The 121,896-nt window shown below is 40.5% G+C and overlaps 6 protein-coding genes and 2 pseudogenes across 17 annotated transcripts in view; 4 read left to right on the top strand and 4 right to left on the bottom strand.

Annotated features, from left to right (window-relative positions):
• Positions 1-4,209: 4,209 nt before the first annotated feature.
• LOC115778080 (uncharacterized) lies at positions 4,210-78,022 on the top strand (annotated as a pseudogene).
• On the bottom strand, positions 6,567-50,551 carry camk2d2 (calcium/calmodulin-dependent protein kinase (CaM kinase) II delta 2). 11 transcript variants are annotated; one of them, XM_030729128.1, is made up of 22 exons: positions 50,118-50,551; positions 45,437-45,531; positions 26,337-26,396; positions 25,185-25,239; positions 24,207-24,272; positions 23,551-23,623; positions 21,767-21,869; positions 21,197-21,280; positions 20,894-20,988; positions 20,295-20,417; positions 20,025-20,108; positions 19,722-19,764; positions 17,294-17,334; positions 15,762-15,821; positions 14,307-14,351; positions 13,981-14,029; positions 13,412-13,510; positions 13,059-13,079; positions 12,607-12,682; positions 12,398-12,492; positions 10,999-11,227; positions 6,567-8,179 (listed from the first exon to the last, which is right to left on the bottom strand). In XM_030729128.1, the coding sequence occupies exons 1-22, from the start codon at positions 50,177-50,179 to the stop codon at positions 8,176-8,178; spliced, it is 1,662 nt and encodes a 553-aa protein (XP_030584988.1). In that variant the 5' UTR covers positions 50,180-50,551; the 3' UTR covers positions 6,567-8,175. The 11 variants fall into 11 exon arrangements, with proteins under 11 accessions (XP_030584988.1, XP_030585006.1, XP_030585057.1 ...); XM_030729146.1 differs by having other exon boundaries at positions 17,294-17,331; XM_030729197.1 differs by lacking the exon at positions 10,999-11,227.
• LOC115780180 (permeability factor 2-like) lies at positions 58,282-59,475 on the bottom strand. Its single transcript, XM_030729227.1, has 4 exons — positions 59,244-59,475; positions 58,993-59,110; positions 58,782-58,868; positions 58,282-58,611 (listed from the first exon to the last, which is right to left on the bottom strand). The coding sequence occupies exons 1-4, from the start codon at positions 59,308-59,310 to the stop codon at positions 58,596-58,598; spliced, it is 288 nt and encodes a 95-aa protein (XP_030585087.1). The 5' UTR covers positions 59,311-59,475; the 3' UTR covers positions 58,282-58,595.
• On the top strand, positions 64,132-66,681 carry LOC115780189 (C-X-C motif chemokine 2-like). 2 transcript variants are annotated; one of them, XM_030729249.1, is made up of 6 exons: positions 64,132-64,229; positions 64,391-64,489; positions 65,265-65,340; positions 65,525-65,642; positions 65,738-65,824; positions 66,240-66,681. In XM_030729249.1, the coding sequence occupies exons 3-6, from the start codon at positions 65,292-65,294 to the stop codon at positions 66,241-66,243; spliced, it is 258 nt and encodes an 85-aa protein (XP_030585109.1). In that variant the 5' UTR covers positions 64,132-64,229; positions 64,391-64,489; positions 65,265-65,291; the 3' UTR covers positions 66,244-66,681. The 2 variants fall into 2 exon arrangements, with proteins under 2 accessions (XP_030585109.1, XP_030585099.1); XM_030729239.1 differs by lacking the exons at positions 64,132-64,229; positions 64,391-64,489 and having other exon boundaries at positions 65,205-65,340.
• A 16,211-nt stretch (positions 78,023-94,233) lies between the features above and the next one.
• LOC115778070 (uncharacterized) lies at positions 94,234-97,531 on the bottom strand (annotated as a pseudogene).
• A 4,181-nt stretch (positions 97,532-101,712) lies between these two features.
• On the top strand, positions 101,713-106,623 carry LOC115776645 (F-box only protein 10-like). The gene is made up of 10 exons (XM_030724405.1): positions 101,713-101,962; positions 102,303-102,932; positions 103,060-103,887; positions 104,093-104,242; positions 104,558-104,694; positions 104,938-105,008; positions 105,118-105,270; positions 105,370-105,720; positions 105,808-106,118; positions 106,216-106,623. Exons 2-10 carry the CDS (start codon positions 102,348-102,350, stop codon positions 106,405-106,407), a joined length of 2,778 nt encoding a protein of 925 aa, XP_030580265.1. The 5' UTR covers positions 101,713-101,962; positions 102,303-102,347; the 3' UTR covers positions 106,408-106,623.
• Positions 106,624-108,920: 2,297 nt separating this feature from the next.
• On the bottom strand, positions 108,921-112,557 carry LOC115777172 (DNA-directed RNA polymerase I subunit RPA49-like). The gene is made up of 12 exons (XM_030725040.1): positions 112,485-112,557; positions 112,147-112,250; positions 111,982-112,058; positions 111,816-111,901; positions 111,635-111,690; positions 111,392-111,536; positions 111,180-111,290; positions 110,058-110,154; positions 109,836-109,966; positions 109,664-109,745; positions 109,430-109,561; positions 108,921-109,206 (listed from the first exon to the last, which is right to left on the bottom strand). The coding sequence occupies exons 1-12, from the start codon at positions 112,546-112,548 to the stop codon at positions 109,041-109,043; spliced, it is 1,251 nt and encodes a 416-aa protein (XP_030580900.1). The 5' UTR covers positions 112,549-112,557; the 3' UTR covers positions 108,921-109,040.
• Positions 112,558-117,923: 5,366 nt separating this feature from the next.
• Positions 117,924-121,896, top strand: part of LOC115776926 (zinc finger and BTB domain-containing protein 5-like) — a 7,084-nt gene continuing 3,111 nt past the window's right edge. Inside the window, exons 1-3 of the mRNA XM_030724759.1 lie at positions 117,924-118,133; positions 118,224-119,072; positions 120,383-121,896. The exon at positions 120,383-121,896 is cut by the window's right edge and continues 3,111 nt beyond it. Of these exons, the coding sequence (XP_030580619.1) occupies positions 117,924-118,133; positions 118,224-119,072; positions 120,383-121,552 (2,229 nt within the window). The 3' untranslated portion in view covers positions 121,553-121,896. The remainder of the gene's footprint in view (positions 118,134-118,223; positions 119,073-120,382) is intronic.

Genomic DNA, 121,896 nt, shown 5'->3' with positions numbered 1-121,896 from the left:
TGTTATATTTTATATACATATAAAATTTTTAGATTTATTTTGTACCGTACATTCCATTACATACATACCGTACCTACCGTATGTACCATACATACCGTACGTATCATACCGTACCTACCGAACTTACCATACATACGGTATGTACCGTACATACCGTACATTCCATACCATACCTTCCGTATCATATGTACGTACACTATGTACCATACCGTACATACATACAATACATATATTATAAATTTTTATTTAGATTTTTATTTATATTTTACTTTTTACATTTATATAAATATATTAATAATATATTTAAAATTTATATTTCAAATTTTTTTTTGTACCGTACATTCCATTACATACATACCGTACCTACCGTATGTACCATACATACCGTACGTATCATACCGTACCTACCGAACTTACCATACATATGGTATGTACCGTCCATACCGTACATTCCATACCATACCTTCCGTATCATATGTACGTACACTATGTACCATACCGTACATACATACAATACATATATTATAAATTTTTATTTAGATTTTTATTTATATTTTACTTTTTACATTTATATAAATATATTAATAATATATTTAAAATTTATATTTCAAATTTTTTTTTGTACCGTACATTCCATTACATACATACCGTACCTACCGAACTTACCATACATACGGTATGTACCGTACATACCGTACATTCCATACCATACCTTCCGTATCATATGTACGTACACTATGTACCATACCGTACATACATACAATACATATATTATAAATTTTTATTTAGATTTTTATTTATATTTTACTTTTTACATTTATATAAATATATTAATAATATATTTAAAATTTATATTTCAAATTTTTTTTGTACCATACAGTCCATTACATACATACCATACATACCATATGTACCGTACATTCCATTACATACATATCGTACATACCGTACATTCCATACCATACCTTCCGTATATACCGTACATTCCACAACATCCATATCATATGTACGTACAGTATGTACCATACCGTACATACATACAATACATATATTATAAATTTGTATTTATATTTTTTTTGTACCGTACATTCCATTACATACATACCATACATACCGTATGTACCATACATTCCATTACATACATATCGTACATACCGTACATTCCATACCATACCTTCCGTATATACCGTACATTGCACAACATCCATATCATATGTACGTACAGTATGTACCATACTGTACATACATACAATACATATATTATAAATTTGTATTTATATTTTTATATTAATCTTTTTATTTTTACATTTATATAAATATAGAAAATATATAAATATATTTATAATATATTTAAAATTTGTTTCTAATTTTTATATATTTATTATATTTTTATTTTTCATACCGTACCTTCTGTACATACCGTACGTACCATACCGTACATATATTATAAATTTTTTGTTATATTTTATATACATTTAAAATTTTTAGATTTATTTTGTACCGTACATTCCATTACATACATACCGTATGTACCGTACATTCCATTACATACATATCGTACATACCGTACATTCCATACGATACCTTCCGTATATACCGTACATTCCACAACATCCATATCATATGTACGTACAGTATGTACCATACTGTACATACATACAATACATATATTATAAATTTGTATTTATATTTTTATATTTATCTTTTTATTTTTACATTTATATAAATATAGAAAATATATAAATATATTAATAATATATTTAAAATTTATATTTCTAATTTTTATATATTTATTATATTTTTATTTTTCATACCGTACCTTCTGTACATACCATACGTACCATACCGTACATATATTATAAATTTTTTGTTATATTTTATATACATATAAATTTTTTAGATTTATTTTGTACCGTACATTCCATTACATACATACCGTACCTACCGTATGTACCATACATACCGTACGTATCATACCGTACCTACCGAACTTACCATACATACGGTATGTACCGTACATACCGTACATTCCATACCGTACCTTCCGTATCATATGTACGTACACTATGTACCATACCGTACATACATACAATACATATATTATAAATTTTTATTTAGATTTTTATTTATATTTTACTTTTTACATTTATATAAATATATTAATAATATATTTAAAATTTATATTTCAAATTTTTTTTTGTACCGTACATTCCATTACATACATACCGTACCTACCGTATGTACCATACATACCGTACGTATCATACCGTACCTACCGAACTTACCATACATACGGTATGTACCGTACATACCGTACATTCCATACCATACCTTCCGTATCATATGTACGTACACTATGTACCATACCGTACATACATACAATACATATATTATAAATTTTTATTTAGATTTTTATTTATATTTTACTTTTTACATTTATATAAATATATTAATAATATATTTCAAATTTATATTTCAAATTTTTTTTTGTACCGTACATTCCATTACATACATACCGTACCTACCGTATGTACCATACATACCGTACGTATCATACCGTACCTACCGAACTTACCATACATATGGTATGTACCGTACATACCGTACATTCCATACCATACCTTCCGTATCATATGTACGTACACTATGTACCATACCGTACATACATACAATACATATATTATAAATTTTTATTTAGATTTTTATTTATATTTTACTTTTTACATTTATATAAATATATTAATAATATATTTAAAATTTATATTTCAAATTTTTTTTTGTACCGTACATTCCATTACATACATACCGTACCTACCGTATGTACCATACATACCGTACGTATCATACCGTACCTACCGAACTTACCATACATACGGTATGTACCGTCCATACCGTACATTCCATACCATACCTTCCGTATCATATGTACGTACACTATGTACCATACCGTACATACATACAATACATATATTATAAATTTTTATTTAGATTTTTATTTATATTTTACGTTTTACATTTATATAAATATATTAATAATATATTTAAAATTTATATTTCAAATTTTTTTTTGTACCGTACATTCCATTACATACATACCGTACCTACCGTATGTACCATACATACCGTACGTATCATACCGTACCTACCGAACTTACCATACATACGGTATGTACCGTACATACCGTACATTCCATACCATACCTTCCGTATCATATGTACGTACACTATGTACCATACCGTACATACATACAATACATATATTATAAATTTTTATTTAGATTTTTATTTATATTTTACTTTTTACATTTATATAAATATATTAATAATATATTTAAAATTTATATTTCAAATTTTTTTTTGTACCGTACATTCCATTACATACATACCGTACCTACCGTATGTACCATACATACCGTACGTATCATACCGTACCTACCGAACTTACCATACATACGGTATGTACCGTCCATACCGTACATTCCATACCATACCTTCCGTATCATATGTACGTACACTATGTACCATACCGTACATACATACAATACATATATTATAAATTTTTATTTAGATTTTTATTTATATTTTACTTTTTACATTTATATAAATATATTAATAATATATTTAAAATTTATATTTCAAATTTTTTTTTGTACCGTACATTCCATTACATACATACCGTACCTACCGTATGTACCATACATACCGTACGTATCATACCGTACCTACCGAACTTACCATACATACGGTATGTACCGTCCATACCGTACATTCCATACCATACCTTCCGTATCATATGTACGTACACTATGTACCATACCGTACATACATACAATACATATATTATAAATTTTTATTTAGATTTTTATATTTTTAACTTGAAATTTTATGACTTTTCCTAGATTGGCCCCAACAGTAGAAATGTTGCTTTTATTCACATTTCCATGTAAGCTGTACAAAAAAAGTTACAAAGGTGGTCTTCGGGTCAAAATGACCCGTGAGGCAAATAGAGTTGAAATCAAGGTCACAGAGTTATTTAGAAACCACAGAATGTTACAATGGTTTAGTTGTGTCTCAGATCAATCAGTAGCAGAAGTAAACAAGGCAAATCAGGAGGTGTTCTCGCAGACTTCAAAAGACCACCTGTTTATTTCCAGAGGTTATAAAGGTGCTGCAGATAACAGGACCCCGAATTCTGTCTGTGCTGAAGCCATGAGTGTGCGTTATAACGCTGAAGAGCTGATTTTCTCAGATGTCCAGCAAGACAACTCTGATTCAGAAGAGGAAGTGGAGGATGTATCCGAAGAAGATGGGGAGGAATACAACCCAGAGCACGATGAATCATCTTCAGAAGAAGAAGAAAACCCTAAAGCTGAAAGAAAGACTTTCCTTTCAAAAAATGGCAAAATAACATGGTCCTCAGCAGCATATGACCAACACGGCAGGCATGCAGAATAAAATGTCATAAAGATGACCCCAGGACCGACAAGGTATGCCGTTTCTCATGCCCATGACATTGTCTCTACATTCTACCTGTTTATCACACCAGCAACAGAAAAAATAATCCTGGAGATGACAAATCTGGAGGGTTTTCGCAAATATGGAGACAGCTGGAAAAAGATGGATGAGATTGACCTGCAGACCTACTTAGGGCTGCTAATCTTAGCAGGTGTATACAGGTCCCGAGGTGAGGCTGCAGGTAGTCTATGGGATGTAGAGAGTGGAAGGCCAATTTTCCAAGCCACAATGCCACTCTAACTCTTTCACACCTACTCAAGACTGCTACGATTTGATGACTGTGAATCAAGACCAGCAAGACGTGTGACAGACAAACTTGCAGCCATAAGAGAGGTATGGGACAAGTGGGTGGAGCGGCTGCCCTACCTCTGCAATCCAGGGCCTGATGTAACAGTGGATGAGCAACTGGTTCCATTTAGAGGTAATCTGTTTTCATATTTGTAATAAAAGTGACAAGCCAGCAAAATATGGGATCAAGTCATGGGTGGTTTGCAATGCCAAATCAAGCTATGCTTGGAAAATGCAAGTCTATACTGGGAAGCTGACCAGTGGATGCCCAGAGAAGAACCAGGCCATGCGAGTTGTGCTTGATGTGACAGAGGGACTGAGGGGTCACAATGTGACATGTGACAACTTCTTTACCTCTTCACCTAATTAGTTGAATGGGTTATATTATTTTTATATTTTTTGCATTGTACATTGTCTTAAATTGTTCACTGGACAAAAACCAAGAAACTGAGTCACTGGGATGAATAAAAATGCATTCAAAACTCCTTTTTGCACATTTTTTCTTTAGAAAGGTCATAGAAATTCAAGTGAAGAGGGAAAACTCAGGTATTCACACATTTTGTGGTGAATGACAATATGCAAGACGAAATTTGGTGTTTAAAATTCAATTAAGCTGCTTATATTGGGATTTAGTGAAGACGGGTCATTTTGACCCGGAGGACACGGGGTGTATACAGAAAATGAGGACAACAGGAGGGTTAATATACTTGGCCTCTAGCCCACCAAGGTAAATAGAATCCAACTGTATTCCACGTGGTAGCTTACATGTATACTTGCGGATCGATGTCTAGTAAGTTTTTCCCCTTTGATAAACATGCTACTGTTCAGTACTGTACAAAATTCTCAAACCACCCCCCCTTTTTTATTTTTACTTCCAAAGAGTCAGACTGTAATTTTCTAAAGTGGTCCTGAGCAGTAGTTCTCCACGCTTTCTTAAGGTCTTATAAAGTTTTTTGTTGGACATTGGCTGTTTTTTACTCATTTTCAGTCCAGTCCGTGTACCTGACCATTTTTAAGACACTGACCTATCAATCATTCAAGCATAAAAAGCCACCAGACTCTAGGGATGAAAGGATCTTGTGTCTACACATAACAGACTTTACAAAGAACCTATTTTAAATTGTATCTTTACGCACTACTAGCAGCCTGTCACTTTAACATATATATGTATTTTTTTCCATTTATTTAGTTGAGTCTACAAAAACACATGGTCTTGGGCTGCATTTCTGTCACTGTTGTTGGGGATATTGTCAAAATTGATGGAATTATGAACACAGAAAAGTACTGTCAGATTTTGATCCACCATGCAATACCCTCTGGAAAGCATCTGATTGGCCACATGACAATAATCTCAAACACACTGCCAATGCAGTTAAAGCATACCTGGATAGAAAAACACATGATGGACCTCTAAGTCATGGATATAAAGGTGGCTGCACTAAATGTTGATTTTCAAACTCCATTTTTGGCCTACTGTATTTCCATGTATGTCTGCGTGTTTCAATAAATCGCTGAGCCCGTTTTTCTAGCAAAATATAAAGAAATGAGCAGTGGCTTTTGGACAGTTCTGTACATCTGCCTGAAAACTGAATATAATTCTTTAAATAGCCAAATCAGGCACAGCATTAAAACCTGGTCTTAGGCTTACTGTTGTTTGTGCTGTCAAACCACCCCCATCCCAACCATCAGACCACACATGCTACTAATAAGCGATCAAACACAAGACACAAAGTCATGAGAAATGATCCTAAAATAACACAAAATAAATTAGAACACCTTTTTAGCTGATTTATTTATCTCTTAAACATATTAAGCCATCCATTGCCATGCTGGCAACAGTTACACACCAGATAAGGAGTGGTGCATTGCATTGACATCATACGTTTTGTCAAAAGAAATGTTTATCATATTTTCCCCTTAAAAAAGAAGAGACAAACCAAATGAAAAGAGCAAACGGCAGGGATGACGAAGACACTGCCATTGTCCTGCAGTGGTAAGACCGCTGGCCAGCAGAAGCACTGATAGTCAAGGAAGACATCCCATCATTTATTACAGTCCATTGTACTTTCTCTCCTTCACTTTCCTGTTACCATCCTCTTGCCTTGGTACAACATTTTTCATTTCAGTGCTTCCAGACCTGATAGTCCAACCATCAGTTTAGGACCTGACCTGACAGAAGGTGGACCTTGTAGTGCCTTTGCTTCATCTTCATCATCTGCACCACCTCTATGCAATTGGCAAAGTAACACACTGGTATGACAAGAATAAAATGACAACAGAAACCCTACATACAGTTATACAATACAAGTACAAACATTATGAAAAATGAGCTTGTTTTTTTCTTTTTTTGTACAAAATGTAAAGTGGTGCTTTAGCAACCGGGAGTTTATTTTTGTCCTCTTAGATATGAGATTCTGATATTTGGATGTAAACAATAACAGTGTTATTGTTTTTTAAAAACAGTTCCATGATGCTGGAGGACATTAGAAACATCTGGACAGGACTGATGCACAACAATAACAAATACAAACAAACAAGTCAGTGACTGACAAATCAAACAGAAGATATAATAGTTTCATATGATCTTATGCACAATAACACCCCCCTCCCCGCCCACCATGCACTACACAATAGTCTTGAATTTTCATATATTACATATATGCTACATTCTCTTATTTCACTTATATAAAGGCAAACATATCTCAACGCAAAGTGTAAGCTGCTCTGCTTTTCTTTACATTTAAATTAGTACTATAGATTGAAATCTGACAATTTAAACAGTATGACTTAGCTCATAGCAAACATAAATGTAGCTCATAAACTGGATTTTACGTAAACTCTTAAGTCCTCTGATAGCAAGAATAGCAATTTCAATATTTGTTTTTGTTTTGTTTAAAACCAACAATCACAATGTATATACATCACCAGAACTAAAGCAAGCTCAGTTTTTAACATTCTGATCTTCCAAACGATTTTTGAATTGCACACACATAATTACACGTAAAAATACATAACTGTTTTTTTTTTGGAGAGGTTACAGTTGTAGATCTTTAAACATCTCTATTTTATATTTAAAATGCATACCAAAACATCTTAAAAAACAAACAAAAAAAATGTTCTCAATATGCTTGTTTCATAATGTCCAAGTACGGTGTGCAGCCACCCGGTGGTGGTATCGAATGATGTCCATTAATAAAATGCCATAACAATTAAATGTAATAATACTTGTGTCCTGTGCGATGTCGTATCCTTGTAGAAGGGTCAAAGGTCAGAGAGCAGTCACAAATTGGCTAGTTGATTGCTCTACTAGATTTGCTGATGGGATTTCTTTTTTCTTTTTTTTTTTTTTTGCGACCACATGTTGATGCGCCATTAACTGCAAAGACAGAAAGAAAACAACCATGTGAAGCTTTAGTGAAAGGGTACAAAGAGCATGAAAGGGATCTCTAATAGGGGATATTAGGGCATGTACTAGCATGAAAAACACAGGTCTGATAAGTGATAAGAAAAGCACTGACACAGTACTGACGTGCAAACAGCTCTGAGCTATTACTTACTGTTACTGACAGCAAATCATAGGACACGGGTGTGTTAAAATAATGTAAATATTTATAGATAACCATGTAATTATACAGGATATAAATCATGCTATGCCATCAAATATTTCCCAGGCTCTCATTTCGAAACAAATCACCAGGAGACTTTTTTTTCATGTTCTTCAAGGTCTGTGTGGAATGCTTGATGTTATATTTTAGCAGATTATAATTCTGTGGATGTATCATCTATTCTAATACCCTGTAACTCCATTTTTATTTTTGCTGTATCTTCCTAAATTTAAAAAAAAAAAAAATGGGGGAAAAATAATCACCAGAAAACAAAGACTTTTTGGCCAACTGTAAACTTTTTTTTCCTAAAGTGGTCTTGAGCAACAGTTCTCCATCTTTCTGAAGGTATTTCAAAGTTTTTCTTTGGACACTGGCTGCTTTTTCACTCATTTTCAGACCAGACCATGTACCCATTTTCAAAGGAATGTTTTTTTTGTTTGTTTTTTTTTGTTAAGTCACTTAACACTGACCTATTAAGTCCAACTCAAGAATAAAAAGGGACCAAGCTCAAGGAATCAACCAGTGTTGTGTCTACAAATAACAGACAACTTAGCAAAGAACCTATTTTAAACTGTATCTTTAAGCACATTGTTACTAGGAGCCCATCATAAAAAACTATTTGTTCAATTTATTTAGCTGAATCTACCAAAAATGCCAAAGCTCACACAATTTGACTGGCACAAAATAATATTTTTGTTCCAACAAGGTGATTCCCAAAGAGGTGCTTGCTAAAAACTTGGCATGGTGTGCCAAGATATGTCATAGAAAGAATCTGAGGAAACTGGACAAGTGGAAGACAAAAAAAGAAGTGGCAGGAATTTTTGCTTCCCAATATGTACAGAGGAGGACAGCAGAGAGGTGCAACAGTGAGTGGCTACAGTCATCTGTAAAATATGGTGGCGGCTACGTCATGGTCCGCATTTCCACTAGTGGTATTGGGGATCTTGTCAAAATTGATGGAATTATGAACATAGAAAAGTATGATCAGTTTGATCCACAGTACCATCTCGTGAGCATCTGTTTGGCAATGGCTTCATTTTTCAGCAGGAGAATGACAGTAAAAAAACAGCAAAAACACACAATGGAGCAGTGACTGGCCACGGGCCAGGGCTCTGGGTCAGAGCCTGGATCTCAATATTACTCAAGTAGTGTGGGAGCACCGTGAATGGAGTAAAGGCAGCCAACTTCCAAAGAAGAGCTTTGACTGTCCTCCAAGAATCCCAGAGAACTGTTTACAGCAATCACAAGAAAACCACCAAAGAGAGTTCAGTCTGTGTTAAAGAAAACAAAACAAAGTGATTAAGCTAAATATTGACTTTCAAGCCAATTAGAATTGTACAAGCTCTGATTTATATGCTGCATTTTCATATACGTTTGCACAATGTCAATAAATTGCTGAGCTTATTTCCCAGTGGTGACTCAAGACCTTTGCACAGTACTGTAGCTAGTCAGTTGGCTAGAAAGTATTTGGGTAGTAAATGTGGTCCTTTTACAACTGTAAAGTACATTATTCACCATGATAGAGTGGGAAACCTGGGAGCTCGAGGGGTTGTGGATACACAAAATGTCAGTTCCCTTTTGGTTAGATTAACATTCCATCATGTTGTAACAGAAATTGTCTGCCTTCTCAGGAGTGAAGTGGTAGGTGGTATTTTTTACGTTTTCCTGAGTGGGAGGAAGGACACTGTGGGGATATGCAAGAGCAACAATGCCGAGCTTGGTGCAAATATTTTGACTCCAACAATAAGAGGATGACACCGAAACAGAAAAGAGCACACACACTTCATCCAACAGCTCAGCTTGTTTGCCTCTCTTTTTCTCAACAAGCAGAAAGAGCAATATGCGAATAAAAACTGTTTATCTACATCTAAGCATCTAAATTCTAGATATATGAAGAATGTGTTCTGCTTAAAATACTAAGAAAATACTTTGATAACTTAGTTTTCGTATTCTGCTTAATAATTCCATGTTCGCTGCTTCTGTTTTAATGCTATATGTGAAACATTGCACATGTAAAGCAGCTTTCCGGCAATTCTGACTGCTCCTTTTCTGTTTCTTTGTCACATCTACGACATTGGAAAACAGCAAGTTGTCTACGAATGTACTAGGGCTTGATCAAAACATGAAAAAGCTGATTAAGTGGAGCTCAAACTTCATCTCTTAATTTTTAAAAGTAAAAGAGTATATATGGAATGGCTACGATGCTGCCAACATACTGCAGAAAAAAGCAAATAGACATTAAGATATTAATGTCTGTTTGCTATATATATTGTTGGCTATATTCTTTCATATCATTTTTCACAACTTGATCTGAACTAATATTTGAAAATAGTAAAAATTAAAAAACAAATTCAATGTCGTATGATTGAACTAAGCTTTGCAGTTGGTTACATTCAGCAAGTGTGCCCTCTAGTGATTAGCTGCAACATCCAACAATGACATCTACAGTGTGCTGACCAGACCACAGAGCCCATACCTGTGTATGTATGTCTGTAGGTGGTACTAAAAGGAATCAGTAAAAGCAAAACCAAGATTTTCATCTGTTTTCCTGAAACACATTTTCTGCTTCGCACTTTTCGCGGTCTCTTACTGGGAGGGGATGCTAGGCGAGCCAGAGCGATGAAAGTGAATGTTCTGCCACTTTCCATCACGACGGTGCCACACACGGGTCTCCTCAGACTGCATGGTGCGAGGCATGCCACTGCCGTCCATGTATTGAGTCAGCCGAATATAGGCAATACATGCTGCATTTTCTCCAATAAGGTGCACATGTGGGTTCAAGAGGATGGTGTGAACTGGCTTATTCCCTTTGGACAATGCTGTAAATGAGAGAGATATAACTAGAGATATGTGAATATTATGGGTAATATTTCCCCACCTTCATTTTTTTGTGTGTGTTAATATCATACAGTGATACAGCCGCATCAGAAACAAAATGCTGATTCTTCCTTGGAGTACTAACTGATATGAAATCATAGCAACTGAAGTCTCCATATGTTGATGCTGGGTAGTGGACAAGCACAGGGTTGCCAAGTGATTGAGGTTTCTGGGGCATATCTGGTTTATCTGAACTATTTTTACCCAGACTGAGAACACTCTGCCATTTATAGCAGTCATTATTCATGAGTGATTTTTTTGCTCCAAGGTTAGTCCATGCCCTTGTAGTTTAGCAGCAAACACGAACTGTAAACTGAACTAAATATTGATACAGAACAAACAATTCAGCCCAAATCCAATAATGACCCATTGATATTGTCTTCCAACAACAATGTGAATACCTCCTTCACTGTTATGGGGACTCAAATTATTTTCAATCACATTTGTTTAAATTCTTTGTTATTTTAGGCGTTCTAAGTATAATATTCCTCTCTGTGCATCATGTCCTCCGAATAAAATGTATGTTGGAGACATTAGTTGCCATGGCTCTGATTGCATGCATACATTTATCATTTTGAAGATCTTATGTCCTTGCACACATTTAGTTTGTAATCTTAATACCTTGGAATTTGTATTAAAAACAAACTAGAGAGGACAAGCTCAAACCAGATGATGCCATTGTTTTTCCTTCTTTTTTTTTTTTTTGCCAAAGACACCAGTGTACATTCCCATGAAAGTTTGGAGGAAGTACACAGAAATTGTCTCCAACTTTTCTTCTGATAAGTTTATGGAAACGTTTATCCCTCTCCCTCCATTCCTCAGAAACAGGCCAAAATTTCATTACACTTTTGAGCTTCACACAAAAGCTCTCACTTCTTTGCACTGTGATTTAAGACAAACAACTGCTGCATTAGTTCATTCAATATATCATACCAATGTAAGCAAACACATTCATACAAAACCTCTCTGTTTAAAGTCTTCAGTACTGTTACTTAAACAATAAAACACTTATATATATTTCTAGTGCCAAATTCTCTTTTTCAGAGTCTAAGTTGACAGCAGCCATCTGCTTCTAACAGCTGGTACGTCATAATTAAAGATCTTGAACCCACCATTCTCAAAATAAAAGCGGTGAAAGTCATGTCCTTCCACAAGGTTCCCCAGGGCCTCAGGCTCAAAGGAAGTCAAACCAGGATCACAAATCTTCCTGTTCCGCCAAAAACAGAATGTAGCATCAGCAAAGAAAACAAGCAGATAATACTACCAAATTATATATTAGTTCATGATGTTACAGGGAAAACGTGAACAGTAGGAAACTTACGCATAGGCCTCAAAGTCGCCATTGTTGATAGATTCAATCAACTGCTCAGTAACTTTGATAATTTCCTGTTTTCGAGCTACAACATGAGATCACAGAACATCATCAGCTAAACTGAGGTAATAAAAGTTTTGCTACTTGATTTCAAGCAAATGTTCAGAGTGCAGATAAAAATCAGCTTCGGATGGGTTCTACTCTACGGATTTGCAGGATTTCAAGGGTATTAGAAATGGAAGGCGCTCAAGAAAGGATTGCACAATGTTTTTAATATTTCATGTGTCAGTCAAAAAAGCTGGAAGAAAGCCTCCCATGACTAATAGTGATATCAGGCAGGAAAATGCAGGATGACACACTTTATTTCACCCAACAAAGCTCAAAATGAATCAAGACAAAACCAATGTCAGATGCAAGTATTTGCTACAAAAGCATTTTCAACTAAGTAATATTGACTGTACCTTTATTGTTATTGGTGCAGGCTGGGGGATATTGAAAAAATTACTCAATTTGTGAAACAACATACATGTTAAATAATAATTTTAAAAAATGTGTAAAAAAGTCTTTCACCTTCAGACGAAAGGAGCAAATGGGGTCATAAACAGAGGTTTCATTTTACTGGAGAAGGGATAATCAGTGAAGAGCAATTTTCTTAAACCACAGACTACTGCAAACACCCGGTGGTCTAAGAAAAGGATATGGTCTGAACATCAGGAGCATGGGATTTGAGACACATTATGCATAAGGAACACTGCCTCACAGGGATGCCTGGGTAGGCAAAACAGGGCATCTTCCCCACTGTGGAGGGACTTACTCTGAATTGAGGAGGTGGGAGTTTGTCTTGAGTCAGACATCTGTGAGGAACGGCTCTTAGAACTCAAGATACCGCTCACTAAGCTGCCCAGATGAAGGGCTGACATGGGGTGCATGGATGAGTGAATGATTGGATGCCCAGTGTGCATAAAGGGTGGGAGATGTAACAAAGATAATCACGTTTGGTGACATAGAAATTATGGGGGAAATGAATATTCTCAACAAAACACAAGAAAGGGAAGGACAAAAAAAAGAGAGAGTATAGAGTGGAAACATTTAATAATAATTAAAACATAATATGGTGTGCATAAAATAAGCGTTTTCCCATTTTAGTAGTAACCTAAGAGACATGGATGCAATTGGGGGTGGAGACAGAAAAAAAAAGAGAACAATCTGCATTTTGCAACAGTTAACAGTTGGAACAGTGAACCTGCTATTAACTGTGTAGCAAAGCAGAATGAATAAAAACAGAAGGGAGTGAACAGTCTGATTGAAAATGACTGAAGGACTGACTAACTCCACCGGTGTAGAAAAGAACTGTAAGTTTGTAAATCACACAGTTTTCACTACCTTTCACATCTTCATCCTCTATGGTGGTGTTGGCACTCTCAACTGACTCCTGATAAAGAATGACAAAAAGATTATGTATACATGATGTATGCATCTTTAATGCTTTAGTGCTTAGTGCTTTTTGTAATACCAATGAGTGGTAAAATACAGAGTTGTAAAAGCTGATTGGTCTTGCAAACTCAGATTTATAAGAAAAATTGCCTTAATTTTGTTGGTAAAAGGGGACAGCATTCATATAAGCACTTACTGAGAAAGCCTATTATACAGGAGCAGTCTTTATATTAAATGTAACTATCATTGAAAGTGGTGGGGTTTTTTTGTTATACCTTGTTTCCATCCACAGGGTTGTGTATCACAGTTGTCTGTGGTTCCTAAAGAAAACATATGATGGAGAACTTGTGGGAGCAAATACTCAAACAATGCAAGAAAACTTATAATAGGACAGATAGCTTTGAAGAAAATGTATTTGTGTGTCTTTTCAAAAACTGAAGGTCAAGAAGATGATCTATAACCCTGTCTGCAAATCTATTTATCACAATGTGTCTGAAAATAAATAAAAATTGTTTGTGTCGTTTTGTTTTTTCATTCTTCATTCTTTTCTCTCTCTTTCTGTATAGTATGGTCTTTTTTGTGTTTGCTTTTCTCTCAGAGACCCTTGCCAGTGCCCTCTCTGGGTAATCAGATGTCTGGGTATTTGTAGAATTGATTCTGGTGACCAGCTCAGTCTTTCTAATCACTCACCCAGATTACATAAGATTATAACATCAGCAGCCGTGTGTGTGTGTGTGTGTGTGTGTGTGTGAGAGAGAGATGATGGAGTGAGAAAGAGAAAAGAGAGAGACAGATGCCGTGTGCCTGTGTTCATGCGTAATCAACTTGACAGCAAATGGGAGCGCAGAACATCTTTGACATCATGCATAGTGGCAGTCATGTGGCCTGACGTAGACAGTTAGTCAGCAGACACCATGCCAAAGCCAATGGGTGATGGAACTACTATATAACCACTATCCTCACAATCCTCACAGCCATGCATAGACCAACTATGTCAGTAACAAATCCTACAAAATACACATGTGGATTATTGTTAGCAACTTTACTTTTCTATGCAAAACTAACAGAAGTACAGTACAATGATATGAAAGGAGCTCATGCATGTATGAATGAAAAGAGGAAGAGAAGAGGATTCCTAAGAAATACAAGAACACAAGAAGTGGGGGATTGAGGTAGAGGTTACCCTAACCACAAATTCAGGTCCTTGTTCATCAAAGCCTAATCCAAACATGTGTGTGTGTGTGTGTGTGTATATATGTGTGTGTGTGTATAGGCTTATTGTTTTAACCCAACATTAGCATTCCACAAATTCAGCAAATCCAAACTGGCCAAGCATTATATACCCCATGCAAGCACTGCTAATTCAGATGAATGAATTAATAAATACATCAATCTGAATTATAAATTTTTTTCATGGACAGCCTGATCAAAAAATTCTGGAGCTGTGGGACATGCTGCACAGTTACAAAGGCTTTTATGCACGATTTCATTCAGGGATAGTCTATTATTGAACTAGTCACATGTTTCACCCCATGTTACTACAATATCCTTACATGCCCTTTTTTTTTTACAATAATTAAAATCTTCTTATGAAGGCTGAGATCAAACTGTGTGCTCTTGCAATGTGGAAAGGGTGAACCTGTACCTCCTCCACAGAGGGGTGTGAGGCAGGTAGGTATAGGTATTTTGCGAATGAAGCTGTGGGTGTTGATGAGATTGTGTGTGTATACCAGTGCAGGGGCAGGGCCAGTGTCTTTAGGACTGGTCACTGTGTTGGCTTTGTTGTTGACCTGCAGGGGGGCAGTGTAGAGGGGACATGACACATACACACTTCTCAGACACACTTACACTCAGACACACTTACACTTACACACTTACAGATCTGATGCGTTACATGTTACCATGCAAAACTAAATTATGGCGATAATAAAAAAAGGGTTTTAAGTAATGACATAGGAGGCATCAGAGGGTGGCAGTTGAAAAAATATTCTTGATTACCCCCCTGTTAGATAAGATAAAAGAATGTAAGAAACCATTAACACTGCCAACAAATTATGAAACTTGAAAATTATGAAATTGTTGGAGGCCATTTATTGTGGACTGCTGTTTGGCACATATGCATAGACAACGGTCAGCGGCTCCCACAGAGGCAACTCTCTCGCTCTCTGGGGAAAACTCCATAATGGCAGCACTTAACCAGGGACTTGTTAGTATTCCCACACCCATCCGATAACTCTCACCATGGACAACTCTGGAAAAGGAAAGAGTCCAATCTTTAGTTTAGTTCCAGAACCCTTGCTATGCATGGAGCCCAAGTCTACCTAATAATTAGTGCTCCACCACCTGCACTAGTTCAGGTTCCTTCTCCACCACCAAGGTGATGTTCCACATCCTAAAATCCAGTCTACAATGCTGGCGGTCCACACGCCCAGGCCCTCGTCTTTGCCTACTGCCTAACTCACACTGCACCTGACCCAAATGCCTGTCCCTATGGTCGGTGGGCCCATGGGGCACCAGCAAAAACATCCACTCTAAATTTGTGGTAAATTTGTGGCTTTTAACCATATTCTAAAACCTTACTATAGGGTCTAAAAGTTCCACTAAAGCTATGTCCCTTCATTTTATTATTGCAAAACCTCATTTGTATTTATTTGTTATCAGATGTTGTAACATGGATGGGATGGATCATGTGGTACAATATTCTATAGGCCTAAGTAAGACCCAAAAACACACTAAAAAAGTATTTAGAGGTCAGATTTAAAGTCAACACTCACTTGAGTGAAACACAGGCACACAAAATTAGTCAATCATCCCAAACTGTGACAAAACTTTCACACATGTGCACATGTCAAAGCATGCACCTCTGAATCAGGTTTAGAATTTAGGATTAACCCTCAAACACACAAAGAAACTACAATAGGGACTCTAGATTAACAATACAAATGACTATGGAAAATATGAGATGTGGTAAATTCAATAAATACAGACAGGAAACAAGTAATTTAAAATAGGATGATGAAACCAGAAATATAACTCAGATACAATTGAGAACAAGCTGTGAGAAAAAGCCCAAAATACCCATTTCCAACAGCTTGGAGTGACTGTCCCTGAATGATGATGTTGTTATGTGCACAATGCATAATAATTATAGTAATAATTACAGTAATAATAATTATAATAAATAAGGATCCTCAGATGCTGTACATTCCAACAAAATAATGCAAGAAACAAAACATTTGCTTCATTGTGCAGAGCAACTCACCTTAACGCCATCTGGCTTCTTGTTGAGCAAAGTCTTGGCTGCTGTAGAAGGAAAGACAAGGACAACATTTCAGCATGAGAGTTCAAAAGAGTCCTGTGCCAGAGGTTATGCTAACATGCAGCAAGCATATCAATCAGTTGTGACTTAATGCAACAGATGCGCCAAATAACGTCATCATTTCTGCAAGGCCGTTACCCTACTACATACTTATTCACATGTCAGGGCTGAAGGGTGGGTGGTTAATTGGGTGTATATATATCAGGTGATGAAAAGGATAATGTAGCTATCTCAAACAGGCTCACACAACATTCCTAAATTGGCATGTGCCCATATACCCATGCACTTACACACTTGCACTTACGTATATATACTCTCCCACCATTATTCTTTCACTTTATTTTCTAAGGATACAGACAATCTTAACACTAAACCGCATTACAAAAATGCATGCTGTGTCCTTCTCTAAATTTCACTATGATTTTAAATTAGCACTTTTGCAAGAGTGAGATTCAGCCGGTCACCTTGAAACCCCTCATCTTCATGCACATGTGATTGCTATTCCACACCATTTTCAAAAAAAGCAGGGGCAGAGGATAAAATGAAAATATTACCAGAATGCAATTATCTGCAAATTATTTGTACGATACATGCAGTTCAAATTAGTATAAAGACAATTTGCTAAATTTTGAAACTGAGATATTTTATTGTTTTTGTTTTTTCAAACAAACCTATGCTCATTTGGAATTTAATGCCAACAATACATATCAAAAGTTGGGAGAGCTGTATATTCACTGCTATGTTGCATCACCTCATCTCTTAACAACACACTGTTCACATTTGGGAATTGAGGATACCAATTTATGTAGCTCTGGAAATGAAATCTTTTCCCATTTTTTTTCCTTAATCTATGATTTCAGCTTCTCAATAGTTTGGGGCTTCTTATGTTGTATTTTACATTTGATTATATGCCAATGTTTTCAGTGGGTAACAGGTCTGAACTGCAGGCAGACTAGCTAGGTATGTGGAATCTGCTGTAATAGGTGCCGAAGGTAGCTTGATACTGTCTGTCTGAAATAAGCAAGGCCTTTTCTGAAAACACTGTTATCTGAATGTGTTTCTCCAAAACACAACATACCATTTCTCAGGTTTATCATTTTATATATCTTCACACTACTGTCCATTAAATATAGAAAATATATTATTTCCATTTTACACAGTGTCCCAACTTTCTTTGGAAACAGGACCCTAGAACAGAAATACAGCCTAATAAACATCACTTATTTGTGGGCCCAACCCCACATATTTCACCCTCATTCCAAAAATCCTTACCTCAAACGGTTACCACAATCCAAACAAAAAAGGAAAGAAAATTGAAAAAAAAAAAGGAAGAAACTGATGAATAAAAAGAGACACAAATGAACAAATGCATTTCACTGCAGAATCAAGAGCAAAAGTGGGAAATTAAGAGCATGAGAAAAATGAGATAGGTCAAAGAAAACGTACAAAAAAAAAAGTATGGCAAAGAGCAAAATAGAGACAGGGTGGTAGAAAAACAGCCTGAGAAATATAAAGTGAGATGACTCATGTTTACCGATGGTATCTTTATGCCAAGATGTCAAGATCTGGTTGTTTCTTTGAGAAGGCATTCAAACATTTCATTTTATTTTGTTTTAAAACTTAAAGTTTCTCCAATTTTTTACCTCCTTTTTATGGCGCAAGCACTAAAAGAAGCACATTTCAGAGAGCACTTAACTAAACTAGTGAAGTAATCAAGGTTTAATAGTTGAGTTTAGTTTGTGTGGGGTTGAGATACTTATCCATAGTCAGTGTATTGCCTACAACATTTGCAATTGGCTCTCCTAGAACTGCTGCCATTGTCCTGTTGTCCTGTTGCAGACAAGGTAGCAAAACATGTTTTTTCCACCCAAAATAGCCCCACTTGCCTTGCTTGGATGATGTGTATTATTGTGTGAATTTAATGTTTTAACACCTTAGATTGCATCCAAACTAACCCTTTAAAACTTTTAAGTTGAGGTGGTATTACACTATCAACGTCCATGTTCTACAGGGTAAAATTACTGCTTTTATCAAACCTTCCTGGCTTTAAAGAAAAGAAATAAAATACCTTCATATCACCTCACTGACTCTCATTTTCTAAGGTGGCTTCTGACCTCGTCCACGGTAGTTTGAATTTAGCTTCCACTCTGGTACACCTGTCTGCATGCTCTACTGCAGGTATTGTACTGATGGATAAGTTTTTCATACAACCCCACTTTGAGAAAAAAAAGAACAAACTACTAGTTTAAGGCTAAGAAAAATTTTCAGCTACCATGTTTTTTTTGTTTTTTTTTAAGGACAAATGCTTGTAATTTTTAAGATAAGATGTTTGGTAAACCAGGTCTTGGACACCATGCTGAGAAAGACATACCTGAGAAGTTTCTTGTGACCAGCAAAGTGGTCAATATTGCTCCCTGCAGTGACAGAAAAGGAGGAAAGAGGAAGGAAATGATGATGGGCAAAAGGAAGGAAGAGAAAGAAAGATTGATTATAAGGTTGCAGCAAGAAAGAGTAGCACAGCAAAAGGCCAACTCGAAGGTTTTAGAGAACAAGGCATCATTTCTAAGCTACAGTGAGAAGTGTTTGAGTGAGGAAAACAGAAAAGGAGAGAAAAAGATGGCTGGATGGATTGTTCTGTATAAATAGAAACATGAAGGACTGCCAGAAGTCTCACCTTGAGCTTCCTCCTGGCATTGAATTTCTTCAGGCATTCCACAGTCTCTTGCCTGTGCATCATGGAAGCGACAGTGGACCGTTGCTGCAGGAAGAAGATGAGAGGATTTGAAGGAATGGAAACAAAGGGTGAGAAGAATGTATGGCTGTGGTTGTGTGGGCAATGCAACTGTCACGTTTAATGTGTGTTCAAGGATCTCTGTTTTGTGTCCGAATCTGTGTGTGCGCTTGTGTATATATTTCAGCATCTGTGAGTGTGTTTGCCACATACGCAGATCCAGGGGTGTTTTAGGGCCTCTGCAGCTGTGATGCGTTTACTGGGGTTGATGGTTAGCATCTTGTTAATTAGATCTTTGGCCTCAGGAGTTACAGTGTCCCACTCCGGTGATGGGAACTGTCAAAAAACAAAGGAGAAAAAAAAAGAGGGCCCATCAATCATCATACATACAGATGTATATAGCACTGTTGCTTCTCTTTTTGTAGCATGACAAAGGAGAGGAGAAAACATTTGTGAACAGGCAGAAAATAAATAAATAAAAAACAAGAGAAGGAAAGAACTAAGAAAAAGGACTAGAATATTTTTAACATTTTTACTAAAATCATACATCAAATTGAGGAAATTAAATAACAAGACATCCCAGGTAAAAAATCTTTAATGGCCCATCCCAATTCAAAAATCAAAGTGTATACAAGTAGAACTGGCTGTACCCTGTGCTCCCAATCATCGTATAGGAAAATTGGGTAGATAGGTGAATAGAGAAAATCATGCAGTGTACAACTTAACTAAAACAAAATGTCAGTTTTTGTTTCTTCTGATTTTATTCATTTTTTAACTTAAGATCCATGTACTGTAAGTGTGTACAGACTTACATCATAGGCCCCAGCCTTGATTTGTTGATAGAGGCGGTGTTGGTCCTCATCCCAGAAGGGAGGGTAACCCACCAGCAGGATGTACAAAATCACACCTGGGAGGAAGTGGCACATGAAGTTGAGCCACATGCAAAAACCAATGCATTACTACAGTTTATTATTCAAAAACCAGCATGAGGTTTATTCATGTAAAACTGCACAGAACACTCAAAACAACTTAAAGTTGTAGTGCTTGTAAAATAATTAAATAAATGATATTTTTTGGTCCCAGCGCTGCAGTGAGAGAATCTGAATGTTATTTACCACAGGCCCACATGTCCACTGGTTTCCCATATGGGTCTTTCCTCAGAACTTCTGGAGACAAGTAGCCTGGGGTTCCGGCGAAACCTGGAGGAGTAATGTGGGATGGTGGGTTGGAGTGAGCTATTCAGTGAGATCTGACATATGCTGTTTTTGCTGATTTAAAAGATACTGCTAAGAAAGATCTGGAGACTTTGGCTGGGATGTTGCCTCTGTGGTATTCAGAGTACTTCCAGAGAAACCCTAACTCCTGCTAACTGAGTTCTTTGGAAAATTAAACAAGCCGAATTTAGCACATGATTTGTACTATCATTTTGTACTTTTTGCCAGGGGTCCTATTGAACAAGAAACAAGCTTACAACAGGTTTTCACAAGATTCTTTAGCTGATTGTTGTATGTACCTATACTCATGCAGATTAAAGAGGTTGTCACCAGATTAACACTAAATCTCTCTTTATTAGTATTGTGCTGGAATTTCCCCAACACTGTAAACTCTTTACATGAATGATTGATTAATTGATTGCTTGACTGATCAGCTATTTCAAGTTGGAAAATGGATGGCTGAATACTCACCAAACCATGCCTGCTGGTCCCCCTGTACCTCGATAGCCAGCCCAAAGTCAGCCAACTTGACCGCCGCCCCCTTCAGCTTACTGGCCAATAGAAGGTTCTCAGGCTGGGGGGGGCGGAGTCAAACAGGTTAGAGGTGAGAGGTCACACGCTCTGGGAACAAGCTGCCCACAGACACAGATCTAAGATCAGATTAGCCAAAGCAAATCCCAATCAAAGCCTTTAGAAATCAGTGACACTAAGCTGCTCTTAAATCAGTGTCTGAGGCAACTCCCTTTCTGCCACACAAATGACAGAGAACAAAAATGTGCACGGGACCAGATCTCTACGTGACCACGGACATTTTTCATACTGGAGCTGTGGACTTGCTCCCTCAGCCTCATGGATTCAAAGGGAGTAGAGGTGATGTGTAAAAACCACCTACTATTAGAATCCATGAGCAGGAGCAAAGTGCACACTGCAGGGAGAAGGATACAGGGGGAAGTTGTGGTGGAACAGGAGACGTGGGTGTTAAAAACAAGTGACTCTCAACCACATATGTGCAACGACACACCCTCCACACTGAGACAATTTAGCACCATCATTGACTCATGAAAGCCCATAGCATGCACATGTGCACACACTTTCAAACATATACGCACTAACAAAGACACAGGTGTGGAAAGGTCTTTGCTAACCTAAGGCCAGTTAGACAGTGTGCTCTAATGAATAATGCATTTCCTAACATTTAGAGACTCTAAACACAGACAGCCTGTGAGCAGTCACTTTATGGCAGACATATGACTCAACAGGACACAGACACTAACTGACAACTGGACACATCTACATAATGATTAACATAATGATGAATAAATCATCCTAATTTTGAGGCATGTAAAAACCTGAAATCGCTTCAGCAAAGGATATCTCCCCTAATATAGTCACAGATTGGAAATCTCAAAACCAACATGGTTATTCTCTTGGTTACCACCCTCCCACCCCCTGACCAACCATCCCCACCACCCACCCCCACTCCTTTACAGTCACTCACAATCCATTTATGCACATTCAAAACAGCTTTCTTAACGTTCTCCTCCTTCTTGCCATCACATCAAAATGCTCATGGAAAGTTCTGAGAATACAGGCTACCAGTAGAATATTCATGACCTTAAAAAATCTTTCACATTTCAACATAATTTTTACATAATTATGCAAATGGTGATTATACCCGAGCTTGTGGCTTGTGATTGCTTCTATTTTTATCACCACTGCATTACAATACACAATCATACACACTCACAAAAATACTGGCACGCCCACGTCAACATACTACTAGAAATATAAGAAGAGGTTCTTTATTATGGACACTGGCAAGAAGGGTACTGACACAAAAATACCAACTAACTCAACAAGGTAGAAGAAGACAAGCAGGTAAGAACCAGGTGTTGAAATCTGGTAGGTTGCAAACCAGAATGGCAACAAATTTCACAGTTGAGGTCAAGGTCATAGCAGCTCAATTAACTGTCTTTTTTTCCACAAGAAAGAATGAACAGTGCAATAATTAAAAAAGTCTAGAATGGTATGATTGTTCCTCTAATGGAAAAATCAATGAAAATTCCCACTTTATTTTATTAAACAAATCATAAAAGAAGCAAAACATAAATATGCAAAGGCCAGCATGGGATTGTCTAAGTGTTGTTGCCAAGTCAGGACTGTGTTTTTTTTTTTTTTTGATTTGTTTGTTTTTATTTCCATTTGCTTGTTTCTTTTGTCAACAGGGTTGCAGCGATGGCTGTGGTGATACAAACCTTCAGATCCCTGTGAACGATTCCATTAACGTGGCAGTGATGGACACTCTCCAGGATCTGCTGTATGCAGTGGCTGAGGGTGTGGCGAGAACAAATGGAGGAATGTGATGTTGTTCCATCATTAAAAGAAGAAAAAAAACAAGAAAAAAAAATGTAAAAAGAGAATATTAGAAGAAATAACTGAGAAGAGAAGAATAAGCCATTTCATAACACTGTATCACATGTTCTCATCAGACTTCTTATGTGTGAAGCTGTTCTTTTTGATGAATTATATTAAGTCTCACAATGGAAACTTAGTTTCCACAAAGTTAAATGTATTAAACTAGCCTACATAAATCCAACAATGCTATAAGATATCCATAGCATAAAAACAGACACACACTCCTCTCTTTCTGTCTCAGGATGCAGTATTTCAGTATAAAGCTAGCGGTGTTAGGTAGGATAGGTATGATTAATACTGCAGGCTATATGTCATTAATCATCTTTATAAATAACTCTGAGATGCCTCAGAGACAAGGCAACTATATCACACCTCTGAGACAACCATATTGTGAGACACACAAATGTATTAGGTGCACACAGTTGTTTCTCGAGCAGACAGATATGCAGAATGGCTGCTGTGCTCAGCAGTGTGTGTCTGGGTGGGTGTGTATTACCTGGCATCAGCCTCACTGTAGTACTCCCTGGCTACTATATCCTCAAACAACTCTCCTCCGGTCACCCTGAGGGGAGAAAGAGAGAGATCATATTTAGCTTATTCATGATTCTGTCTCTCTTGAAAACTGAAACTGAATCATTTCTATGGGCTCGATTACAAAATCACCGACCACTTCAACAGTTACAAGTTGCTGGACCCCTTTTTGCCTTCAGAGATGCCTTAATTCTCTGTGACATACATTTAACAAGGTGCTGGAAACATTCCTCAGAAACTGACATGACAGCAACACACAGGATTTGTCAGCTGCACATCCATGTTGTGAATCACCACATCCCAAAGGTGTTCAAGGGACCTCATGACAGTGGAGGGCATTTGAGTACAGTTTCCTGCTCTCAGCTGGCAGGTGTGGTCTTCTGCTGCTGCAGCCCATCAGCTTCAAGGTTCAACATATTGTGTGTTCACATTGCAGCATACATTGTTCCAACAAGTGTTTATTAGAGTTACAGTGGCTTTTTGAGATACTGTTGCTTTCCTTCTCCTCTGACCTCTGACTGCAACAAGGCATTTTCTCCCAGGGAACTGCCACTCACTGGATATTTGATCTTTTTTAGACCATTCTCTGTAAACCCTTGAGATGCTTGTCTGAGAAAATCCCAGTAGATCAGCAGTTTCTGAAACACTCAGACCAGCCCATCTGACACCAACAACCATGCCACGTTCAAAGTCGCTTAAATCACATTCCTTCCCTATTCTGATGCTCGGTTTGACATTTACAGACATTTTGTTTGAATGCGTTTATCTCCTCAGTTGCATATTGTAGGGCGGACTGTTTTCCCCTCCAGTGGGTATAGTTTTCAGAGCATAAAAGCGGAGCTTCTTCTATACATGCTGTTAAACCTTAACAAGACAACATGTAAAATTGGCATAGTGGATAGAATTGACAAAATGTGTGAATGAGTATGTGTGTGTTACTCACAGATCAAACACCAGATAATGGAAACCCTCTTCTGATATGCTGTCATGGAGTCTTACTGTGGAGGAGCGTAAAAAAAAAAAAAGAGAGAGAGAGAAAAGTGTGACAGACCAAAGAAAAATGAGCCAATGAAAACAGAGTAGTAATGTCCAGCAGCGTAAATTGAGTTATGACACTTAAAACGTCTCACAACATGTTATTAACAGTGGATGATTTCTAAGAAGTTTCCTAGTAAAGCTGTCAACAATAATGACTATAGTCTGATGAAATCTTTGTTTTACTATAATAAAAGCTAAATTATATATTTCTGGTTTCTGAAACTGGCTGCTGACATTAGTTAATTAAACATAGCATGAGGATAACACCAGTAACACATAATCGCTATTTTAACATCTGCATTTGCATATGCGCAAACATTTGCAAACAGTTTGCTAAACTGTTATTGTTAAAAAGTAAAGCATTAATATATTAAAGACTGTGTATCAATATTAGGAAATTAATAATGTCCACAATAATGTCCAGAATTTGATTTCTGATCCAAAAGAAATTAACTCTTGATTTCAAAGCTGCAGGGTCAAAAAAATTACAGCCATTCTTGCAATCAAACTTTCTTATAGCAAACATATCATGCAAAACTAAAAAGAAATTGTTAGAAAAATATGAAACAACAGCAATAAAGAGAAGGAAAAGCACGTGTTGATAAGTGTGAAAACATAAGAGGAGAAACCACTTCTATCCAAGGTTTAAGGCAGGGGATGTAAAGCGTTTAGAGAGAGGGTGTGGGGAGCCTGCATCTTTTTGATGACTTGGCTGGAAGAGCACACAGGTACATCATCATTACATACAAACTAGTGCATGTGCATGTGCATGCACATACATACACACACACACACACACACACGCTCACACACACACACACACACACACACACACACACACACACACACGGTTTCTTGGTCTCTTTTCCTTTCTCTCTCTCATAACTGTGTCTAGAACATGAATATCCCTAGCAGAAATCACAAGAGACCTAAAAAGACCTGTTTTAATTTGTACAAGGTTGAGTTTGTGTGTGTGTGTGTGTGTGTGTGTGTGTGTGTGTGTGTGTGTGTGTGTGTGTGTGTGTGTGTGTCTTTCCAGATTTAGGACACAGCTTACCAATGTTGGGGTGCTTCAGTAAACGACAAATCCTCGCCTCTCTCTCCAGCTTTTGATGATCTGAAAGAAAAATAGAGGCGACACAAACACAGAGATGGGTTATTTTAATGCTTTTCATGATTCCCTGCTGTGATTGGCTTTGTAAATAATACAACATGAAGTTGGCGGCAACTTAGTTTTGACTCAGTGGAGGACACATTGGAGTATTTGGTTGTCAGCGTCACTGTGTGTTTGTGTTGTGTCTGTCCATGTGTGTGCTGGCATTGCTTCAGCCTGCTCTTTTCCTTATCGGAAGTGAAATGCTTGACAAAAATAATGTGACCTGATATGTGCTTGGTTATGTGCCACAAACAGGCAGGCGGCAGTGAACAACAAACACAGTGAACAGTGGATTCATATCGACCTCTCGTGTCAGGCTCAGCCTAAGCTCCTGCAATGGACTTTTAGGTCCTCTTTGGTGTCCTGAGGGAAATACAGAGGAAAATCAATTCAATTTTACCTATTCAAAAGCCTAACCCAAATTAAAATTAAGGCTCAAGAGGCTTTTCTTACTAATATTATTTCTACAAATCTGTATTTAGTATCACTATCAGTATATTTTGCATACATAATATACAGTAAATTTACACAGTAGTCCCTTTGAATGTTTAAAAGGAACCCTCGTAACTTTTTTCTTGTTGTTGAAATTATTAATCTGGATAGAATATGATCATATCACCATGTGTTAAAATGATTTATTTACTATCCCCCTTTTTTAAAGACAAAAGGTATTTTAAAATCATCTTATATAATCAGTACTATCAGGGCAACTGTGTAATTTTGTATTACACCAGTGGTGAAAATTAATCAGAAGCTTTTTGAAAAAATTTGAACATGATTTATAGATTTCTATATCAATGTAATAAATTCCTTAAGGTAACAATAAACTGTGAGATTTTTTTTCCATAAACAGTAATATTATGCATACTGTAAAAAGCTTTCATCTATATTGCTCAAGCATAAAGTCATCTATGGACCACCACAATGACTATGATATTGTATTCCACCTGTATACAACATCAGCTTTTGGTTAGCCTATTATAAAAGTGGACACTTAAATACCGGTACTGTGCATGTTATATTGTTTACTTAATGTCAACTATCAGGTAAAAGCTGGAGATTTTTCCTGCAGGGAGAACATGTGCATGCTTCCCCACATGAAATCCACCAAATTTCATGGGGGAAAAAAACACTTTCTTTAGGAAGCAAAGAAAAGAAAGGGCAGCAGGTATTAGTGGCACTGCAATCCAACTGTACTGCAACAAAACCCCAGACAGGAAATATGGCATCCCAGACAGCATCTCATATCTGTCCTCGATGAGGCTCAGACGGATTTTATCTGACTTAGCAAACACTAGGTGACACTCAAATCTCTATGTCAGAAGAAAGCCACAGTCCAGTGACTCTGATTCAGAACAAGTGAGTCATTACAGTGAGTAAGGCAGTTCGGTACTGAGGCGACCCATTTCAACTTTGCCTCAGGACTCAGACACACACACACACACACACACACACACACACACACACACACACACACACACACACACACACATACATACACAGAGAGAGAGAGAGAGAGAGAGAGATAATAAAATAGGACGCCTATTTTTCACTCTCATCTGCCTCCTTCTTCTGCTCTTCTTGATGCTATTGAAACTGAGTTCAGTGCAGCACAGAAGAAAGATCCACAAAGAACACCAGGCTGCTTGTTCTCATTACAGGTCCAGGTATCTGTTTGTTTTGTGTCAGTGTAATGCATCTATAGGAAGCAATAGGCAAACACAGACAAGCCTAGTGTACTTCAAATGAAATGGAGCTTGGCATTCTCTCAAATACGCAGAAAAATACCAGTACAATATGTGTACTGTGGCTGAAAATCTATTCATCCGCAAAGAAAGGTGACAAAGACTTTTGTCAGCCATAGTGAGAGAGATTAATCCAGAATAAAATACAAACAGTGAAATGCAAAACAAATAGAGCATAAGCTTGAGCTGTGATAGCACTATTGCCAAAGCTAAAAATATATAATGAGCCAAAAAAGAAAAGAGATGAAGTGATGAAACTATAAAGAGCTCTGCCTGGAATTGACCTGATTACTGTTGCTAAAAAGCTTTCTCATCCAAACACCCGAGTATTAATCACCAAGAACAGCCACAATTAACTTCATTAACTGTAAAAAATCCAGTTTCTTTCCTTAAAACAGTATTAATGGCTCCAGAGATGTGATGAAACTATGTAAAAACTTCTGAATAGACTTGCTGCACTCCTACATGCAGAATTTACTGCAGCTCTTCTGTGTGGCTGCGAGCATACCACCAGCTGTAGAGACAACAAGCACATCAGCACACAAACAGCACCAAAAACACATGATTAGCAGGATTCTCAGAGCAAGGTCACTGATTTCTCAACCCCTGTCTCAGTATTAGGCTGTTATTGAAAGGCACATCTTTTTGTGTCAGTATAACACAACACATTCTGTCTTTCCTTTGCTAATTTTGATAGATTCATTGTACCCAGATGTCTTTTACATTTTCTGGCACTTCAAGAAATTCTTTTGGGTTTTTTTGTTTGTTTGTTTGTTTTATAATATGCCAGTGTTTACCATACTTTACTGTACTTTAAGTAAAAAAAAAAAAAAAAAAAACTACTTGTAAGTATGCTTGCAGGACTTTTGCTAAATTAATAGCATACTCAATGCATTATTGGTAATATAAAAATACTGTTAAGACACAATCTACATAAAGTAATCTACATTTAGTAACAATACTGAGGACATGTTTTACGTTAGACCACTGCACATTTTTAGATCCCAGCCTGTTTGGTCTCTGCATCATTCTTAACACTAATATGGTGCATCAGTCTTAAAACTAAGAATAGTCGATCTACCTTTTGGAAAATACACAAAACTTGCTGCTTTGTTAAAAAAAGAGCTACTCCTTGAATCAATTTCATTACCACTCCCCACACAAATTACAAATTACACTGACTGGTGGTCTGTTTGGCTGTGCCAGGTCGTTTATATTTTTTGCAGCATTCACAAACTGTACCCTGTTATATGACAGCCTCACTCCCTTTGTCATCATTTTCCACCTCCACTTTTCTGTGTCTCTTTCCTCTCTCTCCCTCCTCCACAGGTAGTCCACCTCCTAGCCGGCTGGACATCTGTTGTCTAGCAACTCGTGCACCAATCAGAGCGTTAGGTCTCTCCTCTCCTCTGCAGTGGAACCAGCCTTGAATGCAAATAGCAGATATTGAGAGTTCACGCACAACTTTAAAACTCTGCAGAAATACAGTTAGGAAATAAGCATACATACCTCTAACTTAAACATTTAATCTTGTGGATGAGGATGTCAGAAATTGAGCTTTACAGATTCTGTAATGCAACCGTCAGATGCCATGATGTTTATGTACAACAGTTAAAATGAAATGATAGCAAATGTTTGTCTGCAATGGCTGTTTTTATTTAGGCAATCCAGTGTGTATAGTATTAAAACTGTGGTCTTTTATTGGAGAATTCTGCAGTTGCAAGATTTGAGCTAAATGCAGTTGTTTTGGGAAACATGAGACAAGAGAAAGTGTGTGCAAAAAAAAAAAAAAAAAAAAAAGCTTGAAAATAATGAAGATCTGATTGTATGCTGGTGATTTTAGGAGAAAATTTAACCTTTAAACTTATCACTTCTAAAGTGTTGGGGGACTACAGATAGTAACTGAAGAATGAGACAGTCTATGAGATTACTTTTTACATTTTCCCTTTAAGAGCTTGTTTCTGCATTGGCCCTGAGAGGTCAAACACACTGCAAGTTGCAGAAAACACCAGCAAATAGAAGCAAAAAAGTGACAACTGCACTGAGACATGCTTAAATGAAGCTGCAGATTCATTGGTGTTGTGAGGGAAAAAAGATGCAGGTAATGTGTATGAATCGCATGAATTTTATAATACTGTAGATACATGTTTGCTATTAGCCATTTACTAAGTTTGTCACTTCTGCAGCTGTTCTGTTACATTATTGTCTCCCCCCAAAAAAACCTTCAGTTGTGTTTTGTGAGGGTTTTTTTTGTTTTTGTGTGCTTTTACAATGTTTTTTTTTTATATGCTGGTGTTTTCTGAAGTTTTCTTTGCACTCCCAGGGCCACCGTATATTTCTGATTTTTGCAGGCTTCATACAAATTAACAGGATTGGAGCACCATGGTGCAGGAGTACCGGTGTAACTGCCTGTATCAGCAAAACAGAGCATTTTTATTTTTTTAATGGATGCGTAAATCACATTTGACACATTCACTCAACGGACTGAGGCTGCAAGCATCTCCAAAAGCCAGCTGACTCTCAAAATGAGTTACAACTGGCTGAGAAAAAAAAAAAAAAAAGTTTCACAATACTGCTGTAACTGCTTGCACAAGCTTGCGCTGTCATGGACACTCGTGAAAGTAATTTTGCTTATGTGGGTAAAACTGAAGCAAGTGTAACTGTGCCAACAAATGTGAAGGTCCAGTCAGCTGTTTTCATTCAACCCTGTCTGGACCTTTTTGGCTTGATCCAGGCTGACTGTCTCAAACTATCCAAGTATGCACACTCCTCTGTCTGGCAGAATAAAGATCGTGATGGTATCTTCATCCAAAGTATACAAAAACATTTCTTTATCCAACCTTTTTTTTAAATTCTCTTTTATTTGTATTATTTAACTGTCAGAATTTATCTTTAATTTGCTGTGGTGCGGGAGTGTAGCCCTATTCCTCTTTAATGCCAAATGCATTTCTTTCGTGTCCTGAAACAATCCAGCAGATCGGGTATGTTTTATCATGATTCAGTGCAGTAGCCACAAGCTTGAAATATCTGTTTTCTTAAGGGATTTAGAACAGAAACAGTGTCTTAAAAGACTGTGATGAGTATATATAGAGGTATAGATGCAACCTACAGTACCTAAATACCTGGTCACTCTGTTTTTTACCCCTTCCCTTCTGGAAAATGCTACAGGTCACTCATGTCAAAACCAAACAGACTCAATAAAAGCTTCTACCCATAGGCCGTCACCTCCTGAACTGATGAACTATCCCCCAGTTTTAACTGTACTAGAGCAGGTTTCTATTCCACTACCACTCACTGAATCCATCTCACACTACATTTTGATACGATACTGTGTGTGTGTGTGTGTGTGTGTGTGTGTGTGTGTGTGTGTGTGTGTGTGTGTGTGTGTGTGTGTGTGTGTGTGTTTCTTCTCTTTCCCATATTTTTTATTGTTATATATTTTGGATTTATGCTGCTCCAAATGATTAAGAGCTGCCAAACTATTTTTCATTGTTCTTATTATCATGGACCAAGCAACCAAGGACATATAGGCATAGGTATAATTTCCAAACTGTGGATTTTATTGTAAGCAAAAAAAAGACAAAAAAAACTATAGAAACAAATACAATTCATTCATGAAAATAAGCCATTTTAAGAAATCAGTGGGCCCATAAAATATGTCAACAAAACAAAACTTTACACAAAAGATATGCTTAACAAATAAACAGAACTCAACCAACTGACCTGCCCAAGTGGGAGACAGCTCAACCTATATGGTAACTGAGTAAACCATTTTAAATGCCACAGGGGTCACAACAGATGGTTAAGTCCAGGTGACTGGCCTCTTCACTTAAACCACCTCCAGCCTCAGCCTCCTCTTTTGCTCAAACCAGAAAGAACTGAAGCAGCAGGCAGGTAACTCAAGAAAACAGAAAAAAAAAAAAAGAATTACTGCAACTTATAAGTCACTGAAAAACCAATGCAAATCACTTATATGCACCATTATTTAAAATGTAACATGTCATAATACAGTATAATGGATTAACCAAATTTAACTTTACTATACGACTTCAATAATTACAAACTAATGAGATGGGAGTGTAAAACCCTACTATATTTAATTTTTATAAATACAAATACATATTATAGGGCCTTTCATTTGTGTGGTTGTAAACAATCATCACACATATATTTTGCAGTTGCTCAATTTCTGTAATCTCCACATTTGTTAGCAAGGTTAACAAGAATCCACCAATCAGACAGATGGATTGATGCATTGTTTCCAAAGTAGAGAGTAACAATCCCACTTAACTTTCAGTAAAGATAACTACTTTAAAAGTATTTAGTTAAATTATATTTACCACCAAAATAAGTAAAATTACTTGTTTTTTTCATGCTGGCCAGCATTACTTATAGTCTAGTCAGTCAGTAAACAGGCTTTTTTCCAGAAACTGAATTAAAGATCTTTACTGATACATTATTAAGAATTCTACAAAATCTCTGAAGATAAGGTTTATTTGTCACATGCAGTTATACATAGGATAATGCACAGTAAAATGAATTTTGTACCTGCAGCTGACAGTAAGTAGTAAAAATATATAGTAAGAATAAAATATGTAATTCACACATCACGGCATACAAGATAAAAAAAAATATATAAATATCTAGGGTAAAAATATAAAATTCTAGTCATTGTTTTTTACATAAGGTTATGTTATTGGAGCTGTGTCATAAAGTGCATGCCACGGTATAGTGCAAGTCCAACAGAATAGATTAATTTACATAGTGCATAACAGGCCAGTTTAGGGCTCTGAGTTGAGGAGATGGATAATTTGTTTATTAAAAACAGTTCTTCAACCTTTCAGTCTTCTGAACAAACCACCATTTTAGCCCCCCCCCAAAAAAAATGCTCTTGATGGTGCAGGACTCCACTAGAATGCCAAGAAGTCCTCAGTCTGACAGGCTCACACAATTACAAGCAAATGCTCATATAAGGACATCCATGCTGGGTAATTATTTGTTTTGGTTTCCAGGACCTATCATGCTCACTTCTATGTATATCTTCCTGAGAACTGAGGAAAAAAAATCTTCAGTGTGACTTATTTGTGAACATTGCAGAGGACATAAGGTCTCAGGAGGATACAAATACAATACAATAACACAATAACATGTCTCCTCACTGTGAGTGAAGACACAAAGCTTGCCAAAGTAAACTGCGAGAGGCCACCACGAAAAAACATTTGCAACAACAAACCTAACGAGACCTTTAAATCACATTCAGCCAGCTGAATATGGGTGTTTTTAATAAACTAATAAAGTGGCTAAAGCTAAAAGATATCCAAAGCTCAGAGCCAGTCATAAGCCAGCAGCCTCGGTATGAGCAAAGGATCAAAGCAGTTATGAGGAAAATGATGGAGTCGAAAAAGAAAAAAACCACATGTTTTATCTGGTGAAGACACAAAAAACACAAAGTCCTGTGTTCTTACAAAACTCTTTATTACAGTTTTGGTTCAACAAGATCTCATATTTTGCCCGATGCAAATCAGTGCATCACATGACAAATTACAGATGCAGACCCCAACAAACCCCCACCTCTATCCCACTTTTCTCCTTCCACTGCTGCTTCTTTCTCCTACAGTCAGGATCTGAAGTGTCACATCTGCAACCGCACTGCAGCAATGTAGTGATCTATCTATGATTGTTTGTGTAGTTTGAAATCCTCTAAGTCCAACAAAAGCAAATTTTGGGAGAACAAAACATGGACAAACTTTTTTTTTTTTTTTTTTTTAAAAAGCATAGAGGTCATTTTTTTCAAGCCAGATAGATCAGTCTTATTTGAACTAGAGGCAAACTGAGAATATTGCATTAATCTATTAAGTGAAATGATTTTGTGTTTATTTTTATGCTCACCACTGTTAGACTTTTCAGTTTTCTATTTCATCAAATCTTTATTGTGGCATGCAGACACATATAAATAAAGCCAGAGTCAATCATATTCATAGCCCGTGATGTTGTTTACAACAGGGGGAGAAAATTAAGGCAAAGAGTTTGTGGGAGAATCTGAGGAGCAATGCCTCTAAATGCAGAAAAATAACAGACTTTGTGTAAGCTGAGGCAGCAGCAACAGCAGTTTAAAAAAAAAAAAAAAAGGAAAAAAAAAAGGGGGGTTGTGAAGCACAGCATCAAACTGACCTAACCTAATACTGCTACATAGGAATGCATAGTTGTTAGGTCCCAGTTCTGTCCCTGCAAAATATACCCCTGCTTCAAATCATCATTCTGACTGATTCAGTTATTGCAGTTATCTGATTTCTGTCCTATTTAATGAAGACAACCACATATTTTTACTTAGTTGCCAATGCGACTCATGTTAGACAGCAAAGAACAATCTGGGGTTTTGGTCCTACGGTGACACAACTACACTTTCTATTTCTCAATGATAAATATTAACTCTTCATATGTAACATTGCTGTTTTTCTGTATTGAGCATGAGTAATTCCACTTGAATAGATTTACTCATAAATGATATCTTTGGAATTACATTGACCCCCCCCCAGTCATGACATGTACACCTGTAGATAATTAATACCACTGACTGGTATTAGTTGATGGGCCAAATATAAAAAGCAGCACACTGGCTGACCCGTTCTTTCCAGAGTATATATTGCCAGTCATCAGGGGAGCTAATGTCAAAATATTTTTGGAAGTGGGTTGAACAGAAAATGGCTCCCGAGCTAAAGAGAACCAACACCAGCTTACACTAGCTCTGTGCCATGAAGAGGCTGATGCAATAAGTGACAGTGTCAGTTTTTGAAATAATATCCTTGAGATTAATTTCTTTGGTTAAAAAAAAAAGAAAAAAGTATACATACATGTTCTGCCTTACGGGCTAAAATTATTGCTGTTAACATAGTAAAATATGCAAAGTCTACATACCAATCAGCAATCATTATGACAATTCTGACAAGCAATTAAAATCTGAAATAATCGATCAAGTAAAAATTCCAATTTTTGCTGCTTGTATGAGTGTTGATCAGATAAATGAGCAGCTCGAGCCATCCTCTGGGAACATGTATACATATTCAATTAACCCTTTGAAATAATCAATAGTTCAATCAATAATAACAACAAACCTTTTCTGAAGTCCTAACGCTGATACAGACATGAATGTTCAAACCACACACACAGACAGAGACACACCACAACGGGTTCCTGGAATTGCTCTGCTCCATTTAATTAAGGGTTTTAATTAAAAAGATGTAGTGGGGTGAATGTAACATCCTCTGCTGCCAGCGGCTAAGTAGTCCTCTTCCATACGGTTCCCAGGGATCTAATGAAACCATCCAGGATGCTGAGACACCGTCATCCTCTGCTGGTTTCCAATAGAGAAAGAATTATGAAACTGATAACTCCCTTGCTTTCTCTTCCGAGGAGAAACAAAAGGTGGCTGGTGTCAGAGATAAAACTGTCCCAAGAGTCTTGTAATGTACAGTAATGTCTGCCTTTATCTTATCCACTGAAATGCAGACATATACCACACACATTAGACTGATATGTAAAATGGTTTAATCGGAGCTTGATGGTCTAAAAATACCTCAACAAGGAAACTCTCGCACAGAAAAAGAAGCAGATACGAATACAAATTCATAGTTCTAATCACAGACAAAGATCACTTTTTTTGTAGCAATCAAGCCCTACTGTGCAGCACATTTTTTATTATGATTATGGCTACAGTACTGTGGTAACAGCTGTGTGCTGCAACTGAGGAGAACTAGCATGACCAAGGTACCAAAATACACAGTACAAAAGATTCACCTTGAGAATGTCATTTTTGCAACAAGAACAGCAGCAATATAAAATGTCCTCTTATTTAATAAAAGGAAAAGCTGCAGTTCTCCATACATGCCATACACAGCTTTATAAGAAATAAGTTATATTAGTAAATATAACTACATGAATGGAAGTGTTGAAAGCATTTGTCCAAACTGTGGGAACCTTGAAAAAAGCAAAAAACAAAAACCTACCAGAGCTTAATTCATTATGGATTTCTCTGCAATGCCTCCCAAGACACCCCTAGAGAGCATGACTCAACTTTCCCCATAGATTTTTTTTCTTTTATATTATTAGTTTGGGAAAGCAATAGTTTGAATATATTAGGAGCAGCTACTTAATACAGTTATTTTTCTCTGGGGAAAAAAAGGTGGTATCTTTTTCTACTTTAACTTTGGAACAATAGCTCAATGAGTAACTTCTGAAAGAGTTTGTGAAATTTGCAGTTATCCCTCACTTATCGCGGGTGTTACGTTCCAGGACCACCCGTGATAAGTGAAAATCCGCTAAGTATGGACGCTATATTTATTTTAATACTTATACATTATTTTAGTAGTTATACACTATTTTAAGTTTTTATAAACCCTCCCCACACACTTATACACCAAATATATACATTAATGTACAACACGTACTACGCATTTGAAGAACAAGTACCGCAAAAACCAGCGAAACAGCGAAAATACCGCAATAAATACTTTACACTAATATTGACTGAAAACCCGCAAAACAGCGAGTCCGCGAAAAGCGACCCGTGAAGTAGCGAGGGATTACTGTACAATGTAATCTGTAACTCTTGAGAACTCTTGAGTCTCTTGTGAACACCAAGTCAGTCAAGCATTGCAGTCTCTCTATTTGGACATGCCTGAAGCAGCCAGGAGGCATCATATGTCGGGACCACCTGAACTGGCCTTTCAGTGTAGAGGAGGAATGCTTCTACTGAGTCCCTCCACTGGCTGAGCTCCTCACTCTATCTTTAAGGGTGAGCCTAGACACATCAAAATCATCACGAATTTAAATTGTGCCTCGGTGATAGGTATGTTACAGCTGTGAAGTGCTCCACTTGAAACTGAAGAAGCACCTGCCGGTTAAGCATGACTTCACATGCTGAAAACATGCGGTTGATGAGAACTGCTGAGGACAACAGTGATGTTATAGGTGCACAGCTATAGCTCTGAAATAGTGAAGCTTAGCTTTTACTTTGGCTAAAGTCACTCCAAAGGAGTGCAATGAAACAGTGTCAGTACACTGAAGGCAGATGTAGTTTGAAAATATATGGCAAACTATTGTGTATATATATATATATATATATATATATATATATACTGTATATATATACACACACACACTTTTCTGTCAAGTGTGAAGGGGGCGTAAGCTTAAGCTGCTACCTAGTTTCAGTTCATTAGCAAGGTGTCAACAAGCCTACTCTAATGCTGAGATTTAACATTCATTCTTGACATTCGTGACTTTTGCAAACAGTAGTTTGACAAAACCATCTAGAGGTTCACAGTCTAGATTTCTTTTTGAGCTTTTAAGCACATCTAATGCCCTTTTTGACCCAGCTGGCATGGAGATGATTTATTGTCATCGTCAGTAAGCAAACTATTGGATAATAATGACCATGAGATGTAGCTGAAAGCTTTGTAAGAAATCTAGCACATCATGTATCCAATTATAGGCTAATTTGAGTGTGTGTCAGGGTGTGAGAGCACGAGCAACATATATTTTTAGCCTTCAAGTACCCAGTTAGTCACGTGATCCTCCTCCTTCTAACTGATCACTCCTTCCTTTCCCTTTCTCCTGCCTGCATATCTCTGTATCTTAACTACAGTGCTATCCCCTTTCTCGCTTTCTCTTTAAGCCTACACACCTATTGATTAATTTAGTTTGTGCCAGAATTTGTGTAGATTTATGTAGAAATTAGTTCATTTACAGAGGAAGAAAGAGCATGAGATAGTATGATGTCACTCCTGCAATGTGTTGGCAGTGAGCCAAATGTGGTTAGACTTTTCAAAACTCAAAAAAGAAATTATGCATAGAGCAGTATGGCCGTATTTTGTAATAAAAAAAATTGAATTTATTATTTCAAAATAAGTAAAGAAGTGAAGAAAATCTTGGGTACCAGAAGCTTCATAAAGGATCACCAAACTGGGTTCGTACTGGAGTTCATTTGCATGGTGGAATGGAGTAGCAGCAGCTGGTTATAAGCTAACATTGTGTCAGTAAGATTTGAGTGTCCTAAAAAAAAATTAATAAAAAAAAAGCAAGAAAAATCATGCTTTCCTTCTGATAAACAGTTTTATTATATTCTCACATAATATTAGAGTTTATTCACTGAGTCGGAGGCCAATATTGACACATCCAATTCAAACAAACGGATGAAGTACAAATGTACAAAAAACACGGTGACAGCAGAGAATTTCAGGGTTCCAAAACCCTCCAAAAGTTGCCGACGTCAACTAAGTCTAGCAACAAAGTCGCCAAGTTGGCAACACTGGAGCTAGCACTCTGACAGCTAGCATTCACTGATCTATTGCTAGGTATTGATATTACCCAAATAGATTAAAATATAGGGTGTACAAAAATACTTTTATACTCAAACAGTAGTAGAAACACACCAGCCAGCCATTTTTAGTTTAATGTGAAATACTAAAAGCAGTAAAAGTGGGTTTATATTATTAATAACTTAATAACTCTGCTATGGCTGTCAGACAGCAATCATCTATAAGCGAAGGCTAATATTAGATCAGATTATAAATGCTTACACTGGGGAACATTAAAGAGGGTGATTTTTAGGACACTCGAGTCTTACGTTAGCTGGCATAATGTTAGCTTATAAACAGCTGTTATTGTTGTTGTTTAGCTAGCTGGTTGTCAGCTGTCCAAAGGTGGGAGGGTCACATGCTGATTTAAAAATCACTAAATATCTGTTCTTCAGAAGTAGTCAGAAAAGGACAAGACAATTCAGAACTTGTTGGAGTATGATCAGGTTTGTACATTTTCTTTCACATCAAGTCATCTAATAGTAGCTGCCAGCAAATGAACAGCTGTGTTTCAAATAAAACTTCAAATAGCTCAATCAGGATAATTTTATGGCCAAAATATAATCAGTTGTCTATCTGCAGTTAATACTGGAGAGGGGTAAAAAAAAAAATTCTTTCATGTGCTCAGCCCTGGACTAACATCAACTAGATAAGTAAATCACATCACCTGCCACACTGAAATGAATCCTTGAAGGACTTTTTTTAACTTTTAACCTCTTAGTAGCTAATGTGGTTCACCAAAATCTCACATTTCTGAATAAAAATGCAAACAAAGCAAGTACCTTCATTATCTCCTACCGGTATAAATTGACTGAACAGGTAACTCCTTGAATAAAGCATATTTGACAGGATAGTTTACAGTACTTACCTTTTTAGAGAAATGCTGCTGGCCTGTCCCCTGCTTTCTGTGTGAGAGCAGCCAGTAAAATTTGAAAATGAAAAAAGTCGTGCTTGCTGAGCGATCTGTGGGTCCGCGGAGGGTCCGCTGTTTGATGGTGTGCTTTCTATAGAGGAATCCTGTCAGGATGGCCAAAAATAATTGAAATTGATCCACCTTGGAATCTTTGGCTTTCTGAGTTAACTGGGTTTGCTATATGGAAATATTAAATCAGCTATCATAAATGTTATGATAATTGATTACTCTAACATTTATTGTTACTTAATTAACTGTTATCAGTTACCTAATAGCAACATTAGCCATCTGTTAACTTATTACAGCAGCAGCAAGTGTCCATGGCTAATAATGGAGTGATAACGTTAACATGGAAGCTAGGAAACAAAGATTATCCATCCTGCCAGTATGTAATGTTAGTGCGAATTATCCTGTTAATTTAAAAGGATAACACAATTAGCTTCAACACAATGAACTCTGCTGAGCTTCATATTGAAGCTCAGCAAAGTCTACAACACCTAGAAAGAAACAGTGGTGGCTTTTTAAAATAAATCATATTGCCTTTTAAAGTAAATTATATTGCAAAAGTATTCACTCATACAAATCATTGAATTCAGGTGTTCCAATCACTTCCATGGCCACAGATGTATGAAATCAAGTACCTAGGCATGCAGACTGCTTCTACAAACATTTGTGAAAGACCGGTTCACTCTCAGGAGCTCAGTGAATTCCAGCATTGTACCGTGATAGGATGACACCTGTGCAACAAGTCCAGTCGTGAAATTTCCTCGCCACTAAATATTCCATAATCAACTGCTAGTGGTATTTTAACAAAGTACAAATGACTGGGAACAACAGCAACTCAGCCACAAAGTGGTAGGTCACAAAAAAATGACAAAGCAGGGTCAGCAGATCCTGAGGCGCATAGTAACAGAAAACAAAGATTTCAAACTTTCTGCAGAGTCAGTCACTATAGATCTCCAAACCTCACATGCTACAAACATCTGATTAGCTCAAGAACAGTGTCTAGTGAGCTTCATGTAATTGGTTTCCATGGTTGAGAAGCTGCATCCGAACCTTACATCACCAAACACAATGCAAAGCCTTGAATGCAGAGGTGTGAAAAACTAGAGCAGAAGACACGTGTTCTCTCTATGGTGTGGGGTTGTTTTTTAAGAGTTGGGCTCAGCCTCTTAGTTCCAGTGAAAGGAACTCTTAATGCTTCAGCATACCAAGAGATTTTGGACAATATCATGGTCCCATCTTTGTGGGAATAGTTTGGGGATGGCCCATTCCTGTTCCAACATCACTGCGCACCACAGCCCAAACAAGGCCCATGAAGACATGGATGAGTACCGTAAGTTTGGTGTGGAAGAACTTGGCCTGCGCAGAATCCTGACCTCAACCCAAGAGAACACATTTGGGATGAACTAGAGCAGAGACTGCGAGCCAGGTCTTCTCATCCAGCAGCAGTGTCTGACCTCACAAATGTGATTATGGAAGAATGGTCAAAAATTCTCATAAACACACTTGTGGTAAGCCTTCCCAGAAGAGTTAAAGCTGTTACAGCTGCAATGGGTGGACCAACATCATATTAAACCCTATGGATTAAGAATGGGAAGTCACTCAAGTTCATACGCATGTTAAGGCAGATGAGTGAATACTTTTGGCAATATAGTGTATGTTTTTTTGATGCATTGTGCTAATCTATATTATCTATTTTTTTAAAAAGCCTCTTGATTTTTTTTTGTCATTTTTCCTCTGTGGTATGGAAAAATAGTACTGAATATTGAGTATTCATCTGGTTATCAGTATCACATTTGAAATTCTACTATCGTGACAACCAAAAAGAGCAGACCTTTTAAAATTTCTTAAGTATCAGTACACTACAAATCTACATGACTAGGCAAGCTCATAGGGACACAGAGTTAAGCAGTGAGGCTAATGCACAAACAAACAACTACATAGTTGAATACATACAGATAGAGAACCACACACACAAAATACAGGTACTGGACTCACACACACACACACTTCACAAATAAATACAAACTGACAAAAGATAGCAGATAGTCATAGTGATGGGATACTGACGCATGATGCAAGTGAGACACCAAATATTCAGCTGCTGTGAGGAATACAGCATGCACAAACGCACTCTTAAGTACGGACTTACCATTTTCTCTATCTCACACTGATTATCCATCTCTATCCCTCTGCTTCCTTTCCTTTGCTTCCATTCTGTCTCTCCACTCTTATTCACTGACTCATCTGCTACTCTAAATCAAATGCTGCATAATCAGGACTGCAGATTTCAGGACTGGGACTGGTTCTATAGGCCCACCACGTGTGCCTGCTTAACCAGAAACAGCAAACACACACACACACAGTGCCTTGATGTGCCTGCATTTCAGACACCAATCCTATCCTAAACCCCTTTTCAATTATATATAATCACACACACACGCATGCACTTGCATACACAAACACACAGAACAGAGGAGTAGGGGGAAGGTCATGATTCTGCCAGAGAGCAGGGAATCAGAGTTGCAGTTCTAGGGCTTATCGCAGAAAGAGGGTAAGACCATAACTGACACGCCAGCACGCAGAGTATGTAAACCTTTATATAAACGCACAGAAGAAAGCAGGAGAGCAAGTGTGTGTGCACTTGAAGACCCACATACACAAGTGGTAAGATAATTCTTTGCAGTATTTTTGGAAAATCTGTCCATGCAAGTGGTGAGGCACTGATCTGTCTACCAAGGTGTCTATTAAAAACACTACGCTCAGCAACATGCAAAGCACTGGTGGGATGTGGAGGAGAGAGTTATGCTGCAAAAAAGAGACACAGCATTAAATGAGCAAAGAAAAGCTGAAATGTGAGAGTATATATCATGAAAAAATAAACTTTGCTTGATAGGTAAGTATTAAAGATGGAGATATTAAAGAGTAACGTCAACTTCTAAAGGAAAAGGAGACAAGCGGAAGAGGGAGGATGCTAAGGATGAAGACTTCAGGGGCAGCTGAAATGGAATGAAAGATAAAACACTGCAAAGAAGCGGAGGGGGTTGTTTGTTAATGCACAGGGTACAACACTATAACCAGGGATGCCCTTAATCAATGATTTTCCTATTTAATTTGTAGTTATTCAACTAATCCTCAAACATTTAAATATTAAATATACATCTTGGATAAGCATCGGAGGAGCATTGGAATTAAGACATAAAGAACTAAAAAAAGAAGAGTGTAACATTATGTACACAGTTTAACATATAATGTGCATTTTACAAGAGACACAAAGCAAGCTGCCTGTAAACAACACCAGTAAATGCATAATAATTCTGAAAATGTAGCAACAAGACAGGAGACTGTCTATCTGATATTAGAGCAGTGTTTCTCAAACTGTGGGGTGCACCCCCACTGGTGGGGCGTGGGGTCATAACACGTGGGGCACGAACAAGCTGGGAGAAAAGTCACGCGGAACAAATGTTGAATATCAGATTAATTCTCATGGCGGGACAAGGAAACATTAGCAGGTACGTTAGCACAGCGACTAGCAAAACTCTCCACCTTCACCGTCTGCTGTGAACATAGCGGCCCCACCCCGCTTCACGTGGGGCATGAACAGATTTCACCTGGTAAAGTAGGGCATGATGGAGAAAGTCTGAAAACCACTGTATTAGAGTGAACACCTATGCTAAATGACTACTCACATATTTCAAATGATAAGCTATTAGAGGTGGGTGATTTAGCCTCAAAATGTTAACACAATATTTCAAGAAAAATTGATATTTCGGATGACAACAATTTATTGATGCTTGGAGCTTGCAGCCAGCAGTATTTATAAGTGTAAGGGCATTTTCTACCCTTCTTTTCCTATAAGCTACTGTCAGTGATGTCATACTTAATTTGAAATGTGACTCTATTGCCACAAGGTGCCAGCAACAGCAGCATTATAGTACAATAACAGTGACAGCAATATATCCAGTGCCACAGCATTAGTCAAATGTGAGCTCAGAAGAAGCCTAGTGTTTTCCATGGAAATTTTAAGCAAAGTATTTAATAATTGTTTAACACTTTAGTTTAACATTAACTAAAGAAATTTAGCCTTGTAACTCATCAGGAGCTGCACAATATTGTTACATAATAAAACTGAAATATATTTTCTATCTGTGACAAACAGGCAGCCAGACAGATATCTAGTTAATTCCTAGTCTAAGTGATATGGTGACATACAGAATATAAAGATGCACGTAACTACCATGACATCATCCACTGGTCTATAAAGATGAGATGAGTGTTTTCACCGTCACTATCTTGGTTTCAAAAACTGGATGTGACTTGCTACTTAAGTCATCAGCCAATGGCAATACAACAGATAATCCTGCATTTTGAAACACAGTATGACCAATATTTAAAAAAAAAAAAAAAACCCAAAGTGACCCAAAGTGAGTAGAAAAGTAAAGACAAAATGAGTAAGAGAACCCATTAACTAATGATAAAGCTGTTTACAGATAGACTTCTATAGGACCAGAAGTCTTTTTGCAGCCACGGCCATCACCATTTTTTTGGTCATTGGATAAAATGCAGGTTTAAAGTTGCATCCACACTGGTAGCGACATGGCAACTGGAGACCATAGAAAATGAATAATATTCAGCAACTTCAAGCAACTATGGGCGAAATAACCGCTGGACAGTTATGGGCAGGTACTGAGAAACTTTTCTCAACTTTGAGGCAACTGCCAATGAGAGCACAGGATACCGTTGATTGCCAATGCATTAGAGGGGTACCTAGGCAACCGGAGGCTGGAACATCTGAAAGCAACTAGCTGTCAGCTCCAAAGCAATGTGTGACGAGCACACAGCTTAAGGCACATCCACACTGGCTTTATTTTTCCAATCTGGAAGTTATGTCCATGCTTTCTACTGACTATGTGTAGTGACTGATTCTAGCTACTTTTATGGAATTTGTGTTGTTTTATTGTTTGTTTTTTTCTGCAACAACCAATCAAAACTCTGTGTCTCTTCTATCTGATTTACTATTAGGGGGTGGCCCTAACTATAACAGGCCACAAATTTGTATCATCATAGATAAAGTATACACATATATAACATGTATACACCAACCAAGCTAATTTCAAACAAACTAACTTACAGTTTAGAAGCCCTGGTTCGCGTGTACAGAACTCTGATACCTTGTGCAGCAGACAGCAGTTGCTGGTTATTACAAACATGCTGCAGCAAAACCTACTGGCTGAAGAAAAGGAGAAACTGTAAAGGCACAACATTCATTGGATAGTAATCACTGATAGACTCTTAGTGGCTCCTGGGTCATGTATGAATGTGTGTTTATGAGCTCATACGTGTGTGTGTGTGTGTGTGTGTGTGTGTGTGTGTGTGTGTGTGTGTGTGTGTGTGTGTGTGTGTGTGTGTGTGTGTGTGTGTGTGTGTGTGTGTGTCCCAAGCCTGAGGCAACCAGGCCAGCAGCTACAATTACAGTGACGGATATGAAAGAACTGGGTCGGCTTCACAAGAGATCTGCCCCTGGGACAACAAGACCAGCCAGAGTCCTGAATCAATAAGGAACACACGCACATGCACACAGAAGTGCAAGGTTGCATGTGACAAATATTTGCATAGAAACCAAAGGGCAAATACGAATAACACAAAAAGGAGAGAGTACTGCACATTGCAAAAAGTACAACAGAACAAGCACAGCATGAGATATTACTTGAGATGTAGTCACAGTTTTTTCTGCACACAGAAAATGTAATCATCCAAAATCCAGATGAGTCTCTTCCCCTCTGTGTGCTTGTCTGTCAGTCACTCACTGAGTTTAAACCTCACACACATACATTCACACACACGCAAACTTGTTCTCTTTCAGAGCCCTAAAGCCTGTTTCAGAGGGAGCAATGCTCACAGCTCATCCACTCATAAGTCAGCGACACTCAGGGAATGTTTCAGCTTGTGTTTTCATATGTGCTTGAATGTGTTTGTGGTTCCTACCTCTGGCAGATAGCTTCTTAGTGTTGATAATTTTGGCAGCATACTCCTGACCAGATGAGATCTTTACGCACCTCCTGACCACAGAGAAGGCGCCCCTAAAATGGACATGCACACAAAAATACTTTGTGATTTATTCTGAATATATAAGCCATACCTGTCGATATACAACAAGAAGTATTTCGAAACAGGTTCAGAAAATCTGGGCTTAATGTTAAAAGCCTGGCTTGACTAAGTCTATGAATGTCAGGTTGCAGCTTATGTTTTTCACTTCATAAAAATATATATACTTTAAAGTTACTGAAATACATCTGTCCAAACTAATAAGCTTGCTTTGTCAAACACCCAGCTAATGTTATAGTAACATTAATTAACAATAGTGAAATTTCAATGTAAAAAAAAAAGCACTAGTCAGTAGTACTAAATCTAGCTGCACCGGCTATGCAGATACTCACACACCACACCTGCAGTACACTTGGTCTAAATCGTTACACCCATTAGCACCTGCAAACATTCCAACCAGTCTTCTTTTGTTTCAGTCACGTGCTGCTCTGGAGTTTCAGTACCAGTCAAAAGCTTGGACACACCTTCTCATTCAATGTTTTTATTTTTTTCCTACATTGTAAATTCATTCTGAAGTCATCCATGCTATGAAGAGCACATTAGGAATCATGTAGTAAACTTAAAAGCATTAAACGAACCAAAGTATGTTTTAGACTTTAGATTCCTCAAAGTAGACACTTTTTGCTTTGATTACAGCTTTGCACTCTTCTCTCGATCAGCTTCATGAGGTAATCACCTGAAATGGTTTTCCAACAGTCTGGAAGGAGTTCCTGGAGTTCCCAGACATGCTGAGCACTTGTTGGCTGCTTTGCCTTCACTCTATGGTCCAACTCATCTGAAACCGTCTCAGTTGGGTTTAGATCAGGTGATTGTGGAGGCCAGGTCATCTGACTTAACACTCCACCACCCTCTTTCTTGGTCAAATAGCCCTTACATAGCCTGGAGGTGTGTTTGGGGTCATTGTCCTGTTGAAAAACAAATGATGGTCCCACTAAGTGCAAATCAGATGGGATGGCATGTCACTGCAGAATGCTGTGGTAGCCATGCTGGTTAAGTGTGCGTGAGTTAAAGTTGGACTTTTAATAAATCACCAACAGTGTCACCAGCAAAGCACCCCCATACCATCACACTTCCTCCTCTATACTTCACGGTGGGAACTACACATGTAGGAACCATCCGCTCGCCATCTTACAAAGACATGGTGTTTGGAACCAAAAATCTCAAATTTGGACTCATCAGACCAAAGGACAGACCAAAGGACAGACTTCCACTGGTCTAATGTCCGTTCCTTGTGTTCCTTGGCCCAAGCCATTCTCTTCCTCTTGTTCTTCCTTAGAAGTGGCTTCTTTGCAGCAATTTGACCACAAAGTCCAGATTCGCGCAGTCTTCAGTGAGCAGTTGATGTTGAGACGTGTGTGCTACTTGAACTCTATGAATCATTTAGGTGGGCTCTTATCTGAGGTGCTGATAACTTGTGGTTTCTGAGGCTGGTACCTCTGATGAACTTATCCTGTGAAAGAGAGGGAACTCTTGATCTTCTTTTCCTGGGGCGGTCCCGATGAGAGCCAGTTTCATTGTAACGTCTGATGGTCATTGCAACTGCACTTGAGGAGACTTTGAAAGTTCTTGAAATTTTTTGGATTGACTGACCTTCATTTCTTAAAGAAATGATGGACTGTTGTTTTTCTTTACTTAGTTGAGTAGTTCTTGCCACAATATTGATTAGAACATTACTCAGCTAGGGCTATTCACTGTATACCAACACTACCTCTTCACAACACAACTGATGGTCTCAAACAGATTAAGAGGGCAAGAAATTCTAGAAATTAACTCTTGACAAGGCGCAGCTGTTAACTGAAAGCCATTCCAGGTGACTACCTCATAAAGCTGACTGAGAAAATACCAAGATGTGCAAAGTTGTCATCTAAGAAAGAGGTGCCACTTTTGAAGAATCTAAAATCTAAAACATTCTGTTTTGTTTCTTTTTTGTTTACTAAATAATCCCATATGTATTTCTTCATAGTTTGGCTGACTTTAGTATTAATCTATAATGCAAACAACAATTTAAAAAAAAAAAAAAAATCACTGAATTTGAATGTGTGTCCAAACTTTTGACTGGTACTGTACGAAGATCAAAAAACTAGGTCAGCTATATTTGAAGAAGGAGTGGAGCAGAGTGCTGCATCTCTCATATCTAAATGCAGCCAAGGAGTGGTCCACCTGCCTCAGATCTGCTCAGCACTGCAGCCATGCCTGCAGCTTTGCAACTCAAGCTCTTTCTCTGTCTATCCATGCCTTTTCTTAACAATAAAATGTTCTCCTCTGCAGAAAAACTCCAGTCTAATTCCACACAACATCAGAGACATCAGGAAGAATTTGAAGTATTGCAAAGAAAGATAATGCTGAGAGCAGCCATTATCTCAAAAGAACTCTGGCATTTCACTTACTTTACTTCTAATTGTACATCATATTATTTGATAAAAATCAATTTTATGAGAAATAACTGACTCTTGTCTCTTGTGTCCAGTTTATGACTGGATGCTGAGCATACAGTAATGTGTACCATAAACATGTTACCTAACATCTTGTCGAGAGCCCAGCCTGCCACTAAAGCTTACCTCTCATTTATAGGGATTTGTTAAAGGAAATAATCATAGCATAACATGTTACATAAGAATTTTAGTTGACTGTCCAGTATGGTTGAGTCGCATGGCACTGTTACACGCATATGTCAAGTGCATCTGCACAACCCTACGGGACAAAATGTACAGTAACTGCACAGTGAAAATGCCTACAGCACATATAGTTCCAAATATAAATATAATACACTGTCAGTGTTTGGCACAGACCATCTGAGTGTGCAACTATGTAAAAAATGCTTAAAGATGAAAACAGTCTTGGTGAAGAGATACACTAACAGACTAATATAAGACTTCTGTCATCAATGTCTGGACAGCGGTTTTGATTTAAAATGCTGTATTTTTGTTATTACACTGACATTTTATATATATTAATCCGGTTGCGTAAATCAGAACACTTCTTTTTGTGAACAATATTGCTGTTTTTTATTTTAATTATTTTTTTCATTTAACTGAAACTCTATGCAAATCCAATTTATTGGTGTACAACAACAGACTGTTATATTTTATATACAGTTTAAAAGTAACAGAAATTAATGCAGACTTAAATCTTTTCTGTGACAGCTTACACAGCAAGAGTCTTTTAATTTAGTTCCTTCTAGAATAAAAATAATGACAAAACAAAAGTCGTTTGGACAAGAAAGACATCTAAAAACCAAAATGTGTGTAGCATTATTTAAAAAAAAAAAAAAAAAGTAAAGCATATTTTGCTGTAGTTGAGATAAATAGTGCAAACATGCGGTTAAATTGGCGATATTTGTGCCACATTTCCTTTAAGTTTTTCATCTGTAATGCTAAATATAAATAAAATCTATTTTATGTTATTACATTGTAAAAATACCATAGACTTCTGTCTACTGTCTGTGTCGGTAAACTTGTGCTTATCAGTATCAGTGAATTAAAAAGTATTAGAAAAAGCAATATGGGTGTATTATTAATGCCAGATGGTGCACGATGAATGCTGCAGAGGATCATAAAAGAAGGGGGACAGTGGCTTTGGGGAAGACTTCCTGCTCCTCACTTGAAATCCAGGTTTCCTTTAGGATATCAGTTCTTCCAGTAAAATGTTAAGCGACAGCTTTTGGGGGGATGAGGAGGGACATTCTCGTACCTCTTTGTGCTTTCAGTAAAAGTCAACACAGACTGCAGACATCTTGGAGTGTGTACACCGATTATCGGTTGCTGACCAGACTGCAGGTCATTCGGCTGCATGACCGCGAACATACACGCACACGTTTTCATATAAACCAAGGGGGCCACCTTAACAAGCACATACAAAGGTGTGCACACATGCGGGGACGCGGATCTTTCTCGCCACCTGTTTCTCTCTCTCAAGGGTGAGGAATTCCCTGCCTGGGTCTATGAGTGATCACGGCTCGGTTGCTTGGCCGTGGAGTGTGCAATCTCCATCTCGCCTACATGGTCTGCTGTCGCATTACTGAGTGTGTATCACGAGGGAGGAGGAGGAGGAGGACTTTTTGGGGGGGGGGGGGGGGGGGGCTCGAGATAGAAAGGGAGGGGTGTTTTACCAAATCTGTCTTTCACGCACAGCAATGTATTTTACCCTGGTTTAGCTTTAAAAAAAAAAAAAGAGCCCCTCGCCCTGCTGTGGTACCTCTAAGGTCGAAATGCAACATCAGAGCCCACACAGGATGGAGGGGGATGACGACACGCTCTATACGCATCTTCTTTCGTAAGCGCAAAACGTAAGCAGGGCATCAAATGTTAGATTAAAACAAATAGGATGCCATCGCACAAGCCGGCATGATATACATCAGAGGGTATTTAGCCCTTTGCATCAGGCTTCATGGCTACACTTATCAGCAGTGCACACAAGCACACTCACAAAAACGCACTCAGCCTGAAATCCGCGTCCCTAAACCAAGGCGGACTATTACGTAACAAGGTGACATTTCACAGAGGGGTGATGCCAGTTGATTAAAAAAAAAAAACAAAAAGAAAAAAAAAACACGTTCACTTACTTCCCCAGCTCCTCGAACAGCTGATATTCGTCAGTGAATCTCGTGCAGATCGTTAACGCCATCCTGAAGGAGGTGCCAAGGGGTGTGCGGAGACGTGGATAAGGTGCACTCACAAACTGTATATACCACACACAGTCAGCACCGCCCGGTTTTGTTCTGAATATGCAAACCAAACGAAGGGACTCATGCAGAGCTAAAGCGCATCGACAAGAGCTCTAGTGGAATGATTTCTGCGGCAGAAACGCAGCCTACGCGAGCGTTTCAGTCTGGAGGCAAGAACTTCCGGCGTTTTCGTCAGCTGGTCCTTTATTTTCTTCACATCCAGTGGCTTGTCACAGCTCGTGGACGCAGCATTTTGTGTGCATTTCGGTATCTCCTATGCGTATCTGTCCTGTGCTGTGAGTCTTTCTGCACGTATCGTACGCCGCACTACCGCACCTACCCCCGACTGTGGTCTCAGTCCCGCCCCTTTGCCCGCATCCTCACGCAAGCCAATGGCAAACAAAAATAACAACATTAATAATAAATGCACTATGGTAAATATTAACAGGATTTGGATGCATAAGTATTTTTACGTATTTGTAATACCATTCTGAAAATAAAAATTTACTACTGAAAATTAAGGTCACATCCACTTAAACTGTTGGATAAAAGGTGAATGACCGGTTCATACTGTTTTGTTTTTTTTTCAAATTGTTGATTTACTGATGATTGGTTGTGAAGCATCAGTGACAAAACAGTTGTGGCACTACTGGCAAATTATGGAAAAGTGAAGTTGATGCTTGGTTATCATTTAGTTTATTTTTACATCCTATGCAAGTCTTGATTAGTTATGCATACTGTATGCCAGAGAGCAGGAGGGTTCTGCACAGTATCTCAGCTGATCCTAGGACTGCACTCTTCAGTTCAGATGTTGCAATTGGACTTTGCTGAAGTCACTCTCTTAGTATGGGGTTACATGTAACAAAATTAATGTTGATTGAGGCACTTGATGAAATTTAAGATAAACAACAGCCTTCTAGTGTCAAACAATGCATATTTCTTTGACACAGTGGCACAAACAACTCAAGAAATGAATCACTGCTGTATCTAGACACAACAGACAATTTAAGAAAGAAGCAATTTTAAATTTTATCATTGGGGACTTTGTTGCAAGCAGCCTGTCCCAAAAACGCATAGTTTGTTTCCATGTCTCCATGTCCATGTCTTGAATCTATGAAAAAGACCAAAGATAACACAGTTTGACAGGCATAAAATTCTATTTTGCAGCATCGAAGTGATTTACACAGAGCTACATTGCTGTATTAACTGAAAAATTGGCATATCATAGTCTGGTGTGTGGTGAGTTGTTCAAAAAATTGAGTAAATTGGACACATGGAGGAAAAAAGATGTGGCAGACCCAAAAGATCTATCTACAGCAGATAAACAGTCTCTGAAAATTATATAAACAGGGGAAAAAATCTAGCAAAGACCTGACACAGGACCTGAGAGATGTATCTTGCCCTTTAGTTGGTCTGGTGACTATTCACTGAAGCCTCATCAGAAATGGTCTCAGTGGAAGGTTGGAAGGATCATTAAATAGAAACTGGACAAATTAATATAAGGACTGTTCTTGATACTTGGATGAAAATCCTTTGTAGTCAATGACTGGCTGAAGTCTAGAACACATGGACATCACCAGATGCTTTGTTTCCTCCCTTGAGATGCTCTGCTAGGCCTTTACTTTAGCCACCTTCAGTTGCTGCTTGTTTGTGGATCTCCCTGCCTTTGGTTTTATATGTAATAATTAAAATGCATCCATTTTAGTAAAAAAAAAAAAAAAAAGTAAAGTAAATTTTTTATTCATATGGCACCTCTCAAGACCAACACCACAAAGTGCTTGACAACATAACAGCAGAGCATAACAGGAAAAAAAAAAGATTAACCACATGCAAGTCTAAAAAGAGGAGTTTTTAGCTGTTATTAAAAAGAAACTACTGAATCAAGCTCAAAGGTAGAGTTCCAGAACTGGGGAGCCAGTGTGGCAAAAACTCTGTCTCTGTAGTCTTCAGCCTTGTATGATGTAAAACAAGTAGGACTTGGTGGGGACGAATTGTTGTAAAAGTTCACTGATGTAAGCTGGTGCTTATCCATGAACAGCTCTAAAAGTCAAAGCCAGAATCTTCAATTCAATTCAATTCAATTTTATTTATATAGCGACAAATCACAACAGTCATCTCAAGGCACTTTGTATTGTGGGTAAAGACCCTACAATAATACAGAGAAAACCCAACAGTCAAAATGACCTCCTATGAACAAGCACTTGGTGACAGTGGGAAGGAAAAACTCCCTTTTAACAGAATGAAACCTCCAGCAGAACCAGGCTCAGGGAGGGGCAGTCATCTGCCGCGACCGGTTGGGCTGAGAGGAGAGAGACAGGACAAAATACATGCTGTGGAAGAGAGCCAGAAATTAATAATAATTATGATTAAATGCAGAGTGGAGTATTAACAAAGTAAATAAGGTGGATGAAAAGAAACAGTGCATTATGGGAACCCCCCAGCAGCCTAGGCCTGTAGCAGCATAACCTGATCCAGTCCTAACAATAAGCTTGATCAAAAAGGAAAGTTTTAAGCCTAATCTTAAAAATAGAGAGGGTGTCTGTCCCCCGAATCCAAACTGGGAGCTGGTTCCACAGAAAGGGGCCTGAAAGCTGAAGGCTCTGCCTCCCATTCTACTCTTAAGTATCCTAGGAACCACAAGTAAGCCAGCAGTCTGAGAGCGAAGTGCTCTATTTGGGTGATATGGGACTATAAGGTCTGTGAGATAAGATGGGGCCTGATTATTTAAGACCTTGTATCTGTCATGTAATGGCTGTGTGGCAGGCAGGAAAGAGGACCCGATGCAGGATATGCCAGACGGGAAGCTTAAATTAACTTAAAGCTTTATTCACTCAGGTGCAGAATAACAAAAAAGTTACTTGACCTATAGTCCAGATATAAGGCAAAAACAGAACACACAGCAGGAGACCAAATGACAATTAGGACACGACAACAAGCATAGGAAACACAGGACTTAAATATACCGGGGAATAATGAGGGAAGTGGAAACAGCAAGGAGCACAGCTGAACACAATGACGCTAACGAGACAAGGGGAAGCAAAATTAAACATGCTGAACAAGAAACAAGACACTACCAAAATAAGACAGGAAGTAACATGACACTTACACAGAGATGTAACAAAACAGAACTATACAAAAGGAACATAAAACACTGGGCCACCGGCCCAGGACCATGACAGTATCCTGGTCAAAAATGACTCAAAGATTTCTCACAGCATTACTGGAGGCCAAAGTAATGCTGTCCAGAGTAAATATCTGGTTTGACACCATGTTTCTAAGATTTGTGGGGCCGAGTACAAGAATTTCAGTTTTATCTGAATTTAGAAGCAGGAAATTAGAGATCATCAGGCCTTTATGTCTTTAAGACATTCCTGCACTTTAACTAATTGATGTGTGTCATCTGGCTTCATTAATAGATAAAGCTGGGTATCATCTGCATAACAATGAAAATTTATGCAATACTTTCTAATAGTACTGCCTAAGGGAAGCATGTATAATTCAATTCAATTCAGTTCAATTCAATTTTATTTATATAGCGCCAAATCACAACAAACTGTCGCCTCAAGGCGCTTTGTATTGCGGGTAAAGACCCTACAATAATACAGAGAAAACCCAACAGTCAAAACGACCCCCTATGAGCAAGCAAGTGGAAAGGAAAAACTCCCTTTTAACAGGAAGAAACCTCCAGCAGAACCAGGCTCAGGGAGGGGCAGTCATCTGCCGCGACCGGTTGGGCTGAGGGGAGAGAAAAGACATGCTGTGGAAGAGAGCCAGAGATTAATATCAATTAATGATTAAATGCAGAGTGGAGTATAAACAAAGTAAATAAGGTGAATGAGAAGAAGCAGTGCATTATGTGAACCCCCCAGCAGACTACGCCTATAGCAGCATAACTAAGGGATGGTTCAGGGTCACCTGATCCAGCCCTAACTATAAGCTTGATCATAAAGGAAAGTTTTAAGCCTAATCTTAAAAATAGAGAGGGTGTCTGTCTCCCGAATCCTAGCTGGAAGCTGGTTCCACAGAAGAGGCGCCTGAAAGCTGAAGGTTCTGCCTCCCATTCTACTCTTAAGTATCCTAGGAACCACAAGTAAGCCAGCAGTCTGAGAGCGAAGTGCTCTGTTGGGGTGATATGGTACTATGAGGTCTTTGAGATAAGATGGTGCCTGATTATTCAAGACCTTGTATGTGAGGAGAAGAATTTTAAATTCTATTCTAGATTTAACAGGGAGCCAATGAAGAGAAGCCAATATGGGAGAAATATGCTCTCTCTTTCTAGTCCCTGTCAGTACTCTAGCTGCAGCATTTTGGATCAGCTGAAGGCTTTTCAGGGAGCTTTTAGGACAGCCTGATAATAATGAATTACAATAGTCCAGCCTAGAAGTAATAAATGCATGAATTAGCTTTTCAGCATCACTCTGAGAAAGGATGTTTCTAATTTTAGAAATATTGCGCAAATGCAAAAAAGCAGTCCTACATATTTGTTTAATATGTGCATTGAAGGACATATCCTGGTCAAATAAAATTGGTTCTAGCACAGAACCCTGTGGAACTCCATAACTAACCTTAGTGTGTGAAGAAGACTCCCCATTTACATGAACAAATTGGAGTCTATTAGATAAATGTGATTCAAACCATGGCAGTGCAGTACCTTTAATACCTATAGCAAGCTCTAATCTCTGTAATAAAATGTTATGGTCAACAGTATCAAAAGCTGCACTGAGATCCAACAGAGCAAGAACAAAGATGAGTCCACTGTCAGAGGCTGTGAGAAGATCATTTGTAACCTTCACTAATGCTGTTTCAGTGATGGCTTTTTAAGTAGCGGTTTAATTTCAGCCACCTTGAAGGTCTGTGGTACATAGCCAACTAATAAAGACAGATTGATCATTTTTAAGACTGAAGCATCAATAACTGGAAAGACTTCTTTGAAGAGTCTAGTAGGAATGGGATCTAATAAACATGCTGGTTTGGGGTAAGTAACTATTTAAGTTAACTCTGAAAGATCAACTGGAGCGAGAGAGTCTAAACAAATACCAGCAGTGTTGCAATCTTAAAGTGGGCCTGAATTTAATAGGAGCCAGTGCAGCTGGATCAGCAACGGTAAAACATGAGAGTACTTGTAAGACTTTGTCAGAAGCATCACAGCAGTGGTCTGAACAACTTGAAGATGTTCCAAGAAATTTTTGTTTAGACAAGTAAACAATGTGTTACAGTCATCCAAATTTGATGAGATAAATGCCTGAATAACAATCTCCAGTTTAGAGTGTGACACAATTGGGCTTACCTTAGCAATATTTCTTAAATGGAAAAAAACAAGAGTGAACCAGAGATTTGACATAAACATTCAGAGTGTAAGCAGAGTCAAAGGTTACCCCAAGGTTCCTAATAAAAAAAAATATCACAAATGTGGCAAGGGGACCAAGAGCTTCCTTTATCCTAGGCACAAATTTGTCAGGAGCACAAACAAGGATTTCAGTTTTTTCTTCATTATGGTGGAGAACATTCTCTTCAACTTTTGATAGAAGCATCTGTAGCTTAGAAACATCTGCGGGCTTAAAAGAGATATACAACTGAACATCACCAGCATAGCAGTGATGAGAAATGTCCTCACAGGTGCTCAGGATATGCTGTAGAAGCAACAAATATAACTAAAACAGTAAGGGCCCCAAAACAGAACCTTGTAGCACTCCACAGGCAACAGTGGAAGAGGGCCTGTACCCAGAAGCAGCCACAGAAAAGCATTGTTCCAATAGATATGACACGAACCACTCCAAAGCAGACCCAGATACACCCACCCAGTTTCTCAACAATATCAAAAACAGAAGTAAGTTCCAGCATCAGCAAAACATGCATGACTTTGCATCAAAATGTCACTGGAAACAAAAAGACCTGTTTCCGTAGAATGAGCTCTATGAAAACCAGATTGAAATTTATCAAGAATATTGTATTTTTCCAGAATGGCTGTGAACTGCTTAGCTAAAACCTTTTTGAGACCTTAGCAAAAAATGGTAATTTTGAAATTGTCTGTAGCTACTGAAAATAAAAGGGCTGACCTTGGATTTTTTTTTTAAAGTGGGTGAATGACAGCTTTCTTAAAATAAGCAGGGACTTGATCAAAGACCAGCGAAGTGTTAATTATAGTGAGCACACAAAGATTAATACACCAAAAGACATTTTTGAACAGAGATGCAGGTAAAATGTCAAGAGAACAGGAAGATGCTTTCACTGAGTCCACTAATTTTTACAGCTCAGGTAAAGAAACAGGTGACAACCTCTCTATAATAACAGGCTGAGCTGGAGCAGGAACAGACAATGAAGATCCTGATGTGGGATTATTATTCCTTACATTACTGATTTTTTTTTCTCTACCAGGAAAGAAAGAAAATTATTACAATCTTCATTCAAAAAAATTTAAACTGCAGGAGGAGAAGGAGCAACAATATTACTAATGGTGTCAAATAACACCTTCAGATTATCTCTGCTGTTTTAGTTTAGTTTTAGTTGTCATCTGTTGGGTTTCAGGCCTTTTGATGTTGCTCAGTTCATTCCTGGGAAAACTGTGCTAGATTGTTGATTTGGGCAGTCTTAATGTTTTTCCTTTCTTTTCATAGGTTTATTTTGTTTTTTCAGCTTAGTTGTCAGCCTTTGCTTTCATCCACATCTGCCTGGACCTCATTTAGAAATCCAGTGAAAAGATATACTATTTGCCAAGAGTCTTGTCTTCCTTCACATGCATATGAACATGAATGACATTCATGTTCATATGCATGTGAAGGAAGACAAGACTCTTGGCAAATAGTATATGCATATGAACATGAATGACATTCCATTCTTGCAGCTATAACAGTTTCAATTGTCTTCACACCATGGTTTCTGCCTCTCCTAGGATCCTTGAGTGAGTCCCCTGAGCCTGCCTTTACTCCTGCTGGGCTTAGCCTGGCACTTACTCTGGGCGCCGGGTCTGTGGGGTGGGGTTGCAGGAGGCAAGGTTGGATGGAGGTGGGGGGTTGTTGGGCTCAGTCTTTGCCCCTTGTCTCCCTTGTGTGTGTGTGTGTGTGTGTGTGTGTGTGTGTGTGTGTGTGTGTGTGTGTGTGTGTGTGTGTGTGTGTGTGTGTGCCTGCCTAGGTGTTTGATTGCATACTCCTGTGACCATGGTAGTGATTAGAACACTTGAATCCAATGATTTGGGTGGATGAGTGAATACTTTTGGGAACATAATGTACCAAATGCAAGTTCAAAACTTGGAATCAACTCCAGATCTTTTATCCGTTTAAACAATTGGCAGACAATTGCCATGGACTGTGTTTTAAAACGGCTGTAATTCCTAAAGTTATTGCAATATAATTGGCAAACTCTTAAATTAAAGCCAAAAGTCTGCACATAGAATAGAATAAAATAGAATGCCTTTATTGTCATTATACAGGATGTACAGTGAGATTGGAGATTGGACTTCAGTCACATTTTGATTGTTTTATTGATCCGCTGTGGTGGTGCACCGGGGCAAAATAAAAATAAAAGAAGCCACTGTCCAAAAATCTATGAACCTAACTGTAAAATGCAAGACTGATTAGGGAGTGAAATGCAGGCTAGAAGAGCTCAAGAAACTGGAGGGCTGATGAAAAATGGGAACTGGTGGGACAGTCAGATGATAAGAGCAGGAAGGAAACTGGCCAAGGACATGTGCTTAATAGAAAGGGGGAGATTTTAGCAAGAATGTGGCCTGGTAAAAAGTCAGCAGGGGCTGAGAAGAAAACTGAGAAGCAGATTGCGACGCATATCTCTGAAAAGGTGATTACCCTTTGAGGCAATTTTGGCTTGTGGCCAACAACAAAAAAACGTGTCTAGCTGGGATTCAGTAATAACAGTGTCTTAATGTCATGTATGTTGATATACCATTCAAAGGGAATATTTCTATGCAGAATAAGTACCAGAACTGACTGCTCAACTTCTAACATGTAACAACTGATAGAAGTTGACAGTCTCAATATTGTCATTTTTCTGACTACATTTTTAAAAGGTCATTCAACCTATAATATATAAGAAAGGGCAAACAAAACAATTTCAAGTTGACATTTTATTCTATAAATACAAAACTGAATTTAGACACTTATAAACATAAATACATAAATATCACAAAAAAAAAGGCAAGAAAATAGGAGTAGCCTTCCTGTCTGCATGACATACAAATAGAGCAGGATACTAAAGTAACAAATAAGGTGTTTGATACAAACAAAAATTCAGTTATTTTCAACAGTTTTTCAAGGGAATGCTATGTGGTGATAGAATAGATGATCGTTTGATCAAAGGAACACTTTTTGGCAGTTTTGGTTGGTCAACAAAAGCTCATTCATGAAGGACATCTCTTGTGTATCTTCAGATCTTTCCATTGCTAAGACAAGAAACAATAAGGAACAATTATTTTGGGTGTCAAAAGTGGATTCCAACATTGTTTGATACATAGCCATCATTGCACTACTAGAATCACCGGACTGTTTTTAGGGTCTATTTACTATTAAAAGATAAACTATTGTGTTGGTGTACTTTTAGGTAAAATCTTACCTGGACATGATCTTGTTGATCACTTTCTTCACCCAAGGAGCCTCAGGGTTCAGGCAAACTTTTTCACCTGTCCTTTTCAGTGTGGCACTGCAACATAAAACAGTGAAAAGAGATGTTTAGGTACAGAACTCATGCTAAAGCCAACAAGTCGCAGTGACAAAATCTACCAACATTATCACTATTGAGATGGGAAGAAGGCTTTGGCTCTTACATGATCTCAGTCTCCTCACAGTGGGAGTTGGGAGGAATCAGCTCCACTTTCTCAATGTGGCGGCCGATAGGTTTACTTTCTGTCATGATGCAGCGGCAGTGCAGCTCTACCCCCATTCCTGTAAGGAGAGACCAGTTGCATGTGGTCACAAAATGCATGCTGAAAACACTTAATGCAATGACAGAGGACAGGAGAAATGGAATTGCTCATTAATGTTACATTAAACCATTAAATGGCAAACAAAAGCTTACCTTCACTGATGGCCAGGAAAGCCAAGAGCACCACGATGGAGCTGACAATGATTCTGCTGCTTCTCATTTTGACTTTTAGAAATTCTGCACTAATTATCAATGAAAGATAAGAATGTTCTTCTGAGAGCTAGCAAAGCCTGAAGCACTATACTGCAACAGCTATTTGTTGTTTCTTCTACTCTGTTTGTCTCTCTTCAGTTCCCTTCGTCCTCTCCCTTCTCTGGGTTCAGCTTGCCTGCTGTTTGAACCTAGCACTGAAGAGGCTCTGCTTTTAAAGCTGCCTTGAAGTGAGTCACTGCTTGCTGATTGCGCAAGAATGGATTTTCAGCCCTTTTGTGGGAATTTACACTAAGGACTCTTATACTAATGTCTGCTTTATCAAGACAGCAAGATTTGTCACATATAACACTGTCGTGGAAAACACTGTGACTAAAACTCTGTAATAATCAACTGATGCCACAGGAATGCTTGGGGCAAATTTTTTCAATTATACAGCTACATTCGCATTTCTCTATTGCACCAACCCTTGCACTAAAGATTGACCAAGTCGTAACTGATTCACAGATGGCATGCAATAAAATCTACGCTTGGATGCAATTTTTGAATGACTGATGATGAATGTTAGCTTTAGGTTTTGTCATCTAAGATTTCACCTTCAGAAAGCAGAATCTATCTAACCAAGAGTCACTTCATGCACTTGATGTTGGCATGTCTCTCACATACTCAGATATCTGCTTATTAAGAAAGCACCCACAGACTGCCCTGAAGGCACTGCTGCATATAGAAAAGAAATAGAAAAAAACATCTAATAATCTAATAGTAAGTCCTTATGACTCATAATTTGATTAGTATGAAAGTTGCTCCTTTTGCATTGTTTTCATAGAACTTAATGGAAATTGGGAAAATGCAAGATAAGCCAAATTCATGAGTAAAACATATACAATAAATGAACAAGTCTTATGGAAGCTACAATATTTTTACTCTAAAACAATTTTTATTTCTTTGCTTCCTCAGTAAAGGCAGTGTCACTCCTGGATTTAAAAAATGGGAATGCTGTCTACATGCCAATCAAGTACACCTGCTAAATATGCATTATAGAAAAAAATGCATATATATATATATATATTAAAAAAATACGGAAAGTCCTTTTCCAACACGGATATGGTTAACACTAAACTTCTGGCATTCATGCATCCTGGATTACATTTGTGTTATTTTGCAAGGCAATTATGATGATCATCAAACGGCACATTACTTTTATGTTTGAAAATTCCTGAACTACTGTGAGTGATTTGCCAAGAATTTTCATGAGACTTAAGTCTAATGCAATCCTATCAAGTTCAAGCATGTCTGGCAACATGACGTCAACTCAGCCACTCTCACAAAGCAGAAGTAAGTAAGTGAACAACAGAGAAAGATTTGTGCTTTTGACACATTCATTTGTTTATCATTGCTTCACTTAAGTGATATATGCTGACTGAACGCTTTTCCTTTTTTGTGTTTTTAACAGAGGGCAAAAGTCTGTCCTCTAAAATCACAGACATTTTATTCTAGTTTTAGTTAGGTTTTTTTTTTTTTGTGAAAAGAAAGAAAGAATTTTGATTCTCAGAAAGACTGGAAGCTATGACCAAATCTCATCCAGAAACATATATATCCTTTTGTGATCACATCTGCCTCAACTACATAGAAACAGAAAGTAGTTATGGTCAAATATAGAGCATGTGATAAACCTCACAGGAAAGTTTCTAACTTAACCACTACAATGCTGAAATTAAAAGTGACATATGTAGTGAGACATGTGAAGAAAGGATGATTGGCAGCATGTGACACCAGCAAATGTTAGAAATTTACTTCATGAAGTTAAAAGAAAATTTCAACTCTGTGCATTTATACTATTTCCTTTTTCCTGTACTTAACAAAGACAACTTCAAGACTTCATTTTGTAGAGCAAAACCAATTTTAAGGATGCATACACACACACACACACACACACACACACACACACACACACACACACACACACACACACACACACACACACACACACATGCAAAATACAGGAACTGGACACACACCGGCACACGCACACACACACAGGAAAAGTAACTGAACTCTTATGCAATTAAGAGGAAGTATAAGAAATTTTTCTCTGACAGCGTGATTCATAAAAAACTTCCAAAACCTAATTTTGACCCAATTTAAACTTAAATATAGACAAAAAAGCCCCTTAAACTCAATAAATCAAACTCAGACAATGTGTAGGTGGATAATGAGAAATGTTTTTTTTATTTTTAACACCTTCTAACCAAGAATTACTGTGAAAAGATGACTGACACTGTCAACCCACCAAGGTCAATTCTGAAATATCTAAACAAATACTGCATGGAACTGTCGTGTCACTTAGTGTAGGTACAAGAGGAGAGAATGGTCTCTACTAATTTTTAGGCTAGCAGTCAAGTTTTGGCTGTCTTGTGAAATGTCTTATTGTCTGCTAGAATTACAGTACCTGTTCCCATACTGGTAGCAGGTACACTTTTGGGTTTGCTTAATGAGATCTGACAACAACTGCGGGATGGATTGTTCTCAAGTATGGCATGTATGGTCATGTTCCCTCAGAATGAATAGTAAAACCGTGTGTAAACCTCTGACTTCATGTAGTGCACTGATATTCCCATCAACTGTGTGATTTTCATTTAATACAAATTTGCACATTGGAGGTGAAGCATGTAAAGAAAAATATACATTTCCACTACACCTGTTCTCCCCAGCTGTCTCCATTCTCTCCTCATTATCCGGCTTGTGTGTGTATTATTTGGGTGTCCCCTTGCCCTTTGTCGAGTTGGTTGTGCAAAAGCCTTGAGCCACCCCTTTTATATATTGTTTCTTCCAATTCTTTTGAAGTGTTCTTGAGCATTAGTTCTCCAGGGTTTCTGAGAGTGTTTCAAAGTTTTCCTTTGGACACTGGCTGCCTTTTCACACATTTTCAGTCAGGTCTTCATATGTGAGCATTTTCAAAGGAATGTTTTTTTGTGTGTTAAGCCACTTAACACTGACCTATCATTCAAGCATAAAAAAGGCACCCAACTCAAGAGATGAATCAGTGTTGTCTACACATACTGTAACAGACAATTTAACAAAGAACCGACCTGAAATTGTATCTTTCAGGCATTTTACAAGCAACCTGTCATAAATTTAAAACACATAATTTGTTCCCATTTCTTTAGTTGAATCTATGAAAAAGGCCAATGACATAACAGGTTGACAGGCACAAAATAATATTTTTGTACCCACAAGGTGATTCTCAAAGAGCTATTGGCTGCAAAGGGTGATGCAGTGTGTCTTTTTAAAAAAAACTGAGGAAACTGGACACGTGGAGAGCAAAAGAAGAAGAGAATCAGATATGGTTTCAATGGATGGGTGGCTGTCAAGAAGCCATTCTTAAGGAAAGGCTGTGATGTGCCAAATTACAGAAGAGCTGGACTGAAAATCAGTGGCAACAGATTTTATGGAGTGGTGAATCCAAATTTGAAATTTTTGGTTCAAATCATAATTAGGTACATAAGTGAATGTCCACAGTTCTATGTAAAACTCGGTGGAGGCTTTGACGTGGTTTGAAATTATGAATGCAACAAAAGTACCATCAGATTATGAACCACCATGCAATACAATCTGGAAAACATCTGATTAGCATGACAATGATCCCAAAAACACTGGCAATGCTCTAAAAGCAAGAAAACACACAATAGAACATTATCAGTCATGGACTGGCCTCCCCAGAGCCTAGACCTCGACATTACTGAAGCAGTGTGGGATCATCTTGACAGAGAATGGAACAAAACACAGCCAACATCCAAAGAAGAGATTTGAATGTCCTTCAAGAAGCCTGGAGAACATTTCCTGAAGTCTACTTCATGAGAGCTCAGGCACTGTTACCTGCAGTGATGGTCAGGAAGGCCACCAGAATAAAGGTGGTCATACCAAATGTTTAAGATTTTTAGAATTGTAAGGTCTCTGTTTTTACCTTCAATACTATATTTTCATTTTGGTTTGTACAGTACTGTATAACCCCTGCAAAGTTAAATTGTTATATTAGAAATATACTAGACATATGTATTAAATGCACAGATGCTGACAGAGCATATTTCACCATTTAGGCCATGTGCACTCCCCTCCAGAAGTCTTGAGATTCTTAGGAAATAAAAGTTGAGATGTTGTTCTTTTGTCTCATATTGATTTTTTTTTATGTCAAACCCAAATGTTTTTAGTCTACAGCAAAAATGAAGGGATTGACCTCACTGGTCCAGTACTTTTGGAGGGGAGTGTAGAAAGACTAAATATTTTGTGAAGAAGTCCAAGTGACATACGGGAAGTGTATTTCAAAAGAACTTCCACTAGATGCTAAATTTTGTTGACTTTGTTTGTACCCAGAAGATCATAACTGTGGTGAAAATGAATCAACATTAAATAACCTCTGTTTTTTATATTTTAAATAATAGTAGCAATTTTTTTGGGGGGGGGGGGGGGGGGGGTCTGAAAGACAAACAAAAAAATGTTTGAAAAGCTTTGGGGCCCCTTTCTGTGAAATGTGGACATTCAGGAGAGTTAGTTGTACACCAGAAATACAAGAAACACAAAGTAAATACATGGCCATGTTAATAGGCCATGGACTATTAACTTCTCATTAGTGATCCTGATTGACTCCAGCTGGTGGTTTCTCTTTAATAGCACAAAAAGGATTTGTTTGACAGCACTCATTGTGATTGACCAATACTCAGAAAAATTGAAAAATCAAGATGAGTGTATGTAAACCTCTGACCCCAACTATAGATCGTGCAAATAGTGCAGTGTACAGGTTTTCCACAGTGTGCAGTAGATACTGCACTGATACTAAGAGCAAAAGATTCTGAGGATTAAAAAGCTCGAGCTGGGAAAATCTGGAGTGAATCATTCCCTTGTCATTTACCCTCTCTGCATTGTTCTCTTCATGTAAGCTGACAGGAATGCTTGAAACATTAGTGTGCTGTTTTTACAAATGCATGCTTCAGTTTGAGTGTAAAATAGCAAATGGTTCTGTTTAACTGGATAGGGGTTGGAATCTTGTTAAAAAGAACACTGTATGCTTACAATATAGTTTGCCTCCTTTACAGCTTAAATGTAGTCATTCCCTGGAGAATCTGGAAAATTTCAGGAAGTTTAAAAAAGAAACAGAAACTTTGAAAACTTTGATCTGGGGTATCTGTCTCAGGGTAAGTGGTCCAGCAATACATATTTGACACGTGTAATACCATCTGTCTGACATTAAGTATCATGCCAGGGGAGCCCCACTGGTTTGTCATAACCTCCTACTGTTTGACAAGTATTAATTTGTATCTGCAGCCTTCTGATTTATGTGTCCCTGAACATTAACAGATTTGTGCTAGTTTTAGTTACAGTACCAGTCAAAAGTTTGGACATACTGGTACTGTACATTTACACTGAAAAATTGCTCTCATCTATGTGTATTTACACATTAAAATATTTTCTTCTGCACATGCATGGACTTTTGAATTTATAAAGAAAAGAATCCAAAAGTTTAAAATAAGGTCTTATAAGATCTTTGATTTGGTAGAGACATCCTGGTTCCAGATAACTTGCTAGTGTCATTTACTGGCACTCTGCTGCAAAAAAAAGCTTTAAGGGTTTCAATGTTTTTTCCTCTCAACATAAGGTTAATTTAGGACAGATTCCTGATATTTATCCACCAAAGGCTCAGTTTTTTTTTTTTAAAGAAAGTTCACTAACAGTGAACAAAATACCAGTTGTTTATAATTTGGGGTTTACTGCTATCTTTACAGAAACCCAGGAATCCCTAATTAAAGAGAGACACTGTTTATTCAGTGATAACTATTGGGGGGGGGGGTCTTTGGAAGGAGGGAGTAAAGAGAGAAAAAAGGGCTGCAGAGCAGACTTGCATTACAGCTGCAGTGGAGAAGGCAGAGTTTACTGGCTAACCACATCCTTCAAATATGTTGTTTTTCTGAGACTGCCGAGTTTAGATTTGCAGCAGAGATGCCTACCATTATTGTGGCCCTCCTGGTTTTCCTGACCGTCCATGAAGGTAAGTGTAACTGAACTACAGCTGAAAATACAAAAACAGTTTTCTCTTGGAAATGTAGATTTGACACCTAATGCCAGCAGCAGACTCATTTTTGTCACATGCAGGATTTTGACCTGCATTTTGCAAGTGGCTACATGCTTAACCTTGTTTGTGTCTGTGCCTCTCTCTCTGCTGTATTTAAAAGCCTCAGGTATTGGACTTAGATGCCGATGCATCAATAAGGAGAAAAGGCCCATTGGACGTTACATCGGAGCAGTGGAGATGAACCCTGCAAGCTCCCACTGCAAAGACACTGAGATTATGCAAGTCACAAGAGTTATTCTGTCAATTTGCCCTCATAAAACACTCAAACCACATGTCTGTATCTGATGTTTCATATCTATCTTTGATCCGGCAGTGCTACTCTCAAGAAGGATGGGCAGAAAGTTTGTCTGGACCCCAAAGCTCCATGGGTCAAAAAAATGCTTGAAAGGAAGAAGACTCAGTAAGTGTATTTTCACTGTACTTTAATGAATGCACATAGATAACACAGTGAATAAAACAAGAGGCATTCTGGCTATTGCGTTCATGTGCTCAGTCATGGATCAGGAAAAGGAAATACAAAAGGAAATAAAAGCACCTACTTCCCCTAAATATTGACCATTCCAGGAAGACGTTTAGCATTCCAGGAAGACAGTTAACCATTAATGATTAACTTGCTAAAGGAGTGTCACTTTTAGTTTTCAGTTTGAAAACTGGAAGTGAGTCCTGCATTTTAGTTTATTCTAATGGAAGAATCAGATGCTTAAAAAAATGTTTGTAATAAAATAGAATATATTCAATAAAAGTTCATCTTAGGTAATTGTATCCAAAGTCCAATTAATCCTAAACATTTTTGATTACTTTTTTCTTCTCTTTAGGTAGATACTTTGAAGAAGACACCTTGCCAGATGTGACTCAGATGGACAGAGGACAGAGACAATGAAAACAGAAGAACAAAGTGTGTTCTTTTATGGTAGAGATTAGACATATTTTAAATAGTAAGCAGTATGTTCACATATATCCTTACGTACATGTTCACTTAAAACATTGGGGGGGCTTGGAGAAGCAGCAAGCATGGGGGGGCTTTTAATATAACATGCTACACATCCAAAAAAAAATTCTAACCACATTTTATTAAATACTCTTTTTTATAGTCTTTTTAGTTTCTGTTTTGACCTTTTGCAAAGATATAAACACTGTGTGACTGTTCATTCCATCTGCTGTGATAAATATAAGTTTTCAGGAGGGCATATTTGCTGCTCTTGAAATGTCAATATCCTGGAAATACAATTTGGAAAACAATATGCATCTATCTATTTCAGTGTCATCGAGATGGGGGGGGGGGGGGGGGGGACCTACCCCAGCTCTCATGGGGTAAGAGGTGGACAGGTACACCCTGGACAGGTTGCCAGTCTATCACAGGAAAAACTATTTTTTTAAGACTAATAATTTAAAACTAATATTTTAAGGAGAATTTCTTGGATTGTGTCATGTAGAGCACAGCACCGAGTGGAAAGATATCGCCACCTTTTGGACAAAGGTGCATACTGTTATCCCTCTACAGCAGCTGAACACCATAATGTTCTTTTAAAATTTAATTGTTTTTACTGAACCCTTTTTAAGAAAAACCCTCATCAGCTGTCACTGCTGCTTTGAATAAAAGCTTCTCAGGAAATAGACAAGTGACCTCTTTTAGATATGATTATAATTTCAAAAGCAAAACCAGGATCGGATCATGAATCTGCTTTTTACCCAATGAAAGTTCTGATGAAATACAGTATGTCACAATGTTAACCACTTCCCAGTTTCACATCTGCTTTTTATTCCCCGTTTGACTGGCCCCAACTCTCCAGTAACTTCAGATGCAGCTGCTTCAACTCCCATTTAACTCCCCCATAACCCTCCTTTCCCACTTACATGCTGACATTAACACATTACGATTTATGTTTGATGTTAATTTACTGCCGTATTGTTGCAGTCATGTTTATCTGAACCATTGCAAAAGTAAAATAAAAAAGAAATGAACATGTTTTTACAAGTTCTTGAATGTTGCCATTCCACATGCACCTTTAAACTTTCATCCATCTCATTTGTTACTAGTTGCACCTAGGTACTAATCACATGGTTGTGTTTAAATTTTTAACTGCACTCTTTTGCATTAACTTGTTACAGAGTAAGACAGTATGTTCTGCATATATCATGATAAAACTTTTTTTGATCTACTTGTTCTTTTATTACATTTTCAAACATATATACACAACAGCAGAAATCGGCTGTGATCAAAGTTAAGCGTCGCATTAACAGAATAGATTTAGAAAAAGAAATGTGAGGGGAAGTTTGAGAGATTTACATTTTAGCAATGTTACACATTTGGCCAGCAAAGTCACAAAAGTTACAAATGTAAACTCTATAGATGAAAGCTGTATTGTTGGAGGAATGATCCCAGACAAACCTATCAGCATTAGGTACAACCTGTTTCCAAGTTATTTTAGTAAGGGATTTTAAAGAACCAGAAGATACATACATGGCTTACTGAATGCCTAACCTTAGTAAGATGGGAATGGATTCATCAGCTGAATGATTCTCATCATTCAGGTGTTGGTTATGAATCCAAGTATAAATATGGGAAATCATTCCTTTCTAAATTGTGTACTGACTCAAGAAATGTGTCCAAATAAGAGGCAGCAGTTAGACTTGGAAACTGAGGAAATGTTACAAAATTATTTGTAGATATCTAAAGAAATGTTTAGGTAATCTAAGTTTACCAGAAAAATAATAAAAATGAGCCAAAGAATTACTCTACAGTAAAATTTTATTTATATAGCACCTCTCAAGACATAAATCACAAAGTGCTTCACAACAGTAGAACAAAAGTAGAGAGAGAGAGAAAAACCCTGACCAAATCTCTCTCTCTCTCTCTCTCACACACACACACACACACACACACACACACACACACACACACACACACACACACACACACACACACACACACACACACACACACACACACACAGCAGGAGGAACAACAACACAACAGAGCTCTATGGAAAATGCAGACAATATATACACACACTGGCAATCAGGGAAATAGGACACACCAGGGAGCACAACTGCACAGAATTTAACTAACAAGGCCAAGGAAGAAAAACTGAATACAGAGCACATGATACGAGACACTATAAAAGTAAAACAGGAAGTGGCAAACAGAGACCTGGACTAGGACAGTTGAACTTGCTCCTGAAGACAGAAGGTAAACAAATGCAGGGCGCCAAAGATTAAACACAGAGATGAGACTAGGACACATGGAAAGGAACAAACACCAAACAAGGAACCAAGATAAACTCAGAACTAGAAATTACTATATTCAAAGGACAGAAAAAGAACTAGAACATAAATCCTCTCAAGTCCAGAAAACTCAAAACAGTGGGTCCAAGACCCAGGAACCACGACAGTGATAATGCCTGGGTCCAAGTTCTAAATGTACCGTACACTAAGCATGGTGGGAAAATACGGTTTCCAGTTATTGGGACTGATACGATGTTTGAAGGCCAAAACAATGGTTGAATTATATTCTCAGAGAAGTTTTAGCAATAAAATTTTATTATACTTGGAAGAGCTAAGGTTGAGAGTAATACCAGCCCACAAGAAGTGTCTTCCATTTTAAGACTAATAGGTGGTGGGTAAAATGAATCAAACTGAAATCAGGACAATATAATTCTAAAATTAGCAGCTTCAAAAATATCATTTCATATTTGCCCTCCAGTTGCTCAGGTCTCTGTGAGAACTAGTTTCTGATCCTTACAGTCTTTTCGTTTCACATCAATTCTGAGATAATAGTATCAATTCCTTCAAAACAGGAAAAAAAAACTTTGAGGCAGAAAAAGTTTCAGTATTAATGACCAGCAATCAAATTCTTCTTGTGTAAAGGTCAAAGGGGCTTAAAAGCTACAGTATGTGTGGGAAACAGCTATTAGCAATGTTCATTTAGTTGGAATTAGAGGGGAAGGTGTTTCCTACGCATAACTAAACTGATGATGGCTCAAAGCTGTGACATGCATCATACTGAGGAAGCAGACCATCTCATAGTTGCTCATCATTCCACCTTTTGCTCAGCACCATGGACAACAACCACAGTCTGAGGTCAGGTAACAGACATATTTATTTAAGCTTATACTATAAACTCACACCATCTTCCACAAGCCCCAAACAGGTTTAGCCTTGTTAAAAACATAAAGACAAGTGTAATGTCTATAAACAACTAGGGATCCGATATTCAGTATCGGTCCAATCCTGACCTAAATTACTGGATCGGATATCGGAAAGAAATAAAAAATGCAATCCGATCCGATCCGACCCACATTAGCTGAATTGCCGTTCTCCGTCGTCTTCTTGTGGGTCTGCGGTTCACCAAACCAGCTTAGAGCTGCATTACCGCCACCTACTGGAATGGAGTGGCGGATCAAGAGTTTAAAAAAAAACCCTCCTCAGATTCAATAAAGTTCTCCGTCGCTGCGACGGATTCCCTTTAACACCGAGCGATCATTGCTGGCATGTTTTTCCACGCCTCCGCCGCTCTCTGTCGTGTTTGTGTGTTGTGCTTGCTGTGCTGAGGATTTCAGCAGTTATTTTTTTCTCTACTTCAGCTCCTGGACATACTGCTAGCGAGCACTGGTGACCGTCCGGTACCGGAAGGACTTCTTCCCCGTCAAAATATTTTTGATACTTCCAGGGGTCTCCAAAAAGAATGTGTGTTTTGGTCTGATGTTTTGTGTCTACAGGACCTAGATGAGGCCGTTAACAGGCGACAGTGAAGGGCACAGAAGAAGGAACTGATAAGCATGCTACATCTTGCATACTTCAATAACTGTGTAACTGTGTCAAGTCTGTGTATAAAAGTTGAACTTAAGAAAGAGAGCGGTGTCAGACTTGTGTGAAGCTGCACTGACTGCATCAGGCAGCTCCGACAATTCTGAACCAGATTAATCTGTAAACTGTTTGAAATGGCTTTATTAAATTTAATAATTGGACTCCTTATTCCTGTTTGTGTCATTCCTGTTTGATGAAATGAACACACAGAAACCAAAAGGCTTAAGCAGCAGCACACACTCTTATTATTCAAATTCCTTCACGTGCCATCCCTATAAGCAACAAACAACTGAAGCCCGTTAACCACCGGTCCTCAGAGACTGAATGAATGGGGCCATCCTACCAAACAAGCTCACTCATTCATAGAATTCTTCATTCAACAATAATTTTGATCAAATGAACTCTCTCAAGCTGTTTTTGGAAAGTTTTTGAGAAAAATGTCATTGCAACTTTCATTACATCTGCTGATGCACTGCTTTTGAACCCAGATGAATTATTTTCCATTTTCCATTCCTCCTGCTCAGCTATTCTGGACTCTGTAGCACCTCTAAAATATAGGCACCCTAAATTTTGATCCCAGTAGTGGCTGGATGACTCCAGTTGCTCCCTCAGGCAGGCCACCATACTCTCTATTTTTACATGTCTGTTAGTTTTTAGTCACCTCTGACCATGTTTCTTGAGGGGTCCCTCAGGGGTCCTGGGACCAGTTGCTTGAAAATAATAAAGGAGTTACTAAAAAGGAGTCTCTTAGTAACTAGTGACTCCCTCCAGTTTAACAGTGACAAAACTGTTATCTTTCAAATTATCTACCTTCAAATCTAGAAGCACTTTTGCTGGCAATTTAGGCCATCTCACCCCATAATTAAAATAGAAGTTTAAAGGAGTTTTAGAAAGAAAGTTTTGACACACAAATTTGTTCCATTGTCAAAAATAGCTACTACCAGTTAAGAATGATTGCCAAACTCAAATTATTACATGATCTGGAAAAAGTCACCCACGCCTGTATTACTTCATATATGGATTACTATACAGATGCATGTTTGATTTAATGTGGTTACAGATGATGCAGAATTCAGCAGCAAGACTGCTGACTGGTACTAAAAAATATGAGCATATCCTGTTCTCACTGCACTGACATCATGCCCATTTTAGAATTCAGTTTAAGATTTTACTGATTGTTTTAATGGGAAGTTTTTGTCATCTTTCTCATTCATTTACACTCATCTCCCAGGTCTCTCAGATCCACTGGCAAAGATCTCTTATATGTTCCAAAGTCACACCTCAAACAAAAAAGTGACACAACCTTTGAAGTCACAACTCCATGTGTGTGGAATCCATTACAGCTTGAAATAAAAAGAGTGCCCTCTAAGACCTGAATTATGTTTCTTATGTGTTTCTTACATATGTGACTAGAAATCCCCTCTGAACCCTATGCAACCGGCAAGGATTGTGTATACCATGTTGCAAAGATCTGACACAGAAGCATAATTCAGGCATTTAAGTCTAACCTCAAAACCCACCTTTATTGTCTGGTCTTTCCAGCTCACTAATCTACCATTTGCTATATCTGCTTATTGTTGATGGCCTCTTAATTTTGTATTCTCACTCATTCATATTCATGGATGAATGTTAACTCTTGGTCTTCCTTTCTTGGGGCAGTCCTGATGAGAGCCAGTTTCATCATAATGTTTGATGGTCTTTGCTACTGCACTTGAGGAGACTTTCAAAGTTCTTAAAATTTTTCGAGTTGACTGACCTTATTTCTTAAAGTAATGATGGACTGTTGTTTTTCTTTTTTTGAGTAGCTCTTGCATAATATGGATTGGAACATTACTCATATAGGGTTATTCACTTTATACCAACACTACCTCTTCACAACACAACTGATGGTCTCAAACACATTAAGAGGGCAAAAAATTCAAGAAATTAACTCTTGACAAGGTGCAGCTTTTAACTGAAAGCCATTCTAGGTGACTACCTCATAAAGCTGACTGAGAAAATGCCATAATGAGCAAAGCTGTCATCTAAGCAAGAGGTGCCTGCTTTGAAGAATATATATATATATATATATATATATATATATATATATATATATATATATATATATATATATATATATATATATATATATATATATATATATATATAAAATATATAAAATGTATTCTGGTTTGTTTAACACTTTTTTGTTGACTAAATAATCCCATATGTATTTCTTTATAGTTTGGATGATGATCTATGATGCAGACAATTTTTAAATAATCAAAAACCACTGAATTTCAAACTTTTGACTGGTACATTACCTCAGAACAAAGGGATTTGTACTTATTCCCATTGTGCCATTCCGGAGTTCACCAAAAAGCATGAAAAAAACATCAAAGATAAAAAAAAAAAGCAATATGAAAACCTGATCTGTTCTGCCATGTGCTCATGTCCTTATCTTTCACAGTAAAAGCCCCAGACTCATGAATGCTTTACTATTGGAGTCATACAGTCACGTGTGTTGATAAGAAGCTGAATTAAATGGCTTATAAAGAAGAAGAGATTTACAGGAGGTCCTGGGGTCTACATAAAATCCTGCGCAGTGAGTAAACAAACACCAGAGAGGGAGGGCCTCCTGCAAAATTCACTGCGAGACAGGAAAGAGCTAAAGGAAGTTGCGCGTTACATAGAGGGTACACGTGGGAACGGTGAGGAAAATGAGTGACGGAAAACGTAGTAAAGACTGGACACATTTTAACCTTATACCTCCAAACATGTCGAAGGAGACACGGCGTACTTCAAAAGTGCCGGAGTTTGCGAACTTCCAGCAACAAATACCATAATACCACTACATGACTGTGAAGTGCAATTTCTAAGCTTTCAGGAACCGTTTGAATTTTTTCGATAGCACGAATGGTGGCGGAGTTACAGTAAAAAGCCAGTTGATCGAGTTCCTTTGACCAGATGACTCTGCCTTGAGATGCTACGTCTTAATCAGCTGTTCACGGCTAGTAAGGTCAGGAAACCCGCGATTCAGCAGTGATTGCCTGACGTTAAAGGATTAATGTGATAGAAAGACTGCAAATTTTAAATTTTATATCAAGCAGGCTCCACATATCACCTGGACAGGCATATACAAATTGTTCATCCCTCAGTGCAATTAGAAGAACAAAACAGGGCAGGTCATCAGGCAGGAGAAACAGGATCAACTGCTCAAAGGCCCTTGTTTTTTCTGATTTCCAATCTTTTGTTTTATAATTTGTATTTGGAGCACTCTATTATATGTTGAGTATATAAAGAAATGTTTGATATAGGCTTAATGCATGTTTTTACATTAGTAATTCATTTTACACTTTTTTTAAAATTAAAATCTAAGGAGCCACTTGGGAGCTGAAAGAGTCAGCTCTTCTTTGGGAGCCGAGCCAAAAGAGCCACCTCTCTGAAAATAGCCGCAATTCTCATCAATAATAGCGTCACAGTAAAGCTGCAGTCTGCCCTTACGATGCTTTTGTATGACAGACTAGACCCTCAGAATTGTATTGACACCTCATTTGGCCAATCATGTTATGAAATGGGTTTTCCAGAGCCAATAATAAGCAGAGAAGTCACATGACACTGTCTGCTTATACGTGGGTATAAGGCGCTATGGGTTGTGTTTTCACATGAATCCATAAACTTACTGTGTATTCAGTGCGTCCTCCGTGCCTGAAACTGAGCAGCAAGTAAGACTGTGTGCGCCATCATGCGTAAACAGTATTTACAATACTTTTTTCACCAACGGATTGTCAGAATGCATCAAAAACAGGTTATATTTATTCAACGAAGTGACGCGCAAGAGTGGATTGGGACTGGAAGTGGAAAAGTTCAAATAGAATTTTAAAGTGAAAAAGTGAAAACCCAACAGTCAAAACCACCCCCTATGACCAAGCACGTGGCGACAGTGGGAAGGAAAATCTCCCTTGTATCAGGAAGAACCCTCCGGCAGAACCAGGCTCAAGGAGGGGTGGTCATCTGCCATGACCCGTTGGGGCTGGAAGTGAAAAAGTTCAAATAAAGTTTGAAAGTTAAAAACCCAACAGTCAAAATAACCCCCTATGAGCAAGCATGTGGTGACAGTGGGAAGGAAAAACTCCCTTTTGACAGGAAGAAACCACCGGCAGAACCAGGCTCAAGGAGGGGCAGTCATCTGCCATGACCGGTTTGGGCTGGAAGTGAAAAAGTTCAACTAAAATTTGAAAGTGAAGAAGTTAAAACCCAACAGTCAAAACAACACCCTATGAGCAAGCACATGGCAACAGTGGGAAGGAAAATCTCCCTTGTAACAGGAAGAAACCTCCAGCAGAACCAGGCTCAAGCACAGGTGGTCATCTGCCATGACCGGTTGGGGCTGGAAGTGAAAAAGTTCAAATAGAATTGGAAAGTGAAAAAGTGAAAACCCAACAGTCAAAACGACCCCCTATGAGCAAGCATGTGGCGACAGTGGGAAGGAAAAACTCCCTTTTGACAGGAAGACAACTCTGGCAGAACCAGGCTCAAGGAGGGGCGGTCATCTGCCATGACCGGTTGGGGCTGGAAGTGAAAAAGTTCAAATAAAGTTTGAAAGTGAAAAAGTTAAAACCCAACAGTCAAAACGACCCCCTATGAGCAAGCACATGGCAACAGTGGGAAGGAAAATCTCCCTTTTAAGAGGAAGAAACCTCTAGCAGAACCAGGCTCAAGGAGGGGCGGTCATCTGCCACGACCGATTGGGGCTGGAAGTGAAAAAGTTCAAGTAAAGTTTGAAAGTGAAAATGTTGGTGCGCCTCGGCGGCTTAGTGGTGAAGCCGGCGGCCACATACATATGCCGCGTTGTGGCGCGGGTTTGCGTCACGGCCCGTTGCCAGTTTGCCTGCGTGTCTTCCCCTAAATCTTTTACCCAAATGTTCAGACATAACTGTGCATTTGTAAGCTGTAGTGGTTTAATCGGATTGGTTAACTCACTGTTCCTGTGGTGACAGTGTTTTGTTGTTTTCATGCTGTGATCAGATTGCATGGACAGTAGGGCTGGAACTAAAGATTATTTTGGTAGTGGAATAATCTGTCATTTCTGCTATAGATTAGTCGATTAGTCAACGATTATTTCAATCTTAACTCACCTGTTCAAGCCTGCCCACCTGTTAACATCACCTTGTTCTCATCTCACAATTAAAATAATGACCCATAAAAATACGAGATTGAAACTAAACAAATGTATTTTTAACATTAATGTGACCATCACAATAAATATCAAATAAAAAATGCATATTAAAGTAAAGGCAATTTTTATTTTTAAATGAAAATATAATGTGCAAATAAACAAAAATGGCCTCTTTCCAAAAGTTCAAATAAAGCTTCAAATTAAATCAAAAAGATTTTTCCGTCAAAACAGCTGAAAAGTTTACAGACAATTCAGTTCATACAGAGGTTTGCTATTCAGAATGAACGCTGATATTAATATGAGGGAAAAAATAGGAGCCAATGTAGCTGCTCCTATTGTCCTTCACTCGTTAGCTAACATAACTGAAATGGCGGTGCTTAGCAAACATTATCCATGAGAGCTTGTTTCCAACAGGTAAACTAACAGAAACATTACTGTACAAACATTAACAGGTATCTACGGTGCACTAACATATATGGCAGGCCGTTTTAACATAAAATCCCTTTGTCTGACTATCCGTAATTACATTTCAGATATCTAAAACTGGATTTTGACTAGACAAAACTACATTTTGACTATCCAGAATGGTAATTTAAGATATCCGCAATTAAATTCTGACTAGTAAGAATAATAATTCAAGATATCTTCAATTACATTTTGACGAGTCAAAATTCCTTTCACGATATCTCAAATGACGTCACCGGATTTGTCATTTGACGGCTCACACATCTGTAATTACAATTTAAGATATCTCAAACGTAATTATGACTAGTCAAAATGGTGACCCCAGGCCTCCCAGCTCAACGGGACCCCCTGTGGCTGGCGACATTCATTGCATGTGTGCGATTGTCCCTGCCCCCCAGTGGCCAGTGATAGTCATTGCATCGTGTGTGACGGGGACACTCATGCACACGCCTGCACTCACTCACGCACACACACAGACAGACAGACACACACACAGACACACACACACACACAGACACACACACAGACGCTCACTCACTCACACACACACACACACAGACACACGCACACGAGACCAGACCAGACCGGACCGAAAGCAAGGCTACGCAAAGACCGCTGCGATCGCAGGTCGAGGACTCGATGACGCAAACCCGGGGATCACGATCACGATCGCCATCGTCATCAACTTCACCATCGCCAAACAACTGCTCGATCGCGATTGCGATAAAAAAAAATCGCACTCGTGGGGTTGGCTGGCTTCGTTTATCGATGAGGCGACACGACGCGAACCCACGATTGCCATCATCATCACCATCACCATCATCATCATCATCACCACCATCACCGTCGCCAAACAACCACACTCGATAGCAATTGAGATAAAAAAAAAAACAAAAAAAAAACAAAACCTCCCAAAAAACAACAAAACCGCGCACCACCGAGCACGGACTTTGCAACGCGATAACCCCAAGCCAAGTTCTGCTTCTGTCACTGCGTAACAAACGACACACTAAAACAAACAAAGCGGTGTCAGGCGAATCGTGAAGGACCGTGAGCATAGAAGATGCTGGCATACACCGGGAAACGCAACAAGCGAGGTCCTCCTGAGAAAAACCTGGCATCCAGAGTGGTGCTCGAGCTGACCGAGGGACTGGGACCGGGCCACAACGTCACCTTCGACAACTTCTTCACGTCATACGAGCTGGTCAGGAGGCTGTTCGTCCAAAGGGGCCTCACCTCGCTCGGGACCGGGCGCGCGAACAGGGCCGAGATCCCCAGGCGACTGCTCGAAGTCAAGGGCAGACCGGTGCCATCGTCGTGATTCGCGTTTGCGTGGACCGCGGAGCCTCCTGACGCCGTCGTGGTCTCCTACCTGGCCAAGCACAACAAGAACGTGCTGATCCTCACCACGCACGAGCAGCACGTGCACACCCCGGGGCTGAGCGGGCGAGCGGACGGGAAGCCCCTGGCGATGCTCCACTACTATCGCACCAAGGGAGGCGTGGACAACCTGGACAAGGTGTTGGGCACGTACAGTTGCAGGAGAAGGATGACTCGTTGGCCCCTGGCCCTCTTTCACAACATGGTGGACGTGTCCGCGTACAACGCCTTCGTGCTGTGGAGGGAGCTGAATCCCGCCTGGATGCCGGGCAAGCGCAACAAACGCAGGCTGTTCCTGGAACGGCTGGGCAAAGAGCTGGTGGCCGGCACAGCCGCCGCCAGAGAGGGGAAGAAGGTGAGGGAGGCAACGACGACGGTGACGACAAAAGCGCGACGGCAGGCGTGGTGTGGCCACGAGTCCAAGGCGAGGAGGAAGAGGTGTCGCGTGTGTCCCGGGAGCAGGGACGCCAAGACCAAGACTGCAAGACAAGATGGCTGCAGGTGGGAGAGGGGCTGTCACGGCACTCCGGGTCTATTGTTTGCTTACAACGTTTTCAAAGCCTGTTCATGTTGATCCAGCTCAGTTGGTTGGTAACATCTTACCATTGGGCGATGGTGTGGATGGCGCGGCACCGGGACGGTCTGTCGGGGAAACTCTGGTTCCGAGGGTGTCTGTCGGTGCGTCGGGAAGAAGCTTCAGTTGAGAGTCCGTGGGACAACTGCGTGATACAACCGTGGCCTCGTATGGAAGCGGGAGGCATGATCCAGACACACAACAAACTTTTCTGAATGGTCGTTCCGTCACCATGGCAACGACCATAAACAGGAAGCGGCTCAATCCAGGGATAGCTAAACACCGGAAGTGGGGGTTTTTTCAAACTGTTAATCACTCAAAAATAGTTTGGGACACTAAAACAAAGGCCAAAGGTCTGCTAGGTGGCCATTTAAATATAAGAAGCATCATGTCAAAAATAGAACAAGTTAATCACCTGCTGCTTAACTCAAATCTGGACTATCTTTGTCTATCTGAGACCTGGCTCTATAAAAATGCTCCCTCTGCAGCACTTAACATCCCTGGCTATAATATGTTCAGAAGAGACAGAGAAGGAGCAAAGGGTGGTGGTGTCATGATATACATAAAAAATAATATTAAATATCAGGAAATTATGTGGATGAATGATCATGATTTGGAATGCTTGGGTTTAAACATCATACTAGCACCACAAATGTCTTTCACAATCGTTGTGATATATCGCCCCCCCTCTTCAGATGTCACTTTTTATGAAAAGTTTGAAAATCTACTGAAAGAATCTAACTTAAACAAAGAGACCATTATCTGGGGGGATACCAAAATAAACTGGGAAGATACATCATGTAGAAAAAAATCTTAAAAAAATAACTGACAAATTTGATCTAGTCCAAATGATCAATGGGCCCACAAGAATTACCACATCAAGCAGCACCCAGATTGATTTAGTATTTACCAACCGACCTGAGAGAATCATTAAGTCTTATAATATGCTAGCTGGTCTTTCTGACCACAATTTAATCCTTGTGGCCAGAAAGCTCTCAAAAAAGAGGTTTGGTCATCCTGTCAGAGAGCGTGAGTATGTTGGAATTCCAAAAAACCAACAGGAAGGATTTAAAAGTGCTGTCCAGCAGATTGACTGGGATCACATTTTACCGGGAACAAACTGTGAAATGGACTGTGAATCTTTTATAGCTGCAATTGAGAGAACAATAAAAGATTTTACCTGTAAAGTTAAACACAAACACAAGAAAAACATACTTCCCTGGATGAGCTCTGACATACTCAAACTAGTGAAAGAGAGGGATCTTGCATTAAAAAATGCAATTAAAACTAAGTCAGTTAGTGCTAAAAATCTGTTCACAACACTGAGGAATAAAACTGTTAAAGCCATACGCAAGGCTAAAGCAGATTTTTTTCTTGACTATAATAGAAAATGCAAAAGGGGATTCTAAAACAATATGGAAACAACTGAAAAAACTTTTAGGACAGGACATAAAAAGGAAACAACTTCTAGAAATTAAGATAAATGGACAAATTACAAATAACACAAACAAAGTTGCAGATGCCTTTAATAATTTTTTTATTGAATCTATATCCACTATTACCCAAAGCTTCCCACCTAACAATCTGAACGTTTGTCTGATAAATAAGTTAGAGCCGATTTTAAATCTAGGCACAGTCACAGAATCTGAAGTCTTACAGACAATAAAAACATTAAAAGCTTCCAGAACTAGAGACATATTTGGCATAGATATGTGCATGCTGAAAGAATTCAGTTCCACTTTATTAACACCAGTGACCAAAATTGTCAATCTCTCCATTATTGAGGTGGTATTTCCAAGTGTGTGGAAATCAGCTGCTGTTGTCCCAGTATTCAAAGAGATCCATTGTCAGTGGAAAATTACAGACCAATCAGTATCTTACCTACAGTGTCAAAAGTTGCAGAGAAACTTATTTCCCAACAAATAATAACACATCTGAATACCACTACATTTTCCCTTCATTCAATCCAATTTGGTTTCAGAACTCGACACTCTACGGAAGCTGCTAATTGTTTTTTCATAGAAAATATCAAACATTTGCTGGATAAAGGTGGTGTGGTTGGAGTTGTGTTTCTTGATCTAAAAAAAGCCTTTGACACAGTAAACCATAAAATATTGTTAACCAAATTAAGAAAATTTAACTTCTCAGCAGGTGCAATAAAATGGATAGAATCATATCTTTCGAATCGCTCACAGTCAGTCAGGATCAGTGATTACCACTCACCGCTCCTCTCTCTGTCCACAGGGGTACCTCAAGGTTCTATTTTGGGGCCTCTGCTATTTTCACTTTATACAAACGACTTACCTTCAGTTTGTCCAGATGTCTATATTCAGATGTATGCAGATGATACCGTCATTTACACGCATGGTAAAAACACAACACAAGTAGCTGAAAAACTTTCACAGTCTATGGCCCATGTCTCTGAATGGCTAAACCAATCTTGCTTACAACTTAATGTAAACAAAACTGTTTCAATGTTCTTTTCTAAATCAAACATTGCAAATAATAAAGCAGATATTTATGTGACAGGTGTGTAAGAGACTGTGTGCGTCTAATGTGTGCTGGTTGCAGATCGCTCGTCAATTGAATCTTCCTCAGTCAGAAGGAATAGGCCAACTCCAGGAGTGCAGCTTAGAGGGTTTATTGAGGCAATAGAAGCAGGTACATGGGAGATGATGACGGTACAGAGGGTGTTGTGAGTATTGCTAGGTGGGTGTGTGTGTGTTTGTGTATGTGTGGTTATATCATAAGAAGGCACACAGCACTCATACAAACAAGATTAGGAAAGGATTGGCTGTGGATGGCGATTCCTGCTCCGTGGATGCTGTTATCGCGGCACTGAGCCCCGCAGAAGGAGCTGCCTACCTACGAGCGAGTAGAACTACAAAACAGGTGCATCATGGGTATTGTAGTGCCAAATGAGGGCACGGACTTTTAACAGCCGCCCCTGTATTTGTAAGCAAATACACTCATTCAAAGTCCACTAGTTTAGAGAAGTCTGACTTAAGTCTTCAGGCTCCTTAGGGAGCTCCACCAGTTTGGTTACTGAGCGAACATAGATATTGTCCTTAACCTTCACCTCAGCAGCTCGAACAACGCCATCTGTCCCAGGGAAAACCTTGGTGATGGTCCCCACTGGCCACAGTCCTCTGGGAAGGTTGGAGTCGACGATCATCACAATTTGTCCCACAGCAGCATTATCAGTAGATTTCCTCCATTTCGGTCTCAACTGGAGCCCAGGGAGGTAGTTCTGCATAAAGCGCTTCCAAAAATGATCACTGATCACCTGACTGTGTTTCCATCTCCTGTTAGACAGGGCATCGTGAGGTCCATACACTACCTGTGGTAGTCCTGCGTCCCGCCGCCCCATTAACAAAAGGTTTGGCGTGATGGGGTCTGGGTCGGCCACATCAGAGGAGGCATAACCTAGAGGTTTAGAGTTAAGGCTGCCTTCAACCTCTCTGAGAGCTGTTAGGAGGACTTCCTCTGCCATGACTTGGTCTGTTTTGGACTTGTAGAGCTGACTTGACTGACCTGATTTCTCTTTCCCAGGCTCCTCCAAAGTGAGGAGCATTCGGTGGGTTAAAGTTAAAGTTGATGGTCTGTTTTTCCAATTGGTGCTGCAGCTCTGGGGCCATTTTTTCAAAGGTGCTCTGTAGTTCTCTGTGGCCACCCCTGAAATTGGTGCCTCGGTCGGACCACAGCTCATACGGCTTCCCCCAGCGAGCAATAAACCTGCGTAATGACATCAGGAAAGAGTCAGTATCAAGGCTAGGGAGGAGATCCAAGTTAACACATCGAGTGGTGAGGCATTTGTAGATGATCCCCCAGCGTTTTTCTCTCCTACATCCAATCTTAATCAGATACGGTCCAAAGCAGTCGACCCCTGTGGACCAGAATGGGGGTTTGTACAGCCTCAGCCGAGCTGAGGGAAGGTCAGCCATCTTTGGTGTAGAAGGTGCAGCACGCCATCTTCTGCAGTCCACGCACTGGTACTGATGTTTCTTAATAGCCTGGCGACCTCTAAGGATCCAGTAGGTGCGCCTTATCTCTGCATAGAGTCTCTCTGCACCTGGGTGAAGCAGATGAGCATCATAGTGCTTTATGATGAGGTGAGTCACAGGGTGATCAGGTGCTAACACAACTGGATGGAGGCTGTCAGGGTCTACATCCATGGCTTGACGCAAGCGGCCTCCCACTCGGATCAGTCCACTGAGGCTGTCATACTCAGGGGAAAGAGCACTGAGACGACTGCTTGGGCGTACAGAGTTGCCTGCTTGGAGCGCTTGGACCTCCTCTGGGAAGCTGTCCTTCTGTGCAGAGCGAAGCAGTTGGGTCTCTGCTTCGAGCCGCTCAGTAGCAGTATAGGAGGTCGCGGCCACCCCATGCAGGGATTGGTGAGTGGCTAGAATCAAGTCCTCTAATGAAGTACTCTGTGCGGGATCTGGGAGGCTCTGAGCTACAGATGTGAAGCTACAGAATGCGGTCTTTCTGAGTTCTTCACTGCCACAGTCTGGGAACTCTGTCGGGGGTTTTGGCCAGGTGTCAGGAGTCTGGGTGAGGAAGTGTGGGCCCTGTGACCAACGGCTGGAGGCAGTGAGCTCTGACAGTGCTTTCCCTCTTGTGATGTCATCTGCTGGATTTTCATCAGAGTTCATGTACCCCCACTGTTCTGGGGAGGTCAACTCCTGTATTTCACAAATCTGAGTCCCCACAAATACCTTGTACCTGCATGAGCTGGACTGGATCCACTGCAGCACTGTAGTAGAATCAGTCCACAAGTAGACAGAGTCCAGTGGTAGTGAGAGTTCAGTTTGGAGTACCTTCGCTAGTTGGGCTCCCGTCAACGCTGCACACAGCTCCAGTCTGGGAATTGACACCTGTTTGCGGGGTGCAACTCTTGAACGTGCCATGATGAAGGAGGTGGAGATGTGTGCCTGCTGCTCTGTTACTCTGAGATAAGCCACTGCTCCATAGGACCTCTCAGAGGCGTCACAGAAGATGTGAGCCTCATATGTAGCACCGCTGATGTTGTGAAGAGGACTATAGCATCAAGGGATGGTGATATGCTGGAGATTAGGCAGTTCCTCCTCCCATTCGAGCCAGGAATGAAGCAGGTTTCCTTCTATGGGCTCATCCCATCCTCTCTCTGTGTTCCACAGGGCCTGCACAATGAGCTTTGCTCTTGTGGTGTAGGGGGAGATATAACCCAATGGGTCATACTGACTGGCGAGCACTTTATAAATATTGCGCAGTGTGACCGTCGTGTAGGACACTGGGCGATGCTTGTATCCCAGGACATCCGTTGGGCAGTGCCAGCTGAGACCCAATGTTGACTCCTGTGGATCGAGACTTTTGAAGTTTAACCACAGTTCACAGCCTTCTGACCTGGCCGTGCTGGGCAGATGGGCAACCACCTCAGGGAGGTTGCTGGCCCACTGTCGTATCTCAAATCCACCTTGGAGGAGCAGGTCTCTCATTCTGTCAATGAGTAACTTGGCCTCTTGAGGGGTAGAAAAGGACTGCAGGCAGTTGTCTACATAGAAGGCTGTGTGGACAGAGTCATAGATGTCTTTGTGGGTGTCTCTGTGGTCCTTCACGTGCCTCTGAAGAGCAAATGTAGCACAGCAGGGGCTACACGTTGTCCCAAAAGGTAAGACTCTCCACTCATATACGTCTGGTGGCCTCTCTGTTTCACCATCTCTCCACAGGAACCATAGCAGGGGGCAGTCTTCAGGAAGCAGGCCGATCTGGTGAAACATGGCTTTTATGTCTCCGCTCACTGCCACTGGATACTGGCGGAACCGGAGGAGTACACCCAGCAGTGTAGGCCCCAGCGGAGGGCCGGGCAGGAGGTAGTGATTAAGGACGTTCCCTTGGAACTCAAAGGAGCAGTTGAAGACTACTCGTGCCTTGTTGTTATGATGCACAATGTGGTGTGGTACATACCAAGATTCAGTAGAGCCGTGGATCTCTTCTGGAGTCAGCTTCACCACATAGCCAGCAGCTACCAACCTCTTGATCTCTTGGTTGTAGGTGAGAGCCAGATCAGGATGTTTAATCAGCTTACGCTCTGTGGATCTCAGCAGGCCTTTAACTACGTCAGGAGGGACGTACATCAGCGGAAAGTCCTTCTTCCTCAGCAGGGGGGTGGCATATCTCTCTACACCATTCACAGGTACCCTGATGGTCTTGGCCTCCAACGTGGCTATGGCCTGTCTGTCCTCCTTTGAGAGCGTGACCTCCTTCTCGGGTCTATGTATGGGAGCATCTAGTTGCCACAGACGTTGTACATCATGATGCAGGGCCTCGGCAGGAGAAAGGCATGATATGTTCAGGCAGTGCGCCTCCCCCTGCTGTGTAGGCATGCTACTGCTTGGACCTTGGATGGCCCACCCTAGCTTGGTGCAAACAGCGACAGGTCCATGGGCTGGGCCACGCAGGACTGGGTGGACAGGAGTTATTAGGTGAGCGTTATCTGAACCGATTAACACTAGAGGCTGTATCCGGTTGAATCCCTCAACCTGCACTTGCCGTAGGTGGTGATACTTCTCCTTCAAGAGCTCCACTGGACATGACTGTTCAGCTAGGCTGAGCTGTTGGGCAGTAAAGGCACGTGTGATGTTATAACGTATCTTGGGTTTGGCCTTTGGAGACACTTGGAATGAGACGTAGCCTCCATTTATCTGAATCACATCTTGACGGATGGTGCGCAGAGACAGTGTTTCCTCGTCTGGGGATAAGCCTAGTAACTTAACTGCAGCTGGGAGTATGATGGTTTTCTCTGATCCATCATCGAGGAGAGCATATGTGTTCAGAGATTTCCTTTGATAGTGTAACTGGATGGGCACAACCTTGAGCATCACGTGGCCAGAGTGACTGACAGGATCCAGAAACACTCTGCTGGTGCTCACTGTTAGGATGTTAGGGTCCCACCTCCTAGCTTCAGCCAGGTCATGAAGCACTAATAAGTGCTGTTCTCCACAGGTGCTGCACAGCTTCTTCAGAGTGCACTGCTCCGGAGTGTGTTTACGGCCACAGTGCCAGCATTTGGACTTATCCTTTAGCCAGGTGGCTACAGCTGTGAGGGCTAGCTTCTTAAAGTCTACACAGCCACTGAGGTAGTGCTCTGTTCCTTCACAGTATGGGCAATATGGCTTAAACTTCTGTCTCTTCTTACAAGGGGAAGAAGGGTTAGTAGCTTGTGCCTTAGTGTCCGTCTTTGGCTGTGTCTGAGTAGGATCTGAGCCATAGTATATGGATGTGGACTTACTCAGTGCTTTAGATCCTGCGGAGGCTCTGGGGTTACTCCTCTCTGGGCGTGGTCTGTCTGATGACTGTAGCTGAGTGGCTTGCCTTGACAGCTGAAGACCTTGGGACTTGCGCTCCAGCCATTCAGAGAGGTCATACATGTTGTATGTGCGGCTACTGCCAGTGCGTATGATGCCACGTGTGATACAGTACTCAATGAAACTGTCTCTGTAGCTAGGAGGAAGTTTGGTGAGTAACCTGTCTACATGTGAACTGCACTGGAGCTCACTGGCTGCTACGTCATCCATAGTACTGAGGAGAGCTACTAGGCTAGACACTGCCAGGGAGAAATCTTCAAATGCTTGAGGGTCACCTGCCTTGATAGGCAAGCAGTTAAGTATAGCACTGAGTTCACTCTGGACCAACTGTCTAGGCTGTCCATATCTCTGCTCCAAAGCCTGAATTGCACTAGTGTAGGGAGTGCGGTCGTGGATATAGCGCCTGGCCACCTGTAAAGCACATGGATGCTCTAGATGATCCAGCAGGATGTGATATTTATATTCCTCTGTGAGGTGTGCATGAGGCTCGAGTAGGCTGTCCAGTCCTTTCTTCAACAGTGCAAAATCACTCTCTTTGCCTGATTTGAATTTTACCAGTCTGGGCTTTGGAATGCCATATGATGATGCAACAATCATCTCCATCAGATTTGGATGGTTAGCTTCCGCCGTAGGGAGTAGGGGCGCTGGTGCATGGTGTGCAGCAGGCGGTGATCGAGAGGCAGCATAGTTGTGGTTAGCCGAATCAGCAAGTGCAGCTGCATAATGCTGGCTATAGGTCTGCTGTGCTGCCACTCCCTGTGGTGGCTGATACCGGGGTGTAGCAGAAGCTGCATAGGGGTCTGGTGGTGCAGAGTGTATCTGGTTGGAGCTGCTTGGAGGCTGTGGATGTTGGTACCTCTGACTGTATAGGGACTCAGTCTGATGCGGCTGACACCTCCGGAGCTGCATGGATTGTGCTACCTGAATGACAGGTTGTAGAGCAGGCTGTATCATATGACTCACTCTAGGAGGTGGAGCTGGTAGCGACGCTACCTGGATACCTGGATAAACCGGAGGGCCCCTTGGCGATGGAGCGGAATGAAGTACAGGCTGACCTACAGGCTGGAAGGCCGTATTCACTCTGGGTTGAAGTATAGGTTGAGGCACTGACCGTGGCTGAATCCTCTGCTGTGGTGCTTCAGCTGCATCTAACTGTGGAGCTGACTGAACTTCCAGTAGCGATAGAGCTGGCTGGTCAATCGAGCTTAGAGGCCGTGAAGCTGGCCATGGTGCTGACTGCACCAAGAGGTTTGCCTTCTGGGTTGGTAAGGATGCAGCCAGTTCTATTGGCCTCAGTAGGTTCACTGGTGTTTTGTTGCCTTGACTTTCTGGTGCCAGGGTGTTCAGCTGATCAGGGCCACGGCTGTTGTGCATGCCCACACTGCGAGGCTGTGGTGTTAGAAGGAATGCAGGAAGGGATTCTGCTCTATCATGTCGTGGAGCATGAGCATGTGGCAGGAGAGGGCTACATGACTTACATGTTCGCTCCAGTTGCTCCACACGCTTGGTTAGTGCGCCACTGGTCTCCTTCATAGTGACTTGCATCTCATTCATCATTTCCAGTACTCCATCTTCTCCCATCTTCGCATCTTCTCCTTGTTAGGTTCCTCTGAACTGCTGCTGGTAGATGACTCTGACTCCTCTGGATCAGGTACGTCATGCTCATATTCCGCCAGATGTCCCGGAAGCTTCCTGTTCCTGTGTGGACGGGGACTGTGCTTATGACTCTTCTCCTGAGAAGCTTTATCCTTGGGAGTTGCCATGTTGTTGAGCCAACCAATAAGCACATCCGGCTCGAAGGACCACTTGTAAGAGACTGTGTGCATCTAATGTGTGCTGGTTGCGGATCGCTCGTCAATTGAATCTTCCTCGGTCAGAAGGAATAGGCCAACTCCAGGGGTGCAGCTTAGAGGGTTTATTGAGGCAATAGAAGCAGGTACATGGGAGATGATGACAGTACAGAGGTTGTTGTGAGTATTGCTAGGTGGGTGTGTGTGTGTTTGTGTATGTGTGGTTATATCATAAGAACGCACACAGCACTCATACAAACAAGATTAGAAAAGGATTGGCTGTGGATGGCGATTCCTGCTCCGTGGATGCTGTTATCACGGTATTGAGCCCCGCAGAAGGAGCTGCCTACCTACGAGCGAGTAGAACTACAAAATAAACAGGTGCATCATGGGTATTGTAGTGCCAAATGAGGGTACGGACTTTTAACAAGGTGAAAAAATAAAAGTTGTGTCAGAATTCAAATACCTAGGTATCTTAAGAGACTCTAGACTAACTTTTAAATCACAGATAAAAACAATCTGTAAGCGAGTGAAATTTAATATCGCAAATTTCCGTTACATAAGATCACACCTATCACTTCAGGCAGCTAAAATGTTCATGTACAGTATGGTTCTGTCTCATATCACCTACTGTCTTACAACCTGGTCACAGGTAAACAAAACAACACTCAAACCTTTAGAGTCACTTTACAAACAGACAATCAAAATTTTGGATAGAAAACCATCACGATATCATCAGTGTGCCATTCTACAAAAGCATAAGCTTTTAAGTTGGGAAAATGTCATCAAGTATTCAAATCTCTGTCTGATATTCAAAATCCTTCGTGGTCTGTCATCTCCTCCACTCAGTCAGTTTGTTAACATCAGAAATGCCACCCACAGAGTAACACGAGGGGCGGCCCGAGGAGACTGTGTTGTTCCTCTCAGGAAAAGTGCCTTCAGTCAGAGTGCCTTTTCAGTTACAGCAGCACAGGAGTGGAACTGTGTCCCTCAAAACATCAGAGAACTGACCACATACACTCTGTTCAAAAAGCATCTAAAAAACTGGTTCATAACACATCAGATATGTCAGCATTAATAGGATTATGGACAGTGTCTCCCCTCAACCCAACCCTGTTGCCACTTGTGTCTTTATGTTATTATGTAGTATAATTTTTTGTCTGTATTATACTTAACTTGGATTCTGTTTTTATCAGCAGGATTTGAAGAATTATAATCTGTTTTATTGCTCTTTTATATTTGTTCATTGTAATCCTCTTATTGTTGTTTTTTAGGTAGACAATTTTAAGATCTGTCCAGGGACAACAGATGAAAAATAGCCTTTTGGCTGATTCTGGTGCATTTACTGTAATGTTAATTAATGTACATTGTCCCTGTCAAATAAACTAATAATAATAATAAACTCTGTGTGCGGCTGTCGCGTGCACGTGTGCGGCAAGTGCGCCGTGGTCTACTGTCCAAACTGCGCCTCGGCCCCGTGTCAGTGATAATCGCACACAAACATACACACACACACACACACACACACACGTGGCCAGTGCGCCACTGCCCAATACGCCTCGGCCCCGTGTTAGTGATAAACACACACACACACACACACACACACAGGGCCTAAGCAGCACTATGGGGATTCACTCTGTCAGGGGGTCGGTTTGACCCCACCTGAGACCCACGTATGTATCACGCGTTTGCGAGTCCCCATTGCAGACCTTACGGAGGGGGTCCTTCGTGCCCCGGACACACTCTCGTGACGGAGGGAGGGGTCCTTCGTACCCCAGAAACACACTCATGAATTCAAACGCAGTGGGAGCACAAGGGTTAATTGTAGATATCTGAAAAGTGTGTTTCAGATAGTCAGTAATTCATTGAAGATATCTTGAATTGAAGCCGCCATACAACTCAATGGTAAATCTGATGTCATTTCAACTAGTCAGAATGTAATTAGAGATATCTCAAATAGGTATTTTGTCTAGTCACAACATAATTAGAGATATCTTAATTTACTAATACGTCTAGTCATAAATCAATTTCAGATATCTGGAATGTAAGGTGGTGAATCGGATTTTATGTTAAAACGGACTGCCATATAACGCACCCATCCAGAGCTGACGTCAGGGTGCTGGCATTTTAAATGCTCAGCACTGCGGTGATGCTGCCATGGAAAAAAAGCTCTGCTTTGCACAGTCTGCATTCAGCTTTATTTTAGTTTTTTGTCAAATGCTCCCACAACTTTGACAGTCTGTCTCCATTTTCTTTAATTTTCTCCACCCTCCTCTCTGTTCCACTAGTGTTACGCTGTTGTTACTTTGTTCTTCGTTGGTATTGTTGTTGCTGGCAGACAATGGAGGCAATACTGCCCCCATATCTTCCTGTAGTGTATTGCAATTACAAAATCACACGATAAGTGGAACAAAATAGATGGATGGGTTTAAAAGTACGACGCTTTGACGATGAATTTTCACGTCGACAAATTTTTGTAGTCGACGTCATCGATTACGTCGATGAATCGTTGCAGCCCTAATGGATAGACTAGTAGATCTCACTTTTATACCTCATTCATGGTCTCGGGGTGCCACCACATAATTTTATGTGGGCAGCTACAGTGAAAACTTGACCATTGGAATTGTAAAATCCAGTTGAGAAGGAGAAATCAGAGTAATCGTGCATGATCATCTAATGACAGCGGCCAACTCAGCCTACACCTTTGCATACAGGCAAGACCAGCACATCGACAGTAGTTATTTATATCCCTAGTTTCAGTGGACTAGGTGGTGATATTTGGACTGCAGGAAAAAAAATGGATTCTTAGAATTCAAGTCAAGTTATTTTCTGAGTAGGTAAGCAAAGCAGAATGTTGCATACTCCCGTATGCCTCAGTCTGATGTTTTTCTGCCAAATGCTTGTGTCACAGCCTTAACTACATGGGCAGAGCACAGATGCAACACAGTGAAGTTTGTCATACCAGCAGTGCGTTTATGCACTGGCGAGGTACACAGAAATATCTTCCTTGTTGAAAGATATAAGCATGCTATTAATCAGAGCCCAACTGTGGTCTGTCTCAACCTGTGCCATTTGTATTTTTGTTTTGTGTGACAGTTTCCTTTTGAATTCCATTAGCCAATGAGAAATGGAAGGAATACTATGGCTGTTGGTGATCAGTTCTGTGACAGGCAAAGGAGGTTTATTATTGCCCATGTCTGGCAAAACTAAAGCGTAATATAAAACTTGTTTGTCTTGATCTGGGATTTTCTGGACAACGCTGCCTGTTGCATCAAGGTGGAGGGTAATGGGTGATGACTGCCTTAGATGCTGTGCCAAATTCCTTAATCCAGTGTCTGTGTATAGGTGTTCTGTAAATGGATCTATTTGTAGGTGCTGAAAGTAACCTTTTGATGATGCTTGAGAACTTGTTTCTTTAATTACTTTTTCAGTTAACATGAGTTCAAGCATAATGTCATCGTGGAGCCTTGTACTCTTATTCAACTCGGACGATATTTTTTTCAGTACATCTTTGGTTAGGCTTTTTGTCATGTTCCCGGCCATAATTTGTTCAGTGGGTGTTTGCTTCAACATCGAGTAATAGTAATGGCTGACACCACCTGCCAAAGCTTTGCCAATCTTACTATTTAGCTGGCCTGAATCGTCTATGTTTCTTATGGTGTGTGACCTCACCAAAGCGTTTTACTGTAAAACAGATTTTTTGTCTTCTGATTTGGAATCCTTTTTTTTCTAAAAGTGTACATTGCATTGCATCCATTAAAAGTGCATTTTGCAGCAGCATGAAAAAAATAGACTTCTTCTTATGACTGTTGTTCATTTTCACATGCTGGTATTTAAAAGAAAGTGTACAGCATGGATTATTTTCCATGCACTGATGATACAATGTGTCAGTCCAAGGGGGACGTAGTTGACTCCCCCCATGTTTTGGTTTTATTTTCTTCCACTGTTTCCTTGTTATCATAATTTTGAATTTTTTAGGTCCTGCATTGCACTTTCTGTAGTCACTTTGGTTGTCTTTATCTGGTTGTCCTTTTCTGTCCCTTGTCTTCATTGGTTTTGTCTTTGATTTTGTGCCTTTTCTGTCCTCTGTTCTGTCCTCTTTTCCATCCTCTGTCCTCTTTTCCTGTCTGCTGTTCTGACTGTGGCTGTTTTGGATGGATTTCTGTTTTGTCCTGTGATTGGTCCCTGTCCTCACTGGTATGTTGTCCTGTGTAGTCAGAGGAAACTTCTTGTCCTGTACTACTCTTTACTTCATTTTTTTTCTCACTCACTCTGTTTGTAGGGGAGCCCTTAACATTCCCCTTGTCACTGATTTCTCTACCTAATGAGGAAATGAAAATATTATTAGGTGTAGAAATGAAAATATTATTAGGTGTAGATTTTTGTTTTACACACATACGTAAAACACAAATATAGAGAGCCCCTAAAGGAACACTGAAGGAAAAAAAGGGACATTAAAGGATAACATCTAAAATAAATTTTCTTGTGCGCACCAGATACTTTATCATGCGCACCAGATACTATTTCGTACTTAGCTGATCTCGTACACATGAGATGCTATCTGGTGCACACCAGAAAGTTTTATTATTATTATTTTAATTTTTCAATGTCCCTTTAGGGGATATGTACAAATCAAAATACAAGCTAATAAAATGTAACATTACCTGCATTAAGCACCTTTGTCCAAATTCCTTGTTGATCTGTAGATCAGATGACCTTCCCCCACTTTAAATAACTTTTCTCATTCGTTTTTAAACAGAGCAAGAACAAGAGATAACCAATGTTCATGAGTTACAACTTCCTCACTAAAACCCAAAGAAAAAAAACATTGAGTAATGGCATGTACACCCCCAGCTTTTTGCCAAAGATTTGTATTTTTAAGGCTCTGTCCTTTTCTGAAAGGACCCATTGTTAGCAATAGTTGAAAAATGCTTTGCCAGTTGCTCTTTTTTCCTTACACAGTTTTCTCTGTCTTTGGAAATAAATCGTCATTGATGTGGTGGTTTAAGTTAGAGCCAAGTAGTGTTAAGTAATTGTACTACATGTCACTTCAAATTACTGTTGTTTTCGCTCTATCATCATGACATTAATTTGAATTTTTAAAACTTTATTAAGAGACTGTGTTAGAATAATTTGATAGTACTGTGTCAGTGGTTTACATGACCAGGAAGCTATTGAAGAAAAATCACAATTTTTGACTAAAATAAAATCCTAAAAATACAAAAAAAAGGCTTAACATGGAATAATAATGAGTGTGCCTCATCTGTCCAGTCTAGCAGAACAATTTCACACAGATTTTGAGTCAGTGGGTCACATGACTAGGGATGGCACAATACCACTTTTTTATGTCCAATACTAATACCGATATTTTACATTTGGATATCTACTGATACCGATACAAATCCGATCTTTTAAAAAAAAACACACACACAAAAAAAACAATTGTTTTTAAATGCCTGGATACAAGTCAACAGTTTCTCATACAACTAAATAAAAATCTTTTAGCTGTCCCACGTACAAGACTAAGGACCAGGGGGGACAGAGCTTTTCAGGCAGTGGCGCCATAGCTCTGGAACTGTTTACCACTCCAGCTCCGTTTAGCTGACTCTGTGGCATCTTTTAAAAAACAGTTGAAAACTTTTCTGTTTAACCAGGCTTTCTGTTGACTTTATCTTTATTCTTTTAATATGGTAATGTTAATATTTTTTAACATGGTATTTTATATGTTTTGTTTTGTTTGTTTTTTTGATATTGTGTTTTAATTATTGTACAGTGCTTTGTGACTTTTTGTCTGTGAAAAGCACTATATAAATAAACTTTACTTACTTACAACAATCACTCTATCACCTGAATCCTGTTGCTCCTATGTGAGAAGGTGATGCATTGACTTATGGCATGTTGCAAATTTCATTAGGGCTACAACTATCAATTATTTTAGTAATCGAGTATTCTATGATTATTTCATCAATTACCCAAGTAACTGGATAAGAAATACTTTTTTCGTATTAACAGTTTATCTGCATATTTTAACTTCCATACTGCAGTTTTTCTCTGTGTGAAACAAACAGGGTGGATGGAGCAGCTACAAAGTTCTCTTTTCTTCACTTACTGATCAGGTGGTAATGAAGGACCTCCAGCTGTTTCCCAGTAAATGTTTATTAATGGTGGTTACAGGTGAAAAAAGCTTCTTTTGGACGCTAGAAAAACATTTCCTTCCACTCCACCTGAGCTCACAGTCACCAGATCTGCCTCTTTGTGCTTGTGCAGACAGACTGCACGTAAAACGAATAGTTATGTCTATAACTTCTGTTCCCTGAAGAAGTGAAACGAGGTACAACACATATAGTATGGGATATCACGCCCTCATGTGTCCTGCTGAAGACACCTCTATTCATGACTCTAAGGCAAATGACCTGTGATGACATATGTGTGGCTCCGCCCACACATATATAACACTGTCATCACAGTCATTCCTCAGTTCAATAGCCGCTCTTCACCGAGATGGCCTCCATAATCCAGTGGGAGAGCCTCTGTTTAGACAGAGCTCTACCTCTAGCTGGATTAGCAAATCAGACAAACTGGTCACATGAACGCACATCCCGAGTGTGGTCAATGTAGGCCCGTAGCAGATGCACTCGACACAGAGAATGCAACTTCCTCTCCTTCTCAGATGTGAAAGGAGGGGAGCAAAAACTCTGAAGTTCAAATTCCATAGAGCTGTAAGTTGCTGGAATAACCTTAGGTAGATATGCGGCATTTGGGCATAGTGCGACCCTGAGACCATAAGAGGAGAATTGTGTGCAAGAAGGATGCACAGATAATGCATGAAGGTCACTCACTCGCTTTGCGGAAGCCAAAGCAAGAAGAAGCGCAGTCTTGTATGAAAGAAACTTCATATCTACAGACTCAGTGGGTTCAAAAGGGGGGCCACAAAGGGCATCCAGAACCAAAGTCAAGTCCCACGAGGGGACACAGATCTCAGTCGGCGAACTCCCTTTAGGAAGTGCATGGCAAGAGGATGTGCATCTGGTGTCACGCCATCAAAGCCGATATGACAAATAGATATAGTTGCTAAATACACCTTAATTGTAGAAAAGGAAAGACCCTTATCTAACAACTCCTGCAGGAATGTCAAAACATCCACAATAGAGCACTGGAATGAAATAATGTGCCGGTCTTGGCACCAATGCTCAAATGCTCGCCATTTGTATGCATACAAGCCTCTAGTGGATGAAGCTCTGGCACTCTGTACTGTTGCCACTACACTTGGGGGCAGACCCTTAGCTATCAAATTTGACCTCTCAACAGGTAAGCATGCAGCCGCCACAGTTCAGGGCGTGGGTGAATCACCTCCCCTTCTGCAGGAGGTACTTGCAGAGAGGAAGCTGCCAGGGCCTTGCTGCCAACAGACTGATTATTTCTGCATACCATGACTTTTCTGGCCACCAAGGGGCCACCAGAATCAGAGAGAGGTGCTGCTGACCGCACTCTCTCTAAAACCAGTGGTATCATTTCCACTGGGGGAAAAGCATACAGGAGAATGTCTGGCCATGAGTGTGCCAATGCATCCATCCCCAGAGGTGCATTGTGGTCGGTTATGGAGAAGAACAGAGGGCAGTGAGCAATCACCCTCGAGGCGAACAGGTCCACCTCTGCCCTGCCAAATATGTCCCAAATCTGGGCCACAACCAAGGGGTGCAACCTCCATTCCCTCACCAGAGGACCCCCCTGGAGAGAAGGTCTGGTCCCAGGTTCAGACGTCCTGGAATGTGAGTGGCTCTCAGTGACAAAAAGCAAACACTGCACTATAACAGCAGAAAGTGAGGCAGCTTTAGCAGGGGAAGGGAACGTGTCCCTCCCTGCCTGTTTATGTAAGAGACCACTGTCGAATTGTATGTCCAGACCAAAGCATGCTGATCCATTATGCAACATTCTGCTTTGCTTACCTACTCAGAAAATAACTTGACTTGAATTCTAAGAATCCATTTTTTTTCCTGCAGTCCAAATATCACCACCTAGTCCACTGAAACTAGGGATATAAATAACTACTGTCGATGTGCTGGTCTTGCCTGTATGCAAAGGTGTAGGCTGAGTTGGCCGCTTGAGCGCTAAAAAAGTGGCTAGCAGCTCTAAGTGATTGATGTGCTGCGATCCAGACCCCTCTCACTGATGCGCCGTCGCACAGAGTCCCCCACCCCCTCAGGGAGGCATCTGTGGACGCCACCTTGCAAAACGACACCATCCCGATCTGAGAGCTCTGATACAGCAGACCAGGCTCCCTCCAAGGGTGGATTGCTAACATGCAGGGTGCGGTTATCGTCAGTCTCCTCCATAGATGGTGCAACGCACACAGGCGATGAGAGAGAGAGAGCCCATCGCTGGAAAGCTCTCATCCTTAACAGCCCGTGTGGCACTAAGTGAATCATCGATGCCATCATGCCCAACAACTGTAGGATTGTTTGGAAACACAGTCTGCGTCCCAACTGAAACTGAGCGAGGCAGCAGTGAAATGCGGCTACTCTGTGCTCTGACAGACGCGCTCGGCCGGAGAGCGAGCATATTTCTAGTCCGAGGAATGGGATCCACTGGCTTGGGGTCAGCGAGCTTTTCTGAAAATTCACTGAGAAACCCAGTGCCTGAATGTGAGACAGGACCAGCGAGAGCTGTTCTCTGGAGTCCACTATGAGAGCCCAGTCATCTAGATAGGCCAAAATGCGGATGCCTCTGTCTCGGAGGGGAGCTAATGCTGCCTCGGCACATTTTCTAAAGGTGCAAGGAGCAAGAGATAGCCCAAAAGGCAGCGCCAGATATTCGTAGGCTACACCCTCGAATGCGAACCTCAGAAACTGCCTGTGATTTGGGTGTATAGCCACATGAAAATAGGCATCTGTTAGATCAATTGTTGTAAACCAATTCCCTGGGCTGACTGCGTTCAGAAGCTGTCTGAGTGTTAGCATCTTGAACTTGTACATTTGCAGGTATCTGTTCAAGACTCGCAGGTCGAGAATAGGATGAAGCCCGCCCCCTTTTTTTGGAACGACAAAATAGCGGCTGTACCAACCTTTGTCCGTCTCCAAAGCGGGTACCACTCATATTGCTGTCTTCTGCAGCAGCGAGTCTATTTCCTCCCTTAGTGTTGTCGCTGCTTCGCTTCTTACATTAGAGCTTAATATACCGCGGAAGCGAGGCGGCCTGGTCCAGAACTGTAACCGGTAACCTGTAGCAACGGTTTCACCACCCACGGAGAGGGGGTGCCACTGAGGGAGGTGGGCCACCAGTCGGCTTACCTGCAGCACTGTAGGTGAGGCGATGTCGCCCCCAGTGTGTCTGCGGGGAAAGGGATAACCTGCCTGACTCGGCTTATTTGGCCTGCAGGCTGAGGATTTGCACTTGCTTGCAAACAGTGGTGGACAGTAACGAAGTATTTGTACTTCGTTACTGTACTTAAGTAGATTTTTCAGGTATCTGTACTTTACTTGAGTATTTATTTTTCTGACAACTTTGTACTTTTACTCACTACATTTTTACACGAGTATCTGTACTTTCTACTTCTTACATTTTCAAAACAAGCTCGTTACTTTAGGTTTAATGCTATTGAGAAACATTTGCATTTCTGGTCAGTGCGGGAGCCGGCTTTTGATTGCGAGCGGTTTTTTCTTGGAAGGCGCAACAACAGGGTGGGGACCAGACACCCCACACGGTAGAGGGAGAGGCTCCTGCAACGCTCGCTCAGAGACCGGAAAGAGCTAGAGGAAGTTGCGCTTTACATAGAGGCTGCACGCCGGCACGGTGAGGAAAATAAATGACAGAAAATGTAGAGGACAAATAAAGTGTCTGCAGTTTGTCAACACAGTGTGTCTGCTAGCTAAAAGAACAGCTGCTGTATTGTAAGGGAGAGCAAAGAATGAGCGATAACTTTACTCAGATGGAGAAAGATGTAAGAAAGAGGTAGAAACGTCCTCCAAGGAGCTACTTTTACTTTCTTACTTTGAGTAGATTTCAGAGCCTGTACTTTTTTACTTTTACTTGAGTACAGAAGTTGAACCAGTACTTGAACTTTTACCAGAGTAGTTTTTAACACAAGTACTTGTACTTCTACTTAAGTACAGAATGTCAGCATTTTTTATTGATCGTAACACAGGAACATGTACACTCATATGGTTTGTAAGAGGCACTTTTATTGGAGCATAACAATAAGATACAGGAGGAGCACTTGATGTGGTCACCTGAGCATTTAAAACAACCTGAACAGAACTTAAGTGGCACCTTTTGTGCGGCAACAGATGGGGGGAAGCGGCATTTCTCTGCCGCTGGAGCCCTTCTCCACTCAATCCCAGAGCTAGGAGGGCTGAGGATTCTTCCTCCTGCGCACGGAATCCCTCCTGGGCCCTGAAGGTGGGCCTTTTCTCCAAGCCAACTGGTATGGAATCTGACCCGGAGGCTGTTTTCTTGCTGGTGGCACCCCCATAGCAGCTGTGGGCACCGCTCTCTTTATGGTGGGCAGAGAGACGGCGGTCCTGCGAGAGGTAGCTGTCAACTTGGGCTTCGCATCACGTCTGTGGATGATATCGCGCAGAGCTTCCATCTGCTTCCTCCTCAGCTCAAATTTGGCCTGAATAGCATTTAGCAATTGCCCAAATAATCCGGCAGCAGACACTGATTCATCTAGATAAATAGCCCTGTGGGGCTAACACCAACAGGGGCAGTTAAACTAACTTTGAGCCAGCAGACAACAGAGCTAACTAGCTGAGCTAGCTAGCTGGCCTCAGCAGAGGTGTTCTTAGTAAGAACTGAGGAATGACTGTGATGACAGTGTTATATATGTGTGGGCAGAGCCACACATATGTCATCACAGGTCATTTGCCTAAGAGCCGTGAATAGAGGTGTCTTCAGTGGGACACACGAGGGCATGATATCCCATACTATATATGTTGTACCAAGTGAATAGACTGAAAAAGAACTGCTGCTGTTGTGTCATCAGTGTTTATGTTGAAAAACTGGGGGCTGTGTGAGCGTAATGTTGCTTTGTATTCACAAGCATTCCCCTAAATACGTTTTTTTTTTTTTTTTTTTTGTGTGTGTGCATTTTTGGCCACAGCGGCTTTTATCGACAGTGGAGGGAGACAGGAAATTTGGGAAAGACACGCGGGCAAAATGGCGACGGGCCGAGACGCGAACCCACGCTGCAACGCGGCATGTGTATGTGGTTGCCAGCTTCACCACGAAGCCATCCAGGCACCCCAAAAAATAAAACATTGAAATTTTCAGCACAGCAAGCACAACACACAAACACGGTAGAGAGTGGTGGAACCATGGAAAAACATATCAGTGATGATCCACAATGTTAAAGGGAATCCATCACAGCGATGGAGAACTTTTTAGAATCTGAGGGGGTTGTTTTCTAACTCCTGATCGTTCACAGTGGGACACATGACCTGGAAGCTATTGAAGAAAAATCCTAAAATTTAACAAAAAAAAATCCTAAAAAATATATAAAGGCTTAAAATGGAATAAAAATGAGTGTGCCTCTTTCAGGGGCGCAGCTATATACTTTCTGAGGTGTATGCGGACACATTTTTTAGCCCCCCCCCCCCCCCCCCCCCCATGGGCGGGGGTGGTAATGCTAATTAGCAAGCTAATACTAACCGCTAAAAGCTGCTCCTGCTTGTTAATTGAGTGAAGGGGCCTACACATGTAACCAGAAAGCACATCTAAAGCATAATCACAGTCTTTGTGAACCTGTAGTTACATTTCTCGAGGTGCATGTAATTTTTCTTAAAGGCCTTTCACAGCTCCACTGGTGCTGAAAACTAATGTTTGACTATGGCTTTCTGAATACAACTATCGATTATTTTCAGAATCGAGTATTGTATCGATTATTCCATCAATTAATCAAGTAATCGGATAAGAAATAATTTTTCGTACTAACAATTCATCTGCCCATTTTAACTTCCGTACTGCAGTTTTTCTCTATGTCACATGTGTCAGACTCAAGGTCTGCGGGCCACTTCCGGCCCACGATCTCATTTTATACGGCCAGCAAGATGATTTCATATAGTTATTATTAATAGCCCGCGGGTAAATGTGCTCCCACCACTCTTACTACAAATTCCATGCACTGCAACAGCTGCTGGCAGGCCAAGAACTGATGTGGGATGTGTTTTCCCTATTGCCGATTGATCAGTGATCAGCGGATAAAACATCGGTCAGCACTTTTTACAGTGACATTTAAGCTGCCTGACTCCCCAAAAAATGACCAAACGAAAAGTGGAAAACAGGGATTTTCCAAACAGGTGGGAGGCAAAAGACCTCAACGCTGACATCGGAGGTAAACCATCTGTCTCTTTTCCTCACTTGCGCTGCGGGGGAAAGAGCGGATTGGTGGGACAGATACGGAAAAGATGAAGAGGGAGACCTGCACAGGTGAGCTGACAGTGCATCACTGTGTCACACAGCAGGAAACGCTACGCAGCAAAGTCCTGAAGACAGAACTCATCATAAACACCGAAACACAGACAGGGAATTTTGTAAGAGGCAGTTTCAGTCTTTTCTGGAGTAAATAGTTTCTGAATTTGGTGACGCGCCTTATTACACAGGTGCGATGAGCTGCCTGAGGAAATCTGTCAGTTCATAGAAAGTGAAGGAAAAGCCTGAACAGGGCTCCAGGATGAAAGGTGGCTGTGAGAGTCGGCTTTTCTTATGAAGCATCATAATGCGTCCCTGCAGCTTTGGGGACTGGACCGCGTGATAACTTGTCTCCACCGCTGTGTTTGCAGCTGCGCTATTTGCTGATAAACTGGACACACTGCGCAGTAAGGAAAAAATAACAGCTGACATTCTCTGCACAGCCAGTAAAACCACACAGACAGTGGAGGCGTGGAAAAAACTTGTCAGCGATGATCCACTCCTGTTAATTCATTCCTGAAATTTTCATTTGATCTTCGTTTTTCTTCTTACTTCTCATTCATGATGGTTGTCATTTCGATTTCTGCAGCCGCGAAATCAAGTGCGCGCATGACCTTAGGGACACCAAACGTGCACATTGTGAACTTTCCCTGCTGTGGTAGATTGTAAATTGCAGTGAAATAATACAGGCGCGAGCATTGATAAAAGCAGCGATCTAGCGGAGTGGGGCGGGCTCCTGTTTGCTAAATGCAGAGACAGCAGAGCTCCGAAAGTGAAGCGTCTCAGCCTGGCGTGGTGCCTTGCGATCAACCGCTAGCTAGAACACTACACACACAAAAAAAAACCCGCATTATCCGCATCCTCTCAACGTTTACTGTGTTCATGTGTGCAGATCACTTATTCATGGACTTATAACATACAAGACTTCTATGACATAACTTACCGACTGTCTTTAAATGGGACAGGAGGAGGGGAGGTGAAGGAGCGCAGGGGCGCCTAATCAGCGAAGCGCCTCTGTTATTGATCATGTCATATGCACAGCTGTTAAATACAGAAAATGCAACTAGAGAAATATTTTCCCACATCATTTTGGCGCCCCCCTCTTGTGCGGCGCCCCTATGCATTGCATATAGTGCATACCCCCTTTTTGCACCACTGGCCTCTTTTATGTAATCTAGTAGCATGATTTACCATTGTTGTTGGTGCAGTTGGTCACAAGACAAGAAATCTTTTTTTTTTTTTTTTTTTTTTTTTTTTGCTCTTGAGTGTTTTATTCGGAAATTTATTGACGGTCCCTAAGTGAACCACCGAACGTGATAAGAGGGAGCAACAGAGAAATTAGAGTTCCTGAATCCGATCAACCGTGAGTTAGATGCCGCTAACTCTGCGGAGCTTGAATATCCAATATCCAATTGAAAATAACATCACCGCGGTAACAAACCATTAGAAGGGAAATAAAGAATTAAGCGCCCGCCAAAATCTGTGCCCCCCTGCTATAATGGACACTCATTTTCCTACCATGATAAAGCAAAAGTATAAAGCAGAGTATGCCTAATAATCTGGGTGATTTCAAAATGATTCCTTTTTTCTACCAAAACCTAGAGGGGTAAGCTTTACTAGCTACACGCCGGAATAGTGACAAAAATGAGTGACAGAAAATGTAAAGGACAAAAAGTTTCTGCAGTTTGGCACACAGTGTGTCTGCTAGCTAAAAGAACAGCTGCTGTATTTCCAGGGAAAGCAAAAAATGAGCGATAACTTCACTCAGATAGAGAAAGATGTAAAAAAGAGGTAGAAACGTCCTCCAAGGAGCTACTTTTATTTTCTTACTTTGAGTACATTTCAGAGGCTGTACTTTTTTACTTTTACCTGAGTACAGAAGTTGGACCAGTACTTAAACCTCTGATTACATGTAATATTGTCTATTTGCATCGTGTGTGTGTAATATATATGTGTGTGTGTGTGTGTGTGTGTGTGTGTGTGTGTGTGTGTGTGTGTGTGTGTGTGTGTGTGTGTGTGTGATAAATGCTTAATGACTGTTCTGCCCATTTGCACATTTCAAAAACAATTAAAACAGTTAACTTATTTTAAAAATATATTGCCTAATGATTTATTTTATTTCTTTCCAATATACTTTTAACCCTTGATCATTGTGTTTTGGTAAATGTAGAGTGCCCAAACGCTTAAAAATTGCACAATATACATTTAATATTGGAATGCTGAGCTGGGGAGGTGGAATGGGGGACCCTAAATAAAATTCTACTTGAGGCCCCATAAAACCTTGGACCGGCTCTGAATATGGGCTTTAACTAGTTAAACATCGTTCCCCATACTTCAGCTTCCCTTTGGATGCACCAAGGGAAAGCTGAAGTAAACGCCCACTTTTGGGAAGCGGAAGATGGGGATCCTGGGTTTCTTTCCGTGAACTGTAAGCAATCGTCTGAACTCCATTTACTTCGGTGGCACATCTGCAATAATCATGGATTGCCGTGAACTGTGGAGGCTGCGAGGACAAAATCCGTGTCGCAGGCGTGTAACGCCAGATGGATGGCTGGTCTAAACGTCGAGCCGACATGTGTTGATGCGTCTAACTATGGCACACTGGTAAAGGGTAAGGACGTTTTGGCTAGCGTTAGTTACGTGGCTAGCTAACCGCATTTAACTGCAGCAAACTTTCATTGCAGTATTGCAGGCCTGAGTGGACCGCTATGCAAAATGAGCAGTACGGTTACGGAATTCATATGTAGTTTTCTCTATATTTTGATTTCCAGCTAAAATGAATGCTGGCCGCAGCAGCATTGGGTATTGATGTGCGAATTTGTTTTTGTTTTTATTTAATGCAGTTGTATATCCTGTTGTGTAATATTGTGTGCCCTCATAATTGTTGTGTAATGGTTGGCGCTTCCTGCTGCCTGAAATGCGCGCTTGTGTGCATGTGTGACTGTCCCCAGGTATCCCTCCCATCGCGGTGGTAACCAACCGGCGTCTCTGCTGCCATGGAAGTGGGCAGCCTCCCCGTGGAGCTGTGGAGGGTTATCTTAGCCTATCTTCCTCTCCCTGACCTGGGCCGCTGCTGCCAGGTGTGCCGTGCCTGGCGGGAGCTCATCCTCTCTCTGGATAACACCCGCTGGAGACAGCTCTGTTTGGGCTGCCCTGAGTGCCGACATCCCAACTGGCCTAGTCAACCGCATCTGGAGCCCTCTTCCTGGAGAGAAGCCCTGAAACAACATGCCCTTGCCACCCGCACTTGGACTCAAAATGGCCCGGAGCTCCAGTCCTCCGCCTGCCTCCTCTTTTTCCGCCGTCGGAAAGATCGCAGGGTTTGGCACGTGGGACCTGGATGTGAGTTTGAGACCCTCCGTGGAGCCCTTGGGGTGGTGGGGCCATATGATCGAGTGGTTCTCCATCCAGGGGTGTATGAGGAGCAGGCTGAGGTAGCGCTGAAGGTACCTGTGGAGCTGGTTGGGCTGGGCCGACTGGGCGAGGTGGCCCTTTTGATGTGCGTAGAGCAGCAGTGCCCTACGGCTAGGCTGTGTAATCTGGTGTTCATGCCACCCTGGTTTTCCACTGTTGTCTACAAGGTGAAGCAACAGCTTGTTTCCTAAGAGAGCCATGTCTCAGATTCAGAGTGGTTTAGTTTACACGGAGATGTCTTAACAAAATAGGGTCTAATTATACTTCTTTGTTTTCTATCTTGCTCTCCTCCAGACATCCTGGGGACATGTCCAACTAGATAACTGCAACTTTGAGGGAGCTCAGCTGCAAATCCGTGGGCCAGGAACCTGCCAGGCTCGGTTTTGCTCCTTCTCTCAGGGCAGCTCTGCACACTTGCTGGGAGTTGTCCTGAGTTTATTTGACAGCTGTGACTTCTCAGGAAGTGACACAGCTTCAGTGACTGTGGAAGGTCCTCCAGTCTCAGAAAGGAATTGGGCTTGTAAACATTTGGCAGCTCTGGCTAGGACGTTCCCATCACATGGCATTTCTGAGTATAATAGTTCTCCTAAAGGACATCCAGCTGCCTCCACTGGTGGATATCAACCTCCAGGTGCTAATGTTAAAAAGGAGAACATAACCATAGAGGACTGGAAGAGGAAGACAGGGGTAGATGCAGTATGTCAGCGTACAGTGATTGAAGATGGCTGGAGTGATGGTGAGCACAGCGAGGGAGAGGAAGAGAATAGAGATGAAGGGGGGACCAACCACACCAAAAAGCATTTAACACTGGAATACAAAATCCCATGTGACCATCATGGCCTGTCACATTTGCTGAACCCCCGGTCAGATGGCTCTCTGCCACTTTCCTCTTCCCCCGATCCCCCATCCATGATCCCTGAGCGTCTCACCCTTCAGCAGGAATTAGACAGAGACCCAGAGGCTCACATGTTGGCAGCATCCACACTTGGCTGCATCCTCAGACGCTGCCTCTTCAGGGACGGGAAGGGCGGTGTACATCTGTCCAATTATGGACAAGCTCGACTGGAAGAGAATGTTTTTCGTGGGCTGAACTATGCTGTGCGCTGCATCCAGAATGCCACAGTTAGTAAAATTCCTAGTAACTTTGCTTCATACAAATGGCATGTATCTGTGATATGTATCATAACAGATTTAGTGACTTGTGTATACACAGCACCCTGGGTAACATATCAAGTTCAAGTATCTCCAATCATTAGTAATTTAGCAGCAGTTTCCTATTCAAGCTGTTATGTGATCACCTTCGTTTTCTCTCCCTCTCCTGCTTCAGATCGTAATGCTGAGAAACGAGGTCTGTGAGTGCCGTGCGTCAGGTGTGTTTCTGCGCCTCTCTGCTCAGGGCCTCATAGCAGAAAATAATATCCACTCAAATGGGGAGGCAGGGCTGGACATCCGAAAAGGGGCTAACCCAACCATTGTGGTAAATGCTGCACCATTGCTGATTCAAGTCCAAGTTTTTAAAGATACAAGAAAACAACAAAACTTTGACAAAAGTAACCTAAACCCAAGTTTCATGTAATGGCATGTCTTAGAGCTTTAACAGCTTTTTTTTTTTTTTAATTTTAAACTATCTTTCTAATTTAAGTTATGAGCTGAAGATGCTTTTTTGTGTGTGGAAAACAGGCAGACACATACTGAGTGTGAATATTTATGGTATACAGAAATGATCTATCCAAGCTTTCCAGATTAAACTAATTTACCCCACCCCTCTTTACACTTCTATTTTAATCCACAGTGCAACAAAATACACAGTGGTTTGCGTTCTGGGGTTGTTGTCCTTGGCAATGGAAAAGGTTCAATCCGAAGCAACCAGATCTACAATAACAAAGAAGCTGGTGTGTACATTCTCTTCTGTGGAAATCCTGTGGTGAGGTAGGTTGGACTCTACAAACATTCAACTTGCCAAGCCATGTGTAGCTCATTATTTTTTTCTCCATTATTTTGGATACTTTTTACATTGTTGAAACAACTTCATAGGTTTTTTTTACTCAAAAAAAAAGTGACGATTTCAGTATAAAACCTACAACAAAGCTTTTTTTTTTTGGCAGCACTTTTCTGTTCTCTCTTCCATAACTTGCTTTGTTCTTTTGTTCGCTTTTTGCTTTCCCTCTTCAGTGGGAATCACATCTTCCAGGGCCAGGCTGCAGGGATTGCTATAAACGAGAATGGCAGAGGAATGATAACAGGTGTGTCACTGGATCTGCTCCATTGCCTTGTCTAAATTACACATCAGCACGACAAATGGGTTCTTCATTTTCCCCCACTGACGTACACGTGAATACATTTTAATTACAGAGAATGTGATCAGAGAGAACCAATGGGGGGGTGTGGATATCCGCAGAGGTGGTGACCCTATCTTAAGGAACAACTACATTTGTTACGGCTATTCAGATGGCGTTGTGGTGGGAGAGAGAGGACGTGGACTTATTGAGGGAAACCAGGTCTTTTGTATGTATTTTGAATCTCTTGAAAGCTGCATTGTGCTTAACAGCTCATCTTGAACACCCATGACACAGATTAATTCCCTCTTCCTCCCAATTTCTTCAGGTAACAAAGGCTGTGGTGTGTGGGTTATGTCGTCCAGCCTTCCACAACTCCTAGGCAACTACATTGTCCATAACTTTATGTATGGGCTGGCAGTATTCTGCAGGAAGGACCCAGAGAACATTGAGATCAGGGAGGGAAACTGGCCTGGGCAGGATGGAATTGGTGGAGAAGGAGGCGGTGTGGACAGGAGGGGAGTAGAAGGAGAGGGACGTGAAGGGCAGGAGAATTTTAATGAAGAAGGTGAACTGTTTGCCTGGGAGAGTGATCTGGACAGCGAGGATGAGCGCCACTCTGCTCGCCGTTCTATTAGTGTGGCTCTGGTGGAGAGCTACTGCATGAGCTACAATGGAGGTACTAAACTGATCTGTTGCATCAAATCCAGATAGTCTTTCACTATCTGACTCTAACGTTTCTCCATCTTTCTGTCCCTTTCTTTAGCAGTTGGTCTGTATGTGAAGAGCACTGAGGCCCTGAATGTTTTTGCCAATCTCATAAACTGTAACCGTGGCCTTGGCATCGCCGTGTTGCAAAGCAGTCAGCTGACCCGACTAGCCACGAACTGCATTCTGGAAAATGGTCGAGGTGGTGTTGCGGTGGAGAGAGACTGCAGGGTGGAAGTCCGTGGTAATGGCATATATGAAAACAGTGGCTATGGTGTCAGTTTCAGTGGTAATGGGCAGATTGTGGAGAATGATGTTGTTGGAAACCGTGGATGTGGAATCCAGGTTTGTGGAAGTGCCGATATCAAGGTGAGATGGAGTGAAGACTCTCAAACTTACTCTTAGAGCTACATATTGCAGCTGTTTAATATATGATTAATATAAAAGTAATAATTTTTGTCTTCAGTTAGTGCGCAATCGTATCCAGCCGGCACAGGGCTGTGGCATCGCTGTGCTAGGGCCAGTTAAAGGTGTTGTCCATGACAACATCTTGTTCCAGGGCCACCCTGACAACAGAAAAGCGTTGCTACATATGGATCCTGGCAATGAGAGCTGTGTGTTGCGGAACAACAGCATTCTAAGGAATAATGACAGGTAAATGGGAAGCCCATAAAAACTGATATTTAGCAGACCATCAGTGGATTTGCAGTCTACACTTTGTCTCTCTGCAGTTCACGCAGTGCCCATAAATCAATAGTTTTAAAACAGAGTGACAAAAAACTCACCCAAATCTCCAGGTCGACTTACAGAGCATTTAATGAATTTGAGGTCATTGCTTTTAGTAGGAAAACCGTGGTGTAGTCAACACATTTGCCTTACATGCAAAAAGACTAAAGACCCAGCTTCGATGGTCATAAGCTAGTATACTCTAAACCTAGATAAATTGGGAGGGTTGCATCAGTAAGGGCATCTGATGTAAAAATTGTGCCTCATCAAACATGCAGAATCACCTATTGTAGTGGATAAAGGAGCATAGTAGGAAAGTACAATCACTAGAAAAGACAACAGTCCGCACCAATATATACAAGTGAGAACAGAAATGCTAACAAAATGCCTGCAGCTGGATTAAAAAAAACATTTTGGGTTGTGAATCCTAGCGTAACGTTCTCTAGTTAGAAAGTTAACATTAGCAATGTATGAGCAAGCTACTGTACTTAGCTAAGGCCCACTTATTCTACACAAGCCATGCATTTTATTTTGACTTATCAGGGACGATGCCAGCTGTACAGGAAGGCATACTGAATATCAGGATACATTGTATCCACACAATGAGTATAAAGGAACTGTTTTTTATTTTTGTTCGCTGGTCAATGCTGGTGTGAAGACTGTTGGTGCTGTATTGATCTCTTTGCAAAGGTTTACTCTTTACTTTCAATAAATCCTCAGAAAATCAGTTTGGTTTCAGAGCTCAGCTTATTTTTTCCACCACAGACCCTAAAGTATTCTGTTACTGTTTACTCTAACAGCAATGTTTTTGGTTGAAGCAGGTTACAGTTGTAGAGAAAAAGCTTCACTGGATACTGTTTGCTCAGTGACAGGTAGCTCGTGACATAGAGGAAAACTTAGCAGCTGAAAAGTCAGATGTTTCCCTCAGGAATTGGCAAAGATGAAAATAGCTATAAATTAAAAAAATAGGAGTGGGGTGAAAATGAACTCAAAGTGCATCCTCTAATTACTGGTTACCCTTTTTTCCCTTCTTCATTTCATAGCTATACCTCTGTTCCCCCCTGGATTTTGGAGAACCCTCCCCCTCGCCCACTGGCCAGCTCCCCTGCAGGTCTCTCGTCATCCCAATATCCCTCTGGACTTGGAATTTCCGTGACCACCAGGATTGGCGCGACTGTGGAAAGCGGTTGCCACAGCGGCAGCATGTTCTGCTGCATCCTGTGAATACCGGCAAGCACTTACAAACCGATATGAAGGCCAGGAGGTCAGCATCTGCTTGTTCCTTAACCGCTGTATACCGTACACGTGGGGCAGACTTTCAAAATGGGGCCCTCCTGGGTACCGTTAAACGTCCAAGAAGCTGTAGATCGCAAGTGAAGCATTAAAGGAGCCACCGACACTCATTTATATTAAGGTGGAAGAACATTTTGTAAATCTGAAATAAGACTTTTGTATTTTTATGATAAAAATGCTACTGCACTCATGAAAACAAGTTTGACTACAACACATTGTTGCCACCCTACATCTTCAGCATCTGTTTGACACTAGAGCTTTACCAAGTTTATCATTTTCTTTTATTGCAGACTTGGTTGGTTTTGTTAGTTTTGCGTATAGGGACTCGCTGGTTAGGAAGTGCACATTTCTAAATCCTAGCAGGAGTCAAATGCTTCAGAAATACTGGCTTTGACCGTGGGACAAAGTTGTGCCTTGTTTGTCTATTTAAGGGATGACTGTAGCAAGGGAATGTGTGTTCATAGTGTGAGGTGTTTATGCACAAAAAAAAAAAAAGTCCTAAACCAAAATTAAGACCATCTCTCTGTCCTGTTTGTTGGTGAGTCTGTTCTTGCATCATGTCGTCTGTGGTTTTTAAAACTTGATGCACTTCAGCTTTTTGAGACATCTCATTATTTCAGATCCTGTCAACATGCTGCACAGAAAACTCTAATATCTGCATATGAATATGCAAAAAAAAAAAAAAAAAAAACTTGGTAGTGTAAGCTTTATAATTCCATTTGTAGTCCACTTGCACTCAAGTTCTACCAGCCAATCAGGTTTGAGCAGGTTTGGGTTGCAAGGTGGGAATCTCAAAACCATCCCATACAGTCTCACAACATTTTAGCTTTTTTTTTTTTTTTTTTTTTTTTTTTAAATGGCTTATTTAATTTAATTGTGTGAAGAAGGACCAGCAGACAGAAGAGGAAGTCCGTTATCCAGATATCCTGGCTACACCGGAGTCCCACAGAGGCTGACCTAGACTGACTGCACAGCGACAGGCAGCCATACACACTCATTTGATAACAGCCAGTCAGAAAAGGAGAAGATATGTAGTGTGCAATATGTGATGTCTACAAATGTGCCTATACGTTCTTGCTAGATGTTCTGCCATCTAGAATTTGTTTACAGCTCTTAAGTGTAATTTTTACATCTAGAAATGTAAGCATCATATACGACTTGAAGTTCACTTTATTTGTCCACAAAAAGCATTAATAAACGAGCCTTGTTTGTGGCGTTCATTTGTTTCACATTCATTCTTTCTGTTCAGTTCTCGGTTTTCGTTTTGGCTCTTCAGTGCATCTTCTTGCGTTTCCGCCTCTCGGTGAAGTGATCGTATTTGACCAAAGGCAGAACAAGAGCGGCCAGTCTGTGGTCGTCTTGCAGCTCAGCTTTATCACCCTTGCCTCGGGCTGGTTTCATCAAGGTCAGTCCCATTGTCTTCGCAACTTCAATCATCCTATAGAAACGCACAAAAATCAGTCATACAGATGCTTCTTTCTAACAGGCTCTTATGTGGTGTGTGTGTGTGTGTGTGTTTAAAACAACTGCAGAAAGTCTGCGGTTGAGTTCACATTAGTGGCGATTTTACTCTTATTTAAAACATAAACTTGATGCATATATAGGAAATTCTACACAAGCTTTCATATAAGGCTTCCCTGTTTGTTTTTTCCCTTCCTTACCGTGCCTCTGTGATTCCCAGGTCACGGTGCAGTAATGTGAGGTCAGCTGTCATGTGACCCATATGCAGCAGCAGAGCTAAGCAGTATGCTGCTATTTTGGCACGCATTGATGATGACACCTTGTTCTGGATCCTAAATGGAAAAAGTTAAACTTAAGCATGTTGTGTGTCAAAGTAAAGAAAATGTATTTTTAATAACAATCAGTACAGCACCAAATACATAAATACACCGTACCTGCCACTGTTGAAGGTCTCCACGGTGAACGTTTTAAACAGGGTGCTCTGAATGATGCGAGGGCAGCCTTCCTCCAGCCCAACTGCACATATAAACATGAATTACTACAAATTTCTAAGGGTGAACGTTTCTACACCACTTTCCACGTGTAACATTAGAAAAATTCACTCACACTTGCGGGTGATGCTCTTCTCCCGTGCGAGTTTGAGGAGCAGAGAGAGGTAGAAGGAGCAGCGAGCCATTTTGTCTCTGTTTTCAGCTTCAGTTGGCAGGTTTTCTAGATGCTTCACAACACTCAGGCACCTTAAGTAAAGAAAAAGAAAAGAGCACAAAATGAATCTCAAGCACATTGAAACACTTTATTAAAATGTTTTGGGGGTGTTGATGCCCCTACCTTCCATCATCTTTCATCTTCTTCAGCTCTTCAGGGGTTAGTGCTGCCATTTTGGCACCACCCTGCTCCAAAGCACCAAACTCTACTGGGCTCAGGACTGCAGATATCAGTTAAGGATTATGACTTGAACAAAGACTTGTGTAGCTTTAAATACAAACATGTATGTATTCACTTGGCACACAGACACACACATTTGGACATGAATACACACACCAGTACCGCATCTTGTAATCTGACAATCAAATGGATTCCTTGCTTCCCTATGCTTCTCCAGCCATCCATCTTCTTCTATTTATCTGGGGCCGGATCGCGAGGGCAGCAGCCTAAGCAGAGAAACCCACACCTCCCTCTCCTCAGCCACCTCCTCCAGCTCGTCCAGGGGAACGCCTCGGTGTTCCCAGGCCAGCCGAGAGATATAATCTCTCCCAGGGCCTCCTCCCGGTAGGACATGCCTGGAACACCTCACCCAAGAGGCACCCATGAGGCATCCTAGTCAGATGCCCGAACCGCCTTAATTGACTCCTTTTGATGTGGAGGAGTAGTAGCTCTACTCTGAGCCCCTCCTGGATGGCTGCACTCCTAAGGGGAGAGGCCAGCCACCCTTTAGAGGAAGCTCATTTCCACAGATTTTATCCACAATCTTATATTTTCAGTCACTACCCAAAGTTCGTGACCATAGGTGAGGATGGGAATGTAGTTAGAACAGTAAATCAACAGCTTCGCTTTCACGCTCAGCTCTCTCTCTTTACCACAACGGACCAATGCAGCGTCCGCATCACTACAGGCGCAGCCCCAACCCATCTGTCAATCTCCCGCTCCCTTCTGTCACTCGTGAAAAAGACCCTGTGATACTTAAACTCCTCCACTTGGTGCAGTAACTCGACCCTGAGCCGGAGTGGCTGCAGCCCAAAGAGGAGATATGGGCCTGCCCTCCTGTAGGCCCACAACCCACAGGAGACACAGTAGGGGTTGGGTACAGTGTGTCGGGTGGCAGCCAAGGGCAGATCCCTGACTATCAAGACCTATGCTGCTCCTCACCATCAAATTTCACAGAACTCAGCCTGGTGGCTTTTGCATAATCCACCTAAAACATTCCTCCTCCAGCACAGGAGTAAAAGATACGCTCATCAAATGGATAGACGTTCTCTCGTTCATCTGCATTTGCATTGCAGGGAGGAAGGTGCAGAGCCAGGTCTCCCTGTGACTCTGCGTCAGCCACTTCTTGCTGCAGAGCTGCGCAGAAAGGGGAGGTTAAAAAAAAGTCGACACACAAAACATGGAGAGAAAAACATTCTTCCAGATTTCTCCAAGGAGGCATCCACTGTGCAGCTTACCTTCCAGACCCTTTTCACCAATCACAGTATCGGCAGCCTTTGCCACTGCATGCTGCAGGGTTTCACTGCCCACCTGATTCAGCCTGCGAGAGCTCAGAGCTCTCTTCTGCTTGTTGGTGCCAAAGGCCTCAATCAATAAGTCAACCTACAGGGAAAATTAAAGATAATTTTGAGACATTTATATCATATTACATATAATTAAGCACAGTCGTCTTTTACTGGACAAACAGGAGGTAAATGTACCTTGTCCCTGTAGGTCTGAGTAGTGTCCTGGGGCGTTGTGCTGTCTGTTGTCTCTCCTGGTGACAAAAGTCAGAAAGAGTGACTATCCCAAGCCATGCAAAGCATTAAACAGCTTCCCTCCACAGCGTCTGGTCTTTTGGACAGTTCAAAATAGCAATCAATATATCCTCCCCCGCTTTACCTGGTATAACTGGTTGCATGTTGAAGAGCTGAGCGTTGTGCACCTCCATTGTCATGGTCCGTTTATTCAACACACCAACGTAATATCTAAAGAGATGACAAACGTCACCCTTATTAATCTCTCTCAGTAAACCACAGCATGCCTAAATGTGCCAACAATCACCTACTTGCAAAGATTATTGCATTTCATGGACCCCACTCCAAAGTTCTGCCCCACATAGGACAGTCTGTCTGTTTCAGCAACCTAAACAAAGGAAACCACAAACAACACTAAGAGTAGAGCAACACAGCCCGGAGAGTGTAAACACACAGCAGCACCTCATCTTCCTCACCAGTATCCGCCTGCTCTTCTTTCTGGGGTTGCTCTCCTCCGCGCTCTTAAACATGCTGAAATCCAGTTTGTCTGCATTTTGGACGGTGGCGTTGGAAAAGCGGACTGTGGGGTTGAAAAAAACATGACAGGACCTTATCATTCAAGACCATAATCACCGACAATTATACCTGATCAGACCGCAACGAACCATCAACAACACTGTAGTGCCCACGTGTGCGCGACAGTTTTTTTTTTTAACAAACGCTACAAAGCCCAACGCTGCGTCACGTATCATCATCAAAAATCACAGAGCTACACGTAAAAGTTTCTACATGAACACAAATAAGAGATAATCACCGATGACAGCTTTATCTGCTTCTCGCTCCTCTCCACAGCACACCAAAGAGCAGGAGGCGGCCATGACTGTTGTTGTAATGAGTTTTCAGAATGAGCTGCAAAGAGAGTTCACTCCTCTGTACTTCCGTGTTCGCTTTACCGAGACTCTGCTCCTGCTGCTGCTTCTCGAACCGCCACAAAGATTTGGAGCGCCAAAAGTGCCAAAATGAAATAACTAAATACATGATGGGCGAGTCTGACAGACAATATAAACTCATGATGCAATGCACAGGAACATGAAATAATTTATTAATTAGTGAAATAATTAAATGCTTTAAATGAAATTAATTTATATTTTCATTTGTTATGTGTTTAATAAATTATTTATTGCCAATTTTAATTAACACATTTAATTGTTTTTTTTAAATTATGTATGCATTTATTTAATTTTGGCACTCAATACAGTTAAGCAAAATAAAATAGATATATTTTGATTAATCAGAATCCTTCTAAAAGCAACGTATAGAAACGTGTCTGGGTACTTATTTTTGGTATTAATTTATTAAATTTATTGAAAAAAAAACGTAATTTAAAATAGTCACCCAGACATAAAAACTGCAAAAACTTAAGCACAAATTAGACTGGTACAACAAATAATTACATGTTCTAATGTTTCCTGTTTGTCACACATACAAGCTGTACGTTTTATCATTGTCTTATGATACTGTTAAGATCTGTGTTACCAAATGCCATTATTGAGAAGTCTTCTCCAACTTTATTGTGGATACATTACTTGATGCCTTGCTTTATTCTCCCTGTACCATCCCCCCTGTCATGTCTTTGTTCATCTGATTTCATTATGTTTATAAACTTCTCCTTCATTCAGAAGAAATCCATAACTTTGGTGGACAGTCCAGACCCGGATCTCAAGCGTAGAAGTATTTTATAGGGATTTAATCGGAACCCTTTATCTTTGAAGACATAATTTAAGTAGGAACACGAAAAAAAACAAAAAAAAAAACGCTTGTTATCTTGACACCGTCTTATCTTTGACTAACTTGCTCTGGAGGTGCAGCAGCGACGCCTTGTGTCGAAACCGTAATGCTGCAGCCTTTAACCTCGGGCGAGGTCATGGACATGAAAAAGAGGTACAGCGCCGCCCTGTGAGTCTGGTTGGAAAAACCGTCTGTCGGCGGGGGGAAATATTAGAAAACACAACACAGCATGAAGCTGTCACATATCAATTGATAGGCGGTATTAAAATTATTTTTAACGGTTGATCTGAAGGCGTGGCTGGGCGGTGAGCCCGGGAGACGCGCGCGGCAGTCGTTTGAGATCACCGGACACCGCGACTCTGTACATCGCGATCAGCTTTTCGTTCCCACGACCAAAACCAGACGAGCCACCTCGGGGTCAAACCGTCAGGAAGTCGACCGCACGAGACGTGGGAGGTAGCAGCGGAAATGTTAGCTATCAACAGCTCCGTTTGAGGGGGACATTTTGTGGGCCATCTCGGTGACCGCATGCCGTTGCTTTTGCTCTAGCTAACGGGCTATTTGCTGGGCTGCAGCCAGCTAACTTTAGCTGATCGGGGCCCTGTTCTCCCTCTCGATACCTGCCTTTTCCGGAAATTTCAAGGTAATGTAAAGTACTGTAGTACCACTAGAATGCTTCTTTTGTGTCATTTAACCTCTCACATCTGATGCTGTTTTGTGCCGGTGCAATTGTGACGTTAATATGGGGAAAACGGCGAGGTTTAATAAAGTCAGAGCTGTTGTTTTTGGTGCCCAGTAATCAATAATCACTTTAAAACGACAGCACCGCAGCACCCTGCCTGTCAGCCAGTATATACAGACCTCAAACTGCGCTAACTTCAGGTACAACCCCAACTTCACCGCCATTATCATTCAAACATCAACATTGGTTGCAGCCAGAGGTGGCAAATGTAACCACATTCGTCACTTAAGTTGAAGTACAGGTACTTGTTTTTAAAAAATACCCTGATGAAATAGAATTACTAGAGTCAGGCTCTGAAATGTACTCAAGGTGAAAAGTAGCTCTTTGGAGGACATTTGTATCAGCTGTTTTGCTGACCACGTCAGTGATATAGTAATAGATATATTAAGGTGATGATATAGCAAGGTGTTGCAAACTTTATCTGTAAGCAGATGAGCGGTCGTGGCTGATTTTCCTCCCCTAGACACTATTAAGCTGGTATAAAGGTAGAATTCAGTGAGTGACTCTAACCAGATTAAATTGAAATTGATGTCTGCTTCCTTGTTGCAGTGACCATGAACTCCACAGCTGCCCTGCACCTGATCCGACATAGTGCATCATTGTAAAGTTCACCACAGTGCTGTAGAATAACCCGTTTAACCTGAACTAAACTGCCTTTTCATGCAACCTTGGAGTAACACAAAGTTAGTATACATTTCACAGAAGCAGCACATCATGTACAGATCCAGTATCTGTTAAAAAAGCTCTACAATGAATGAGAAAGCTTTAACTGTCCAGTCTGTCAAGTGCCACTGAGCAACCCTTAGCTTAAAATAACCTCTTCTTCCTCTCCTGTCCTTTAACTAGCAGACTCGCTGTGTGACAAACTCCACGCAGTTTGTGCGTTTGATGATATTTGTTTTGCAGTCAGAAACGCTGCACTGAAATAACCTGCCACTAAAAAAAAACAAAAACATTACTACCTCTTTTGCTCGCTCCTCTCCTGTAGCGCTGCTAATGTGCTGCCACCACAACTTGTGGACACCGTCCCCAGAACCGGTGCTCTGAATACAGTGTCGTACCATAAAGTAATAGTCTGCCAAAAAGTTATTGCTGGTGTTTCTATATTTGATTATATTAGTAAATAAGTTGTTGTCACCCATATTTATGAATGGGTTATAAAACATCAAAGTGATCGGTTTTGCAAATATCTGCATTTTGTACCTACGTTCTACATTATAACCAATCCAGTCCTTTTTGGCCATTTAAAATATCTTTATAGAACTGTTAGGTTATATTTGTTTCAGTTTCTGCTGCACTCTTGGCCACATCTCTCAGAATAATTTGATGGTTATTCATGAGAGATGGTTTTTTTTGGCACCTGTCTAGGGCTGCAACTAACGACTGTTTTGATAGTCGATTAGTCATCGACTATTGAAACGATTAGTCGAATAATCGGATTATGAATCACAATTATGAAATGGCACTTATTTAGCTATCAGCTTTTACATTTAGCACAAGGTTATTTAAAATGTGGTCGTAAACACATTTTAAAAAATCTTTTAATCAGGTTTGCTGCTGATATAACTTTAACGGTCCATTTTTCCAACCATTAAAAAAAAAAAAAAAAATAGTACTTTTTCATCCCTGTAAAACAAAGTTGGCACAGTTTCACCAGTATCCCCCATCACTAAACATGCTGCTGAATGCTGTCCGGTCTTTAAGTCTGACGTCGTTTCCGGGTCCAAATGCTTCTAAATAAACAGCAATGGTGTAACCAATGACTGTTCACTATTAAAGATGATTGTAACATACCTTATCAACTGCAGCCATTTCCGCTTCACTTTCTCATGGGTAAAATCACAGCTGAGTGTGTTTTTTTCGAGTTAAAACAACCAGGGACACAGCATTGCGGCAAATTGATCACGTGGCAGTTTGGACCCGGAAATGGAATTCTACGTCATCACTTAACAACCGGATTGCGCTTGTGTGAAGCTCGCCAGAGATAGACGGACAGGAAGATGTCTCACTACGTTAAAAAAAAAATCACCAGTAATAGTAACCAACTATTATCGACAATTAAATTCGTCGTCAACTATTTTTATTGTCAACAATGTCGACTAATTGTTGCAGCCCTACACCTGTCCACTTTAACCCCCAAGTATAGAGCTTTAAATGGTGCTTTGATCATTTATTATTTTGCCTTTTTGCATTGTGTGTGATAAGCACAAGTGGTGGATACACCAATAAGATTGTCATTGATGTGTTATTGTTTTCTCCTTTTAGGTTCAAATCAGTTTGATGTTTGAAGGCATGCAGTGATCTCTTAAACCTAAAGTAATGGGTCTGCTTTGAAAATGCGAGAAGTGGAAAGCAGAGATAGTTGTGTTAAAATGTAAGGAGACAAAGTTAAAAGTTGTCAGAAAATTCGCTACTCAAGTAAAGCACAGATACCTAAAAATTTGATTTAAGTACACTAATGAAGTATTTGTACTGTGTTGCTTCCCACCTCTGGTTGCAGTTAATATGGCATGGTATGATCTTGTGGATTGTTCACCTTTAAATGCTCCGGTTATGAAGTCAGTAAACTGTACATTGCAAAAGTCCCAGAAATCCAATTTAAGATATGAGCAAAGATAAATGGCACATCTTCACATTTTAAAAGCTACAGAAGGCAAATATTTGGGGTTGATTCATATTCTTCTGATCAGTTTACCCTTTATAGGACACTCACTGAGAGAAATACTTGGGAATTCATCATTTCAGTACTTGGGTGTCAGTGGGAGACATTACAGGACTGTTTGTTTTTTACACTTTTGTGACTTTTCAAAAATTGTAATTTTTATTTTGAAAATCAAATCATGAAATTAGCAAATATGGTTCCTCGTCCATTTAGGGTAAAACGGTAAAAAAAAAAAAAAAAAAAACACTTAAAACTATGAAATTAGAAACATTAGGAACATTTATTTAAGAACATTTTTTGACACTGGCACAAATATAGCACACACATCTAAATACAGTCTGTCCGGTTATTTAGGCGACTGCTTCATGGTACTTGGTGACGCTGCTGTAAATGTGGCACAGCTGAAAGTTCTGCAGAAACTATGAATCTGTGGTGACATAATGTGGCTTAAGCTCTTTCATAAATACTGAATGGGGCTAAACATTTATACTTGGCTTCAAAGATTTAAGTGCATTCATAAACACTGAAGTGTATACACCCAAATACAGTCTGTGCTATTCTATGGCATGGGACCTGATGGGCTGGCACAACAAGTCTCCCTCTTTCCATGAAACAGTGTATGTTTCTGAGTCAATATCAGGTCCACACTGAAGGAAAACAGCATCAGCAGCGTGTAGATCTACTGAAAATAAAAAATGTTGAGGTATAAATTGTAAACACATAAATGATTTAACCTATGGCAACTTCCAGTGCGCTGTTAAGTACTCATGTCCTAAGTTATATTGTGTTATTAAAAAAAAAATACACTAAGTATGGCTTATTAGATATATCTGATGTATGTCTAAAAGTGGACTTGCCAGTTTTATGTGAACAAGGCATATGATCAAATGTAGTGCCACCATTTTTCATGCCACAAATTTCTAGAAATCCAACACAAGCAGCACCTATCTCAACATTTAGCAGCAAGTCTTTGCTGATTGGCTGGTTCTACAACCACATGGATTTCTATATGTGGTTCTGTGTAACTAACCTGTCCTCTGCTCTTTTATGTCTGCAGGGCCATGGATTTCCCAGGCCACGTTGAGCAGATCTTCCAGCAGCTGAATTATCAGCGTGTCCACGGTCAGCTTTGCGATTGTGTCATTGTGGTGGGCAGCCGACACTTCAAGGCCCACCGCTCAGTGCTGGCAGCCTGCAGCACCCACTTTAGAGCGCTGTTCACTGTTGCAGAGGGGGATGCTAGCATGAACATGATCCAGTTGGACAGCGAGGTTGGAACCAAAACACGGTCAAAAACTTCAAGACTGAAAATGTTTTTAGTGATTGTTATGGCGACTGAAAGAACTGTGTGTGTTTTCCAGGTGGTGACAGCCGAAGCCTTTGCTGCTCTGGTGGACATGATGTACACATCAACACTGATGCTGGGGGAAAGCAATGTCATGGATGTTCTCCTTGCAGCGTCACATCTGCACCTCAACAATGTAGTCAAGGCCTGCAAACACTACCTGACGACGCGCACGCTGCCTATGTCCCCTTCATCCGACAGACCCGCCCATCATCACCCTCAGCAGGAACAGCAAAGGCACAGGCAGCAACAGCAAGTAGCTGATTTAGCAGTGAACCCCACATTAGCAGTTAATGCTAACCTTGCAGCAAATGCTGCCACTTCAAAGATGCAGCGCTCCTTCTTGCTTCAGCAGCTAGGGCTCAGCTTGGTGAGCTCTGCTTTGGGTGGGATGGAGGACGACAGGGTGGGAAATGTAGTCGGCAGTAGGGTGGTTGATCAGAGGGCCTCCTTTCCGATCCGGCGCTTCCACAAACGGAAGCCCTCTCTGGCGCTGGGTCTTTCAGAGGAGAGACCCAGACAGAGACAGCGTCCTTCAGCGCCTAACCTGGGGTTGTTAGGAGAAGAAGGGGTGAATGCAGAGCGAGAGGAGGGAGCTCTTCTTTCCCCAGACTCCCACAAGATGGGAGACGAATCCAAACTTGATGTTTCAATCACTGGGTTAGCAGCTGCATCCCAAGATGACCCTCAGATGCCCAGTCAGTCAGACAGTGGACGCTGTGAAGGGGAGAACTTGGGGAGACTTCAGGGAGGCGTGAACAAAGAAGAGGACATGGATGAGCAGGATCAGCAGCAGAATAACAGAGCAGGGGTGAAAATAAAATCAGGAACAGAGGAGGAGGAGAACGAAGAAGAGGAACAGAAGGTAAAGCTGGGCCTTATGTTTGTCTTTTCAGTGGGTCTCAGGCAGGAGTATTTCCATATGTAAAACTCTCCCACCCTTTCTCTGAGGCTTGCTCCTATGAAATACACAAACTTAACAGAAATTGCAAGTTTGAACTTCATTAATGCAACCAGGGGTTATGGGATTGGACAGGTGGAGGAGTCATAAGATCGTGTATAGCAGTGCAGCAGGTGAAATGATGAAAATGACTCACTTAGAAATAATTCATACATAATTTCCGTTGTGAGGGTTTGTTTTCCTTGGGACGGGCTGTGACAGCTGACCTGTGCTGGCTCCAAGGTTCACTGCTGTCTGTGTGTTCAGTTTGCGACATTTCATGAAATATAAGCAGATGTTAAATGAGCTGCTTTCCAACCCCTAGGTAATGTATTGTGTAAAGGTGGAGTTTGGCAGGTAATGATTAAGAGTGTCATCCACTTAAATTCAAACTAATGACCTAACCTGAACCCTTGTTTATACTTCATGAATCCGGAAGTCCATTCGGGTCCAAGTGATAGAAATTTTGTCATCTTATAGTGGCAGGCAGACATGCGGTTTTTTTGGGGTTTTTTTTTTTTTTGTGACCACATAGACTGCAGAGATTTTCCATTCTTTCAAAGTATAACGTGAATGACAACTCAGTCATTGGCTCTCCAGCTGTCCTTGTCCGAGTATAATCAAGACATAATAGCAATCATGAACACAACAGCCTCTCCTGCACCTCACCATCCATTACTGTAAACTGTACTGCAGTAATGCAGAGTACCTACTTCAGTATAAAGTATAAACTTTAAATAACACAAAATTATAATTTAACAACATGAAGTGACAAAATAAATCATGTACAGATAATTGCAATAATTGGAAGTTTTAAATATCCACTTGATTAAATTACAGTTGCCAAGACATGTCAACAAAGCAGCACTGCACTGTGACAGAAACAGGGGGAAATGGTTTGATGTTTCCTCTTTATTTCAGAATGAAATGCTGGAAAAAAAACGCCCTGGTAAAGCAAAGCAAGTTTGTGCAAGAGAATAGTTTTAGAGAAGGTGATGTTACTCTTTCGGGTGCTGACTGTGAGGAGAGTCCTAATATTCTACCAAGCTCTGTAACTCACTGTGCAAAAGTGCTCCAAGATTATCTTCAAATCCAGAATAAAACAGTGTCAACTCTAGCCACTTGCGAGACATTTAGGCAGTATTGTGAGCTGAATATTAAGTCATTCTTACTTCAGAATCTTAAGTGTGAATCTGCCTTGGCCTTAGCTGAAACTTTTTTTTTGCTTTTCTTAGGTGGTTGTTAAACATGAGCCGCTAAGTTCTCCCGAGCCGGCTGATGAAACCAGCGACGTCACGTCGCAGGCCGAAGGCAGCGACCCGCCTGAGCCTGGGTGCCAGGAGGATGAGGAGAAGGTGGAGCTGAGCCCAGAGAGCAGCGACCGCAGCTTCACCTCTGAACCCCAGCCCAGCTCCGACTCTCTTCTCCAGCCGAGCTCCCAGCTCCTTCTCAAGAGCAGCATGGGAGGAGGAAGTGGGAACAGGGGAGGTTTTGGGTGTAATAATGACCTGAGTGGCAAACCTGGTTTCAGCATTTCCAGCTTTCTCAGCCAAAAGGATTTTGCGACTAGCGGCTCGGGGATGGTTGCTGGAGAGGACGACCTTCCTAACACAACAACTGGGGATGCAGTTGCACATCACTTTCTGCTGAGGCAGGAAGCTGCTGGGCCTTCTGGCTCTGCTTCTTCCTCTCTTTTGCAGTCAGGTCCACTCGGTGGTGAGAGTAGAAACAGTTTTGGAGATAACCTTCAAGCTGATTCTCTGTTCCTCCGCCCCCTGCATGATGGCTTAGGAAACACCAGGGGAAATGGGGCAAGTGCAAGAGGGGGACGTGGAGGAGTGGATCCTTTTGATTTGGACTTCCAGCGCTCAAGTCTGGGGCTTCATTCTCTGGGGCGACCCTCAAGAGAGCCTGGAGGAGCCAGTGGCACAAGTCTGAGTTATCCAGGCTACAGACGCATTGCTCCAAAAATGACCACTGGCATGGGAGGAGAAGAGGGAGTAGGGGGTATTCTTCAGGATGCTGCCTCCTCTTCCTCAAGTCTAGCGGGTCCCCTGCTTCTAAATGAGAACGGGGGATATGAGATGACGGGCGCCAGTCCCACCTCCCTCCCCCCTCAGCTCACCCGAGCTTCAGCAGACGTTCTGTCCAAGTGCAAAAAAGCTCTCTCTGAGCACAATGTCCTGGTGGTTGAAGGGGCACGAAAATACGCCTGCAAAATCTGCTGCAAAACCTTCCTCACCCTGACTGACTGCAAGAAACACATCCGTGTCCACACGGGAGAGAAACCCTACGCGTGTCTCAAGTGCGGAAAACGCTTCAGTCAATCTTCACACCTATACAAGCATTCCAAGACCACCTGTCTGCGCTGGCAGAACAGTAACATGTCCAATGCCCTGCTGTAGGGGCAGTGTGTGTGTGTGTGTGTGTGTGTGTGTGTGTGTGTGTGTGTGTGTGTGGAGATTAAAACACTAGGAATCAGTGGAGCTGCCTTTAATGTTACAAAGCTGTTGAAAGTTCTCTGGAGCTCTAACAGAACAGACAATTTTATTATCTGCTCTGTCCAAACTAACCAGTCCTGACCAAAGATGTAGTTGTACATTATCTTCTCCAAGACAAGTTGCTAAAAGTTACATTTACCTTTTAGAAAGATTATAGGGATATAGGACATGCAAAACTGGCACATTTTTCGCTGTTAATTCATTATAAGGTGTTGAAGTGTGCCCTTTAAACTTGACTGTATTTAAGC

This window comes from Archocentrus centrarchus, chromosome 1, assembly GCF_007364275.1.
Source record: "Archocentrus centrarchus isolate MPI-CPG fArcCen1 chromosome 1, fArcCen1, whole genome shotgun sequence".
NCBI classification, from domain to species: domain Eukaryota; kingdom Metazoa; phylum Chordata; class Actinopteri; order Cichliformes; family Cichlidae; genus Archocentrus; species Archocentrus centrarchus.
Note: the sequence above shows the minus strand (reverse complement) of the source record. Positions and strands in the feature narration are given on the sequence as shown.

Excerpts from the sequence above, each read along its gene's own strand:
- LOC115780180 (XM_030729227.1), bottom strand. The coding sequence starts at position 59,310 with ATGAGAAGCAGCAGAATCATTGTCAGCTCCATCGTGGTGCTCTTGGCT. Across the intron at positions 59,111-59,243 it reads TTTCCTGGCCATCAGTGAAG|GAATGGGGGTAGAGCTGCAC; the intron begins GTAAGCTTTTGT and ends CTCTCCTTACAG. Across the intron at positions 58,869-58,992 it reads TGTGAGGAGACTGAGATCAT|TGCCACACTGAAAAGGACAG; the intron begins GTAAGAGCCAAA and ends TTTATGTTGCAG.
- LOC115780189 (XM_030729249.1), top strand. The coding sequence starts at position 65,292 with ATGCCTACCATTATTGTGGCCCTCCTGGTTTTCCTGACCGTCCATGAA. Across the intron at positions 65,341-65,524 it reads TTTCCTGACCGTCCATGAAG|CCTCAGGTATTGGACTTAGA; the intron begins GTAAGTGTAACT and ends TGTATTTAAAAG. Across the intron at positions 65,643-65,737 it reads TGCAAAGACACTGAGATTAT|TGCTACTCTCAAGAAGGATG; the intron begins GCAAGTCACAAG and ends TTGATCCGGCAG.
- LOC115777172 (XM_030725040.1), bottom strand. The coding sequence starts at position 112,548 with ATGGCCGCCTCCTGCTCTTTGGTGTGCTGTGGAGAGGAGCGAGAAGCA. Across the intron at positions 110,155-111,179 it reads CGTCTATCCATTTGATGAGC|TCCTGAGCCCAGTAGAGTTT; the intron begins GTATCTTTTACT and ends TGATATCTGCAG. Across the intron at positions 109,207-109,429 it reads CTGGGAATCACAGAGGCACG|GATGATTGAAGTTGCGAAGA; the intron begins GTAAGGAAGGGA and ends GCGTTTCTATAG.
- camk2d2 (XM_030729128.1), bottom strand. The coding sequence starts at position 50,179 with ATGGCGTTAACGATCTGCACGAGATTCACTGACGAATATCAGCTGTTC. Across the intron at positions 14,352-15,761 it reads CTGGCCCTGCCCCTGCACTG|GAACCACAGACAACTGTGAT; the intron begins GTATACACACAC and ends TGTTTTCTTTAG. Across the intron at positions 12,683-13,058 it reads CTGCACCAATAACAATAAAG|CTCGAAAACAGGAAATTATC; the intron begins GTACAGTCAATA and ends CTCATGTTGTAG.
- LOC115776645 (XM_030724405.1), top strand. The coding sequence starts at position 102,348 with ATGGAAGTGGGCAGCCTCCCCGTGGAGCTGTGGAGGGTTATCTTAGCC. Across the intron at positions 103,888-104,092 it reads GCTGCATCCAGAATGCCACA|ATCGTAATGCTGAGAAACGA; the intron begins GTTAGTAAAATT and ends CTCCTGCTTCAG. Across the intron at positions 105,009-105,117 it reads TGGCAGAGGAATGATAACAG|AGAATGTGATCAGAGAGAAC; the intron begins GTGTGTCACTGG and ends TTTTAATTACAG.